General features: G+C 38.6%; 2 protein-coding genes and 1 long non-coding RNA gene across 8 annotated transcripts; 1 reads left to right on the plus strand and 2 right to left on the minus strand.

The window, feature by feature from the left end:
- Positions 1-4,556: 4,556 nt before the first annotated feature.
- Positions 4,557-27,291, minus strand: LOC115946653 (uncharacterized). 2 transcript variants are annotated; one of them, XR_004080706.2, is made up of 5 exons: positions 27,242-27,291; positions 25,617-26,632; positions 20,680-20,806; positions 10,248-10,371; positions 4,557-5,698 (listed from the first exon to the last, which is right to left on the minus strand). It is a non-coding gene; the product is annotated as an uncharacterized lncRNA (long non-coding RNA). The 2 variants fall into 2 exon arrangements; XR_004080705.2 differs by lacking the exon at positions 27,242-27,291 and adding an exon at positions 27,070-27,212.
- Positions 27,292-27,376: 85 nt separating this feature from the next.
- Positions 27,377-52,499, plus strand: PRP4K (pre-mRNA processing factor kinase PRP4K). Of its 4 annotated transcripts, XM_034060934.1 has the most exons (19): positions 27,389-27,528; positions 31,358-32,551; positions 35,598-35,771; positions 36,064-36,219; positions 36,966-37,047; positions 38,102-38,312; positions 40,683-40,756; positions 42,167-42,257; positions 42,620-42,767; positions 44,323-44,460; positions 45,008-45,161; positions 46,133-46,247; positions 46,758-46,909; positions 47,374-47,460; positions 48,435-49,205; positions 49,715-49,760; positions 50,284-50,369; positions 51,187-51,232; positions 52,313-52,499. In XM_034060934.1, the coding sequence occupies exons 1-15, from the start codon at positions 27,491-27,493 to the stop codon at positions 48,636-48,638; spliced, it is 3,018 nt and encodes a 1,005-aa protein (XP_033916825.1). In that variant the 5' UTR covers positions 27,389-27,490; the 3' UTR covers positions 48,639-49,205; positions 49,715-49,760; positions 50,284-50,369; positions 51,187-51,232; positions 52,313-52,499. The 4 variants fall into 4 exon arrangements, with proteins under 4 accessions (XP_033916829.1, XP_033916825.1, XP_033916819.1 ...); XM_034060928.1 differs by having other exon boundaries at positions 48,435-49,760; XM_034060932.1 differs by having other exon boundaries at positions 49,715-50,369; positions 52,313-52,498.
- An 11,144-nt stretch (positions 52,500-63,643) lies between these two features.
- ECI2 (enoyl-CoA delta isomerase 2) lies at positions 63,644-96,627 on the minus strand. 2 transcript variants are annotated; one of them, XM_031049680.2, is made up of 10 exons: positions 96,519-96,627; positions 76,640-76,802; positions 75,290-75,388; positions 73,458-73,649; positions 73,021-73,090; positions 71,075-71,177; positions 69,389-69,509; positions 66,364-66,453; positions 64,958-65,101; positions 63,644-64,176 (listed from the first exon to the last, which is right to left on the minus strand). In XM_031049680.2, exons 1-10 carry the CDS (start codon positions 96,578-96,580, stop codon positions 64,021-64,023), a joined length of 1,200 nt encoding a protein of 399 aa, XP_030905540.2. In that variant the 5' UTR covers positions 96,581-96,627; the 3' UTR covers positions 63,644-64,020. The 2 variants fall into 2 exon arrangements, with proteins under 2 accessions (XP_030905540.2, XP_005149975.2); XM_005149918.4 differs by having other exon boundaries at positions 96,419-96,598.
- Between the last annotated feature and the right edge of the window lie 47,552 nt (positions 96,628-144,179).

Raw genomic sequence — 144,179 nt, forward strand, 5'->3', positions numbered from 1 at the left:
GACCAGAATAAACTAACACCAATTAGATGCAGTCAGCACTCTCAGCAATAGCTTATGGGCATACCTTTGAATATGCCTGGTTAGGAACACAAAAAGAGCTTCCCTCTCCCTGGGCTACATTGGCCTGTCATTGTCATATGACCATATTACTCACTGGGTGCAGAGTTATCAAGGCAATGTCCCCAAAAAATGCTGAATATCACTTTACAGCGTGGAACATTCACCCACCCCGTGCCTGTTGGTTCATCTTCACATGCTCTCTCTTGGCATATGTTTTCTGTATCTGAGTCTGCTGGCAGCCGATTACTGTGAAAATAATCAATACCTAGCAAAGGAGGAAATATAACCCATAAAGGTTTTTGAGACAGTTTCTGCTAACACTGTTGTTTTGTTTGTAGCCAGTTTATTCCCATTGGCCTTTTACATTTCCTGCTATATGCAGAATCGCTTTTACGAAGAGGAATGCCAAGTTAGAAACACTGATTTAGGTTTTCAATAAACTTGAAAAATTGAGATGCTTTCATGCAATGCAATCCAATAATGTACATCATGTATATCACCAAGTCCTGTTTAGTTATGATCAAGAATAACATACTAACACAATGCACTGCCTTGCAGAATGTACAGTTAATTTAATTATTGGTCCTACAACAAAAATCAGGTTTGAGCAATATTATCCAAGTCAGACTTCTCTTTCCTACCTTTATAGTTTTATTAGCTATCCTAAATATGTTTTCAAGATGAATCTTCTAGTGGAAGAAGGGACAGAAGTTACCATTCTTTTTTTTTACCACTGTCCTAGAAAGAACTGGTGTATTTGAAGAGACTGACACATGACATACAACTCTCTTTCCTTCCCTCACTTCTTCCCATGCCTTGCTCTGTAACCTCAGTGAAGGACAAATTTTAAAAACCCTCTTCTGCCTAATAATATGCCCACCAGCCCTAAAGAAAGAGTCCTGATCACATTGCTGTGAGAGCACCTGAAACTAATTCTATGCACACAGACTAATTCAGACATTATTAGCCAACAGAAAAAAAAAGAGTATATCTATACAACATAACATTTAAGTCATGCTACATGGCATGATAAGACTTAATCCCTGTTCCGTTTAACACAGATTTAAATATTCTATGGAATAGAAGTCTAGTCTCCTAGTGCATAAATAACTTTCATAAAAGCACTAGATAAACCCCATTTCCAAAGGGTTTTACCTTTCTGCACTCCCTTGGGAAACTGAGACTATGAAATCCTGACCTCCTGTGCAAAGGAGTGATCTGAATCATCATGTGATAATCTCACACAGGCAAACAAATTAAACCAGGACTTTCCCTGGGTATGTTTTGTCAGAGCAGATTCCAGCCATCAAAGGAGGGAAGAGTTCATGAGTGAATCATGACCAGCCAGAGGTACCTAAGTCTGAAGATTAAGGGTAAAACTCAATCCTACTTTAAGGTTGCCTATTAACTTGAAGGATCACTGCTGAATGTCAGCATCTTCTGGATTGGATTCTGAGGCATCTAGCTCACTTGTAACTCAACACATAACTATGCTGGGACACTGGCTTGCTCTAGACATGCAAAGCTTGGGGTTCCTACAGCAGTTTCTGAAATCAGGTTTCAGTCACTTCTGGAAGGATTCCAAGTCAGTTATGAGTTCCACACATTTAAATACTATTTTATTTCTAAATTATAATTCTTAGAAGCATTCCAGGTATAAGTGTTCACTCGCCTTTCCCAACAAACAGCAGGACATTAAGGTACCCAAAACAAACAGCAATAAAATTACACTAGGCCATCCTAATCTGTTTCCCCTTTTTATACATTCTGCAAGATGGGAGCAGGGGGGGTTATTTAGTATTTTAATAACTATGAACTACTAAGAAATTTGCAAAATTCATCTTGATACTGTTAAATGAGTTTAAAAAAAGACTGGTGAATGCATGCAAACAGAAATGACCCATGAAACAAAAATCAACCTAGCCTAAAGTTAACTAATAGCCTTCACACAGATTTGCATTTACACACTTACGCACCACTTAAGGTAACTGCTGGACACCTTTACTGAAGTTGTTAGGATGTTATGTTTAGAAGATGCCTAAAGGTGTGGTTTTAACAAATTTAATTAAAATAGCTCAAAAAGTTGTGCTCATCCTGATAGATGTGATTAGTGTTCCAGCCAAGTATCAGTTTAGCCACAATAACTATTCATTCAGGCCTAAACCTGTGGCTAACATCAGACATAGCGTGATTAATCCCAGGGAAATCCGGCAAGAAATTACTATGTTTATTATCTGCTTTTAAAATCATCCCCTACTAATAGTTAAATGTACTTTCAAAACCAAGGGAAATAGAACCTAGAACATCAGTGCATACTCAGTCTTCTAATAGTTTCAGGCAACTTTAATAATATATGGCAGATGACTATCAAGATGACATTTGTCTTAATTTATAGGAAGGGACTCATTAGCACAGGTACTACTATTTAAATTAACCAATCACAAATCTGGAGAGTGTGTTGTGTGTTCTGCATGTAACCAGAATCTGCCCCTAATAGATTATACTGCAATCAACAAGCCTGTAGAGACTGATGTTTCCATTTGCAGTTTCCAATTAAAACATGCATTATTTATAACAGTAAAACATTTGCCTGAATATAACAAGACAGAGAGTCCTCTGTCAACTCTGCTACAGCCCCATACCAATGCTGTGGCTGCACTATATGAAACTACTGCTCTATGAAAGGTGTTTCCTGACAGCAAAGGGAAGTGAAAAGGAAAGGGAATGCAAGGGACAGTCTGTTTGAGAGGTAACACAGTTAATGGCTTTTTCACAGTCACACACAAAGCCCACTTCAGTTTCCCTGTGGACTCACATAAGTTGACATTCAAACACACTCACATCCACCATCACGGTTTCCTGGTTTACACAGAAAGAAAACAAAGCATACTAACTTCAATATTGCTAGAAAATTCTGCTTGGAGTTGGAAGCAGGCTTGAAAGATTTCTAATATATATGGCAGTGGAACTAGAAATTAATTGTTTACTGATCTAACTATATTTATATAGTTATGTAACTATATAATTAATATTTTATATTAATAAAATGCAGTTTTACATGATAGCCACGTGTTTCATTAATAGCTACTCCTGGATGACCAGGGTGAGTAGACTTTTTATCAAAAGCTAGTATTCCAAGAAGTCTTAACACAACAAAGGAGAAACGTCAAAATTATTAGTTTCCGTATCTAAATTTCATTCCTTTTCTAGAGAGCAAGGAAGGACTAGACATTTTCTAGAGAGCAATGACAGACTGTGTCATATCCATACTGAAAGATCACTTACAAGGACATACCAAAATCCTTCACTTTACTGCAGAAAAACTACACTGCCTTAGGCTCGTATAAAGAACAGATTAGAATTTGTCTCTATAAATCTCACCTTTTATGTACAAAACCTGCCATCAGTCTTTTCATTAAATTAGCTAATGCTGAATATTTCTGCCCACTTATAATGGGCTAATAAATATACAAAAAAAAGAAATAAAGCACCTATTTTGTATTCAAGATCCCATTCTTAATTAACTTATTAAACCTATCATACAGCCTGCACAACAACAGTGGGGAGAAAAAAAATGGGAAATAAAAAAACAAGACACGGCACATTATAAATTCTAGTGGGCATGCAACTGCACCATGCTGTGCCTGCAGCTCTGAGACTCCAGGCTGTACTCTTGCCTGTTCTCAAACACTAAGGTTGAGCTTATATGAAAGACGTAAAAACAGGACAGAACGTTGCCAGAAGTAATCTTTAGTAATTTAGTAAGGGGTACAGACCATTCTTCACGACATTACTGAATAAATTCCCTAGAAAAGTAGGTACTATATTGCTTACACCACAGTTGTCAAGGTGACATCAAAATGAAAGCTCAGTTCACTCACCAACTATTACAAGTCCCCTTGTGCTTTTTGCAGGACTGGGGCCATTGATCTGAACCAGTTTCAGCTGAATTTCAGTTTGGTTAATTAAATTCCACATATCTACATCCCCTTGTACTTTACATCTTATGATACTGCTAAATGCTATTTAACAACCGACACATTAACTCATCATCCTATGGGCCTATCAACAAGGATCAAAGTATTCCCCCAGTGCAAAGTTGATGAAAGCTGCTGGAATCCTTCAAAGTAAAGTACTGCTGTTGTTGTAAATAAGTACTTAACCATTCAAGCCATTTCAAGTTAAATAACCATTGCACTGTTGTACAAACAAGCTAAAATGCTGCAATGTAAATTGCATTAAGGAAGAAAATATTTGCCATTAGTAGCTATGTATATCCTCAGTTGTAAATGTCTAACTAATATACTTCCCGATGAAGAAGCACCAAGTGTTTCTGTTTAGGTATGCACTTCTAACCTCTCCCAGCTGTGTAACACGAAGATGAGGTCTGTGATGACCATCAGTTTCTAACAATGTAAGAATTTTCTTCTCTGAATACCTACAATTTGCCAGTAGCTACTCTCCACATAACTCTTTTAATAACTTTTTCCTGTAAATCAAGAAATCTACAACTTACCTGGAAGGGAAACTTTTATCCTGTTGAAGCAGCATATTCTTTACAATTGTGTTTAAGAGAACAGTGTACATGCACTTCAGTCACGATTTACTTCCATCTAGTAGGAAGTTCTGATATTAGTTTTTTTTTATTTTTAGCAACAGTTACATTTTCTGAGCAACATTTATAGCTGATAACAGACTCTACAAAACCACCATAGTCAAAGAATAAATGTGTAGTCATAGAGTAAAATCAGTCCTCTAACAGCCTAAAATTAGAAAGTATAACATTATTGTAATTTATCTTCTAAAGTGAGCAATATCTATTTGGCCAAATAGGGTACAGTTTATGTGATGTCATATTTCAATAGTTTATATTTTTACTTCAACAATGGGCCAGCTTATTATAATAGACACATTTTGTTACAAAATAAATAAATCTGAAGAAATTTCAGGATTATTGTTTTTACCACATTGAGTCCTACAGCATCAGTAATTTTTTAATAATTTACGTGTATATATGTTTATATTTTTTTAAATATATATATATAATTTATGTAGAGACCTGTATCAAAGATAAAAGATGTACAGAAACAACCAGTAGCATTCACTGTCAGCTTTGGTACGTTTCAACAGATTCTGCCTTCAGATGTCAAACTCTTCATTTGTAAGTAAGCAGAATGTGTCAGCAAGAGGTAACCAGAACAAAAAAATCAACACGTCCACCTTTGTGCAACACAAATCTTCACACTCCTCTCAGCACACTGGAGATTCCACCTGCCCCAAAATACACAGCAGGCTTTTGGGAAGACCATTCTAAGTGCTTTTAATTGCCACATAAGGACTGTTTCTTCTCTTCTTCCAGATAACCCCTGGCTTTCAGCCAGGAAGAGTGACAATGCCAACAGCTTCCTTATTCGCAGGGATGCTCTGGTGGAAGTTTAAGCATGAAGAACCTAATTTTCCACAGGAAGTGATTTGAGGGTAAAAGTGAGCTGGGAGCTGGTTAAGAAAGTTCTTGAACCTAGGTGATGTTTCTTAATGTGTTTTTGGAGAAACTGTTTCTCAGAAGAACAGCAGCAAAAACCACACCTCACCAGTGTGATGTCAGCATATGTGAAGGTCCAAGCTCTTCTTCTAAATGCTGTAATAAATTAAATATGTATCAGTCATTAGTACTATCAGTAGCAGTGAGCACTGCACAAGCATAAGCTGACAGTTTGTATTTGGAGTGTTCAGAAATCCAAAAGAGCCAAACAAGAAGTGAGGGTATGAGTCATCCCTAGCAAGATCTTGTGGCTGTCTAGTAGCAGAAGCTAGATCAGAACACAGCCCTCCTGAGCCATAGCTCAATGATTTCACTCACAGCTAGCTGTGTGCCCAAGTGAAGATTTCTAGACCTAAAATATGTCTCCTTGTCATCTCAAGCAACATAACACCTTTCACTGGCTTTTTTTCCTACCAGTGGAGTAAATTAGTGGAGCCTGCACCATGTTTCCAGCAGTGTTTCTACCTCACTTTCAGTTGTGCCAATGTGGATATATCTGCTCTTTAAAAATAAAACCTTCATGCATGCAATAGATACCTAACTCCTATAAGGACAAATGCCCCAATCTACCTTTTAACAGGACCTTATATGCATTTATATCCTTAATGTAAGGATGCTGGTAGTGCACCAGCATGTAGCCACACACACCAGATACACACACATTTGTGTCTGCACGTGTATCTGCCTAGAATTCCAGCTCAACATCATGAAAGCTGCAAACCAGTCTGAATATACCAAAAAGTTCTACCTTTCATTTGTCATTTCAACCCACTTAGTTTGCATTATGACAGGGACATATTTCAAAATGAAGAATGTAAACAAAACAGCAATACTGTCCATGATTCATTCTATATTAAAATGTAAGGTCTGCTACATACTTACTATGGGTCTAAATTCTGCCCTGAGATAGTGGAATTACCACCTGATCCTAATCAAAACCTCAGTTCTTTCACATTCAGGGAATAGCAAATAGAGAACCTAAATCTTTAGATTTTGGCAGTTCCCTCATACAAGGCCAACCTAGAATACAGCTGTATACAGGCTGTACGAGAACGGAGACTTGTGGGTTAGTCTCAGCACTTGTTACCTAACATCAATCATATTTCAAAAATTACCAATTTGTAATGGTAGCTTCCTTGAATGTAAGGCTTTCCTTAAACAGATACTGATGATCTGTTTATTCTGGCAACAACTGTTTGCAGCCCTATGAGCTAGGAAATTAAAACCACCACCTACAAGAGGATTCATCCTGCATAATGTTGCGAATGGGTATCTACTCTAGATTTCCTCTGTAGTTAACTGTAAGCAGGCAGTAAGTAACCCTAACGGGGGTGAATTAACCCACACATTTGACTAATGTCTCATGAAATTAAAATGTCTCGTGGGAATGCTCGTCATTCTCCACTGAGTATAGAAGGGGCTCCACAAAGAGGTCAGTTTAAACAACTAAGTTTGCTAAAATTAATTTTTAGACTTCACAATGCATATACCATACCAGCTTAAAAATCTCAAGGTTGGTGCTGCAAATATTTATGTGTTTTCTATATTCAGGGTTGTGGTACTCAGATGATGGTGGTATCTGTATGAATACAACAAGAAAAAGACTCTAGAGTTTCTTAAAGTAGACTACATCAAAAAAGGTATTACCCTAACCCTCCCTTCCCCTTACACCTAAACCAGTTACATTTTTTGCTATCTGTCATGTAAGAAACTATTTTACTACACAGACATAGGAAAACCTGTGTTTTCAAGGTAAGATTTACACAAACAATGAAATATTTTCCCATATATTCTTATTAAAGCAGCACAGAATTCTCCCTATCATAATCAGGAACACACAACTTTCAGGAAATCCTCTTGCCGTTTCTGACAGCAAAACTACCAAAAATGTGAGCCTGTCAGATTCTGTACTATCAAAAGGAGTCATTTGACTCTTCCATGTCACTAAGTAAGACACATATCCCAAATTTAGGTCTCTTTTTCTACATAGCTCTAAGCTCTTGATAAGAGAAAGCCTTAAGGTAAAGAGACTGCTATGAACAGCCTAGCTACATAGACATTTTAAGTCCTGAGTTCATTATACATATACACACAAACATATACACATATTGATACAGAGAGATGCACTTTAAAATTAAAATTTCACTGTAATCCTGAATTTTGATGAGCAGTTTCCACTGCAGATTTCACTGTATTTTTTCACTCAATATATCTGATGAACATACAGCACAAGATGAGAACCTGAAAAAAAAACTTTTTTCTAATTGAATAGCAGCAAATAATATGTATTTATTCACAAATTATATTAGAATACTGGGAAAGTTTAAAGATTACACTTTTCTGTATATTTCACCACTGCAGTTATGCCATCCTTAGTCTTGTTTACATGCAGATCTGCATGTGATTTCTACCCTTTACACCTCACTTTTGAATACAGCCCACTGAATCAGTCAATGGGTTCTGTGTGAGCGTAAAGTATATGCTTAGGGACTGGAAAAAGGTTGTGTCTTTTTCTTTCCTCTTATTCTTCAGTATTCTTACATTCTGTTGTATTTTTGATACAATTCTGAAACAGAGTGCACTATATTCTAGCGTGCTTAAAATATCTGGTACAGACCTGAAGTAGATTACTTAAGAAAAAAACTCCAAACTTAACTGTATTTACCCAGTTCAGGCAAACTGTTTCACAAGTGGTAATTTCAAACAACCAAACTATTTATGTATGGACCATCATGCAGACAGCAACTAAACGTTTTGTAAGTAGAGTTTTTGCACACAAGAAACCAGTACTTTCAGACATTGGTTAAAGCATTCACTTCATGATCTCAAAGGACTCTTATTTTTAATTTATTAAAGAACAGTTATATGAACTTCAAAAGGAATTAGTTCCACAGCAAAAGTTAAGTGTGCAAGTGTTTACATTATGATAGCTAAGGTGCATCTAAGGGAGCAAAGCAGGCTAGTGGAAGTAGGCACATTGGTAATTTGCAAGCAAGAAAATCTTTGATCCTTGCAAGAAGGGCTGGCTTATTACAAGTACATGAAAAATGTTTGTAAAGTAATACTGCAAAAAGAGATAAAATACTATGACAGGTATTAGAATGGTTTATTAAAAAACAGGTTTTCACCAGTACAGAACTTACTTAATTACAGCCCCTATCAGGCTTAGCTGTATCCTATAACTAAAGCTTTCTGATAGGAGAGGAAACTGTATTTCTTATGCTTACTACAGTAATGCACAGAGTAATAAGGCAATCACTGTTCCACTCTCTACTCTGTGGAGTTCACCACTATCATACCCCTCAAGTTTTTCAACCACTGTTTTCTCCTGCTCATGAATTAGGACATTTTTGATACTTCTTAGAAGTAAGTATCTGCAAACAAATATTTGTCTTTCTAACAAGCAGCCATTCAATTTTACAAACTTCCCTCATTTGTTACAGCATTTGGGTAATGTTTACAATTCTGCATTTTTACACATCTGCAACCAAAATTAGGAAAAATTATTTTTCCCTGTTATTCCAAACCTGCACACTGAAAAACTCTCCATGAAAAGAAACTTAAAGAAGTGACTTGTGAACATTAGCTTATCTTAGTTTAAACCTTTTGAGTTTAAAAAACCCCAAAGCAAACAGTTTAAAGACATACGAATTTAACATTTAAACAGCCTCTAAGGCTGCTAAGTACACTTTCAACATGTACTTAGGCTTTACTAAGAGTAGCTAATGCTCCCACTCATCACATGACACATGCAGCCAACACTGCAAAATGAAAAGTATTAGCAGTGTCAGAAATGCAATCATTTCCTCAGTTGGCAGGAGCAGGAGGGTGGAATCAAAATACTACAACAGAATCACTGTAAAAAAGCAGCATGGTGCACCTTATACAGCAAATTAGGACATACAGTTAGTGAATGAACACATTTTTGCTTTTATGTAAGTCACTACTATTTGTCCCAGTACCCCTGCACATACAGACACAGATACTATCGCTGCCTTCTACTGTGTATTTTTGTATTTATAGAATCATAGAATTATAGAAGAGTTAGGGTTGGAAAGGACCTTAAGATCATCTAGTTCCAACCCCCTGCCATGGGCAGGAACACCTCACACTAAACCATCTCACCCAAGGCTTCATCCAACCTGGCCTTGAACGTCACCAGGAATGAAGCATTCACAACTTCCCTGGGCAACCCATTCCAGTGCCTCACCACCCTCACAGTAAAGAACTTCTTCCTTATATCCAGTCTAAACCTCTGCTGTTTAAGTTTTAACCCATTACCCCTTGTCCTATCATTGCAGTCCCTAATGAAGAGTCCTTCCCCAGCATCCTTATAGGCCCCTTCAGATACTGGAAGGCTGCTATGAGGTCTCCATGCAGCCTTCTCCAGGCTGAACAGCCCCAACTGTGTTCCACATTAGTGTTCCATACATCTTCTAGGACAGTCTTTGCAGTAGTTATATACAGACAGACTTGTAAAGAGGGGACAGAAAGCGATCCCTTTAAATAAAAAAGCCTACTTAGAGACAAGCTCCCAATAGGAATATATTTAAATGTGTGAGTTTAGGGTGGGGGTTTTACTGTCGCTTCTTAAAAGCCATCAGATTTACAGAATTTTCCTGACAGAGGGATTATTGACACTTACCGACTATATGAACAGAGCCAGCATTTGCAAGGCCTCTCATTAGTGCATGTTCAGAAACACTGCTGCAGGGAGCTTGTATCAATGAAGGTATAAGAGCAAATCTCACACTTGAAAGACTTCTCACCTACCAAGAAATAGAAAGCAAATATTAAGGATATACTATCTTCCATGGGAATATAAAGTATGTGTGGGAAATTAAAAATTATTAATGGATTAGAATTTACAGCACATCCCCCAAGCCACGACTCATCTTTCCCATGATCTTGTTGCTAATGAAGCATGATCTCATATAATGGTCTAGGCAGTTAAATGCCAGTCTGTTTTACCAGTAGGAGACCTACTACATGTAAATTTGGCTTCCATCAGAAGTCTAATCAAGAAAAATCAGCCACAACCATTTCCAAATTTAGTTTTGATTTTTTTTTTTCTGAAGTTCAGAGGGACAACTTTCAGCATGCCCTATGTCACCAGTTAAACAAAAAAATCCCCCAGAATGGGGAAATGTAATAGAACAGGAAATTTCCAAGCAGCAACAGAATAATGCTAAAGGAAAGTGATTTTAACTTAATGAAGAAAACACCCACAGAATTTTCTGTGAAGACAACAAGGATAACAATAACAAAGGAAAACAATGACTTCCAATAACAAAAAGACCAAGAGGTACATTCCTAAAGGACTAGTCTCCCTTTTCATCTACATGCCCACTGATGATGTCTAATTTACAATATTTATCTTCATGTTTTTCTGATGCATGGAAATTCTGAAGTATTAGCCTTAGAGTGAAGAACCCGAAAGTAACCTAACTAGAAAGAAACCACAAGCTAAAAAAAAAAGGAAACAGAATCACATAATGGTTAAGGCTGAATAGGATCTTGGGAGGTCATATAGTCCAACCCCCAAATAGGCACACCTATTTTCATTTTTGCAGCCAAAAATAAAACACAAAACCAACAAGTAAATATATTTTAGATAACATATTTTAAGAAACTAAATCTTAACACCAACCCTGGAATAGAAATAATTCTCCTCAAGGCAGCATTTCATGCCAACACTATTACATCTGCAGCTATAGTTTTATTAGTGTTATCTTTTAAGAATTATGCAGGGGGTATCACATTGAGTGACCACTGCATAGTCAGCACGATGTAGAAATCAAAGCACTTTTTCTGTTTACTCCCAGTTGTCAGTGGGGAAACAAACAGGAAGAGGCTGATAAGATTTTAAGGAGCAGTTATCAATGGTTTGATAGCTAGATAATAAATCACCTTTTCATCGGTAATAAGCAGCTTTCTAAAACTCATTACATGTGTTTGCTGTAGGTTATGTAGCAGATCAGCGGCAGAGCAAGGAATAGGAGACAGTTCTGGATTTGCAATCCTTCTTCCGGACAGTGACATATTGCCTTCATTTTTTTGGAAAGGTTTAATTTATTTTGCACAGTTTTAGTCACTTGTTTACTTATGTATCTGAACATCACTAACAGTGCCCATACACATTACCTTGCCAGCCCCCTAGGAGAAGTTGGTTCTCTCTTCTTTGGCTCTCACTCTCCTTTTCCTGTACCTTTTGAAGCCCTGTCAGTCACCTTCTCCATAAGCTAAGAATATTTAATAAAGCAAATGTCTGTCTTTGAAGACATGGCATACTTGCTGCCACACGGATTGAGAGCCATCTGTCTCAGTAGCGTAAGACGTCTATCAGCCCCCTTCACACCTATGTTTCCTGCCAGACATCTGCCTACCCTCCTCTGCTGTTGTGTGTGATGCCATGGCTCCAGTGCTGCGGGATGGAGCACCACCCATATCACTCAAGTGTCAGAGCACTACCCTCCTGCCAAACCACTGCAAGCATATTTAATTTCTTCAGCTCACTGAAAAGCTAATTTTGTCAGCGTGGACAAAGGTGGATATTCCCTATTCACTGCTGCCAGATCCTACAGGAGGATCTCCACAATTTATTTATTTAAGTATTATCATAAGCATCTAATTGACTCTCTACTGCCCCATCCACCCACTCACTGCACATACCAAGTAGCAGATTTCTGAAGGCCGTTAAGGCAACATAGCACATTCCCATCCTATTCATTCAGTTAAACTTATTTTCTATTCCTGTAAAATGCTCAGAGAAAGGAGAAAGTTTTACTTTTTAAACACCAACAAAATGGAGCAGATCCAACAGTTTCAAGCAGACACTGCTACAAAGTACATTCCTCTGTATAATTAAGGATTTCTAATGCAAGTTGCTTTTTTGGCAGAATGATGGACTTAATAGAACTATGGCAATGCAAAGTCTATATAAACAGATCACTTGACTGAGACAGAAAGAACCCCAGAGCATCAGTCACAGACAGGCTAGCCCTTTGACAGAGGTTCAACATTCAATTTTAAAACAGAAACATGAAGCAGGAAGCTTTCCAGAAAATGAAATGGAATGCAGCCAAGCTGGACAAACAGCAATCTATTATATTAAAAACCATGAAACATGCCAATGTGTGCAAGCTGATTTAAAAAGTTTTGAGAAGATATTCCCATTCTTTCCTGGCCACAGAGTAGCAGTACAGAAACAAAGCTTACAAACTGGTTGAAGTCTACATCCCTCTGAACTAGCAAAGTCATCTTTTTTTGTTAACGAGCCATGGGCATAAGCTGTCCTTGTCTTTGCAGTATCTATACCTTTACATTGGTGTCTTCTGAATATAAATCTCGAACCAGGGTCAAACATATCCTTAAAGATCAATATCTCTGAATACCATAAAAAAAACCCACTTCAGTTAAAAAACTGCCTGTTTTCTTAAATCAGATGACATGTTTGATGCTTGCATATTCAGTATGGAGGGAGAACTACCAATAGGTAAAAAATACCCCGTCTCTGTAGAAATCCTTTTCACATCACAAAAGAATCTACTCCTGCACAGTATTCAATATTCCAACTCCATAGTACATTTTTCCCTCCTGGGTGGTAACATAAGGAAGACATACATGTAATCAACCTGCATCTGCTATATCAGGAAGTTCTCTAGCCTTGTTTCGTACTCACAGTGCTGGCAGTGAAAGGCTTTGAGGCCAGGATGCATTCCCATGTTTCAACAGGCCTAACTGTAAGAACACTTCCTGTCAGAAAGGAAATGAACCTTGTCACATCTGGAAAATCACCATCTATTCTTCCTGTGTAAAGTGGTCTGAAGGGATGACATTTCTCGGTCAATATGTTATTTGAAGCTTTTAATGCCTTTTATTATAAGTATTTAAGGCAGTTAGTTAGGAAAGGTTGGTATCACTAAGGGAGAAATGACAGCACAAAGATTCCTATCAGACCTGTCTTGATCAAATACTTCAGTTACTATTTTATTATCTTTTAATTATTTATTTACATTCCCAGAATTACATACTTTGCTGTGTTAACGCAATTTCCTAGCAACCAATACTACACAATGCAAGATGATCATACTCAACTGTTGTATCTTGATGCTTGAATGGTCCACCTATGTTTTCTAGATTTTTTTTTGTCTGAATTAAAAAAGACAGATTCTATCTTCTCCACCGTGTGACCTGCTACTCTTTCAGGCTTGCAAGTGGAATTTATTTATAATTAAAAATAATATGTATGAAAATTATGTGTACTTATATACAAAGAGGATTCCTAGGGAACACAACTGTAAAGCACTTGATAAGTACTACACAGATCACAGATCTGCTGTTCCAAGTTCCTTGATTTTCCAAATTCTTCCCCACACCATGCTTAGAGTTAAATGGTTTTGAGGTATTCTATGTCTTAAGCACTTAAAAGTTCCTCACAAATCAGAAACAACATAGCAAGCACTGGTTGTTCACAAATGCAAACACAAGTCTAATACTGTAAAGTCACATCTTCAACACACAGTAACTTCAAAGGTAGAAATGTAAGCATCATAGAACATTAAAATCTTTGTCCTGTGGAAGTCAACTATAGCAGATTTAAAAGGTGCTTATATCTCTACCCAGATTATTGATCAGCACTCAGCAAAAGCAAACAATGTCATTTTGAGTCATACCTGTAAATAATTAATTACTAAGTAAATACTATTTCCAAATACATGCACTACATTCACATGTTAAATGTAACAAACAGGATTAATCATTCTTTAAACATTCTGTAATGAAAACACAGCTATTTTCATCATATGCTATGAAGGTAATTAATGTTCTGATATTTTGAAAACAAAGTATTTCAGAAAGCAATGAAATTAGTTTAGATTATACTCAAGACTTCTACTGGTAAAAGTATTTTTGCTAATTCTAAATTAAGAGTGAATTATACAGCTGTTAATTTATGCAACAGTATTCAAAACACGAAAGATGAAAAAGGGATGTAATCTTCAGATATTTGCAGCAGAGCTTACATTGCTCAAAGAATAAAAACCCTTAATTTACATGAGGGAACTTAAGTACACAGTGCAGTTGTTGACACAGAAGGTGTGAAAGCTGAAACAGTGATCTCTGTATAACCAAGGGCCTATATGGAAAAATCTAGGATTTTAACAGCAAGCTTCAAGATTAAAGCCAATGCTGAAAGGCAAGTTGTGCCTCTCTGTATAACTCTTTGTAGTACTTTTTTCCCCTCTTTGCTAAACATTTTGCTCTTTCAAGACGAAAAACACATTAAAAAAAATAAAATAAAATTGTCGGATATTTCGATTCTAAACTCCTACATGACAGATGGAACTTTTTCAGAGCTAGGAGAGACCAAAAATGCAAAGGCTAATTCCTGTAATATCTTTGTGAATCCAATACAAGTCCAGCAGTTCAAAGGTATAACATACCAATTCACAGTCTAGGAAAATTGTCTTTGTTACCATTTCTGCTCATTGAAATCAGAATAAAACTGTACATTTTTATACATTTACAGGAGACGTCTTTCACTATTTCCTTTGTTAGAGGTTTAAATTCTTGTAGAAAAGTAGAGCTATTTGGATTTTTTAGCTACCTGAATTACTACTTTACAGAAAAGTGTGAGCACAGCTGCCTGTTTCCAGCACATTTAACTTTGCTTTAGATGCAAATTTCAGAATTCTGAAATGGTTGCCAGCAGTGCCTATCTTATGCAGTGCCTGGGGTGCAAACTCCCCACAAATACTGACACATTCTTTTTTCTTTAAGAAGGAAAGAAAAATATATTCTGTAACTAGGAGGCTTGCTTCAATCTTCTAAGGTTAAGAAGCTGAACTCCAAAGGAATCTGGAATTTGTAATATTGATAGTTTCACCTTCCCTTCTTCAGACATAAATAAGGTACATCTGAGACAGTGGGAAATTATGACCAGTTAAGCTTGAAGTGTCTTGCATGCTCTTGATCAACTTTTAGGCTCCATAAAGGTCCCACATGCATTGTAACACTTATGATTTTAATGAAGCAATTGGATAAGACTATTAATACATCACTTTAGTCTGGAATCAGCTTCATTCTTCCCAGCTCACTCTGGAACATTGATTACAAACAGCTGATATTCACAGATACCTCTATGATTTTCCCTTCTTTATATGAACTTTATATTTATATGAACCTTATATTGGTTAAAACTCGGTGAATTACAAGGTTAGACTGCCCCCTCTCTGTTACTTCTTGCTAACTACTTGCTCTGTAACTGACAAAATTACGGACACACACTTTCAAGAAATTCAGAATTAGGTGTTAATCAGCATTTTCCCACACAGTCATGAAAAAAACATCCCATACTCTCAATCAGTAATATGGTATGCCTCCATAAAGTTTTAGTTTATAAATCTGCACTTTGTTGCTGAAATAAGAATAAAAATTGGTTATATTGTTTAGTATTACTACCACTCTCTGGGAACTGAGGCCTTTAATGTGCATGCACTGTCAGCAGAGTGCACAAGCCATCCTTGTATATTAATGCATTAATTATATGTGAATTAAAACCATCACTATAATTACTGTATTCTCAGTTTTATTTTGTGATGGGACAAAAATGGTTATGACAACATTATTTTGAATTGTAATATTAATTTAAATTGAAATATAGAAAATAAACATTTGAAAGATGTTAAGAAAGACTTGGGTGACATTAACTAATAATTGTCATGGGATCCAATTGTTTGGCTATTATATCCTTTAAAATATATACACACCTAATGCCATAGTCATAGAAATCTTAAGCCTTCATTTAGAACTACCTTTTTTATAAACTTGAATTTGATTTTACTAAATAAATTCTACTGCCTAATTCTGAAAATGATGAAAACTTCCAATCCATACATTCCAGCTACCCTTGTGGCAAACAAATTAGGTGGAAATCATCATTTAAAACTTCTAACATCAGTACGCTGCGGGTTATAATCAAAGAGGAACACTGAAAAAGCGTTTGAAAAGTAAAAGCCGGTGCGACGTTGTTCATTTGCTGCCCCCTCCTGGGGAACGCCAAAGCAAATAGTAAAAGCACCACAAGACAGCCAAGAAATTATGTTCCCCGAGTACCATTACCTACACTTCTCTGATAACTCAACCTTGTGACAGCAGACCTTTTTCCGTTTAAAGGCATTTTTTTAAATTTTAAAATATCAATAGATTTTAAAATATATTTCCCAAATGAGTCTGTTAATCTAGGAGACATTTCTGGGAGGAAAGAAACTCAGGCTTCTTACTTTGGCATTCTGGAGTCCTGCAATAGCAACACAGCCTCTGCACTCAGAGACAACACAGCAACATTCTTTTTATGCTGTTCTGCCATCAGCTGTTAACCTAAGCTGTAGGACACAACACTGAACTGGCTACAATTTGCAGCAGATTCTGTTTTGCCCCAGGGTAAGGGCCTTTAGTGGGAAGAAATAAAAGCCACAGGATGGTATTATGGCTAACTGCTACTTTCATTAGTTTGCCCTTTGAAGAGGCTATAAAAAGAAACAATGTTAACATGAGGTTTGCTTTGCTGTACAGATAGCACAGCAAAACTCAAGTCAAAACTAGTATGAAAAGTTGAAGAAAGTTTTTAATCTTTGCAGTAATTTACAAGCATCATTCCAGGGAGAGCTCCCAGAGAACTAGTCCATAAACTCTTCTGAAACACAGAGGTAACACGTTCATCAGATAATGACACATTTCGTATATAACCTCAGACTAAATTTGGATCACCACACTCCACTGGTTTGAAAATAACTGTAATGATGAAAAGATGTAAAATGCTTAATCTTGTTCTTCAGCTTTTTTAAAACTGAGACATGTTATTTCAAAATAACTCTCTGTGAACGTGGAAGCACCTTGTCTACCTGCTTTGTGAATCTGTAACGACTGAACTGTGCTTTGACTATGACAAGGCTTGTTAACTGACTACTTAATTTAATACAAAACAAAAACCAGCTGCCTACATGCACCATCAGCATGTAGGTCTACTCCCTACTTACTTGCCAAGCTGCTAGTTCACTTATTAGTGATCAGGCCTTTGACTATCCTTTTTTTTAGTTTATTGCAGCAATTTCAGCAAGCTACTAAGACATGTATTTACTTCTTTCCACATGAGCAATTACAACTACAAACCAGGAAATCTAGATTCAATATAGACAATTACTTCAGTCTTAGAAAACAGCAGGGTAAAGAAGATATTTGGGGGAAAACACTCTGACAATTTGAATTAAATAATTATAATACAAAACTGTAGAAGTCAGAAAGTGATTTCTCTACTTAAACTAAAGGTGTCTATTGTGAAAATGTTTTCTTGTAATGTAGCACACATATGCATGGCCATAAATAACAACTAAGAAAGAAAATGCTCAAAACTAAACTCAGATACTTGGAAGAAACCTAGAAAAACAGAATGCACACCAGCTTCTCTACCTAAATACTAGAAAAGCTATCATTAGAATATTGTATGATGTCAACTTGTGGATGGGTGGCTACCAGAGATTTTTATCTTCTCTCTCAAAGGAAAATAAACCCACTTTTATGAATAACAGGAAAGCATCAAATGCCATCTCAAGTTTTCTTTGGAAGAGAGGATGCACTTGAGGTCAGACAAAGTCTTAATGTTAACTTTTACATCTACAGATAAGTAGAATTTTGCATTAACTGATAAGACTGGTGCTTCAATAAATACACCTCTTATAAATGCAGCCACGAGTGCAAAGAGAGCTGTACCTTGTCACAGCTTTTTTATCTAGTTTACATACAGGATTTCAAGAAGCCTCACAGCGCACCTCTTGGCTCTTCAAAGAACACATCTCAGTGGCTCTCCTTTATCATTGCTTGTAACAAAACTTAAAGAGAAAGCCTTTAGAAGCACCTTTATCACTGGAGCTTTCACAAACCAAGAAGACACCTCTTTGAATAGGGAAGCTCATTTTTGTTCAGGCTATCTGTGGGCAGCTTTCTAGTAAAAAAATAAGTAAACACACATGTGCTACATTATCAGTTGTTCTGCAATGAACAGCTACAGAAGTATTTGAAGCATAACAAGCAAAATGACAAGTTTTGCCATGTACATGTCATACCCTGCTTTAGGCAATGCATGTACATTAACCAAAATCCTTCTAGTTACTTTTGTGTTGAAGCACACAGAATTATCTTCAGCCTTCTTTCCTCTCATCTTTCTGTTGAGGTTTTTTTCTGATGGATTTGTTTCTGATGTCCACTCATCTGACATCTGGTTTTGAATAGTTGTCCCAAAAGGTAGACAGAAAGGCTGCAGAAGTTTAGCAATTTTCCATACGCTCTTTCAAGTCTTCTCTTGATGGCCATTAAGAAAGAAGGACACTAATTAAAAAAGAAATCCAAAATACTGTATTGACCAGTATTTTACATTACTGTCAGTGACTGAAAGATTTCAGAATTTGAGATAAGATACTTTCAGGTGAAAGACAAAGTTGTAGAGGGACTTCTGAAATAGCATAACCTATATAATTCAGTCCACTGATAGAGGAAGAAAAGCCTTGTTGATCATCCTGTGTTATGTTTGTGAAACGCACACTAAGGGCAAAACAACAGCTTCTCAAAAGAGCTAGACAAGCCATTTATTTGGGTTGGAGTTTGTTTTGGTTGGTTTTGGTTGTGTGGTTTGGTTTTGGTTTTTATAACTACAGGGGAGATTTAGATCCAAGTTGTTACAGGTGATGTTGAAGAAATAACTGCTCTATTTTACTTTTGGACACGTAAATACAATGAACAGGTATATGACACACTGCAATGTTTAGCTGCCATCCACACACACCCTAGAACAGGTTATCATTCTTGGATGCACTTTTTCATTATAAAATTGCCCCAGTGCTGTCCAGCACAAAGAAAAACAAAATTAGATAAGCACAGATTATAATGATAAAAATTACAGCATTTGGAAAATCGCTCCCTTGCTTGACACAATTGCTGCCACAATGAATATCTCTGTTTCTTAAAAGCAACAAAGCAGGAAGGAGAATCTTCAGGTATCTCATTTGCCCTGAACCCACTGGCTTCACCAGATTACAATGATTTTAATAATACAAAAGCTTTATCTAACAATCCACATTTTAAATAGTTGTCTTTTCTAAGTTTCCTGAGCTTCCTATGACCATCATACATGTAGATGAAGAACAAGCAACATATTTGCATAATATAGCTATTACATTGCAAGGAATTAATTTTTAATATTTGGATATTCCTCACCTAATAAATTTCCTTTCTCGTTCTGTTGTAAAAATAGCATAAGATTCCAATTACATTGTTGAGACTAATATCAAGAAATGACAACCATTTCCAATGTAAAACATAATCTTAAAAAACCCCACAGCGCTGCATACACATTTAAATATATAGCATATTTGGTAGGATTAGGAAAAATTAAATAAGCCCATTAGATGACTGAGAAGATAGCTAGGCATTTGCATCCAATTAAGTAGAATACTTCCATCTATTGAAAGTATCATTTGCATGGAATCACTTAATTTGACTCAATCTTTTTGGTCCTGACAGAGTTTGGATATTACTGCTTTTTTATTAGGTAATTATTTCAGCAACAAAGCACCAAGAACCCTCTTTTCCACTCCCACACTCCCCAAAGATGATGTTAATTGTTATATAAATGAATCAATCTCAAAACAGTTGCACTGACTCTGAAGGTAACCTGTAGAATCCATCAACTTCAGCAATATGTATCAAATGCTCCCCACAAGAACTTGGTAATGTAAGACATTTCAGTACACTGCTGTTTACAGGAAGAAAAAATAAAGATTTTTTTCCTTACCCAGAGTCATCAAGCTTGATTTATTAAATTGCCAATTCTTTTTAACATGAAGGCACAGTCTCAAGATTACAAATGCTGCTGGCTTAGGGAGCCTCCAGTAACTGGGGGAAAAGGGAGGACAATTGCCAATTTTATGACTATTTACAGATTAAGAAAAGCCCCAAACCTAAGCATCTTGTAGCTTTTTGAGATGGTACATTCAAGATAGCACTGTGAATAAACATGTACTTACCTAACCCTCTATGCAGTGCACACCAGCTTCTCCAGCATGGTTCAGTGGTCAATAAGTTACCACCAACACAATGCATGTTAGGATGTCACAATGGAGCTGAAGCCAGTGGATCTAGATGTCACAGGACCTACGGAAGAAATACGTGAACTTACATATACTGATGTATTGTACGATCGCACAGCCTAGCTACTAAAAGCATACAGCACATACTGCTGTAAGATTCTGTCATTTTCAGCAATTTATTTTAGTATGCTAATGTAGATCCCCAATATATTTCTTAACACAAAATAAATCCTGTATTAAAAAACAAAACAAAATTCCAGCTCATTAAGGTTGCTAAGACAAGACATAAAAATTAGGAACTGCCAAAATTAAAGTTGCCTTGGTAACCTTTATTTCATTGTTTTTTGTGTATATACTCTATACTCTAAGTATTGCTTATGTGATGGAACTAAAGTAAATATATATTGATTGATAGGGTGCTACATACTTCCCTGTGATACTCAGCCTGCTTCAGTTAATGAGGTTAACTGGAGGCAGCAGATAGAAATCAGAGATGCAGAGACAAGTCCCTCCACATAGTTTTGCTCTAACCACAGGTCTAGGACTTTGTAGGTCAAGGTCAGAGGAATTGAGACTGCTAACAGCATTAACTGCAACATACATTTTTGACATTATTAAATGTCCGCAAATGAACCAAATGTCCAGAAAGAAACCAAACTCTTGGTCAAAAAAAGATCCAAGGTGTAGACTGAACCTGGCTTGCCATCATTCAGAGTCTCACACTTTCAGTGTTATTCCAGTAACACTGACATGAAGTTAAAGTCAAAAGTTTCAGACAAGAAGCATCTTTTAGTTTAACGTTTTATGCAGTACAGTATTTGTCCCTCCTCCTTCCACGTGAAGGGCCCAGTAGTTTAATAACAAAAAAACAATAAATCTGTGAGGTAATAGAGAGTTTTCCTTATAAGAAGCAAGAATTTCTGGTATTACAGATGAAAATAAAACTGTCACTGAGTAAGATGGCGCAAGACTGGTGAAGGAAAATAAACTTGCTGCTCCTAACTTAACAAAGAAGAATTTCTTCTTAAACTACCAGGCAACTTGTTATCCAGTCAAGCAATTATCAGTTGCCAAAGTAAGTCCATCAGAAACTCAAACACAAAAAGTATCTAAGCCCCAAGCATGCTGTCATGCATCTAGATTTCCTGCACTAAGTGTCCTTACGGTCTTCTCTACCTAGTTAATAGCTGCTGAGCTGCCAGCTCAATGCAGCTGCTACATCTCACTGCCACCATTAGCCTTTGAAAATAGGGATTCTTGTTTAGTGCCTTCGAGCAAACTGTAAGCCCCTAATCCTCTTCTTCCCCTTCAAAACACAGATTTACTCTAGCTTAATAAATTTTAAAGCCTTTTTCCACCTATTAAAATGAATTTACCAGTACATAGACTTGCATTACCCAAATACTTAGCACTGGGAAATTCACCTTCACTTGATAAAAGCAGACAGAAGCAAAATGTTTAATCAGAAGTCCTGTACATGCTTTTAGCATTTACAAAGCATTTGTTACACTTCATAAATTAAGCAGTTAAAAAAAAAAACAACAAACCCCCCCCCCCAAAAAAAAACTAAAACAAAATGCCAACACCTACTGAAGGAGGAAGGGGAATAAAAGAAAAACACAACAACCCAAAACAACACAACAGCCAAAAATATACCTCTATTTGGAAAAAACATCTCATTTCTCACATTCACTTCATGGATACAGTTTGAAACTGTAACCATGGCTGTACAGATGCCATTGATTCATTCCTTAGCTGTATAAAAAGCCACAGAATTTGATATAATGAGTTAAAATCAAATTAAATCCATTAAGACCAAGACATTTCTACACGTTAAACTTAAAACTTCAAACTTAACCCCTATGTGGTTTTAAAGTGTTTATGCTTATTTAAGTAATATGAGGATGCATCTGGCTGAAATACACAGTATTTCAGAAAAAAAAGGGCAACTATTAATTGAAGATGCAGTTTAACCAAAAGCAAGGTGAGCTCAGCTCTAAGGATGATCCAATGCACTCATCTCCCCCAGTGCCAGAACAGCACAACAACAAAAAGGATAACGAGCAGTTCTCAGAGATTTCAAACGAGCTCACAAAATACATACTTGCAGTAGAATTATTTTGATACGAATTATAGAGCCTACGAAAAATATTGAAAGGACAATTGGGAAACATCAAAATACCCAAGCTTTAAGGGACTTACTGGTGAGATGCGATACACTTTAGTTGTCCATTTTTTTCTAAGTACATCTGCTAAATTAGACAGTAAATCTGTCTAAATTTGGTCTGGAGAAAGTACTGGCTGTGGGTTGAGGTTTTGCATAAAGGATTTCTGTTTAACGGAAATCAAGACCACTACCCCTTTCCTGTAAAGGTTTTAATATAAAATTACTTTATAGCAACTTCTGGACTGTTCTTTAAGGTTTAAGATTCAAAGACCAAAAATAATGACAGGCAGCATGATCAGTCTTTCAGACCTTTTGCCTACTTATCCCTGATGCAGATGGTAAATAGTCACTATACAGTCTACACAAATATCAACAACTGCTTTAATTTATACAAGTAAACAACAGATAACATCGCATAACTGCATACAAGAATCTCAGCATGACAGATCAATATCTTTGTCCTACATAAGAAATTAAGAAGAAACTTCAATGTACTCCAAAGTATTTTAGCAATTTGCACATTTTTCCCCACTGAGGAGGTTAGGTTTTTATGTAGGTTCAAAGTTATAAAGCACACTTTAACAAAATAATGTTAGCAATTACAGCTAAAACTTGAAACTAAGTTAAACACAAGCTTGGTGCTAAGGAAGATGCAGTTAAAACTTTTTTCAAAAACTATTCCCATAGCAAGGGGGAAGGCTCCCATATCCATTGTATCAGCTTCAAAAGCATAATAAATTGGCAGACAACAGTTCTTTGTAATGCTATGGTAAAATACCCTTTAAAGAAATAAACCACCTGAAAAATACTAGCAAGCTGAAGACTACTCTATTTCTTTCATGTTTATTCTCCACCTCTGAAACACACAGAAATTAACACAATGTTAAACAGACATTTAGGAGGGCTTCCTTTGCTCACATTTATTGCAAAAATGCAAATATTAAAAACAAATATAAAACATTTACAATTCCATCATACTACCAATAGTTTAAAAAGCTATTAAGTATTTAACCTACTGTATTTTTCAATACAAAGCTAAAATTAAGCAACCTTTCTGAATGTGTTAACTTAACGGTGAATGGTAAATTATAATCTTCAAAAATTCACTGTACCCAGACATGAAAATTATCAAAAGAGGATCCCAGAAAACCTCATCCCAGACTGCTTTCTCACTACAGTTATAAGGGAAATACATTCTTGAGCTCCCCCACCTCCCCCCACCCAACAAAACAAAAAGGAAACAAATTATTCATTCCAGATATTAGTTGTAATTTGCCAATACAAAACAGTTTCCCTTTCACTTAAGAAAACATTGTTTGTATAAGCATTCATAAACCCTTTTCATTGTTGTGGTCATCTCTATTTTGAAACAGTGTGCATTTCGGCTGTCTTTTTATGCGCTCTGCTTTCCAACCTCTTAGCGAAAAAGTTAAGACTGGACTACAGCCTTGTTGCCAGCTTACAGTTATATGCAATGAAGGGGAGACACTATATGTCGTTGTTCTAAAAGTGACCTTTCTTTAGTTCCCTTCCCTGCAGAATTTCTGCAATAACCTATGAAAATTTTATTTTCTGACCTTTTGAACAGTAAAAGCTCAGAACCCCACCTATCCCAAAGACTTTAAAATTAGACCGCACAGTACAATCTAATCTAAACCCTTCAAAACCTACACTGCAACACAGATGCAATGCCCAGCCTGGCTACAACCACAGGAAGCCCTGTAATTCCACATTCCTAACACTCCTAACATTGCTTGTTTTCTTATCTGAGCTCTGCCACAAACTCCAGAGTGCTCCTGAGAGCCATCATCTTATTTCACATAAATTGCCTGGCTTTGCACTGGCTTTACTGAGCAATCAGAACCGAACCAATAGTTCAGCCCAGAAAACAAGATTGGTCTGTATAAGCAGTAGCAACCATGGAAACCTTCCCAAAATCAATCAGTCTAAAACACTGACTGGTTCAACAGAAGAATGCCCAGGCTACCTTTGTACACACCTTTCAAGATTTTACCCAGTCCTAAAGGTAAACACTAAATGCATGTCTTTACCAAAGACAGTTGCAATCAGTATGAGAAACATTTTAATGGTGTTTCCTCCTTGCTTAAATAAAGTGTAATTGGTACAAAGCCAATATCTGTAGTCAATGCAAAGGAGAACAGCACTGGAATTATGTCCTTTTGTGATTTGAGAGATACAGATTATGCTACTTTGCCAAGGTCCCCCATTTATAAATGGAGGCAATATTTAGCTATTAGCAGTGTCACAAAACTTAAGAGATAAAAAGCATTAACCGTGATAGAAGTACCTTCACAGTAATATTACAGAGCCATTAAAAAGCTAATAATATTGAAATTATTAGAATATGATGGTCAGCTACTCCTAGAAATAGTCAGAATCCTCAATATAAAATGAGACACGATTTTGCAGAATTAACATCACCAAAAAATGAACAACACTTATTAGAATTTTTGCCATTCTCATATTTTTCTTTGTTTAAACCAATATGAAGATACTTACTTGATAGCATTTACAGCTCATGCTGAAACTCTCTAGTAAATTTTGCACTGAGCAAGTAAAGTTAAGCACACAGACACATCTGTAGCTGAGACAACTGTATGAGAATAAAATTTGACTTACTGGTAAAATCACAGTACAGACATTTAAACACATCCTGATAAAGGCAAACTACATGAGGATTTCTCACCTGCTCAGTTTCAAAAGATGATGAACATATTGTGTGCTTAAACAGATGAGGCTTCCTCTTGTCTGTTTCTGTGCACTTCCCAGGCACTCTGTGACATAAGAACACTTTCACTGATGAGGCACTCAGGTTTCTTTTAGCCCTTCTGTGATTTTAAATGATTCTCCATTAAGCCTCACTCAGCCATGCAACAATAAATGCACTTAAAGCCACAACTGATATCATAAACATTTTCATGGATTTTCTGAGCATCCTCTGACTTCAGTGCTATGTTGCAAACAGTAGAAATGCTGCCTTCTCTCAGAACCCAACTTTCAAACGTCTTTCACAGAATGAGCTACCCCTTTACCATCACGTCCAGCTTTCTTCTGATTTTTGACATTTTTACACCTTGCTTCAGCTTTAGAGGTTTTTATCTCCCCAGATAAGGTCCAAGTTGTAACACTGGAAACACGAGGTGAAGATGCACAGACTGGGCATTTGAAATAGCAGTTGGCAGTGCAGAATAGGGCTCCTCAAGCTGCAGATAAAGTGCTGCTGTTCCAAACAAGGTGTTCACAAAAGTGAGAAGCATAAGAGTTACTACCCTGACCACTGGGGCTCATGTTGCAACAGTGAGGACTTATTTTGAAGCATCTGATACAGAGGTAGTAAGAGACATTTCTTGGAAAATTTTCTTCCATTTTCCTTATTTTCTTGGTTAGCTTCATCTTCCATGCTCATTCCATTTTCATTTCAGTGTTAGGACAGCTTAAAATTTGATGTTGTATCAGTTTCACATGTATAAGCCAGGTATGTCCTGACTGTACTTTTGATGCTGCTTGTGAACTGGCAGAGCTTATACCTGTATACTTCCACCAGAAACATCTTCACCAGGCTGGCAATCTGGTTTTCAAAACTCTCAAGCACAGTAGCATACAATTGGGATGGTGAGATTTCCTCAGAGGGATGCAGGTTCATTGACAGAATATATCAATATTTGTATTTAAATTATACTCCATAGTTAGTGTTATATAAACCTACAAATAACAATAAACAAAGCAGTTAAAATCCACTTCAAAATTATTGAGAACTCTAGGTCTCCATAAAATCTACATTCAGACTCCTGTCCGAGCAATGTGTGCAGATTTTAAGACTACCTGAAAGAAGTGAGGGCTTTTATCATTAGAAAAACGATGCCACAAATGATTACCCAAATCACCTGTCGAATTTAAAAATGAACTACAGGTTAACAGTACCACGGCATTTGCATGTTTAGTTTATAACACTTCTTCCTGTCAACAAGCGGGCTGTGTTAACCTCAAAGCAGAACACACTGGTGAGAGACCTGCGCCGCTGACACCCGGAGGCCTCCAACCCACTCACCCACCACGTCCCAGCGCACCAGGTACCGCCCAGCACCCTGCCGGCCTTTCCAGCGCAGCCCGGTACAGTCAAACAAATCAAGCGGAACAACCTCCTCACAAAGCGCGCCAGCTGCCTCTGGAGAGCCAGCCCTGAAGACCACTCCTGGGCTGCAGCCCCTTCCATCGCCAGACCCTCTCCGAGCTTTAACAGCACCCCTCTCCCGGTGCGGCTCCCTGAGGAGACACCATCACATAACACAGGCATCGAAACCAAACACCAACCAGAACCATCTTCTCTCTCCGCCTCCGCCGCAATCACCCCCACCTCCAGGCTGCTCCCGCCGCGCGCAGAGCACCGCCCCGGGGGCGGAGCTTCCGGCCAGCTCCCCACGCAGAGCGCGGGGTTCACTTCCGGCGGCCGGCTGTACCACTCTCTCAGCCCGCACCCCCCGACCCACCGCGGCGCCTCTGTGCGCGTGCGCCGCGGCCCCACGTCTCCCCAGCGGCAGCGAAGGAGTTTGGAAGTTCAAAATGGCCGCCGCGGCGGAGCCCGAGCAGCGACCGCCCGAGTAAGAGACCGGCTGGGAGTCTCCTTGCCATGGCGCGTTAGGGAGGCGGAGGGGGAAGTGCAGGCGAGGGGAGTGTGGGGAGGAGGACGAGGAGCGGCCCAGGTGGATGTGGTGAAGGCAGGAGGAGGGAGATGGGGGCAGCGGCTGCTCTGGTGAAGAGGGGTTGCTCTGGGGGCCCGGCGGGCCCGGTTGCTCTGCTGCGGGCGGCCCTGCGGGCCCGGGACGCAGGAGCTGCCTTCCGCCGGTTGGGGCCCGGGGTGTGTTGGAGGGAGGACCGGGAAGCGCTCCAGAGGCCGCGCACGGGCTGGCCCGCTGGGGGTGGGGGGAGGGGAAGCGAAGCCAGGACCTGCGGGCGCGTGTCCTCCGCCCCGCGTGCGCCTTCCCGCCTCGGTGAGGGGGAGAGGTGAGGAGCTGCGGCAGTACTCGCTTCGGGCCCCGCTCCGCCCGCCCCTCCTCTCCTCTCCCTGGGAAAGCGGGGTGGGCCAGCGCTTCCTCCGCGGGGATGTGAGGCCGCAGCCCGCGCGGGCCGGCCGGTGCCCGGTGGCGCGCAGGGCTCGGGCATCTCCGAGGCGAAGCGGGGCTGCCGCTCCCTGGAGTTTCCCTTCGCCCCACGGCTCGTTATCTGAGCGAGGCCTCCCGCCGGAGGAGCGGGATGGGGATCCGGGACAGTGGGTGCTGCGGCCGGGGTTGCCCCTCCGCCCGCCGCCGAGCCGCTGCCCTCCCCTTGGTGAGCCCACCTCCCCCGGGTCCCGAGCGCTCTCGCGTTATGAACAGTGCCTGTGGTGGTGGAAGCAAAAACCGATTTGTTGCCGCCGGCCCCTCCTTCCAGCTCTCGAAATGACTGGCAACTCCCGGCTCCCGTTGGGAAGCGAAAATCGAGTAGCCGCCTCCCCTTCGTACCGGGGCTGCGTTTGCCTGGCAGCTCGGTTAGCGCCGTGAGATTTAGGTTTGTCGGCACTCACAAGCTCACTAACATTTTCTCCTCTGGAACTTTTGCCTGGAGTTGACAACCTAGTGCTTATTTTACTGCTTCTCTTCACTATACAGATATTTTAGCCATATAACCTGCTGTGTTTTTTTCTGCTTTGAAAAGTTGCGATTTGAGGTTTCTTTGTTTGTTAGTCGTGGGTGTGAAAAACAGGTGAGGAAAAGCAGTAGAAGTGCATGTGAACTATATAAAACACGTGAGTACACGAAGAACGAAGTTTAGTGTTACATAGGGAAATGGAACTGAGAGAAAGTACTAATTGATGATATCTGGACGTAGGAAAAGATGGGTGAAATCTCTGTGACAGTCTTCCTGGACTTCCTATCATTCTATTTAAATTTAAAAAATAAAAGAAAGTGGGACAGTTTATGGCATAATTTCTCTCTGTTTAAAGCCATTAGCACCTAAACGTGTTAATGATCTCATCATCTTCTGAAATCTCTAAAAGGGTTCTCCTTCATGTCATTATGACTATGAAGCACTGAAATGAAGCAAAAATTTATCAATGTTCTGATGGCATTACTCAAAATAAATCCATTCATGTATGTGACAATGGGCTATTTCATGCGTGTTAATGAAGTTAGCCATTTTATAGTTGAGGTACAAATGCAAAAAAACCTGGCAGCTGTCTGCAGTCTGTAATGGCCCTGGTGGTGCACCTCACCTGGTGCCTTCACTGCCAGCTTGCTTTTACAGAATACAAGGCGAGATTATTACGTAGCATTAAAATACATACAACAATAAAGCAACTACCATCAGTGACCCTTTCTGCTTTTAAAGAAGGAAGACTTACCAGTAGTAGCTTGAACAGACATGGTTTTTGTTCTGTAATGTTTTCATCATGTTGAAGTACCATCAGTTTGGTACTATGGGACTTACGCAGCATCCTGTATCTAAGAAAAAAAATCTTGAAAGTTTTATGGTTTCCTTAAAGTTTTCCTTGTGTTGTTTTTCTGCCCTTTAGCAAATTTGTCACTGACATAGTTGCTCTGGATTGCAAATCCAAGTTGAAAAAGTTGTGCATTTTATACTTGTTCTTTATTTTTCCTGTATTTTGTACCAAATGTAACATAGAGCAACTCATTTTAAGGCAATTTGTCTTCTTTCTGGTATTCTGTTGTCATAATGGTGTGGAGTGTCAGGAGGAAGCAATTAAGAAAATGCCGTTTTTCCTAAATGTTATGAGTAAACAGAAGTAGTGGTAACGATGTAAAAAAAATTATACAGCATTCTGACTTCAGTCTGTAAATACTGCATATTTATAGCTCAAGCTGCCTGTTCCTTTTGGAAGTTGCTCATTCCAGAGCATTAAAGTGTTAATGGTTTTAGCAAATAATTTTAGTGTATGTTGCAGAAGTCTGAATTATTTACTAGTACTAGAATTTGCATTAACTCTAGCAGGAGAGATTCTGTAGTAGTGCACTGTTTGACTATTCTAGCCTTAGTTAGGAAGACATTAATTGCATTTATAATGAGGTGCCATTCTTTAGGCCTGGCATAGAACAACTCTGGTACATGTATTGGATCATTGATTGTATTCTTCATAAACAACTGTTGTATGAAACTAGTAGAGTTTGGAAAATATTTTTACATTTCTGTGTACATCCCCACACCACTCCTGACCATCATGTTAGGGGATTTCTTTTCAAGAAATGAGGCTTTGGATACTGAAAGGGCTATACTTAAGTTATTAAAGTGTGAGCTAGTGAGTTTAAAATCTGTAGTTTAAACGGGGTGAGTTTTTAGAAAAGTGAAATCAGGCACCTATAATATTTGGTCACAGATTTCAAAAGGCAAAAGTCTTGTCTTGCCACAAATAATAACAATTGATATTCTGAAGGAGATCAGTAGGTATTTGCTAAACAGTGTAAGAAAACTGACTGGTAAGCCAGTTTCGGCATCTAAGGATAGTAGAAGTGAATGCATAAGATCAGGACTCAATTCGATAATTTTTTAAAATTATTAAGTATACCCACTACTTAATTTGCTTGTTGCTGTGACTAGCAAACTGATATGTTTATTTTAGAAAAAACATTCTATGTTATTGTTACTTTAATAACCTGCTGTAAACCTGTTTTCAGCTTTTTTGGCCAATTCCATTTTACATGTGGAAAGCTTATAGATTTGTTTTTTGGGGGGTGAAGCTGGTAGTCTTCAGTATGCTATCAGAAGACTTTTTCTGAATTTAGACTTCCTTAATTTATCCTGTTTCTCATATTGCATAAATAATACAAGTGGACAGTAAGAGGAGTTCTTGGTTTTGTTGTTTGCATTATTTATTTTTGTTTAGCATATGTGTACACTTAGAGAAAGAAAATGCAGTTAAGAGACTTGGCCAACTATGAGGTTTGCAAGGTTTCATTAGGTGGGCAGCATCATTCCTTGAAATAAGTGTTGATCTTTGGAGCACAACTGTGTTCTGCCAATAGAAAATACTTTTAAAAGGTGTAGATTGAGTTAGGCATCAGAGTGGAGCAGCAAGGAGATGATAAACTGACATGCCTAAATATGCAGCACTGTTCTACACTGTTAACAGATATCATCAATATTGAGCCTAAAAGCATAAGCACTGATTTCACACAGACGTTTTGTTAGTGCATTTGCTGTACCTACCTTCTGTAGTGTTTCTTTTTTGCAGTCATAGCTGTCTGTTCATGAAAAAGTGTATCTGCTGCTACAGTTTAGTTACATTAGTTGTACACTTTCAATTCTCCCAAAGGTAGGTAATTATAAATAATCAAAGTGCCACTTAGTTTTCACCCTGAAAAATACTGTCAGCTTAAACACAGGATGAAGGACTGCAGTGAATTGATAGTACTGATCTGTGTTTATTTTTTGCAGGGTTGAGGATGCTGATGCATCCGAGAAAAGTGTAAATGAAGAAAATGGAGAAGTATCAGAGGCAGACCAACCACAAAACAAGCACAGCCGACACAAAAAAAAGAAACACAAACACCGAAGTAAACACAAGAAACACAAACATTCGTCAGAAGAAGATAAGGACAAAAAACATAAACACAGGCACAAACACAAGAAGCATAAATGGAAAGAGGTTGCTGATGCCTCTGACAAAGAAGATGGACCAGCTAAAAGAACTAAAATTGATTTTTTAGCTCCTCTGGAAGACTTGGAGAAACAAAGAGCATTATTAAAAGCTGAACTTGAAAATGAATTAATGGAAGGAAAAGTCCAGTCTGGGATGGGATTAATATTACAAGGTTATGAGTCAGGATCTGAAGAAGAGGGGGAGATAAATGAAAAAGCGCGAAATGGGACAAGACCTGCAGCTAAGTCAAACACTAAGGGGAAATTAGAACCTGTGGACAATAAAACTAGTTCCAAGAAAGGAAGTAAGAGTGAATCAAAAGAAAGGACTAGGCACAGATCTGACAAAAAGAAAGGCAAGGCAGGAGTTGATGGAATCAAAGACAAGACAACTAGAAGCAAGTCAAAAGAAAGGAGGAAATCCAAAAGCCCTTATAAGAGAAGTAAGTCTCAAGATCAGACAAGGAAGTCTAGGTCTCCAACGCTTAAAAGGCGATCCCAGGAGAAAAACAGAAAGTCTAAATCTCCACCAGAGGATAGAAATAAGGCTGATGATAAAAGTAAATCAAGAGATCGCAGGAAGTCCCCAGTTGTAAATGAAAACAAAAGCAGAGATCGTGGCAGAAAATCTAAGTCTCCTACAGATCTAAGAAGCAAATCCAAAGATAGAAGATCACGGTCCAAAGATAGAAAACCTAGGAGATCAGAGACTGACAAAGAAAAAAAGCCAATTAAATCTCCTTCTAAAGATGCTTCTTCAGGGAAAGAAAACAGGTCCCCTAGACGACCTGGCCGTAGCCCAAAAGGAAGAAGCTTATCTCCCAAGCAGCGTGAAAAGTCAAGAAGAAGCAGATCCCCTCTCTTTAATGATCGCAGATCTAAACAGAGTAAATCCCCCTCCCGAACCCGGTCTCCAGTTAGAAGAGTGAGGAGTAGATCTGCAGAAAGGAAAAGAAGAGAATCAGAAAGGAGGCGTCTGTCTTCTCCCAGGTAACTTAAAGGTGGCATGACCAATCTCAAAAACACTTTACAGGACGAAAAATCTACTAGTTCAGTGTTTTATCTCGTTGTTTTATTCTGAAAACAGCTATGAAAAAAAGGTAATCAGATTGTGCATTATATTATGAGCTGACCTTGTATGTATTCAGTTTTTAAAAAACACTTTCCCCAGCTGTCAGACATGCAAATTCAGCTTTGGTTGATAAAGTGCCGAGTTATTTGCATTCACACCATTAGTGGGAACAAGTTTTGTAGCTCAGGTTCTCCGTTTTGTTGCTCAGTTGGATTCAGAATGTAGCTTGTCTTTTATTTGTTATTTAATATTTCTGTTGCTTTCAGGATTTTTTTGGGGTGAGAGTCCCTTCTGTTACATGTCAGTGTTGGCCAAAAGTGGGTAATTTAGCCCCATTTTTTGCCTTAAAAAAAAAGCAAACCCAAACACCCTAGTGATAGAGTTAGCATCTGTGAGTGTAAGCAAATCTTTTACTTCAAGATGGCCTTCTCACAGTTTTGGTTTTTTTTTTAATTTTTTTGGGGGTTCTGTTTGTGGGGGTTTTTTTCCTTAAAAGTATTTAATGTTTCTCATTTGCTGGAGGTACAGTAGTGTTGCTTCGTTATTGCTCTGTAGTATATCGTTGCCATATTTTGCATACACTTAAAGGTGAAGGACTTTTCAGTTATTTGTTTTTTATTTATTTTTTTTTGTCTTGGCATGTTTTTAAAAGAAAATTTAGCCTATGAAAGCAGTTACCTTGAAATTTAACGTAAATCATGAGGCAATAATTACTATTGTCTTCTCTGAAGATGAGAAGGCCTGAATGGTAAGCTCCCAAGCAGAGAATATTATAAGTGTATGCACTTTTGGAAGTAATTCATTAAATGTAACAAGCTCAACAGGCAAGAGTTCAGCATTCTTTTTAAATAATGAGTAATTTAAAGCTTGTTATTATGGGCTTTAGCTTCGCCCACTCCAAGAATTAAGAACAAGAAATTATGAATTTAAAACCATGTATTGGAACCACAAAAATCTAGCTCAGTAAATAAGCACCTAATAAATGTGAAAGCCTTTCTGCCTGCATCACTGAGGGTTGTTGTGGTTTTCAGTATGGGGTGTCTTCTGATGGGTGCTTTATCAGCTTATTTGTCTGTACTGCTGCTTGGCAGTATTGCAGGTGCTTTGGAGAATAGCCCCAGTGGTGCTAACCAGATTAAGCAAGTACTGTAAGCTAGCAGTTTCTCTGCTTCCTGGTGAGTCAGGAATGTATCGGCACATAACCACTAGGTTTCTTTGACGAAGTGTTTGGCTTTTCTTCCGTAGCATTTTGCATCTTTCATTTTTCATGACAGCTTGTGTTGCAGCTAGTTTGAATTGGCTGTCTAGACACAATTTCAAATGATGCATGCGTCTAGAATCTTGCTATCAAATTCATACTTCTCTAACATCATGGTGAACAGCATGTGAGCAGAGGAATGCTAAGAAATATTTGCTACTGGAAGTGTTTGCAAAGCAACAGGAATAATCTTCCTTTGTGGGACATTTCCGAACCAGCTCCAACTATGTTGGTGTTTTAACTACCTGTATTTACTCAGGCTGACAGAGAATTTCAGTAGCTTTAATGAACAGTTTTAACCAAAAATTCCCAGTAATTTTGTTTTTCATGTTTGTTTCAGGTAGTGTTCTAATCATGTAAAACACTTATTAGGCCTTTGAGTGAAATTACTCATCATATGATGTTACTTTGAACTCTTAATGCTCTTCTACTTTTTATCTCATACCTTTAGTCTCTCAATTGATTAATGTTTTCACAGCTATTTTGATTGGGTTTTGGCAGTACCACCACTTTGTTAGCCAGGAAACCTGGAACTGTCAGTTCATCCTATGACTTTTTTTTCTAATATTATTCACAAGCACATAACGTAAATTAAATTGGTTAAATCAAATGCCTGCTCCAGCACTTGAGTCTACAGAAATTGCTTGTAGAAACTGTCATTACTTCTGCATGTGCATAAATTTGCCTTCTGTCCCACTGTTTGGTATTTTGCATCAGTGTGTATGCCTGGTCATTATAAGTAGCTAAGGTGATGGATGCTGATACATCAGTCTCAAATCAAACAAAAATAAAGTTACAGAATCTCTCAGACCCAACAGATTTTTGTTCATTAATGAAATAACTTGTCCCAGTCTGATTAAGAAAAACAAAACCAAGAAACAAGGGGGATAAAATGAACTAGAATAGCAACATTTTCTTTGAACAATGGTGTGCAAATGTTTTCCATCACTACTCTCCAGAAATATTTTCTGTTGGAGCCACATTAGAATGGTGGTTAAATATTTTTAGCTTCTTTCCTTTACAATTTTTACTCCAACTCTTGCTGTTATGGAATACAATGAAGCCTTTTAATGTAGCTCTCCCATCAGGGTTTTGGGATTTTTTTTTTCCTTGAATAATTGTGAATCTGTGTAGAAAAGAATGAACAAATTTTGAATTAGTAAATAGTGTCAGACCTGAATTATTTTTTGCCAAGGGTTGGTTTACATTGAGAATTATAGTATTCAGCTGTTGTGTGAAATGTTGAAGCTGTCCAGTTCTAGTGCACAGATTGAAGGAGAAATCAGATTCATTGCTGTGAAGTAGCATTGTCCTCAATTTCGATACAGTGGTTTGAAGTTGCTGGGAAAATTCTCAAGGATTAGTTCTGGGGCTTTGTTTATTGTTTAAATATTGCTTCAGATAAAGATGAAAATAGGTCATTATTTATGTAAGACCTAAACACAAACTTTGTTTTAAAACCCCTCTTAAGCTTTGTGATAGCAATTAGCAAGCTCTGTTTCCAGAGTTGTTCTAAACAAGACCTACCTTTCCCAGGGTGGGAAAGGCAGCCATCTCTGCAGCATATGCATCCATCCTTCACTCAGAAGCCCATCTGGTGGTCCCTCACCTGCAGCAGGATTTTAAAGTGAGCTTTTAGAGGGAACTGTGATTTTTGTTTTCAGCTTGCTCGTGTTTTGACTACCTTTCTCTTCCTCTATTTTAAGAACACGGACCAGAGATGATATTTTGTCTAGACGAGAAAGATCAAAAGATATTAGCCCACCCAGTAGATGGTCTCCATCAAGAAGAAGATCTCGGTCCCCCATTAGAAGAAGGTCTCGTTCACCCCTTCGACGTAGCCGATCTCCAAGAAGGCGGAGTAGGTCTCCTCGCAGGAGGTAAAGGCACACTGCATTTTGTTTAATGTGGTTTGTAAAATACAGTAATACTAAATACTAAACAAATAAAGATTACTATGTTTTGTATAAAAAGACAATTAATTTTTTGTCCATCTATATGTATGCTAGAATAGTTGAATTCAGATTGTCCTCCATCAGTTAATTTTCTTTATTATTTGGAGTCCTTACGTACCTTTATGTTTTATGAATAGATTTTCTTCCTTTTCTTGGAAAAAAAAGACAAAGCAGAACCAAAACCAAACAAACCCCAAACTGCTCTCACTGTTACCAGGGACAGAGGCCGAAGAAGTAGATCTCGCCTTCGAAGGAGGTCCAGGTCACGTGGTGGCCATAGGCGTAGGAGCAGAAGCAAAGCTAAAGAAGACAAATTCAAAGGTAGCCTTTCTGAGGGTATGAAAGCTGAACAGGAGTCTTCATCAGATGAAAAGTAAGAATGAATTTCTAACTTGCACTGGTCATCTAAAAATAGACATCCATTGATATGGAGAATGAACTGACATTTTGTCTTCATAGTGTAGTTCTTGAGTTGTCCTGTAAAACCACAATCATGTTTTATGGTATTTATTTGTGATCTTGTCAGATTGCTGTTGGGATGATATGAAAAACTTTGGAGTATGCAAGAAATATCAAGGCCTGTTGGCTAGTGAGTGGACCTGAGGGGATGATATCTTGTCAGGTTTCTAAATTCAACTTGATCGGTATCTTGTGAAAGTACTTGGTCTGTTTTCTCGAGCTCGTTGCTTGAAGAAAAAGTGTAATAGCTAAAAGGATGAACTGCTATCTGCAAATTGTTTTTATATTTAATGAATATCTACTTAATCCAATTGCACAAGAGTGTGCATTCTTAACCAGGTTATTAAGGAAGAATGATGCTGGAATGAAAATGAGAAAGGCTTGGTTTTATTGTTGTTGTTTTTCTCTTTAAAAGCAGTCACTGTTAATTGTTTGCAGTTAAAAATGAAACACACCAAGTCCTAATGAGATACCAAAAAATAAATTTTCCCTGTAAGGAGATGCACACTGGGATTTAATGCACCTTTGCTTTCTCAGTCAGTTGAACAGCTATTGTTAAATACATTGTGTGCTTTCTATGCCAGAGAACTGCATTTGGTAAAACTCCATAGATTATACTATGTTTATGATGATATATACAAACTAATTATGTATTTATAGTCTTGAAGACTTTGATTTGGAAGAAGAGGATGAAGAGGCAGAGATAAGACAAAGAAGATTACAGCGGCAAGCAATTGTTCAGGTACATGGTTTATATTATCATGTGGGTTACAGAAACTAATCTTATGTTTTTAGTGTAAAATGTTTCACTAAAGGAAGGCCCTTAGCCTATTACTACATTATGGTAGTAATTACTATATTTTTTCCAATTAATTAATTGTAAATATTAGTCTCTGGTAAACCTGACACTTCTATTGCAACAGCATTGCTTTTAAGACTGAAACAACTCTTCTGTAAATCATTGTTGTGCCACAGTTTAAATGTTCTCTGACAGTCTAAGCAGCACTATATTTGATTTAGCTTTTATGCAAAGCCCATTGTAAAATCCTTCAGAAGTGACTGAGCTAAGCCATATGAAATAAATTCTTTTTAAAGGCTGTTTATGCCTGTTGTTGGTCCATGCAGGAAGCAAATTTCCAGAGCTTTGTTCCCTAAATGGAAAACCTCTGCTTGTACTACTGAATGGTTTCACCTTGATAACTGAGTGGTAGCAACATTTGTTCATTCTGATTTTGAACTTTTGGGGATGTTGAACTTACACATTTGTATAATGTCATATGATGTAAGTTAAATAATTTCTAAGATGCTATCTTCAACATTTTTTAATTCTTCTGAAATCTTTCAACAGGAACAAATGAATAAACAGGATTTCCAATTCAAATTAAAAACCTGAATCTAAAAACTACTTTTCTGTACCATAATAGTAATAGAAAGTTTCTAGGATATTAAATACAAAGTCATTACTTTTCCTTAAAGACTTTGTTTTAATACCTGTGTGCCAGAATGCTTTAGTAATGAATCTCTAGCTACTAGCATTTCATTGCACACAACTAAATAGTTAATCTCCAATAAAAACTGCGGTAGGCACACATGATTTTTTTTCAGTCTTATTTTATGGTCTGGGCTCTGGTGCATTGTGTAGAATGCATTTTCAAAATCTATATCACATTCTGCAAATAATCTTGCCTTTAGGTGATTATGAAAATTTTAGCGCAAGCCCTTGGAAGGCTGAGTTTAAAAATGTTTAAGTCATGATAAGCTGTGATGGTGAGATTAATAATTAAATTTCTTTATAGAAATACAAAGGCCAGACAGAAGACAGTAATATATCTGTACCATCTGAGCCAAGCAGCCCTCAGAGCAGTACACGTAGTCGCTCAAATTCGCCTGATGACATCCTAGAAAGAGTAGCTGCTGATGTCAAAGAGTACGAACGGGAAAATGTGGACACATTTGAGGCATCAGTAAAGGCCAAGCACAATCTCATGACAGTTGAACAGAACAATGGTAAGAATTAAAACCTTACTACCGTTTTGAAAGATCAGACATTTTGCTTGGTTTTCTTATATACTTGCAGACTTGGAAGTAGGTTGACTTTTTTTGGTCAGAATTTGAGAATATTTCCACAAATGTTATGGTACTAAACATCAAAGTAAACCTTTCTCATTGAGGAAGATTATACAAATGGATGATATATTTCTAGTAACTCTCAACATAATTCATACCATACATTTGGAAAAGCAAATAATGATTTCTGTCTTTATTGTTAACTTCCTTTGTAACTTCCACATTTTTCTTTCCACTTCTGCATGTTGTGCTTGTAGACACTCAATACACTCCTAGTCTTTATTTTGGGGTGGGTTGGAAACCATGCCCCTTTGTAACTATTGTCTTTTGTCAGAGCCACTGTGTCAGAGTGTAGGTGGGTCTGTAGTCATTTAGAATGATTAAGGCTTTTGAGAGTCATTGCAAGGAGGGCCATTTTAGCAGCATAACTTCTTGCTGAAGAAATGGCTGTTTCATCCTCTTCCTCCCTGCACATAATCTCTAATACAGCAATATTGAAATTGAATAAATTGTGATATAAAACCTGCCTTGTGCCTGCTGCGGCGAAAGAAACATGGAGCATCTTCCAGCATACCCTGTAATGTTGACAGTCTTCCAAGTAGTCAAAAGTGTGTCTAGTTGCTGTGTGGTTGTACTTGAGCTAGTTCTTTTAATTGCTACAGGACGGTGTTTAACAAGGGCTATGAAACCTGCCCAGCCCCTCTAGGAAATCATTGGACAGTTAACTTGTATTTCATATCATGTCCTAGGTGTATTTGTGGGGGCTAAATATGCTATCTTCTAGCAGGCATTTCTCCTTGAAGTAATAAAGCTGCCACTCTTTGGCACTGGTGCACTCCTCTGTAGCTTGTCCTGCTGTTCCCTTGAGCAGTGTGTTTTCAAATTGTTCTTCTGCAATGTAGGTGGAAGGAACAGTCTGTGCACTTTTCCTTTATTTGCATACTGCAAGTTTAGGTTTAGTCTTCTTGTGTGTAACAGACAACATCTTTTTCCTTTTTTGTCGAGGTGTGTACTCCTGTCTGAATTTTGTCTACTAAAATGTACGAAAATATAACTTAACTACACAGGTATTTTCAAAATATGAAAGAAGTGTTGTGTTTGGTTGTTGGTTTGGGTTGTTTTTTTTTTTAGCAGATAAGTTACACTCAAATCTGGGAATGTTCATATATTGATGGGGTTCTGGGTTGGAGGTGGCTGTAACAACAGATGGAAGCAGTAGATCATCCTTTTTTTAAGAGCCATTTTTCATTTATATACTGACCTCATACAGGGCCAGGATAGTAAGTTGCCGAGGAAGTAGTTACAACTCATTGTAGCCCAGTGAATAACTGGAACTAAAAAGAAAATTTGAGGAAGTTGCTGGAAGGGCCTGTGTCTTGGAACAGTGGCATAACTTGTCTCCCCGTAGTGTTAGATGACAGGTCTGTACCTTGGAACAATGGTGTCAACATGATGGATGAGAGATTTTGATGCTGTCAGAAGATTCCAATGTAGTTATTCTGTATGAAAGTGTTTGGGTATATGCATTATGAGACCTGAAGCAACTGAGCTTAACTCTTTATTTTTCTGCACTGGTTTATACCTTAAAGGGAGTGTCTGATTGACTATGGTCATGAAGGGATGCTACCATAATGTGTTACAGAATATTTTGAAGTTTCCTTGCCTTCACTAACATGTTCTTAATTTATATTTCTTTGCTTTTATCTTATCAACCAAGTAAAATATCTTTGGGACTTTAAAGATGATTAAAAGGTGAGAAAGGGATAATCTTGCCCACATTAAAAGTGTTTCTCCTAAGCATAATAGCTAAGACTGTCTTTGGCTAAAAGCTGCACATGAGGTCCTTTTCACAGGGTTGAAGAAAACATTTTCCAAAGAAACAAATTTTGGGCTTTACAACTTTGGTTTCTAGTTAGCAGAAAAACCTGAACTTAGATATTGAAAATGCATCTGTAATTTTTTATGTATATACATGGTCATTTTACATTTCTTTTTATACATTTATGCATAGTCATCTGTAGGGAATCACGCAAGTATGTACTTCTTTCTGCTGTGTGAATTATTTGAAAGCTATTCCACGTAATTTTTCAAAGAGGTATAAATTTTTGAGTGCTGTAAAGAACTGAAGTGATCTCAGTTTTGTATTTCTACAATGTAAAACAGTTTTTGCTAGAAACAGTAGAGCTACCTGTTTGCCAACATACTGATCTTAGGTTATCTTATATATAGCACATAATGAGTTATACCAGTGATCAAGTTACTAGTTTGCCTTTTTTTTCTCACGTTAAGTAATCTAAATTTCATTTTAAGGTTCAGCTCAGAAGAAACTGCTAGCTCCTGACATGTTCACAGAATCAGATGATATGTTCGCTGCATACTTTGATGTAGGTAATTCTTGGAGTTGAAATACATGATTTACTGTTTTGCTTGTTTTTTGTTAGAGAATCCTGTCACTTGAGGTTTGTGGGAACTTTGATTTGTAAAAGCATGTGTAACTGACTGGATAGCGTGCTCTGAATCTTTTGATCAGCCAAGGCAGACAAAGTAGTTCTTGATTAGTATTTCACTGAAAGAAAACCTGCTGAAATTAGTTTTGCCAGAGTTAGCAATTGGGGAATTTACTTGCTGTTTGAATAGGACTTATAACAGCACACAGTAATGAACCTATTACATTAAGCTTTATGTTAATGTTACCATGCTGCACTGTTCTAATTATGAGCTTTTTTCAGAGCTTCAGGTATGGTTAATTAAAAAGCATCTGTGTAAGATATTTTAATTTGCTGATGATGCTATGGTGGAGTGATGTGGTGGTTTGTCTGGGGGGTGGGAGGTGTTGGTTGGTTGGTTGTGAATTGTTTTTTTGGTTGGATGGTTTGATTTGGATAAAGAGATATAATTCCTGGTTTGAGACTTTACTTGCCATTCCCTGTAAATATACCACATTGTTGCTGATGCGTAACACTGAGATGTAAGACAAGACGACTTTCTTCTTAACTTAGGAATTCTCTAGTTAATTTTGGTTTATAATAGATGTAATCTGTTAGTTACAACAGAAGCACTGGTGACAAGAGGCTGACATGGTCTTACTCTAGTCATATTGGTAATAATAATAAAATTTTAAAATTAAAACTGCCTTTAACCTGGAAAAAATATAAATACTTGAAGGGTAGTGTCTGTGGGCGTATTTTTAAAAACTTGAATGTTACAAGTAGGGATTTAATATGGCTTGTAAGTGAGCAGTTCCCCCTTCCAGAAACATGTTCAATTGAAGATACACTTTAGCACTCATAGATTTGAGTTTGCAGTGGCCAGGTCTGTTAAGAGGTATCAGCAGCAGTTGTACGAGTTTTATGATCGCAAGAAAGGAGTATCCAATCTGTGAAGTGGCATTGAATAAACAGAAGTTCAAGGCTTAAGCAATTACATTTTCCTTACAAATTGCTAAGCTTTTTTACTATAAGCATACTGTAAGTAAAATCTTATTCAGATGGTCCAAATTGTGCATCTAACATGACTTGTGTAAATTCCCTATGGGTATTAATTGAAACTTTGCCCATTTCTGTTTGATAGTTGTGTTTGTTGATCTCATCCTCTTTCCTTGCATCAGTCTTTAGATACTGGTATGTAACTTTTGTGTTCAAAGCATTTTGTGTTCAGTAGTTTCTCTCTCCTACAAGTTAAGTGTGTTTGTACTGTGGAAAGGACCAGTGTTTCAGTAGGACTTTTGGTAAGTAAACTTCATGGACAAAGAGCATGGAAGCCAAGCTATGTTTGGTTTCTTTTTCTTTCTTCAGAGTGCTCGTCTAAGGGCTGCTGGGTTTGGAAAAGACTTCAAAGAAAACCCTAATCTCAGGGATAACTGGACTGATGCAGAGGGCTATTACCGTAAGTTGTATTTGTTGATTTGCAAGGACAGGTAGAGCAAGGGTGCTGAATGGAAAAGTTCCTCATGTAGCACTGCTGAACTGTTATTCTCATGTCAGTGTACCTCATTAAGTATGTAATGTGATAGATGAAATGAGCATGCAAGTTTTAACCTCAGTTATTGGAAAACTCTAGACATGCAGAATCACAGTTTGTTTCCCATGATTTCCACAAAGCTAGGTGATAAAAACATTATATGCTGTAAAACTGATTGCACCGTTTATCCTGTTTCCTTGAATTTTATACAGAATGGTTTACTTTTCATACAAAGATCCATTATGTGTGTCACTCATAACTTGAAATTGCTTGGTTTTATCCTTCAGGTGTTAATATAGGTGAAGTTCTAGATAAACGTTACAATGTCTATGGTTACACTGGTCAGGGAGTCTTCAGTAACGTAGTGCGAGCCAGGGACATGGCAAGAGCAAACCAAGAAGTAGCAGTTAAAATCATCAGGAACAACGAACTTATGTAAGTAGTGTTTTTGCTTGATAATAACAATGCATATGTAACAGTTGCAAGTTTTTCATGGTGTGATTTCAATCTCCCTTTGTTTCAAGTGAAGTAACAGATTACAGCTGTGATTCCTGCCTTTTCTGCTAATATGAGCCAGATAATGGGAAGCGCTTGAGGACTATGTATCCACATTTACAGCTATCACAGGAAGAAGGGTACTTGATTTTCATCAGGCACTTTCTCATTCACAAAACTGCAGGGAACAGTGGTAGCAAGAAGCAAAGTTACAGTTAATTTTGAGGCCTGCCGAGCCCTTAAATTTTTGAGATGGGAGTTACGGACTCTGAAATGTAAAAATGGAGAGGGTCTTTTTACAGGGTCAAGGGGGAATGTTTTTGAAGTGAAAGAGGGCATATCTAGAATAGACATTAGGAAGAAATTCTTTATTATGGGGGTGGTGAGATGCTGGCACGGGTTGTGCAGAGAAGTTGTGACTGCCCCATCCATTGCAGTGTTCAAGGCCAGGCTGGATGAGGCTTTGAGAAGCCTGGTCTAGGGTGAGGTGTCTCTGCCCATGGCAGGGGGTTGGAACTAGATTATCTTTAGGGTCCCTTCCAACCCAAACCTTTGGACCAAATTGAGTTGGCAGGTTATGAATTGATTCCTAACTGATCATCTGCGATTTACATGTTTCCACATATGTAGGATATAGAAAGAGGGTGGGAGTCTTGCTGTTGAAATACAAAAAAAAATTCAGGTCTTTTAGAATGAGTGAACATGAGTGAGCAAGTATGATCTATGAAACTGTGTTGTGTGAGGACTTGTCTGTAATACTCATTTTTGGTACCCGCTGCAGTATTTCTACAGTCACATAATATGTCCTCTTGCATTAAAGATGAATGAAAATGTTCTCCATGCATTTTACCTTGGAAGTTCTAAAAGATGTCTTGCTGTGTGTGTAACTGGGTTATTTTGAGTTACATGAATAGGTGTCTAGGAAAGTTTTGTGTGTGGTTTGTTTTCTTTTTTCAAGGGGGGTTGATAACTGTTTTAGTTTGTTACGTTACCAGTGTAAGAAGACAGTTATCAGTCAGTCTAGATACATAGTTTAGCTTAGAAAAATTTAATAGCATATGTTTAAATACTTTCCGGGGTTTTTTGTTATGGGGTTTTCTTGTGTTTTTTTTGTTTTGTTTTGGGTTTTTTTAAGTGAACTTCCAGAGTGCTCTTTGAAACCAAAGTGTCACATTACAGGAGGAAATCTAATTATAGCTCTATATGCAGCCGGGAGGAAGGCAGAAAGGATGAGGCGTTTACGAAGACACACTGAAGAGCAAGAATTAAATAAACTTTCCCAGTGTGTGGACACTGACAGCAATCCGCTGTCATGATGTTTCGTTTTAAGCTGTGGTACATTAAGTAATGACAGGACACTTTTTCATTTCTGGATAGTTACAACCATGCAAGTGAATGCCTAGATTTAAAAAAATGCTATTAGTTTTAGTAAAACTTAGTAAAGTACATGAGTAAAACACTGATTTTGTTTTACAACAATTTCTTCTTTTTACAGGCAAAAAACTGGCCTAAAAGAACTGGAATTTTTGAAGAAGCTCAATGATGCAGATCCTGATGACAAGTTTCATTGTCTACGGTTGTTCAGACATTTCTACCACAAACAACATCTCTGTCTGGTATTTGAGCCACTCAGGTAAAATGTCAAATGTTGGGATTCTCTGTAAAATGTAAAGTACTTTCGAGTGATCACTGCCTTTCTGGTTTGGGCTATTGTTTTGATACTTGTTCTATTGCCAAGATTCAAGAATGCAAGGAACTTAGTTTTGTCCTGGAATTGTCATCTTTTTATCTGCTGTTGAACTAGCCAAAAAATTGCCTCCTCAATGTGTATCTTACTTCTTTGGTTACTTATTTCTGAAGAAAACAAGGACAGAGGCTTTACGGTTAAGAAAACGTTCATGTGCAAATAAGTCCTCTGAAATTGATCTTGATTCTAAATGTGTTCTGAACTAAGTAAGCTTAGTCTAGTAAGTAATCATACAGTATAGGATAGGTCTGGTTGATGAGCATTTTTCTTTTGCTACTGTAGCTAACAGAGTGGTATGTATGTTGAATGCTGCTTTTCTCTAAAAACAGCTACAGCTAACTGGTTTGTTCAAGTTTATCTTACAGTTTTAGGAGGCAACTAGTTTTCTTTTTTAAGCTTTATTCTTTCTCTCTCTCATTCTTTCTTTTAATAGTATGAATTTACGAGAGGTGTTGAAGAAGTACGGAAAAGATGTTGGGCTCCATATTAAAGCTGTGCGTTCCTACAGCCAGCAGTTGTTCCTGGCTTTAAAACTTCTTAAACGATGCAATATCCTACATGCAGATATTAAACCAGATAATATTTTGGTAAGTAATGAATAATTGAAACTTATTTTACTCAGTCTGTAGTGTGAAATGAAGTATTTGAAATTAACAGTATTCTGTTAGTTCAGGTTGAAGTCAAAATTTACTATAACTGAGAACATTAAGGGTTTACCATTGACATAAAGTGCTGTTGTGATATAAATAGTAGGAAATACAATACAGCATCTAAAGAAAATCTTCTATTTAGTATAATGTTTCTCAGACAAACCTGCATCCACTTGTATCTTGTAGAAAGCAGATCTTCTGAACTAAGACAGTATCCTTTCTTAGGAGAAATCTTGGGACCTTTTTCAGTCAATAGTTGAAGAATGTTCTTGCTTTCCGCAGGATGGAAGGTGGTTGAGTCTGGATGGAGATTTTGTTTATGTGAATGAGATAATTGGGAAGAATCCTTACTGCTTTTTTTCCTCTTCTGTTTCCATTAAACATTCTGGTTAGCAGGCCATGAGAGCTACATCAGAGGAGTCAAACATTTTTCCTTTGTTTTTCTTGGTGGTCATTCCTGTGACAAACTCGGATTTTTATTTTACTCAAAGTGTTCTCTTCTAGCCATCACAGCAGTAAAACTTACTATATAAGCATGAGGTGTGTGAATAATATGCTGTTTTAGGAGTGGTATGCTGGAAACCAGAGTTGGAAGTCTAAACTGATAGAATTTCAGTATCTGGAATGGAATCTGGGTCCACCGAGGATATTTTGATAAGGGCAGACTAGGTAAAACTGACCTTTTTATGTTTTGTAGACTCTGAAGACACAATCTGTCACTTTTAATTTAAGAAAGTTTTACATTTTCCTTAGAATACAGAGAGGAAGGGTTGAAATATGGGAAGAACTTCCAGTTTAAAGGCTGAATACTTTTCTTATCTCCAACTTAAATGTATTGTCACTTTCATAGTGCTATCGGCAATTCTGACTGCAAATAGTGCTAATTGATATTTATGGTTAACTTTCAGGTGAATGAGTCTAAAACAATATTAAAGCTTTGTGACTTTGGATCAGCTTCACATGTTGCAGATAATGACATCACACCGTATCTAGTTAGTAGATTTTATCGAGCTCCAGAAATCAGTAAGTTTCATTTTGGATTGACTACATGTATCATAAGCAGTATTTACTATGCAGTAGCAGGATGTACCAGTCCCAGCAGATGAGAATTCAACTTGAATTTACTCTCTGTTTGGTCTTAGCAAAATATCACTCTGGAAATATGGTGGCAATCAAAAATTCAGACTTTGAGAGCATGCTTGTGTGACTCTTTGTGTATGTTGGTGGTCAGCTCAGTGAGGACAGGGAGAACTCATTTTGGTTTATTATAGTTATGTTTTAATTTTGAGGTATTGTTCTGACTTCTCACTTATTACTAACTTAATTTATGCTGATCAGTTTGGGTATTAGATAAAAACCTCCCTTTCTGAAATAAGGATCCTGTAAAAGGTTTGCATCCTTCTTTGGTAACTTTTTATTCCTAAGAGGAAGAGCACCAACATAATGACAAATCAGATTTTTTTTCATCTGTCTGCTTTTGTGATACAATTTAAGGCTAGCTTTATGGAATTAACTGAAGTTGCTCTCTTTCAGTTATAGGAAAAATCTATGACTATGGTATAGATATGTGGTCTGTAGGCTGCACATTATATGAACTTTATACAGGAAAAATACTCTTTCCTGGCAAAACCAATAACCATATGTTGAAACTAGCCATGGATCTCAAAGGAAAGATGCCAAATAAGGTAAGAAAAATAAGTATATGTTTTTAATATCTGAAACTGCTGTAGTGACCAGTAGAATATACTTCTTTTTTTTTTACTCTCAATTCTCTTTCTTATCCTATATATCTCCTAACAGCAAGTAAATATTAGACATCTCTCTGACAGTATAATTTATATTGATTTGAAATCTTATGAAGTGAAAGTATACAGCTTCTTTTTCATAGACTAAATATAAAGTGAAAACAGAAACCTAAGCAGTGACCTGAAAAGAATACGTAAGTCAATGGAAGATAAAGTGTCCTTTCAGATGGTTTGAACTGGTTTTTTTTTTTTACTCTATCTAGACATTTCTTACTGTCTTTTTGATATGTTTTTCATTAGTAGTAAATTATTCATGTTGCAGTAAGTTGCTAGACATTAATGTTAATTGTGAAATTTGTGACACAGAGAATTAGCCTGAAACTTGCCTCTCCCTTATTTTCTAGATGATTCGAAAAGGTGTGTTCAAAGATCAGCACTTTGATCAAAATCTCAACTTTATGTATATAGAAGTAGATAAAGTGACAGAAAGGGTAAGTCATTACTGTGTCGACAGCCTATTTTGCCAAGCTTTCCTACTATTACAGTTTTTCAAAATATATCTTGACATCTTAATTAAAAATACGATTTTTAAAACTATTCTGATATCCATTTACAGCAGTGTGGACGGGTTACATAGTTATGAATTGGCAACAGAGGATTTTTCCTACAATTTAGTAATGCGTTTAAGAAAAATCTTACATTTAATCTTGGTAGTTATACAGGATATCTCTCTGTAGTCTGTCCTTAAATTACTAATAAAAGAAATTCCACCTTCCTTTTAGAGAAGTTTGTCCAACTTAAGCATATGCTTAAGTTGTTGGAGGTCACTCTTACTTTCTGTAACATCATAATGTAGTATATTCATCAAGAATCGCTGAATTTAGTGGTCAGATACGGGAACTTTCCACATGGAATTATGATCATAGAATAGTTTGAGTTGGAAAGGACCTTCAGAGGTCATTTAGTCCAGCCCCCCTGCAATGAGCAGGCACATCTTCAACTAGAACAGGTTGCTCAGAGCCCCACCCAGCTTGGCCTTGAATTTCTCCAGGGATGGCACAGCTCCCCCTTCTCTGAGCAACCTGGGCCAGTGTTTTACCACCCTCATTGTAAAGAATTTCTTAGTCACATCCAGCCTGAATCTCCCCTCTTTCACTTTAAAAACTATTACCCCTCATCCTATAGCAACAGGCCCTGCTAAAAATTATGTTCTTGGTTAACTGGGACATAAGTTTTATATGTGCACCTGCTGTTGCAAAAAGATACCGTCTGGCCTACCCCTGACAGTATTGCATCCACTCTTTTCCTTTGTCCGCATGAGGATTTACGAAGCTGTATGATGATGAAGGGCATTGCTGATCAGATATGAGATAACCCTGCAGAAAAGCTGCTGCTAAACCTCTGTAAAAGGGATAGGAGGTTTCATGCCTTCTCTTCTACAAGGTTGTCATTTTTGCATTTGTAGGAGAAAGTTACTGTTATGAGCACCATTAATCCAACCAAGGACCTGTTAGCAGACTTGATTGGGTGCCAACGACTCCCTGAAGACCAGCGTAAAAAAGTACACCAGCTAAAGGACTTGTTGGACCAGATTCTAATGTTAGACCCAGCCAAACGGATTAGCATCAACCAGGCTCTGCAGCACGCCTTCATCCAGGAAAAAATTTAAACCAGATGAAGAAGTTCAAAGGGTTTGAGTAATTAAGATACAAAGACTGAAGAAATTTCACAGCAGTTATTAATGTATATAAACATAAATATTTCCCCCGCAAAGTTGAGGAAGCAATGATACATTTGAATTAACATCAAGGCTGATATTTCTTTTAGAAATGTTAGAGTAATTCTGTTTTGTGTCTTATGTGAAAATTTTCACTGTAGAACTGTTTTAATTGCCAAGACTGCACAGAAGTACAATGCTAATGTATATGGTTGCAGTTCGTATATATTATAAAAAGAAAAAGCATCTGTTATAAAAAAAAAAGAAAGAAAAAAAAAAAGAGCAGTAATACTGGGTGGTTGATTTGTTTTTAGCAGACTTGGCTTCATTTTTGTCTTTAAAAAATGGCCAGCATAAATGCTGTTTATATTCACATTTTCCTAGGTGTGTGTGTGCAGGCCACAGCAGCATGCCCTTGGTGTAGTCAGTGCCGAAGGGGGTCTGTTTCTTCTTGAGCCTGCCCGCAGGGATGGTCTCCTCTTTTAAAGCAGGTTGTGTACAACTTTCAGTACACTGAAGGTAAGCTAACCCATCAACATCACTGGTGTTTAAGCTGTTATTTTACTGGAACAACTGACAAATGAGAGACAATAGCATTGTGGCAGAATTCCCTGCATGTTTGATAAATGACCGTGTTTTCTTTTCTGGCATTGTAACCGTGGCATAGTTACAATTTCTGTTCTGTTCATCACATGTAAGACTTGGAGAGTGCGCACCTGATGGATAGAGCGCCTTCAGTGTACTGTTTCTTATTACTTTAATTTTTTTAATCAACTTGCTATAAACTTTGTATACATTTTGTTAAATACAGTTCACTATGACATAGAACAGACACAGGAGAGTTTTCATTTAGTAATTACAACTGTTGGGATCTCATTCAAAAGACCTTATATCTAAAGGTTAGATAGACAACATAAGGAAATTTTTAACTATTTGTATGTCATTTTGAAAGTGTACTGCTTTATGCTAAAAGTGTTTCATTTGTTCATTGTTTTCATTATTTGTGATCATGTTGTCTTTCAATACAGGCATAAACCTTCCACTCTTGAACAAAGCAGCTGCTTTTTAAAAGCGGTAATTGCTTCTTTACCTTTTATTTCTTTTGTAAATGAAGCTTTTCTTTAAGAAATGTGACTTTAAAGTGTTGTCTCTTGCATAAAACAGTTGACACTTACTTATTGTAAAGTGAAGATTGTTCTGCTGCATGTAAAGTGGACCATGCAGATTTCTGTATGTTTTCAGTATGCATCATTAGATAATAAAGTCTTTTGTGAACAAGGCATTTGTAGCCATTTTTAAAAGAATCTGTCTTCAGTGATGGTAAATCAGGTAATTCATAAGATCCACCCCTGCATTTCCTATTAATGATTTAATTAAAGGGATTATTAAACATTATGATCTTTGGGGGAGCTGTAGCCTATGTTAATTAGATCTATAATTATCACTGCTTAAAGAAAAACAAAGTAAAAGCCCCTTCAGATAATGTCTGTCTGCTTTCATTGTAATGAAATTATTCCTGTAGGACGTGGGATTAAATTCAGGCTGTAACTAATGTTTGTGCTGTTTTTCTCACTTTTCCTTTTGATGGTGCTGAAAGAGAAAAAGGAAAGCGAGTCACAGGCCACTCAACGCCTACTCCATGGGTCTGATTTGCTGAGACACCAACTTCACCTTCCTAACAAGGTTATTTTTGACAGCATGTGTAGATAAACATTTAGCAAGTTAGAAGGGCTTGAAACATTTGAGTTGGTTATGCAGGGCAAGGCAAATGGAATCAGACTTTGCAGGTCCATACTGCTGTTTTAATGTTCTCTTTGGCAATGTTAAGTTCATCTTTTCATTTTCATTAATATATTTGGACAAGCTGTGAAAACCCCACTGGTTTCACATACTTTACAATACTTTGAATTAAGAAGGTTTTTTGTATCCATCTAGGTACATAATGGCAACAGTCATGCACTCTTAGTGCACTCAAGAATGGAAAAAATGACACAAAGCAGTCATTCTGCTGGTGGGGAATACCCCACCAAGGAGATGTAATGAACTAAGTATGAAAACAAGCAGGAGATGGGTGGTTTTGTATGCCTATTTGGAACCTTCAGCCTGTCTCTTCTCAATTTATATTGTCAAATTCACAATAAAAAAATAATCTCTCCTTAATTCCATGTGTTAAGGTATTTGTTCATACAGGAAATGGTAAAAAAAAATTAGCTTTCATGCTTAATGAAACACTAGTTTCATGATAGTTAAATGCAGAAAGTAGCTTGCACTTTTACAAGATAAGCAGCACTTCTGAGGGCAGTTTTACACAGATGTAGTAATACCTTAGTCTCTCTGTTGCTTTGTACTTTATTCTTAAAATAGGGATATAAAACAGTGAAATGAGTTGGTGATACAGAAACAAAGCAGTAGAAAAGATGCCCCTTAATGCCTACAGAACTGTTTTGAGCTATCCTGGAGAAGCATAAAGTTGCTCGTTCACTTGTTCTTTGTGTTGTAGGTGCAGCTCAAAAGAAGATGATGGCTACCAGAAGACATGAACAAAGGTTTCTGTCCTATAAAAGATACAAAAATACTCTTCATGTAGTTCTGTCTTAATCTTTTGGTTTCCAGCATTCCAATTTAGAACTGATTAACACTGCTGCAGTACTGATTATTCCTGAAGCATATTTTCTGGTTTAGAATTTGTTGCATAGATGTGGTTTGTTACATAGATTTGTGGTTGAAGATACTTTTATTTTTCTTTTATTGTGATTAAATGTAGGTAACTGAGCATTAGTGTTTAAATGAATTTTTTTTTAAATGCTAGAATAATGATCAGTACAAAACTTGTGAAATTTTAAGAAAAAATCTGCAATTGTATTTGGTTAATATACCTGTGTCTTAACTAGCAAATATTTAAGCAGACAATGCACCTTTTTTCTTTAACTTTATTAGGTTCATAACTTATTTTAATTCTGCTAAACTATTATTGATCCAGAGGAGTATGATGAGTTATTCAAAACCAGTGGGTTTCAGTCCTCCCTCCAGTAACAGCTTCAGCTGATAGTTCTTGTTGGGAACAGTAAAAAACCTTTAGTTCTGGCTTCAAAGGCCTCCAGAATTGAGGACTTTCTAGCACTGTTAAGTAACCTCTCCAGTTTTAGGTAGTATCTGTCCCAGTAGCCTGTGGTCTGTGAGGAGAGCAGAGTAGCTGCTCATCCCTCTGCAGCAGCCAAATAGTTCCAGTGGTTGCAGCTTGGTGCAAATAGAACAGCTGTGAAAGAAACGGGGGTTTTGCGTTGAACTGTTTTTCAGCTGATCAAAGAGGGAGGATAATTTAACTTTTCCTCCAGTACATGAAGATGTAATTTGTATCTTCACTTGAGCAAAGCCCTACATGTATAAAGTTTGGCTAAACCTACTGTGTTAATTTCTATTTCTTTCTCCTTCATGGCGACAAGGTGCTTCACATTTAACATGTTTAGTTTGCCATGCATTTAGAAAACACAGGGTATCAGCACTGTGCAGTTAGAATGTGTTTAATGCCTTGCTGTCTACTATGATAATTTAAAACTGAGAGGTTTTTTAATAAAAATAATGATTCCTTTAAAACATTTTTAATAATATTTTATCTCCATACATAGGGTAAGTGGCATTAAATATCTGAAGAACCTTTATGTGTGTATTGACCTGTATGCAGAAGGCAGACCAGTCTGTGACACTGCTGGAGGTAGAGCAACCTTCTACAGTATGTGTAATGTTATGACTCGGGTGGAAGGATGTTGGGAACTGGCAATCGCCTGAAATTAATAAAGTACCTGTATAACTGACCTGCATCTTGTCTTTTGCTGTGTTTATAAAAGTCACACTGCAAAGGTGCTGAATTTATGAACAATTTTAAAGTGCATTAAAACCGAGTGTAATTCTTCGAAGGGGGTTGTCTGCTTGCGTATTAGAGGTGTTAAAGGATCTGTGAAAAAGTCTTCCTGAATTATGTGTAAAATGGAATTGTTGCCTTTCATTAAGTTGCATCTCTCCCCAGCATCACCAAAGAATTGATTTGGATTTCACTTTGATTTTCTCCATGCCTTTCTTTATATCCTTTATAGGGAGAGCTTGCTCAGATGAGTTAGGGGATAAAAGAGTTACCTTATATAATAATGAAGGGAAGCCAGAGATACTAATAGATAAATGTTTGTAAGAGACAAACTGAGACTAGTCAGATGGGAGAAGCAGTATGCTAAAGTGGGATGGGGTGTGTATTTTAATTTCTTTCCTTGCAAATTATATATCAAATTATTAATCTCAGAATATTTGTTATATTTATTATGTGGGATCAGAAGCAAAACTACCAGACTTTCCCATCTCAGTTTTGCTCATCTAAGTACTTAAATAACTAAAATTCAATTTAAACTTCTGACAAATAATTACTTTTTCTAAATTAAAAACTCATCCCTTACTTCCATGGTACACCTTTTGAGCTTTTGATTGTCTCAAGTATTTGCTCCTAAACACTGATTTTGATGATTGTGCCCCATATCTCTCTATAAAGTAGGTATGAGCTAATAATTTATGAGATAGTGAAGACAGATGAACATTTACAAAGATTCAGTGTTCAGTTTATGAGAAATTATGTAAAGCTACCTAGGGATAGGTAGAAATAAATAGGTCATAACCCAGAAAGTAAATACTAACACAGTCACAATCTATTTTGTTACTGTTCGTGGTTCAATCTTGAGAGTGTTACTTTTGAAGAGAGAGTGCAACAAATTCAGCTTGTAACAAGAAACTGGGTGGGGGTAACTGAAGGCAGCTGAAGTACACCCTGTTGAAAGAATGGGACTGGTAGTTGCTACTAAGAATTGTGAGTAAAGAAAGTCCATGTGGCTTTAAAAAGAAACATGAGAGGAAACAAGTTGAAAGGAGGTTGTTTGGCACAGGAACATGTCTGCAGTCATGCCAAAATAAAGGAAACTCTTGGCTCTTCTGCCCTGCCCCCAACTGCGTGTGCAAGGGGCCTGCAGTTTCCACTCTAAGGGGTCCTGTTAAGAGCAAGGAGGGAATGGCAGCCACTGGAGCCTGTGGTACACTCTACTGTGCTTTCTCTGTAATTGCAAGGGGCAAGCCAGTCTTCCTCTTCAGGAAAAAAAAAAAGCACTCTGATTTCCAGCAACATGCCAGAAACCCTAATTGTGTGTCATTACAGGAACTGGATCTTCCCATGGACTGCTAGTGAAACTGACATGTTCTACAAGCCTTTGAAAACCTATTTAGAGCTGCAGCTACAACAGACTTGTCCCTTGGATAGGTAAATGTATTATAGAACGTGGTACATTATCAGGCAGCAGTACAATTTCTTAGAAGATGCAGGTAAATTTCTGCATTGGTGGAAAGTCATAACCACTTTAAGCCATCTGCTGTCTAGAAAAATAAATGTTAATAGGCTTTGGCATTCTGCATATCCCCTTTTCTAACAGTTTCTAATTCTGCCACTTGTAAAACTCCTTGTCTTAATGTTGGGTGAGTTTTAGTTAGCATGAGCTGGAAATACAGCTGCTTACTTGCACCCTAACAGGTGGGTGTATAGGGGTCTAAAACTGGGTTAGTGCAGCTTCTCGTGCAGGTATACGAAAGGAAAAATACCCTGAAGAAAGCAGGCTCGCTGGTAGCCTACTGGGAATCAGTGCTGTAGTGATCTGAATTCAAGTCGAACTGTACCAAAGCATAAGAATGGTAGTAAACACATTACAAGCAGGAGCAGCAGGACTAGTATCCATGATTTTTGACAAAAACAAGTTTCTTCTGCAAGTACTTTTGACAATGGCTTTCAGCACTGTGAATATCTCTGTTCTGCTCTTGTTCTCAAATGAGGAAGCTGAATATCACATGGTACCTGTAAAAGGAGCTTTACCGTATCTAAATACGCTTGTAGCTCAGATATTCTGCACTCTATCTTCTATGTTAAAATAAAGCTCATCCTAGAAACATTATGCAGAAAAGGTACTTAATATAGAACAGCTCTACATATGGGCTGCAGACCCTTCATGGGCAAGAACAAAGTTCTGCTCAACTAAAGCCAAGCTGATCTTCATACCATGTTTACTTGTGTATCTACTAGACATCCAGAAAGGTGGCACACAGAGAATTCCATAAACAATTATACTAAATTTAGTCTGGATTTACTATCCAGACTGATTGTTCTGGGTTCAGCTGTAACATCAGGACACTGATGAAGCCAGCTGGCTGAATCCAGGAAAGGCAATTTTCTCTTCAGCCTCTTGAACAAAGGTGTCTCACGATGGCTGAAGGAGTTTCTTCAATTGCTATTCCTTTGAATGATCTCCTACATGCAGGAAAATGGCAGTTTAGTCATTCTTTTGGTGAGTTTTTAAGTTAAATCTGAAACATGCATGATGCCTATACATTTTCTTCCCCTAGGAGGCTTAAATTACATAAATCTGCAAAGCAAATTGATGTGCAGAGTTCCCTGCCTCTTTTACAGAGCATCCAGGTGCTCTAACAGGATGGGAAATGTGTGATTTCACCCACTGTCTCAAATTGCTCTGCTAGCTCATGAAAGCTGATGCACCAAATCCATTCCTATTTGTGCATTATTAATATGTTTCTGTTCATAAAAGCTTAAATAAAAATCCATATATGTTTACATGAGAATCCCCAACAATGCCAAGATGAGGCTTTTTTTCTTAAGGCTTTTCTTCAAAAATAATCTAGAAATTCACTTATCATGTGTTAAATTAAGCAGTAGTTGCACCTATGCAATTAAGAGCAATTTAAGACCTCTCAGGGAAGAGCTGCATACCTGAAGCAACAGCTGATACTTAAAGTGACAAAAACTAGTGAAATTCATGTGTGAGAAGATCCTGTACACAGAGAGAAACAGATGCAGCCTAAACAACCACATTAATGGAAACAACAGACATGAATTCAAGTAATTTACCCATAAAAAGTTCAGGGAGGTTTCTTGGAATAGTTGACATGGTCCTGTAAAATCCAAGTCACAGGAACATGTTTTAGTCCTAGATTCTGAGAGAGGGGTAAATGTTTTTACTTGACTCAGTTGGGTCGTGAAACACAGGAACAGGTTGCACAGAGAAGTTGTGGCTGCCCCATCCTGGCAGTGTTCAAGGCCGAGTTAGATGGAGCCTTGAGCCACCTGGTCTAATGGAAGGTGTCCCTGGCCATGGCAGGAGATTGGAACTAGATGGTCTTTAACGTCCCTTCCAACCCAAACCATTCCATGATTCACATATGTTATTTGATTTACCATCCCACCCATTATTTGGTCTTGGGCTACAGCCAAGCTATCAGTAAGCTATTCTGTATGTTATTCTATCTATACCAAGGTAAATACAAGTAATTCAACTGGAGTCTGAAACTCTTTCAGTCCACACCAGTTTCAGGCAATTGGAGTATGGTCCAGACTCCGTATCTAAGCTGTATCATCACTTCTACACGGTTTCATTATATTTATGTGAATTAATGCAGCTGTAATTAACATGCAGTCTATATGCCACATTTTAGTCCAGTTCTACAAATATTTCCTAAAAAGCTGTAATTGTAGCAAGGATAAGCCCTTATGAAGATGGTTATGTGCCAGCTTGTTTTATCAGGAGGTCTTACAAAATGTCTGGCATATAAAATTAATTAAATTTGATTTTTTTTTATAACACAGTTGTATTCAATTCCATTAAGGTATTACCCATCACTTCTGAACAGTAGGAAAACACTTATTGACTTAACTTTTAAACTCCACTAAACCAGCAATGCTGAATGAGACTCACTGACAAACAGGTAGGAATTCAAAACATAGATATTTTTTCAGTTTTAATGTATTTTAGCTTTGCCATGGCAAGACAAAGGCTTACACGGTACTGAATTCTTTCTGGAGAGGTTTTGGTCCTACATTGTCCATATAGAATGGTACAGAAAGGGTAAGAGGCAGCTGTACTTGGCTGTAACTCTGAAGTTGCTACAAGAACTGAATGAGACATTGGTTCAGCCACAGAGCAAGGGAAAGGTCTCCTTACAGGTATATGGCTTGTGTTGTGGGTGTCTCAGAGCTCATGGAAGCAATGTGGGATGCTCTGACTTCCCTCACAGCTGAACTGCCAGTGCTGGGTGTTCCATTACACACCTGCCCATCCCTCCAGAGTAGTGAACACATTTTGAACAGCTCTGCTCACATGCACAGCAGCTGGAAAGTTTTGTCACTTAAAAGCTGCCTGAAGACAGGAAGAAGGAGGTAGCCCTGGCTGACTGAGGCATGGGCTTTGAAGAAATAGGTTGTTGCTGACAACCATCAGGGGAAGAAGCTGTGAGGTCTTGGTCTTCTCCCGGAATGTAGTCAGAGACTTCATTCCTTCCATTTCCGGTAGCTGAGACAACTGTCCCTCCAGAGCCTTCTGGAGACAGATCAAACCATAATTTGTGGTTATCCTGTTTTGAAAAGACTACCTTTTGTAAAGACTAATGAATAGAGGGTCAGGGAGAAGAGAGGAATATTTTGGTTTCATGTCTGGGTATTAGATCCTCCATTATTTTCTATTGATTACAGCTTTAACTTCATGCGTTGAAATATTTAGGCAAATCATTACTTTTCACTCTCAGAGATACATTATTTTCTTTAATTTCTTTCATTCCTGTGTGTTCTGCCCTGCTGAATCCAGTAAAGATTTTGACCGTCATTGTACTCTGTAGCCTAAGGGTACAGTTGTTGATACTCCATGTTACAAGAGGGAAAAGCAGTACTCCACACGATTCGTTTGGAATTTGCTGCTATGTTGATTTAAGCATATAATAAATGTGGACTAACTGCTCAAATTATTTTTCAATGCCTACAAGCAACTAAAACTCAACTCTGCTTCCCTCACTCAAGCACAAACGCAAGATTGGTATTTTTATTAAAAATATCAGAAGCTGAATGTCACCTGAGTCATAGAATCACCCATCTCCTGTGCGACTCATCCGCTCCAGTGTCAAAAAATGTAAAAACGTAATGTGAGGTTTATTTAAAAAAATTCAGTCCTCTGCTCTTTACCTTCTACATGAAAATGGGTGTTCCCAAAGGGAACATTCATCCTTGTAGTCTGGATGAGCTATGTTCAGCTCCAAAGACTGAAACCAGTTCTGAGTAGCAGACTTCCAACAGAACTCCCACAAGAAGGTGCATACCCAGTTTAGCTTCTTGTGCTCCTAGGGCCAGGGGAGGCTGGGGCAGGCAGAGGACCTTTCCCATGCTGTTCCCACTGGATTCACAGCACAGGACAAATTTTTGGTTTTCCAATTCACCAATTGCAGAGCAAAGCATAGAATTGCAGAACTAGCATCAATCATGAGAGCAAAACACAGGTAACAAACTATGTATCTCTCACCTTCTTTCCAGCTGACCTTCCAGGTTTTGCTAAAGTATAGTTGCTATTGAAATAGCTCTGAGGTAACAATTTTAGAGCAATTATGTCAGGTTTTAGTGTATCTAATTTCAGCATCACTAGAAGACAATCTAATGACCAGTAGAATCACCAAAAGAAGATTCAGCAGTAGTAGCATGAGGGGAAACGTGTTTCTCGTTATTGAAATTCAGCCTGTTGATCATGAACAATCCAAATCACCAAGGCATTCTTAAAACTTGGTGTTAGCCACATGCTTTATAATACAACACTCTCTTTTGGCATCCAAAACATTCATGGATACACTGAGCAAAAGCAACACCAGAATAAACTCCTGTCAGATGCCAGCCTATGCCCTTTCACTTTGATAACCTGGTGACTACTGCTTAGTACAGTGTTTCAGACAATTCTATAACTCTATACTTGTGATTTAATCCAGATCACATTTCCTAGAATTGTTTATGGCAGCTTCACAGCAAACGAGCACAAAAACCTTACTAAACTTTAAATTACATTCACTGCTCTTCAGTTACGCACCAAGCCAGACACACTAATGAAGGAAATTAGATATAGCTTGTCCTTGACAAATACAAACTATGATTTGTTCCATTTTATTATTGCAAAGCAGGGAGACTTCCAAGAAATCCTCTTCACTAACTGCATGTACTTAACTGTATCTTCTGCTATTTCTCCTTGTATAACAGTAGACCTTGATGAAAAATTTCACATTCTGTCCTTGTATCACAAAAGAAAGGTAAAATCACACCAAGTTAGATCAGGGATAATGGAACAATATGATCAGAAGTTAGCTTCTGCCCTTTTGTTACTCAGGTACTTTTCAAAAAAGTTTTAAAATGTCACTCAAGTCTAATCACTTTAAATGTCAAAAGGAAATAGAACAATATTCAGCAGTGCTGTGAGACAGCAAAAATACCCCTTAATCAATGCAAATTGTAACAGCTTTCAGATTGTTTTGTTATCTTCTTTTAGGTATGTTCTTACAGACTCCACCAAATTTCCCTAAGTACTTTAATTTCTAAATTTTTAATCCATGCAAATCTTTTCCAGGTTTTTAAATTAACTTTTATAACAATAGGTAAGGATTGCTTATTTCATATCTGTAGGATTAGTCACACACTTTTATCTAAAATGCCAGGTTAAAAAATACATTTGCAACAGATATTTTACTGATTGAAATAAAATATGAAACTCTACACATCACAAAAGGTTAATTAAAGTGAACATATACTATCATGGGGGATACAAACTGGAGATACTATCAGTTTACCTACATAGACATTTAGGGAAGATATGTAAGTGAATTGTTCAAAGTTTGGGTTGCAGTTTTCAATCTACATAAACACTTCCTATACATTAGAACAGGTGGTGTATAAGGAGAGTAGATTTCAATTGAAAGCACTGATTTGGTTCTTACCAAGAGAAGGACCAGTACTGATAGAACAGCCAAACAAAAATAGAATGGTTTGGACTGGAAGGGACCATACTACTGCTTTAATAATGAAACCTACATCAGACAGTATATAGAGAATCTGCTGAAGGCACTGCACTCACTAACAATGGAGTTAATTAATTGTGCACTTGAATACCTACAAGCATCCTGAGGTTTTGTAACTACAGTTCAAAATAACATGCTCTAGAAGAGACTAAAGGCTTTTACTTGAACATACTGTTTGTTACCTCCCAAGCGCTCTCCCTTAACTTTAATGAAAACAAATTTACATCAATTAACAAAAGGCCTCTGAGTGCTCTAATTATGAAACATATAAGCTGATAATTACATGTTTATATTTAATTCTAGATTGCCAACATGTCTTTGCATGCATTGCCCTCACCTGTCCAGCCTGGCTGGATGGCTATGACATTAACTACTCAATTTAAGTTGATGTAATTATTAAAACATTATTTTACCTGCTCACTGCAATTTTGCTTTCATTATGTGTCTTTTTCCAGGCATGAAACATTATTTCTTTAATGATACTTTTAATTAGCTAAAGTAAGGAAAATAGTTTTGTTTAAATATAAGAAATATATTTTAGAATGAATGCAAGGAATACAAAATAAACCAGGATGCCTAATTTATTTGGCCATCAAAGTCCACCTCTGTTGTGCTACACTTATTTTCAGATGACCTCAAATCTAACAGTAGGTCTACTGGAAGTCTACAAGAGTTCTGCAAAAAGAACAAACCAACTTGGGATATAGTGCATGTGAAAACACTTCTCAGAAATTATCACCTAGTTGTTCATTTTCATCTTTTCCTAGAAAACTGCTGCAATCATCTGTCTGTTAGTTTCAATGAGCTGAACTTGGCTTTTAACAACATACCTCACATGTTGTGTCTGCATTTGAACAAATGGGGATTTTAGACAGGGAAAAATAACTTCTGTAAAACTAACTGCAGTACTTGGAGAAAAGAAGTGGGGTTTTGAGCACACATGAAGAAAGAACTATGTGCCAGGAAAAAATTAATCTTTCACACTGCAGTAACCACTCTAACAAAGGATATCTTCCTACAAACCTTACTTACATTCTTAGCACAAGATGTCTCTAACATAATATAGGTGCATGTAAACTTTGCACTCATGAGAAGTGCTGGTTCATGAGCTTTGCAAGTCCCAGAAAGAACATCTCAGCCCAGAGTGCAGAGCTCGGGGCACCCCTGAGGAATGACAGGAGGGTTCATGCAGGGACAAACACAGCACTGCATCCCCTCAGCATGCAGCTGGGCATTCCTTCAAATGACACCTGTACCCACCTGTGGCAGACTAATAGACATGAGGTCCCCATCAGCATACTAGGTCTCAACATCACGTTTGGGTGGCAACAAGAGAAGGCCTGGAAAGAGTCTGGGTGTTTTCTGTCGGAAGAGGGACTCTCCCACCCTTTGATCCAGAGAATAGGTACTACCTGACACGCTGCTATTGCGTTTTCAGTCATACAGATTTATGTTTTAATCCCCAAATTTCATACAATATGACAGCAGTAATCTTAGCCTTTTTGCCCCAGCCCTCGGCAAACCCCAAACTGATTGCCTTGCAAAGGTCTGCACACTTTGCTTCCAGTTCTGTTAGTCCTCATCTTGTGCTGCATAAGCTTCTCTGTGAGAAGGTGCTGAACTGCTATCACAGGTGTGTCCCACTGCAACTAATTAAAGTGATATCATGTTAAACACTATAAAACCTGCTTTCAACTGTATATGTTACCTATTCCACCTACTTAGGGCTTAAACATATTGATACTACATTTCATCTATTACAGGCAACACAGTTGATTTTAAAGGTTGCTTTCTTGCAAATCAAAGACGAAACCTAAAGCTCCAAGAAGTCTGTGAATGGAAGTATTTGGTTTCATTTTGACAAGATTATACATGTGCATGACCGTCTGACCATAAGCACCTAAGAAATTTTGTACGTGCGTGAAACCTTTTAAGAATAGCCAAGGTTTAGAGTTTTTCACCATAAATTCTAACTTGTTTGAATCAAAACTTTTAGAAGTCCATGTTTAGATCTGAGGTCTTTTGCATTACGCTCATGGAAGTGTTCATATTCAGCTGGAGCAAGGGAGGGGCACTTTATGGGATATTTACAACTGAGCTGTACATTCAATGTTAGAAACATAAAAGCATACAAAATACACTTGATGACATAGCTCATGCACTTTAAATTACTAAAAGTTATCATTAATAAAGAGTTTTAAGAAGACTGAACAAATGTTTGTTTAATTAAACATTAAACAAATGTTTAAACCTGGCTATGTGATCAATGACCACCATTATGCCACCACCACAGTGCTATATCAGAAAGCAGCTCTGGCACATGTGAGCAGCGTGAAAAAACAACCAACAAAAGAGACATGAGAGCCACAAATGCCTTGGCAAGACAAAGTTACCTCATACTCTCCAGTCCCCTGTGCTGCCCCCAGCCCGAGAGCTGCTCTGTGCCAGGGCCACAGCTCTTGGCCTCCTCCTCTCCTCATGCAACTGCCTCCATTTTGTAGCCAGTACAGAGCCTCGCACCTTGGGGTGCCCTGGTAATGCCTGCCCAGAGCCAGTGTGGCCCCACCAGACAACCCACTGCCTCAGCATGGCTCCTTGCCCAATGGCTGTCCCGTCCACAGCAGGGTACACCTAGGTAGAATGGGAGAGGCTGCTGCCACACAGGGCTGGGACATCATGGTGGCCCTGAGCCTCCCTAGCCTGCCAGCAGCACTTTTCTCCCCCCTGCATCTCTGCCTAAGCTTCTTCTCTCCTTGTCACTCCTGCCACCATTCCCTGAACCTCAGCCATCCCTCAAGTCCCACCGGCCCTGCAGTGTATGTCACCCCACAGAAACATCCTTCCTACCATCACCATGCTCTGGGGGCTTGGGCCACATCCCCTCTGGGCAGAGGGAGGGAAGGGGGATAAAGTCCCACTGTTCATTGGCTGCTTAACATCTGCTGGAAGGATGCCCTCTCCTTGTCCATGTTGTTTTGCAATAAGACATTATTTTGTTTCCCCTCTCTTTCCTGCCAGCCAGATCTAAAGCCAGCCTCAGGTCTCTGCCTCTCCACCCCTCCCATGTTTCTGTTGGTCCTGCTTTTGCCATCCTCAGACTTGCTTTCACTGGTACTCATGTATGGCAGCATCAACTGCCAGAGGGTTATGGTTAACCCATCACAGGGTTAAAGGAGAACCCTAAATGTATTTAATACTTCTGTAGCATAGCTGAATGATGCATACCCATGCTTCAATCTTTTTGCTCTGATCACTTTCTCTTTTCCTTTCCAGCGGTTAAATCCCAATGGCTAAGTATCACACAGGAGGCAAAGTCTGGATTTTAAGACCTGCTCATTACTATGTGAGGCAGTGCACATGCATGTCTGTGCCCATGTGCAGGCAACTTTCTGGCACCAGCACCACAAACCTCAACCAAGGCACAATGATGGCACCCAAAGCAGTTTGCTTCTGGCAGGGAGCTGCTGTGCACCAGCAGCTCCCAATCCTGGTGCTGCTGGCAGTCACACCCAGATGAGAAACCAGCATCCACCTCAACTTCTGCTGCACCTCTGCTGCTATAATCATGCCACTGCTCTTGAGATCAGTCTAGAGTACTGAAATTAAAGTTGTGGCTTTTTTTCTTCACAAGTTTCAGCTCTTTGTCATTGAAAGGACATTTTCTTGACAAGTAACTGCTGTTTCCCCATGATTTCCTTTCGCTGGCATGAGCTTCCAGGAGCCTGCCCCTGTCCTCTGCAGTGCCTGGTACACCCCCTACCAGAAAGACATCCACCAGCAGTAGAGAAATTTTCTCTTCAAAAATAATAATTTCATTAATTTAACTCCAAAATAGCTACAGCAAAAGGCTATACTATCTTTGGTGGGATTTTTCTGGGTAATCTGAAGCAACTGGTGGAAAAACATGATTATGTTTAGAAGCATAAAAATCACAACAAATATCAGCTCAGTCAAGTGAATAGTTTTGTAAGACTATTAAATCAATACACCCTGAGGACCTACTTTCCCTCCCACTGAGGATGTTTAACAGAAGGAGTAAGAATCAACACAACAGCAATTGAATACTTCTATTTATTTCTTCATTAATATAGTATTTCCTTCCCCACAGATAAATAAAAAGAATCACTTATAAGACAAGTACTGAAGAATTACCAAAATACAGTGCAACTGCATCCGTTGCTTCTTTTGGAAAACAATCTGCTTTAGTGTTATTTAGAAAAATCACTGCTGCCTATAAGGTAATGAACCTTTTTTACCCCAACCTGTATATCTGTAACGGATCCAAGGCACATAACATTGTGTTTTAGCCCAGTACTCAGATACATACCACATCAAAAGTTATAAGAATCATATTACTGAAGAGAAAGTTTATTAATGGTAAGTGCAGATTAGGCCACTGCCATAAGGTGAATTATTTTACTGGTCAAGATTAGAGTTTTGCTTTCTTCTGAAAGAAGCTGACAATAGCATTTATACATTCATCAGATAACCATCTCTCCTTCAGGACTTCGCACTCTTTATTGTTGACTGTATGGAGCTTCTCCTTTTCAATACTTCGTAACAGTTGCTTTGACACTGCCAAGGACTAGAGGAGAAAAACAGGCACATTAGGAAGTTCTGTTTTCTATACTGTTTCATAAAACTGAACAATAAACACTTTGGAACTCAAACCAGATTGTATTAACACTGCTTCTTGTCACCTTTTGTCAGAGCAATTGCTGCATTTGATCACCAAGACTGCTAATAAGGTGGAAGTGGTTCAGAGAAAGGAAACAGCAGTCCATACTCAGGAGAGATGGACTTAAGAAGTGAAACCTGTTCAACCATTTGCAGTGCCAAATGCAACCTACTTTATCAGCAGCTGGCAGGAGTGTCTCCTCTTGTACAATGCAAAGTAATACATTGTGACTATCACAATTCTGCAAAACCTAAACTAGTGAGCAGAATGACTGAATTCAGCAAAAAGTAAAACCACCCAGCATCATCTTGAGCACCCACAGAGCACAGAGTGCAATTAATATTGTAGACTCGGTGGTAAGGCTCTTAAAACTAAATAATTGCCAAAATAAACATCTCAGAGGAGGCATCCAAGGTGTGCACACAGAGACTGCAGGTGGATTAATTAATCAGTTTTTAAGGCTTTTCAGCCACTGTGTACAGTGCACCATCTTAGATTCAGCCAGGATAGAAGAGAGGTATCTGCTTCCCAGTAGCAGAGGGACAGATCTGTGCTTAAAGGAAAATATATTAAGCCTTGTTATTTCAACTAAGGACAAAGTGAAACCGAGCAAGAAACAAGGTAAGTTTGGCAGGAGGACTGGGAATGCCAGAGGCTTACAAGGTGGTGGAAAATTTAAAATACTGACATTTTTGGGGAGGTTTGCATAAGCTTCTAATCTTGCCCAAACTTCCTTCTGAAAAGTTCTGTCAGGGAAGACTTCAGTCACAAGTCCCTGGGCACAGGCTTCTGCTGCAGTCAGCTTTTTATTGAAAAGCAAAAATTCATTCGCCTATATAAAGAAAAGTAGAAAGAGTGATTCAATGAGACAAAGGACCTGAGTAACCTGACAGAAAAAAAGTACAAGCTTCCAAGTCACATTCATTTTACTCTTGATCATTAATATTTGCCCTCTGAAAAGAGCACTGAATAGATGAGGTTAGAAGGGATATCCACATCCTGTTTAGTTCAAATCCCTCTTCAGGGAGGGTCAGCTGGAGGAGGCTGCCCAGGGCTGTGTCCTGTCAGGTTTCAAGTGTCCTCAAGGACATCTGAGGACAACTCCCCCAGGGTAAGTACACTACCCCAAGGATGGACTTCACAGCATCTCTGCACAACTTGTTCCCATTTATTGTTACCATCACTATAAAGGTATTTCTTAATGTTCAGATGGAATTTCCTGTGTTTCAGTTTGTACCCCTTTCCTCTTCTCTCAAGACAAGATTGGGCATTGGTCAGCAGATGGTGAGCAACTGTGTTGTGCATCACTTGTGTTTCCAGAGTTTTACTCCTTCTCTTTTTTTTTATTCCCTATGAGTGTTGTTATTTCAATTACTATTGTATTTTACTTAAATTATTAAACTGCTCTTATCTCAATCCCCAGGTTTTATCCTCTTTCATTTCTCCTCTCCATCCCACCCAGAGTGGGAAACGAGCAAGTGGCTGTGTGCTATTTAGTTGCTGGCTGGGGTTAAACTCCAGCACACTTTTTGTAGTTACTATAATTTAGTTTCCTTGTTTCTGGAGTATACAGAGCAAATAAGAGTATGGACAGAAAACCAATATATATTAGAACATATTAGAAAACAGAAGATATTTGGAAGTAAATATATTAAGTGGATTGCTTCACACTCACAGTTGGAGGAATGGCTAAATACGAGTTTCCCAGTTGATTGGAAGAAGCCCTACAATACTTGCTGCCTTACCTGAGAAAGGCAGTCTACCAAGACATTGCTTACAAGAGCACTTACTTTTTTACATCATTCCATCCCATTGTCAGACAAAAGATACAACCTTTCACCATACAAAAATTGTCTCAAGAAGGTGGAGGAAGCCATGAGAAAAAAACCTTAACCAGATTCACAGTATGGCTTTAAAAGTGGTCACTGCTCTAATATAGTGCTGACACTGTTATGACATTTCTTGACCTTTGGTTCAAAAGCTGCAAACAGGAGCTTTCTCAGGACTCCTGCTGTGACTCCACTTGCTCTTACAGTTGGAGGATACCAACAGACAAAGGTCAGATGATCCCACATAGAGTGCAGACAATCTTACCTTAGCAAAGCCCATGATTTTTGGAAACAGGTAAGAGGAACATCCTTCTGGGCTCTGCCCAAGTTGACTAAATGGGCTGTGAAATGTAGCCTGGCAAAACAAAACAAAACGAAAGAACAAACCAAATGAAACCTCACAACAGAGCATAAGACTAAAGTAGTAGGATTTAGTTTACCAGAAATACAGCTGAACTGTTACTACAAAAGGTTTAAGCACCATCCACTAACACCGCTTCATTCTCCCAATGTGCCCAAGATCTGACTTTGTATGTGTAATTCAGTTCCCTTCTCATAATAACTGATGTAGTTACCTCATTTGAATACAGTGCTCAGAGAAACTAATTTGCATGTGCAAAAACTGAAAAGTTAAAATACATAGCTCAAATAACTTACCAAACATTTTGCCTTCTGAAGTAAGACTACATTTATTCTACTCCTGAAAAATTCAAGTCACTGAATCTTCTTTCCCCAAATGTTTTGAAAATTTAAAAGAACTTGTGGCAGAAATGCAGCATGAGATCACACAAAACAGTCTCCTAATTGCAAGTCAGCACCAAACTACAGAATGTTGTTCTGATAACTCATATCAACATTAAGCAAAGAAATGCTTATTTCTTTAATTTTCATTTAAAAATACGAGCTGACAGAGTGCAAAAGTTGCACTGTAATAGAAAGTAATAATCTCTTGCTGTACTGCAGAGGGCCATACAGTAAGACAGACTAATAGAATTCCTAGCAAGAAAGTGGTATTTATATCCTTGTAAGAAAAGATTAGACAACATCTTCCAGGATACAGGCTAGTACTGGGCATGCTTAAGTAAGGGGAGATTAACTATACTAAACTGGTGCCCCAGGAACTGGAGCAAAACCCAGCACAGAAGGCAATGCTAACTTAACACCCAAAACACTGATCTATTGTCACACTGGGCTGTGCAGTGTACTGTAAATGTGGCTGGTAATGACCTGCTCTAGGAATAGATGGCTGAGAATAAAACCAGATCCTGGATACAGCAAAGCTGTCCATTTCAATGCCTAAGGCACTCCAAACTACTGGAGAATGTGAAATTGAGTATTAATTTGTATGAGAATGACCTTATTGCATGGGAGTTCACAGACCTGGAAAGGGAAGACCAAAGAATTAATGTTGTTAAATACTGTTTACTCCAACCAACGACTTTGAATCTCATGCTTTGTCAGGGAGGACAGGAAGCCGGGAGGAAGCAGAGACAGGACACCTGACCCAAACTAGCCAAAGCAGCCAGAGACTAGCCATTCCATATCACAGCACATCATGCTCAGTATAGAAACTGGGGGCAGTTACCCGGAAAGCCCAGATCACTGCTCGGCTGGGGCTGGGTATCAGTCAGCAGGTGGTGAGTAGTTGTATTCTCTCCCCTTGTTATTTCCCTTATCATTATTTATTATTGGTGGTAGCAGTAGTAGTTTGTGTTATACCTTAGTTACCAGACTGTTCTTATCTCAACCTGTGGGAGCTACACTCTTCCAATTCCCTCTGGGATGGGAGGAAATGGCAGGGGAGTGAGTGAGCAGCTGCGTGGTTCTGAGTTACCAGCTGGGCTTAAACCACGACAGAAGGCTTCAACAAATTTGAAGTTAATAGTAAAGTTCTCAAGAAGACTAACCTAAGCAAAGGCTAAGTCTTTTTTTTTTTTTAGGAAAACAAGGCAAAAATAAGATGCTTTTTCCCATGACAGCGTATATCAAGTACGTGATATATGACATGAACAAGTGTTTAATTGGCAACTCTAAAGTAAGGGATCTGGCTAGTAGAGCTGATGACAAGTATATAAATCAATATTGTGGGATGTCAAAACAGTAATACAGCTGGCAGAATGTGGAAGAGTTCTGCTCTACTTCACATCAGTAAGATACTGGAGGGATGCATCTAGTCTGTACCACTGTGCTTGAAGAACAACTGGAAGGAGCCTAGAGGAATGTGACTGCAGGCCACATGAGGAAAAACCAAATGAGTTACAGCTGTTTAGGTAAAAAAGAAAAAGAGAAGGCTGAGAGTGGATGTAAACCTGAGACATATCTAATAGTCTAAGTACACTGATGGCTGAGTGCACCTACAGCTGTTGTAAAGGAGAATGAAAATTGTCTGCTCTTTAAATTCAGAAACAATATGCTCACCCTGCAGCAAAAAAAAAAAAAAAAAAGATCAGATGAGAAGGGAGGAAGAGGGAAAACTCAACAATCTCCTAGTAAAAGATCTAGGAACTAGAGCAGCCTGAATAAATCATGCACATTATACAAGTGTATCTGAAGGGTGATATGGTCCCAGTTGATCCTGTAATGGTGCAAACAGAAGGAGTTGGTCCCTTACAACTCAACTGTCTTTAGTCTCACAGTGACAAACCGAATCCAGAAGGGACTTCAAGGAAAAATCTGATACAGTGCTGCCAGGAGTCACAGTACCACCCATTACACACACTCCTGCAAGAGGCAGCTTGCCTAGAATTAAGACCTTGGGTTAAGTTTATCTTTTAATAACTTTATATAAATGAACAGCAGAGAACATAAAAAATAAGTCATATAATGGGATTCTGTGCTATGCCTTAATATAGCTTTTGGTTATGCATTTGGAAAGTTACTTTAAAAGGAATCTTAAGTTGAATAAACCAAAGCCTTTCTAAACTTACCTTACAATTAAGATTAGATAAAATGCCAATTACTGCACTTCCATAGTAATCCCACACTTGAAAGGGGCCTTACAACCATCATTTTACATCAGCTATTCTTTACTGTACTCACTAACACAGTAAAGAGTTTCCAAGCTGGAGTCATTAACTTGATAACCTAACCATGGCAGGGAAATTCTGTGCTTGTTAACCATTGGCTGACACACCCCAGTGCTAGTAATTAATACAGGTGTTCCTTGGCATAATATAAAAATCCTTTACACCTGTGTGCTCTTTTCTGTGAGATTAACCCAAGCCAAATAATGTTAGTTAGAGAAAGAGGATTTAAAGACTGCCTTGGGATCACCTACGTAATGTACTTACCCTGTCAGAAGCGTAGATAAGATCACACAATCCAAGGACGGTTACAGTGATTCCAATAGCTGGACCATTTACCACTGCAATCAGTGGTTTTGGAAAATCAATAAATTCACCCACGAACTCTCTAAAGCAAAGGAAAGAGACATCCCTGTCTTTCATCAGACATAAACAACTTTCAAAATATGTGACTAGATACTGCACAACAAAACCCATGAGCTAGATTCTATGTAGCATGTTTCTGACCCTTTTCCAGATGAACTCTGACAAGATCTGAAATACCCGCATTTCCTTACCAACTAAGAATCAAACACATACATGTCAGCACAACTCTCCTCATCCCTACCATCAAGTTATGAAAGTGCTGTCCTCTTCAGCTACAGTTACTAAATAAAACTAACAAGAACAGTCTTTTGACCTATCTATCCATTTGATTATACATCCATGTTAACCCCATCCATGGGGTATCCATTCCCATCACAGACTGTTTTACAGTAAAGCCCCAGCAGGCACCAAAATTATGCTACCACAACACCAAATTGCCTCATGCTGTTCTGTATGGGTTTGAGAAACCGTATTTTGTTTCACTTGTCAAGAAGTGCAAAACATTCTCAAAATATAGCATTTTTGAAAAGTTAACAGTGTGGTAAAGCTCCACTTCCCTGGCATCACTGTGCGGTAGTTATAATAAAGCACCCTGCTTGTGTAATAGTAACAGTGTAGCAGATACAGCCTTCTCACAAGAGCAAGATAAAAGATCATAAAGTACATGTGAGACTATACATTGTGCCTAACACCCTACAAAACACTGCAGGCTGGAACACTTGCCAGATGCCACTGAATAACATCTTTGCAGCAGACTCAGGCTGCATTGTTATCACTTTGTAGGGGCAACTGTGATCCACAGACAGCTGGGCTAAGTGAAAACTGCAAAACTGAGTACTTTGTTTGCAGTTCATCCTTAAAAAAACCCCAAAATCATTGTTGCTTTTTGTGTATTTTAGATTTTCCATCAACTGCAAGTGCTTGAGGAAGCAATACAGCTAGTAAGCATCTCTCAGATGTAATCATCACATAAAGAAGAGAAGAGAAAATCTGGTTAAATAGGGAAGAAATGAACATGTTTGTCCCACAAAAGCATTTCAGTCTTTGTGTGAAGTGATGCCCCCAATTTCCTTGGCCACAGAAAATAAAGTACTAAAGTAAATTCAGACCCAAAGATGGAACAAGCTCGTTATACTCAGTCTCTATTCAAAGCAGTGTGACACTGAAGGTATTTTGGCATGACCTGCTAGTGTAGACACCATTGCATAGTAACAAGAAAGAAAAACCCCACAAATTTTTCATTGCAGCATACAAACTATACAGTCAAAGCTGGTTTTTTGTCATCCTATCTGCATGTATATTGGGGACTAAAAACTAAAATTGAGTCTAAAAACTAAAATTGAGTCTTTAGCATCATTGTACTTAAAGTTTCCAATATTCATCTCATTTCCTCATTTATTTAATACAATTAACACTAATTCTCCCACATGCTCTTTTTGTTTATGCACATGGTGAGCCCTTAGAGTCATCTAAATGGATGTATCGTAGCTTAACTGTGTCCCTGCTGCCATGTTTTTGAACAATGCCAGCAAGTTATATTTTACCCATTATGGTAACTTTTATATATACGAAATCAAGATGTTCTACTTGAGTAATGCTGCTCCATCATCTGCCATTTTCTTCATCTCACCAGGTTGGACATTAGCAAAATTATTCAGATCATTTCCACTACTATAGTAGTCTCCATTTCCTGCAGAGAACACATGAATAAATACACCAGTGGTTTCTGAGTAGGTATGAGAAGCTTCCATTTATTACATCTACAAAAGCATTTCACTCTAAGTATCTAACATTATTATGTAACTACAGGGATTGTCTCAAAGTATACACACTACCTTAAAGGATATCTACAGTTTAAAAACAAGTTTTGACAGATAATTCACTGAAAAACAATGGGTAGAGAGCCCAAGAATATTAAATCTGAAAGATCTGGGAGGGGGGAGGGATTTTTTTTTTCTGTAACAGTTTCCAAGGGAAAATATTTTCTTTCCCTGCATATTGGTTCAGAGATCTTTTTCTGTCAATTCACAATCATTCACATAATAAGATGCGAGAAACTGGTGGGTTTTTTGTTTTTAAACAGGAAGATGGAAATGTAACTTTGAGCATCTCCCTTCAAACTGATGAAGGTATCAAAATTACACAAAATGACGTATTTAATATGTGGTAGAAGATTCATGGCGTTTATGACCAATTAAGGAAAAGGTATAGCATTCTAAGGGTAAGACTGACAGCACACAATTGATATTATTATACTGAAAGGTGGATTCTTCAGAAAGAAGCAGATAGCCTGTTAGTGAATGTATATGTCAGTTTGAGGCACCATCAAAAAAGCAAGGAGTATTTAAAAGCTAGACTGCATGATTTGTGTAAGTCATCCTATGTTCCATGAGGATATTCACAGGACAGGACCTTGCACAGATTAGCACGTCCATTACTTTATGCTGCAGTGATCTTACTATGTAAAACAGAACTGAAAGGCTTGTACAGAGGTGTTTGCTATTTAGTCCTAGCTATGCATGTGTCAAACATTCCAGTTGCATCAATTACCCTTCTCATTTTGTAAGGGTTGTTGTACCTAGTTACTGCTACTGAAAGGAAATTCAGCAAACCGACACCTTGTATTCCAAGGAAAGACAACTGTGGAGAAAACTATGTATATGATTACCTCAGAAGTAATGAATAAACAGGCTTAAGCACAAATTCACCTTGCAACCACACTACATAGCTGCCAGCCAAAGCTCAAGCTTTGGCTAATTTCTTAAATGCACACCTACCTGCAAAGAGGATGTGCCAGATGGGCAGTGCATGCCCTCAGCCTTTCTGTCCCTCTCACCTGCCCTTGTCATAGTTAGCAGAGATGCAACAAACTGCCCTCTAGAGAATCCCAATGACATGTCCCTAGAGCAGCTAGATGTCACAGACAGCCGAGTTTGGGCTTCTATTTCAAACTGTTACTGCAATCATCTAGCTGCACACACCTGGTGATTGCAATGTATATGGCTGGGCCAGGTTGTAACTTGCCTGACCAATCCTTTTCCATGACAGCCATGGAGGAAAAGTAAATATAAACCATCTTTTTTTTCCAGTGATCATAGGTAAATATGTAGTATAAACTCTCTGCTTGCCATGCCAATGCAGGATTTGAGGCACTGGATTTTCGTATGTTCCAGCGTACCACAGGATGAGATAAAGTTGACTAAACCCATATCAATTAACTTCAAAAACAGTAATGAAGATGCCGTGGAGCAGATATTTCAGCTACACAAAGTAATAAAGCCCTTCAGGAGTATTCCATGTCTATCTTCTCATCTCAAAGGTTTTGATATAACATCAAACTTGCTAAAGGATTTGAAACACCACCTTGAAAGAATATTGCCCAAGTACTTTGGAAAAATCTTAAGTCTATATTAGAGAAAAGAATTTCCTCAAATAATTCTAGCTTAGTCTAAATACAGGTAGATGGCTCATGTTAGTACTGTACTTTGGCACAATATAAAACAAATCCAAGAGAGGAATGTGAAGTGTCATACCAGTAATAACTGCTATGGTAGAATCATCTTTTGCAGCCTCTTGAAGCGCTTTGATAATTTCCCTGTACATCTGCATAAGAGAAAATAATAAAAAGAAATAAAATCAAAGTACAGCCCCATCTTGTACCCACAAAACAGGCTAATCTTCCTGCAAGTTTGCCATTTTAATTTAGTGCCGACTGTAATCCTATATTAAGTTTGAAAGAAACCAAAAGACATAGAAAACCCCAATCTGTAAAGTTTTAGCTGAACAGTTTCATTATATACTGGATATTTATTCCTTAGGTTGTCATTGGAGTCAAGATACTAAGCCCTCAAAATTCAGACCACCATGCTTCAGTCAGCTCTGCTAAGCCTGTAGTACTGATTCTTTAAACACTTAAGTCATTTATCCAGGAAAGAAAAAAATATTAATCCTCCCATGTTAATCTCTTTACCTTGTGGTTGATGGCATTTTTCCTATCAGGTCGGTTAAACATTATCTTTGTGATCTTATTTTTGGTGGTAACTATTATTGTTTCATAGCCATCATGCCTGCCCTCTTCTGGGGAAACTTCTTCCTTCTGCACAGCAGGTTCTGCAGAGACCAGGCTTGCAACAAGGTCAGCATACTTCTGTCTGGCATCATCCTGTAATGCAAGAAAAGGAGAGGGGGAGAGGGATGACAAAAAAACCCACACTAGATCATCAAAAGCTGAAATAGAGACATGTTTATGTTATTCATAAAATGGATACCTGGGGAGTCAGGGGGGGAAGAGGGAAGTGACACTGTGCTTCAGGACAAAAAACCAAGCAAAACTCAGTTAGAAAGCATTCTAATTAGGGAGAGAAGGGGAACACACTGCATTTAAACACTGCAAATCATGCTTAAAGTCATCTGGAAAGCAGCAGCCATGGATCTCCAAAATAAAAGTACACATGCTGGGAGGATGACATTTATTTTATTGGAGAAGTGCCCCCATCCACAGCTAAGATTATCAGAGAGACCTCTGTCATATTCCTACATATTTACACATTTCCATGGGTCCTTTGTTTCTACTTAGCAGTTGGTCATCTCTCCAACAAAATGAAAGCTTTTATTTTAGAACATGTGCTGCTGAAAAAAGGACTGCTGAAATGGGTCTACTTCATTTGAAGACACTAGTTTTCATTTAGCCCAAAACCAACATGCAAAAGCCCGAAGAATCCTCCCTCTGTACTTCTACAGTAAGAAATAATTTAAAAGAATTCTAAGTTCTTGGTTGTTACAACCTATTTTCTTGAAAAAAATAATATACTCCAAACAACTCTATAATTCATGATCTGTAGCAAGTGAAATTGTCTATTCCTTCTCCACTGTGATTTCCAAGAGGAGATTCTTTTCAGTACTCTGTTTCTTGGCTACTCCTAAAAACTGCAAAGCTATCTCAAGAAAAAGCCCACCACACAACATAACTAAAACACACCCTAGAAACCATAAAGCAGCACATGAATATATTATGTGACTGAAATGAAGCATGTTTTCTTTTAAAAGAAAAAAAATGCAAAACCCCATAGTGATTAAGTAGTATCTTTTACTGACCTCAGAAACTACTCCTGAACAGCAAGCCTAATGCAGCAGTGACACAGCTGGTTTGCAAAGCTTATGTTTCCTTCACTTAATAGTAGCAGAAGAAACTGTGGTAGCGGTCTACAATGTCAGACTCTAGTAGTCTGCATGAAGAAAAGAACGCTTATACAACTTTGTATCTTTATTCTTCCTGTTTGCTTCATTTAAAGTAGACTTCTCTAAAGGTTATGAAAGGTATTAAAGATGTCAAGATATACTGAGAAAGAACAAAGAGAGGCTCTCAATACTCCATTTTTTCCTTGTCTTTTAGTGGCATAAGAGACTGGCATTTTAAAACGGCAAAATTATCAATATGCTGTATTCACAGATTTGTTCTTTATTGTAAGAACTGAGAAGCTCAATCCATCTTTCTTAAAGAGAATGGCAGAATAGAACACAACGTGAAAAACAACCTTTTTATTGGAACTTGCTACACACACAAGATCTTTTACACTGACAGAAGCTGATAGTATTAATATAGAACTAGGCTTACACAGTAGAAAAATCTCCTAAAAATTAAAGCAGTGAAATGTCTGTAGAATACAGTGCAAAACATTCTGGCACCTGCAGCAGAGCTGCTGAAGTAGCATACAGTATGTTTAGACATCAGGAATTCACTTACAGACCAGGCACTTAAAGGTAATCTACAAAGCATCTAAGTTAAATGATAGGTATTATCACCTGAGACAAATTGCCAAGAGAATTCCATGCATCCCATTTGGCTTTCTTGACAAAGTCCAGCATACCTGGTTTTGGAGCATTGCAGGGACCTTCGGTAGCCTGAAAAGAGATTGAAACAACTTAAACCTTTGATTAATGTTCAGATGCCTTTGTAGAAAAGCTGATGACTGTTAGGAATATTTATCTGGTCAGGATACATAATTCAACTCTGAGACAGAAGGCATACCTCGGGATTGGGCAATATTCAGCTAACTTCATGCTGTGTGAACTTTCAGTGTCTGCTAATTCCCTGACATCTGGTGCTGGGCTTTCAGAAGAACCTAACTAATATGAGATGCCAGTTATCAAAACACCCATGCATGCTAAGTACTCCTATCTCAAAAACAGCAGAAGTTTCATACTTAAAAAGAAAGTTAAATACTTGTAAGCTGTGTGAACAAAGAAAACATTGCATAGGATCTATTAAGTTATATATTGCTTCAAAGTTGGTCCTACTGTGAGCAAGGGTAGTAGACCAGTTAAACTGCAAGAGTCTGAGCTATCCTCAAGTATCCCATGATCAGTTTTCCTGGAAAACACACCACTGGAGAGAAATATTTCAAGTAGGAGGCAGAAAAGAAAGCATACATTTATGAGCTCATTATTACTAACTAACAAAACTACCTGGAACAGTCAGCTACCCAAGTTTTTATTTAAGGGAGCAATTGACTGCCTTCTTCAGTATAAGCAACAGCCTGTACTGACCCCACAGCCAATCTTTACCCACAATTACTTCCCCAAATACTAGTACAAACCCCACTAAGGACTCGTGGCTCTTTCTACAAAGGTCCTCCTTTCTGTAGAAAACAACAGCCTTCACTCAAAGTGTGGAGGTACAGCTCCTTGAAGTTTAAAACCAAACAAAGGAGACAAAAAAACCCTACAATGACCACACAAAAAGAAAACAATCAAGCCATCCAGAAATCAACCTTCAAATGTCAACACCCTTATCTTACAGGCCCAGCTGACTGACTGTAGATACAACAGATTTAAGAGGAAGCACAAGCCATTTTTCCAGAGGTGCATCAATATATGCTATTTGGAAGGCATCACACAATGGATGCAATTTGGCTCTATTTCTTTGAATAAAGGTTTCTATTCAAAGCATGATTTATAAAACAGGTTTGGTTTCCCTCAGAACTTAGGCAGGGTTTGAGAGGCTGGCATTTCAAGAACAGAATTTGAACACCTGAAATGAAGAACTTATTAAGGTACAATACATTTGAACAACCCTTATTTTAAGCAAGTATTTCACAGGTCCATCTTTCATATTACAAATGCTCCTTACAAAACAAAATAAAGCAAGCCTACCTGTTTAAACAAAGCATAGAGCTTCAACTTAGTTTCATTCCCAGGATCCTTTTTCAAAAGCTTCAGTTGTTCTTGAGCCTTTTCAAAGTCCTTCTGGCTGACTTGCATGGTGGCTGCAGTCATGTGCAGGTGAACTGTTGGAATGCAAACAGCTTCTGCTCGCCTGTTAGTAAGTGGCACAAAAAAAAACCCATTGCTTAGTTTTTGTGTAAGACTAGAGGAGAAATGAACACGCTGCTTTTTAACATGTTTAAAGTAAATGTAAAACAAAGTATTTGTACTCACACTGATCAAAACAATAACAAGCAGCAAGATAGTAAAAGTCATATGAAAGTTGCTTTAGAAGTTTGCTTTAGCTGCCACATAATTGACCTTGGAGAACATGATGCTATCTCTGCCTAGGATGTAAAGTGCTAGATTTAACATTGCTAGATGACAAAGAAACTATGCAGTAATATACCAAATGATCATATTTAAACCGCTAAACAGTACTAGTGGTAAACTAACCTTTTACTGTTTCTGGAATAAATCAGAGCACTACAAGGTATGACAACCAAATAACAAACACAATATTTTTATTGATGGTTTGAATCTCATCCCCCTGTACTTGGCACTGGTGAGGCCACACCTCCAATGCTGTGTTCAGTTTTATGCCTCTCACTACAAGGAAGACATTGAGGTGCTAGAGCAGGTCCAGAAAAGAGCATGAAGCTGGTGAAAGGTCTGCAGCACAAGTCTGATAAGGAGCAGTTGAGGGAAGTGCGGTTGTCTGGTCTGGAGAAACAGAGGTTCAGGGGGGACCTTATCGCTCTCTACAACTACCTGAAAGGAGGTTGTAAGGAGGTGGGTGTTGATCTCTTCTCCCAGGTAACAACTGATAGGACAGGAGGAAAGGGCCTCATGTTGCACTAGAAGAGGTTAGGTCAGATACTAGGAATAATTTCTTCTTGCCAAGCACTGGAACAGGCTGCCCAGGGAAATGGTGGAGTCACCATCCCTAGAGGTATTTAAAAGACCTGTAGATGGAGTGCTTAGGGACATGGTTTAGAGGTGGACTTGGTAATGTTAGGTTAATGGTTGGACCTTAAGATCTTAAAGGTCTTTTCCAACCTAAAAGATTAACAGCTTTACGTCAATGAACTAAACTGAATATACAGCCTGCTTTCTGTGATCTTTTCAAGTCATGATCTTCTGTCTCAAGCCACTTCAATCTGAAAGCCCCATTCTTCAATCAGGGCAGCATAAGCGGACACTAATTTCAAAATGTATTTTGACAAAAGACTGGCTGTGAAATAGCCTGCAAACACATTGGTGGGGGGAAGGAGGAGTGGGAAAAGTGGTAAAATATTCTGGGAGAACAACTTTCCACCAGAAAAAAAAAAAAAAGGTAATTCCAGAAAAAAAAACCCAACTAAAAGAAACCCAACTTCTAAAAGTAAGTTTACTTCAACAGTTTGGAATTAAAACCCAGAAAGTCTGATAACTTCAGCTTGTTTCAATAGGAAAAAAGCACCTTGTCTCAACTTTTTTTACCTAAATTGCAACACAGGTCAAGCATTTTTACTATTTTTAAAATGTTAGCAGTTTACATGAAAAAATTCCCATAAAAAAAAACCAACCCTCCTCCAGCTTTCCCATTCTAAATTACAGGCACAGCTGTCATGTTAGAACATCATATATGATAGATTTCATAATCAGTCTGATTTGAAAAATTAATGATTATCTCAAATGCAGACTGATAGAATCCTTAATCATTAATCTGTTAACAATTTGGTGTCCTGGTTTGAGCAGTAGCAGTCATTTTTTCTCCTTCTTGGTATCTGGTGCAGTGCTGTGTTTTGACTTTCGGGTTGAGAATGGTTGCTGATAGCAAGCATGTTTTGAGTTACTGCTCAAATGTTTGGTTTGTCCAAGGACTTTCTGAGCCTCATGCTCTGCAGGGAGGAGGGGAGGCTGGGAGGAAGGAGAGACAGGACACCTGACCCAGGCTAGCCAATGAGGTATTCCATACCATAGCACGTCATACCCAGGATGTAAGAGGGAGAGACCCGGAAGGGCTGGAGCTCTAGGGGGATGGAGGAGGTATCGGTCGGTGCTCGGTCGGGCAGGGCGGGGTGAGTTATGGGTCGGTGGCTGGTGAGGTGTTGTATTCTCTTCACTTGTTATTGGCTTTATCATTATTGTTTGTAGTAGTAGTAGCAGTAGTGATTTGTGTTATGCCTTAGTTATTAAACCATTTTTATCTTAACCCGTGGGGGTTACATTCTTTGGATTCTCCTTCCTAACTCTCTGGGAGTGGGGGGAACAAGGGGGGGAGTGAGTGAATGAGCTGCGCGGACTTGGTTTTAAACCACGACAGAACCATCATTTAAAAGTCATACCTAGCACTAAAATTCTACCTTTTTTTACACACCCAATGCAAATTTTAAAGAAATTCTACTGCTTGGTTTCAAAAATAATTCCATTGCTCTTCTCAAATAAAACTTATTTTCTGTTGCAAGCCTAAAAGTTGCAGGCAGATAGTGTGAAGAATGCCAACTGTGCCCAATTAATTTGATTACGCTTACATTTCATACAGATAGAAGGCTTTAGTTGTCTTGTAAAGAAGAATATTTGTAACAACTATTGGTTTTAAGTCCTATTACAGATCTTCTGTGTTAGTAAAACCTACGTTACTGGTATCATGGGGCTACTGTGTTTGAATGACAGACATGGAAAGAATATTTTCTGTTATACACAGAAATTCTTTCAAATAGAAGCAATTTCAGATTCTCCTTCAAAAAATTATGTTGGTAAAAAATATCTGAACAATACAAAATGGAATAGGCTATCAAAAAGGCCTATAGGAACAGAAAGTCTTTTACTTAAATTGAGCAGCTGTAGGCCTTTATTAACAAGCAATGTATCCAGACAAACACTATTAACCAGCTGCCAGTTTCACTAACATTCAAACTGATGTGTCTAGAAAACTGTGTCAGAGTTTAACAAGTTTATCCCTTAACCATCTGGGAGGCCAACCTTGTGGACTTCATCTCCAGCAGCAAAAAAAATACCTTGGACAGGAAAAATGTACCTAAATGGGTACAGACTCCATTTTTTTTAACACTGAGTTTCTTTGATTTGTCTATCCTGAAGTCACAGGATCTGAAAGTAACCACTATGTTCTATCTTCAAACATATTCTTAAAGTCACATATACAGGAAGAAGAAAGCGAGAGTGCAAGAATCGTAGAATAGTTTGGGTTAGAAGGGAGCTTCAGAGGTCATCTAGTCCAACCTCCCTGAAATGAGAAGGGACATCTTCAACTAGAGCAGGTGGCTCAGAGCCCCATCCAGCCTGGCCTTGAACAACTCCAGGTATGGCACATCCACCACCTCTCAGGGCAACCTGTGCCAGTATTTTACCAAGCTCATTGTAAAGAATTTTTTTCTTCATGTCCAGCCTGAATCTTCCCTCTTTAATTTAAAACCACTACCCCTCATCCAACAGGCCCTGCTAAAAAGCCTCTTCCTCAACTTCCTTATAGGCCCCTTTTAAGAACTGAAACACAGCAATAAGGTCTTTGTGGAGACTTCTTTTGGGTTTGATTGAGTTTCTTCCTCCAGTTTTGCTAGCCATCTTTGGGATTATTTGAATGCTGCTGTTCCTAAGATTATCTGTGTATCAGGTACAGTTTTATTTGTCAGTCTAGGCAGCGACTATACTGAAGTGGTTTCAATGCTTACAAGGCAGATTTGGGGTTACACCATGTTTGACAATCAAGAATCCACTCCAGCTTGGCTACGGGCAATATTATAAATACGCTTTAAGAATCTTTTTTATGCAAGATTTCATAGTGACCATAAATTAACAAGAACTGAGGATGGGCAGCTAGGGAGAGGGGAATAGCATATCAGCCAGTCTGAAGGTATGTACACACATATTTTCACAGTTAAGGGATTTTAGCATTTAGCAAGTCACAAGTACTCTTCCTTATTAACGCAAAGTGAACAACTAAGAAGAGGAATAGAAAACAATTAGGTGAATAAAAGAAGTCTGGTTGGGGCACGTGGAATGATCTTTCAGTAAGTCAAGTCTCAGAGCAACTTCGCTTTGCTGTTTGGTCATATCCAGTTTTAATTCTTAGCTACAAAAATGTTTGGGTAAAGTTAGTTATCTACCCACTTCTAACATTCCATCTTTCATTCTTCTTTTCCTCATTACCTACTGATTTGTAATAGGAGATTGTGCAACTTACCTGCTTTATTGAAGCCTGGTTATAAGAAAAAAAAAACCCTCTTTCGCTCTCGCTGCTTGTAGCTTAATTCTCTATAGGATATCAGTGATTCACTACTTTCTATCTGCTTTCTGATCTGGACATTTACTATGCACCAGTCATGATCACCAGTTGCCAACACGCTAAGGCTAAGCTGACATTATTTATTAAGGATGAAAATGCAAAGGGAACATTAAGTTATTTCACATTTTGTTCATCTTCGGCATTCCTCAGAGGGATACATGAATATCAGGTAGGAGCTCCTTTACCCAAAGTAGGCCACAGAGTGAGGACGTAACTCACTGCCACATGTCCGCACACACAACAGCACTGCCATCTCTGGGACTGCACAGCGATGGCATGCCAGAATCCCAGTGACTACAGGGCAAGAAAGGCTGTTGTAGCACACTACAGGTATGATTTGTTGCCATTCAGGATATCTTGCAAGCCCGCTGTTTGCCCTGTTCACATAAACACCTCTTATAATAATAAACATTCAAGCATATTATATAAGTAAGATTTGAAAAGTCAGTTACACTGAAAGTAGCTTCTCACTGATATTATTAGCAAAGACTGCAAAATTTGGTAAAGACAGGACCTTTCATTACTGTGTAGCCCTGTCACTTGCATAAGGGCTTTTATGGACTTAAAAATATCAACTTTTTGTAAAAAGATGGCTGCTCACTTTCAACTTTTAAAGCAACTTAGCAGTTTCCTCATTAACAATACACAGAAGCCAAAAGATCTCTGCACAGAAAATATCAGACATGCTCAGCAAAAGAAAGGATGGATATACCTGAAATCCATCTTCCACTTACTTAATAAATGGTTTTCTTTAAAACATTAGTAGATCCTGGGGAAATAAAGCACAGACAGAAGCAGTTAAAAATGCATTAGGATTAAAAGCAGTGAGTGGTGCTAGAAACATGTGGGTTTAAAACTCCCAACAGAGCTGGAAAATGCTCATTTCACATTACTGTAACTAGCTTTAGAGACAAGGAAGAAAAAGAACAGGAAGTGTTGTCAGACAGAAGCCAGCAGTACATTAAACTGCCATTCGATGGATCCTGGAACACATGCTTAATAGATGATGTATCTTTTGTACATTCAGTGTAATACTTCAGATAATAAATATGACAGCTCTTCTTTGCCATGATAACTATCACTAGGTGCTGTGATCTTTTGTACTGCTCTTTCCACACATTCTTTATGAGGAACAGTGAGCAGCACAGTTACCGCCTATTGCCATTTCACACACACCTGGTATGAAAGAATCATAAGGTGGCAATATTTCTGCTCATGTTCTTTCTATCTTAAGAGAAAATTAAACAAAATCATGGTTTGCTGTTGCTGAAGTCTTTTGGGTTGGTTTTTTTTATTATTTTAAGTCAGGATACAAAGCAATCAATGCCCACAAACCTCAAGGTGCCAAATGTTTGGTTATAACCTAAAACAAGCTTCTGATTACGTGCCTCTCAAGAGTCTCTACTAAGAGAGGACAGCATACATTGCCCAGCCCATCACTGTTTCTGAGGCACCAGCCAGAGCTTCAGCAGTTCTACAGGGTTCAGAAGCCTGAAACTTACTCAGAGCACTCGGGCACCAGCAACTGCTTCTCTGAAAAGCTGCTGACAAGTAAAGCCAGAGGGAAACCAAATTAGTCCTCCTTGCTCACTGTCCTCCTGATGCTGTGCCACACGCATCCATAGTGGAGGAACCATGAGCCTTCCCTAACAAGGTGAAACAAGGTGACAGGGTAGTCCATGCCTACTGGCATCTGGCCATGGAGTATTCTCACTCCAAGCAGAGTTACAGGCTTCCGACCACCCCAGCTTTCAGTAGCACTTCTCTTATCTCGATCCTCCCTCAAAATTACACTGATTTTTCTCTTCAGAGAAGAAAGAAAGGGATCTGGAGAAGGAAAAGCAACCATTGATCATTAGTTCAGCTACACCAAGCCATGTAGGAACAGAGCTGGTGGGAAAGGTTGCCACTGTTGGCAACTGCAGCAGCTGTTAGGAAATTAAGCATGTGAGGGGAATTGAAACCAGTATTTAAACAGTAACCATGAGAAAGTAAGTGGACCATCTGGAAAAAGAAATTCAAGCTGACACTGATTGCTCTTATTTCGTTCCCCCTCCCCCAAGACTTTATATCAGAATCTTTAAAAATAAGATTAAAAGAAAAGGAAAAAGATTGATAACCAAATAACAACGATGACCAAAACATTAGCAGTACCACTACATCATAGTTTTCTCTGTAACTTAGAAATAACGTTACAATTTTTCATATTCACTTGCAGTATTTTCTGCATGCAATAAATCTGTACTTCACTTTATTTTGCTGAGCAAGAAGAAGCTACTGTCTGTGCTGTTAATATAAAAATCATTAGAAGTTTTAATCTGCAGGTTGCCCAAGTCATCATTCTTCATGCCATTGGTGATAAGCTACTGAAACCAAACAGCTATTTACCTACACAATAATGTAACATTAAGGATTGATATATTTTCACATAGCCCAAGCACTTACACAGCAATAAGGGCTTCCCCCACTCAGCTGAAGGTAGAAAGGCCTAATATCAAACTTCTGTCATACCTCTGTCTTCCTTTCTGCACAAGGTACCTAGAGCTGAGCTGGGAAGAGACACCTGGCAGTGCTAAAGCAAACTGAGCAACTGTGGCTTTTTTGGAGCAATCACTCTGTTGGTGTTAGAGAAAAAAGTAGTGGTATGTGAAGGGTGGATGGCTAATTAAAACAGAGGATTCTGTGAGGAAGGCCTTCTGGTTGTAAAAGCAAAGCAACCCTCTCTCTTTATGCCACCCTGTTACAGGCTTCTTCCAAAGAACTTCAGAACATTTGATTAAACACACTATTTCTTATCGTATACTCTTTTCAGGTTGCTTCATTTTTGTTTGGTTTTAGTGCTTTGTTGTGGTCATCTTTTTCTCTCCCTGCAGAATTATGTTGGTTTTCATGGATGTCTATCAAATGACTATGAAGTCTGCTACAGTATCTTGTCAGACTTCTAGGTGGAAAGCAGTATCCTTGTAAGTTGTACTGACTTTGTTACAAACAGGAGTTGGGTAGTAGGTACTGATAATGACTTACTACAGAACCTCAACTTGACAATTTTTACGCTAATGAAGTCAAATTACTTCAGCTATTAATTTCTAGTCCTGTCCTTTCAAGTTTCTTCTCTTACACTGGGAAATGTGGAGTAACAGTATCTGACACATGAACATCTTCCTTGTAACCTCTGTCACCCTGGAAAAGGCTGCACCTGCTTTCACAACTCTCTCATGTGAAAACTTCTACTTTCACCTCATTTGTATGCATCTCATTCGAGATCCTCTGCTATTTATTAGAGCTAAACTAATTCAGAACACAGACAGAAGAAATTAATCTTCATTCAGAAGATGGATAAGCAGAGACTACCCCTAACAATTTTTGTCTGCTCAAATTTCTGTAACTGATATGTTTCCTAATATCTAACACTGACAAAAAAATGAAAACACAGTTAAAATAACTGAGTTGCTCCTTTGAGTTAAAACCCAAACCCCAAAGTTTTCATGACAGCAACTTCAATAGCTTCCAACCCACAAGTCAACTAACTTGCATGCAAAGCAGTCTGTACTTCACAAGTTCACAGGCTCACTCTGTTAAGCCCTGCTTTGCTATCACTTACTACCATGCTCTGTGGCATTAGGCTGACTTAGCACTCCAAGTCAGTAGGTTGAAGGAGGCTAGCATTAGATTAACATCAACTTAGCAGCCAGAGTAACTTTATTTCTTCATGCATCAAGAACCAATCATAGAATCATAGAATAGTTAGGGTTGGAAAGGACCTTAAGATCATCTAATTCCAAACCCCCTGCCACGGGCAGGGACACCTCACACTAAACCATCTCACCCAAGGCTCTGTCCAGCCTGGCCTTGAATGCTGCCAAGGATGGAGCATTCACAGCTTCCCTGGGCATTCCAGTGCCTCAGCACCCTAACAGTAAAGCATTTCTTCCTTATATCCAATCTAAACTTCCCCTGTTTAAGTTTTAACCCATTGCCCCTTGTCCTATCAGTACAGTCCCTAATGAAAAGTCCCTCCCCAGCATCCTTGCAGGCCCCCTTCAGATACTGAAAGGCTGCTAGGAGGTCTCCATGCAGCCTTCTCTTCTCCAGGCTGAACAGTCCCAACTTTCTCAGCCCATCTTCATACCTAAGAAAGTCTCATCAGCACCAAAGTTATTCTCCAAAAATCAATGCATTTGTTTCACTGGAGGAAATAAAAAGTTTCATTAATCATGGTGATAACATGGTGTCCTGGTTTGAGCAGTAGCAGTCATTTTTTCTCCTTCTTGGTATCTGGTGCAGTGCTGTGTTTTGACTTTCGGGCTGGGAACGGTTGCTGATAGCAAGTATGTTTTGAGTTACTGCTCAAATGTTTGGTTTGTCCAAGGACTTTCTGAGCCTCATGCTCTGCAGGGAGCAAGGAGAGACAGGACACCTGACCCAGGCTAGCCAAAGAGGTATTCCATACCATAGCACGCCATACCCAGGATGTAAGAGGGAGAGACCCGGAAGGGCTGGAACTCTGGGGGGATGGAGGAGGTATTGGTTGGTGCTCAGTCGGTCAGGGTGGGGTGAGTTATGGGTCAGTGGCTGGTGAGGTGCTGTATTCTCTTCACTTGTTATTGGCTTTATCGCTATTGTTTGTAGTAGTAGTAGCAGTAGTGATTTGTGTTATACCTTAGCTATTAAACTGTTCTGATCTCAAACCATAGGGGCTACATTCTTTGGATTCTCCTTCCTAACTCTCCGGGATTTGGGGGAGTGAGGGGGGGGAGTGAGTTGATGAGCTGTGCAGTTTGGTTTTAAACCATGACCCATAGAATCATAGAGTCATAGAATAGTTAGGGTTGGAAAGGATCTTAAGATCATCTAGTTCCAACTCCCCTGCCATGGGCAGGGACACCTCAAACACCAAGAAAACAAACAAAAGAACCCAAACAAGAATACCCATAAGGAAACAACTACCCCTCCTTGTTCTACCAGCACAGCCCCTGGTGATATTCCATTATAGTGTGGTTAGTGTGGAGTAACTAAAACATATTGCTGTCAGGTATTAGCAATGCTTCTAGTGTTCTGGTATTTCCAGTATGTCTAGCTAGCAGAAAAGCAGTGCAAATATTCCACAACCAATTTACTTACTGCTGCTTTCATAAACAGAAACAAAAATGAACATCAAATTACTTTCTCCTTTGCATTAGAACATTTCAATAGCTGTTCTAAACGCAAATTTGGGATACAAATCCTTATCAGCTTTTACTATTTTACACTCCTACGCTGTTTTGACATATAAGAACTACAGGGTAATGATGTGTCTGTTGGCAAACTGAAGTGCTGAATCACTGTTGTTTAGTGTAAGTGGTTCAGCTGTGCTTAAGACTTCTTTTTCCAATATTAAAGAATAGCTAAGAATCAAAGATCTAGATTATCATTCAGAGCTCTGAAACAGTCTGCTCTTTATGCTGTATACAGTTACAGCTAATATTCTCTCATCACAGCTGCTAGGAGGGAAAATGGCATTGTTTCCCAAAAACTCCCCAAGTGCTCTCTTCCCAGCAGACTTATCTGGACATGGTGAATAACTATAGTGTGACAACTTCCTGTACATCCTCAGTCCATGTAAAACATCTCTGAAAGCAGGAAGATTTGTAGACATCCTCTCAAACACATTTGAAGCTATAACCATGAATGTTAGCAGAAAAAAAAAATAGAGCTGTGATACTCATACATGACACTTGCTAAGAATCACTAAAAAATTACTGTAGTATTTGGAGGACAGCAAACTCAAATAGGTTCTTTATGCATTCTTATCCAAAGTGGCTTTAACAAAACAGTAATGAATAAAAACCCAAAATAACTTTGTTGCTAATGGAGAAAGGTAAAGGCTACTTTTATTTTGCTTCTGAGGATAAATCTTGTTGACTGTAGGGAGAGCAAAGTAGTATACACTTTGATGTTAATGGCTTTTGGCCAAGTAGGTAAGTTTATGACAAGAACACAACCAGCTGCTGGAGCTTCCATCCACACTAGTGTTCTGGGTTCAGCTGTAGCAGCTACTTTTCTCCTTCTCAGTAGCTGGTACAGTGCTGTGTTTTTGGCTTTAGTCTGAGAACAACACTGATAACACCAATGTTTTTAGTTGTCGCTAAGTAATATTTACTCTGATCAAGGACTTCTCAGTCCCTCATGCTCTACCATTCAGGAGGGGCATGGGAAGCCAGGAGGAAGCAGAGACAGGACACCTGACCCAAACTAGCAAAGGGGTATTCCATACCACAGCACATCATGCCCAGTGTATAAACTGGGGGCAGTTACCGGGAAGGCCTAGATCACTGCTCTGGTTGGGTATCAGTCAGTAGCTGGTGAACAATTATATTGCACATCACTTGTGTTTACTGTTTTCTTTTCCTTTTCCCCTTTTAGTTCTATATTCTCTCCCTTTGTTATTTCTCCTACCATTCTTATTATTGGTGGTAGCAGTAGTGGCTTTGTGTTATACCGTAGTTACTGGACTGTTCTTATCTCAACCCATGGGATTTACATTCTCCTCCCCATCCCTCGTTGGGGGGGGGGGGGGTAGTGAGCAAGCACCTGCATGGTTCCGAGTTACCAGCTGGGCTTAAACCATGACAACTAGAAAACCCACTGACACCCCTGCCAATTCAGCTGAACCAGTGAAAGGAAACAATTTGTGTGAAGTATACTTTCACTCCAGAATCCATAACACATGGATACAAAAGGTATGGGCACAAATAACACTGAACAAACTATATGACAATAACAAAGCAATATTTGTCAATGGCTTGTCCTGTCCCAATCCAGAATTCAGATAATTTAGAGTTCAACAAACAAGGCCTACACACAAAGTAACACACTTGCTCATTTTGGCACTATTTCCAGCACCCACCACCAGACAAAACTACAGATGTCCTGTAAAAACCCGAGCAAATTTACTTGACACAAACCTGATGGTAATTTGGGTTTAGAGCTAAAGTACTTGCACACATGCAAGACTGGCAACAGTAGCCACTTATTTGGACTGCTAGAGTCAGCTAAGAATCCATAGAACACAGTTAATCTAATCTTAAAGAAATCATTTTTATTCTGACTTAAGAATGAAATCCCCTCTACTCAACACTTGTGATGCCACACCTGAATTACTCCATTCAGTCCCAAGCTCCTCAGTACAAGAGAGACATGGACATTCTGGGAAGGGTTCAGTGAGGGCCACAGAGATTATTAAAGGACTTGTGTATGAAGAAAGGCTGAGCTGGGACTGTTCAGCCTACAGAAGAACAGGCTCAGGAGGATCTCAGTAACATATATAAATAGCCAAAGGGAGCTTGTCCCTGTGAAGACCAGAAAACACTTTCTTACTGCAAGGGTGACAGAGCACTACCACAAGCTGCCCAAAGAGGTTGTGAAATTACCATCTCTGGGGATATTAAAAAGTCTTATGGACATGCTCCTGGACATGCTGTGGGTGGCTCTGCTTCTGGGGTGGGGTTGGAACAGAGGACTTCCTGAGGTCCCTTCCAACCTCAACCACTCTGTGATCCTGTGAAAACCAAACACGTTTAACCTGCTAGTTATATCGAAACAGTACACAAACACCCCACTAACTTTAACAGTTCATCTCTAGACTAGACTTTGAAACTATAGATCTTCTAGGTTTCATGTGAAAGCCTCCAAAGTTTGTTTCAGGGGAGGAAGTGAAATGATCTGTTCTAGGACACACAAAATAGGAAGACTACATCTGCTATTGAACTATGACTGTTTCAATTCTCAGCTGGCAGGCTCACTCCACATCAATCTACCTTCAAGGACAAAAACAATACTGAGATGAATGTTATAGACAGGAAGTCCAACCATAAATATCAATCTGCAGGATCAAGACAGGAAAAAAAAAATGCCCAAAATCCTGACTGCCTAAATTAGGAAAGAGCTTTCACAGAGCAAGGCACAGGATGAACAAAGGGAGAGGGAAGAAAAAAACCCTTCCTTCTGAGGAGTCAGATGCCAATAGAAGGCAACATTTTTGTAAGCAGGTTAAAAGGACTCTACCATATTCAGAGAGTAGAAAGGTTTTGAGTTTGCAGGTGTTTTTTTTTTTTTTAATTTGCTTGGTTTTAAACATGGCTTTGCACTACCACAGTTAAAAAGCTACTAAACTATGTGCTTAGATAGCACTCAGGGCAAAGTGGGATTTACTTCTTCCTAAAACAACACAGTGGTAATTTCCATTTAATCTTCAATTAAAACAGACTTAATTCACTGACTGAGTCACAGAAGTTTCCACTTGGAGTACTCCAAGTTATCAGAAAAAAGGTAGCTGTCACACATACAGCAAAACAACACAAAACATTACACAATTTATTGCTATCTAGTGCTGTTATCCTTTCTGTAGGTATTTAGGTTGACAGGAAAAGTCAATAGCTTATGAAGAAAATAATGAAGTTACTAGTTTATGGTCTCTTTTCCATGGCTGGATAACTTGTATTACTTAACACTGCTCATATTAAAAGGACTAGTTGATAAAATATAATTCTGACAATTTTTCTTTAATATCATTGCTTTTAGTGATAAAGGACTACCACTGGATAATTTAAAAAACAGGATGCTGGCAAATAATCAAGTTGCTACATGCTAATCACTTTCAGACCTCTCCAAAGCTTAACAAACAGCACACTTATTCAGTGACTTAAAGCTCGAGTTTCAATGGAAGAAAGCCTTAGCTAGAACCAATTCCACGAAAACTTTTGCTTCCTCTTTTCTCACAGAGCATCTAGTACTGAATTAGTTAGCAATGATTTCTGTTTCTCTGTGAAATAAAGGATGGTTTTAGGAGACCTTTAAAATCTTAGCTCACAGTTACTGAGTACAGTCTGAATTTTATTATAATGAACTTCAAGGGAACTTGTAATGGTCCCTTGTAATGCTTTGGCTCATCACAAGAGAAAGGCTCTATCATTTACTACATCAGAATAACGATGAAACATCCAATCTGAACTCAATATCAAGATAAAGTAGCTTTAGGTGGACCATTTCACACTGATCAACATTTAAATTATTTTTAATATTCTTAAAACACTTTCATAATAAAACAGTCAGGATATAAAAAAAAATCACAAATATGCTGAATACAAAAATGGAGTAGAAAAAAGAAGAGACTGACATAATTGGTTCAATCTTCAGTATGTGTTCACTCTAGCAAGGATAACTACCAGTAAAACCCCTGGGGCCTACTTTAGAATCACTATAAATGGAGGTTACTCGTAAACATGGTTCATTACAGTGATTTAAGTCTGCATATCAAGCCCAGGTAAAATGTCATGTGTTGCACTATGAATTCTGATTTCCTGTCATTCAAGTATTTTCAATTTCTTTATACATGCAATATCCCAAAAATTTTGCTAGAAATAAACCAACTTCTTGAAGACTGCTATGCAAGAATGAGGTATCTTGGTATTGCTCTCTTCACCAGATCACAGATGCAGACAGAACATAATATGCACAAGGACAGAAGTATAAGGGAAGAAAGAAATGAGTAGCTTCTTAGAATGGTACCATTCAAAGACAGTATCTTCTATCCCAGCAAGAGCTCAAAATTCCTAGCACCATATTACATTAAAAAACAGACATTTGAAAATGTATTTTCTTTCTCCTCAAGAAACTCATAACTATCTTTAAAAACAAGGGTAAGAAAGAAACAGTGGTTGCTTATGTCAAGTGGGAGCTACATGAGAGCCCACTTTGCTAGACTTGAACAGCCATTCTCTCCAAAATACAGTAACAAAAAGAATAGTTAACTACCACCTTACTTGAATTCATATTATCAGATTCTTCTGAACTCAGCAGCAAAGCCACTGCAGAAGCATCTAGTGATCACTGACTTCAGCAGGCAACACTGAGAAGGTCACACCAACTTCAATGAACAGCTGCTTCAAAGCAAATTAACAACAGAAAGCAGTGTTCCAAGCCAATCCATCTTCAAGACTTCCAGACACTTTGGCTTGATATTAGATGTGAACTCTCAAATCCAGCTCAATTTCATACAGTTAGTGAGCTTGCTGCTCCAGATTTTGTTTTGTTGATTTTAACTGTTGCATGTGTGTCTGCTCAAAACAGTTTAAGGGTGGGTTTAAATAAGTACACAAGTCTGTTATGCCACTTCTCTGGACAACTGCTTAATCATTTCACCACTACCTTTTCTCTTTTAAGCCATATTGGTAAACCAGCATGTGTAATCAAGATGTAGTAACTCAGTATTTGCAGAAAAAGTCTCCCATTAAGAGATTTAATTGTTCATTTTCCATTAACTAGTTAGGGTCAGTAGTCAAAAGACAGCGGATGAATTTCCTCTAACAGCAGTGTTTCAGAATCCCAACCCTTAAAGAAAAAAAGACAAATTCAAAATTCATGGGTGGTATGAAGATCCTCTCAGAAAGACTCTGAAAGTCACCTTTCCATCACAATGTTAGGGGAAGCTGATTTTACCAGTATTCTGCAAAACATTACTGCAAAAGTCAAACTGAGCAAAGTTTCAAGAAAGAAGGTGATTTTTTTTTTATTTAAAATTATTGCTGCTTAAAAGGTAAAGAAATGAGATCTCAGAATTGTGTATTGATCTGCACCAAGAAATAAAGACCAAGACTGGGGGCAAAACCAAACAAAATATGGTTTAAAATCAAGGCATTAGGTACCGTGCCTGATTCTTCTGGTGCAAGGATCTATGGTCCACAGATAGTCAAAGGTTGTGCAAGACAACTTGGCTCACAAGCATCAACTAGAGCTAGAAGCCTGGTTTGAAAAGATAAGCAGAGTTAAGCAGGAGGAGGAGAGCAGAGTACCTAAGACCTACGAAATCCAGCATAAGACAAGGATATCTGATAAAGAAATCTTTCACAGAAAAAAAAACCTCTGGCTGTTAGGAAATAGAACAGAGCTGAGCAAGCAAGCTAGTACAACCTCAGACACAGCACCAAAAGGCATGACTTAAGAGGCTCTGAAACCAAAACACATGTAAGAGAGCAACTGCAAGTAAAAAGCATATTCCACAGGGCTCCACAGTGTAGGATCAGGGTATGTGTTTTGCACTGTGGATAAAACACAACCCTGTATATGGATACATTTCCTACATCAACATGCCAGGAGGTATGCCTGCCCAGCTGCTAGCAGGTGGGCAGATATTTAGGAGGCTGCAGGGCACTTGCTGCCTGTGCCACACTAACACTGGTAGAGAAATAACACCCAAATCAGGCAAGCTCTAACAGCTGGGCAAAAGTTGCAAGCATAAAGCAACTTCTACTGCCAGCACCAGAGGTTTTGGTATGGACCCACAGAAGAATAAGGACTGTTAGCAAATAGTGTTTTTAAGAATATACTCCGATAGGTTACTTGAGAGCAACACTAGAAAAATCCAATCCTCCTCCTTGTAAAAGGGAATTGGATTGGGGCTGACAGCAGTCAGTAGAAAAGAGAAGGAAAGCAGCTGCTGCAATACAGAAATAGCACCTGGCAGCAGGAAAGTGGGTGAGAAGTGAAGAGGCAATAATGCCTTGTGCCTTCCAGCCTAAGAACATCAGAACAAAGCCACTAATATTTGTATGTCTGTACCAAACTACAGCTATCTGAATAGGACTGACAGAAAGGAGTAAACATTTTCCACTACAGAGTTACAAGGCAGACTCCCTCTAAGGCCTATCAGCTCCTTATGGCCAAACCTGGAAAAAAGAAACAGGACAGAAGACGGGATATTACCAAACTTACTGGCCATCTCCAGGATGACAGGAGCCTTAAAGATGTTTTCCACAAGGCTTACATGCACTCTGGGTATGCTGACATCTGTCATTATTCCCAAATGCAGGAAACTTTACTGCATATCTGCAGCAGGGGAAGACCCTGTTTACATCCTCCACGCATATTAAAAATGAACAAACAAAACTCCATGATGCAGTCAATAGACCTTTACCAGCAACAAAATATGTTATGGTATTACCTGGAATACTGAGCCTCTTCTCACTGACGGAGGCCCCAGAACACAGCCATTCAGTGAAGCCAGAAATAATCTCTCAATTGCAAGAGATCAGCTCTTCCTCCACCCTCCACAGAGGCATTTGTCCATAACAAGCAGTTTCATAGCAAGACAGATCTGTCACCACCAACACACACTCCCCTCTCCCCCCGGCCTTTTCCCAGGACCTACACCTCACTGGCTTAGTGGGAAAGAACGCAAAAAAGTGCTGTAAGGTCTTCAGTGACAGACAGGAAGCAAAGGAGGAGATGGAAGGGTTATAATGTCCTGCTTTAGCAATCAATGTACCAAAGGGCCCTTGATAAAATGGCCAACGAATGCAACTGCACTACTAAGCAAAGGAGAAGCAATTCAGGGAGCAGGTTCAATTAATTCCCAGACACAAGCAGAAAAGGGTTGCAGAAACTGTGTAAGGGCTGTTGCATACTGTTCTGGGACTTACTAATGCCTGAGTTCCTGTTATGCAGGTAGTCAGTAAACACGCAGATGCCTTGTCATGAGATAATAAGAAGAAACCAAAAGGAGATTTGGGATACTATTCAAGAGCCAGCATGGAAGCAAACTCAAACCCTTAAGATTGCTGCTTCCCAAGCTGAAGAGTAGACACTGGAGTAAAAACAGATTTACTGTAAGCAGGAAGTATTCCAGGCATAGACAAAGACCAACAAGGCCACATAAGCAAGCACAAACCAACAGCATAACAGAAAATTAACTGGTTTTCAATCCACTTCAAAGACCAGCATTTAATAGTGCTCCTCTGAAAAAGGCTCTTTAAGAGCTGCTGAGAAATAAAAGAACAGCTCATGGACAAATTGTTCCTGTTAAGATCTGACCTCCTTTACAGTTGCTGAGATAACTATACCAAGGAACACACTAGGAAGTCAGAGTGCAACTATGCGACTCCCTTGCTTTTGATCAGGAGTTCTCTTGGAATAAGTCCAAGTTGTTGCCAATTCTATTCCCCTGGTTTGTGCTGTAGAGCTGTCTTGGCACAAGCAAATTAGATTCCTTTCTAGATTACATGACATCACAAGATGCCTTCCAACTACTGATTGGCATATAGTGCTAGGATCATACTACAACTAGCCCAAAGGGAGCCCTGAAAACAATACCATGGATGCAGCTTTCCCAACAGCAAACATTCTGTGCCCAGTGGTCTGACTTGCCATATACACAGATATGGCCTCACAGAAGTAGAGTTGCGGGTCTCCAACTTCAAGCAGCTGAATGCAAAGACTGTCGAATGGTTACAGCCCTTGTAAAACTCTTTGAATGTCCATTTGTCTCAGTATTCCACCTCCTCAGACAAATTCAAAGTTGGAGAAATTACATATTGCAACAAGGCAGGACAAGATGTTGGCATGTGCAAGAAGAGCCTGTGGAACTCACAACTCAGCATCTGAAAAGACTAGCAATGTCCTGCTGAGGAGGAAAAAAAGCAAAACAAAAATCAACAAACAAAAGCAGCCAAGAAGGCAAGAAGTAGTCTTTCATTTTGCACTTACATTTGTGTAAGTCTTCCTCTCCGTTACCCATTAGTAATACTGATTTATGACCTTACTTCACATACATAATCTTGCTGTTTCAAACACATATGACTCCACAAGCCTAACGATGTCCAGCAGGGCAGTCTTTTACATGTTCTCCAATTTAGAATTGCTTCCCCTTCCTCCCACTGTAACAACTTAGCTGTATGAAATTAGTATTATTTATCTGTAGAAAACTTGCCTATAGCGTTCTCTTTTTGAAATGAAGACAAAAGTCACACTGATCATACAATTCATATTCTCTTTGTTTCTCCCTGTATCTTAAGATGTTCATGTACATATTTCAAATAATTTCTCACAAAGTTTTGGGATAAAAATTTTACTATTTAATGCTTAAATTACCACAATTTTCTGGTCAAGATGCACTCATGCTTAATGGAAATACTTGAATAAAAGCATTTCTCTTATGAAAATGTGTATTAAAACAGTCAAATCTGCATGTTGTTAACAAGCAGGGTATCCCAGGTATCTATTGGTATGATGATGGCTGCTTCACTATTTTACTTAGGAACTTGCTTACCAAGTACACTTAACATACCAAATGCTTACTTATCTTTTAATATTAAGCTGGTTTTGACAGAAAAAGGAAATTCCACAAATCAACATACTTTGCAATTCTTATTCATACATAAACAACTTTATAGTAGAGTTTCCAGTTTAATAATTTTCAATAAAAATGTCAATCCCACCATTCTAAACCTACTTGCAAGCCAAGCCATCCCTTTGGCTTTCCACAACCCACCTAACACTGAAGGCATGCAGCTGCTGCAGCATACACTAGTGCCCATAGCACTTCATTTGGAAACAGCTTAAGAGCAATACAGAATCATAGAACAGTTAGGGTTGGAAAGGACCTTAAGATCATCTAGTTCCAACCCCCCCTGCCGTAGGCAGGGACACCTCACACTCAAGCGTGCCATGAAAGGCTTCATCCAACTTGGTCCTGAACACTGCCAGGGATAGAGCATTCACAACCTCCCTGGGCAACCCATTCCAGTGCCTCACCACCCTCACAGTAAAGAATTTCTTCCTTATAACCAATCTAAACCTCCCCTGCAATAAAGACACACCACAGGAGAAATTATATGACTATCTGGAAAGCTGTAGTAGTGTTAACAAGAAACCTTAATTATCCAGGTATGAAATTAAGCTTGGTTTGTGGGACTGATGAGGGGCAAAAAAAGCCAAACAAGAAAACACAGAATCGTAGAATGGTTTGGGTCAGAAGGAGCCTTAAAGATAATCTAGTTCCAAGCCCCTACCATGGGCAAGAACAGCTCCTACTAGATCAGGCTGCTCAACATCCCATACAGCCTGGCCTTGAATACTGCCAGTGACAAGGCAATCACTTCTCTGGGCAACCTATTCCAGCACACATTTGACTCCATATATCAGTATGGCTTCAAATACTTTATCCCTAAGCCTAACCAACAGTTTCTTCGGTTGTTAAACATCTGCCTCAGGAAGGCATTAACTCCAGATTTCCCACTCCCACATTGTATTCACACACTGAAAAGGTGGTTGGTACGGCTGGAAACCCCTCCAGCTCAACAAGAAAGTTACCTCTCTGAGCTCAGGATGAGAGCAATGTCTCACCCTGCATATTAACCAGGTCCCTATGGGCTATATGAAGGCTAACCCAGGCCATCAAAGCAGCACAGGCAGGAGAGCCCAGAGTTTCCACACAGGGCCCCTGTGTGACAGAGATAGGGCTGCCCAGGCCTGAGGCAGCGGCCGGCCCTCCCGCAGCCGCAGAGCACTCGCACCTCAGCCCAGCGCTGGCGGCTCTCCCGACCCCCTGAGGTACCCCACCGAGCAGCCCCAGAGGAGCAGGTGAGGGCTGTGGGGAAGCCACCCAGGGCTCGCTGCCGGCCACTCACCCCGGGCGCACAGCGGCGAGACAGCAGCTCACGAAGCGGTCCCTCCCTGGTGCAGGGCAGCGCAGAGTCTTGCTGCTGAGACGGTGCGACCGGAGCTCACCTGATTTCGCAGAGAGGCCGCCAACACAGCCTCCGAACGAAGGTCAGGCCCGCAGACGCCATGGTGGAGGGGAGGCTAGAACTAAGGGCGGGAAGAAGAGGAGACGGCAAACCCCGCCCCGGCGGAGCGGGCACGCCCTCGGCTGAGGGGGTTACAGCCCTTCACGGGGAGGTGCCGCCTCCATTGCTGAGGGGAGGCTGGGCTGGTGGCGGTGGCTTCGCTGGGAGCCGCTGAGGGGAAGGGGCGGCCTTGGTGGGAGGCGGGAGGTGGGGGTGCGGGTGTCAGATCTGCTCTGTCGCCGCTTAAAACAAAACCAGTGTGGCAGAGCTCTGTAGCCGAGCTCTGGAAAATGTACTTTGGGGTCAGAAAATGGCTATCGCTGGGCAGCCGAAGTCGCCAGAGTGGGCTACGAAAATGAACGGGTGTGAAACCAGAGCCTTCATGGGCCAAAATCACAAGCTCGGCTTAGCTCTACAAGTGTGCTTTGTAAGGGACATCACGTTATTAATCAGGGCTATTTCTTGCGTTATCTATTTTTGCGTGTTAGGGGGCTCTTGAAAAGGTTTATATTGCTTTCCCACACGAATCACCTGGTAGGCTGCTGAACAGCCTTGTGCCTGTACCTCACTAGGGTTGGTGCTGTGTGAAGGTGGAGTAAGCGTTAGGGTGTGTTCCCTCTAACCTAAAAGTTACCACTACATACTGCTAAGCGTTTGCTCTTTCAGCTTTAGCTCCTGAGGTTGTACTTAATTTTTCCTTGCCGATGTTATTTGGTACGTGAAAGACGGTTTTGCATTTGTTCAGGTGCTGGGAGAATTTTAGTGATTCAGATACTCAGCTCTGTTGGTCTCCTTTCAAAACATATCCACTAAAACAACCATTTAGTTCGGGGGGGGGGGGGGGGGGGGGAGGGATAGGTTTCTTGGTTGATTTGGGTTTTTTTCCTCTCCCCAGAAGTAAATGCATGTAGAACTCTGAGTTCTCCCTCAAGGATAACTGTTTTGAAGCTGTTATTGAACTGTGGGGTTCTCCTTTCTTAAATATTTGATTACAGTTTTCCAGAAGTGTATGTAACCATTAGAGGCTAGCAATTAGGACAGCATTTTTCTGTCCTCATACTGCGAAGGTCATGATGTGTTACTCTGGTCAAATTGCACATAGCTGACTTCTTCTAACATAGCCTTGGATTTCAAGTTCAGGTGCTCTTGAACTTCGTATGCCTTGTGTTTTACTTAGGATTACAGATCCAAAAGACCAGCATTTCTTCAATTCAATTTTCTTCGCTGCATTTCTTGCTGACCTACTTAAAAGAGATATTTATTTGTATTTTAGCCCCTCAGTGGCAATTTCCACCTCTGCTACACAGGGCTGGGAGGTGAAATTAATTAATTTTTGTAGAAGACTTTGAAAGCACCCTCCAAAAGGTGTTGTAGTGAATGCTATTGTTGATCTATGTCCTTACTTAGCCCTAATCATGCAAAAATCACAGCTTTTAAGTATGTACCTTGTTAGTCAGCAATAGTACTTTGAATGTGTAAAACCCAACTATGGTCTAAATTTTGCTCGGAGATACAAGAATGAGGCATTTGTTTTGTCAGTTAATAACACTTTTCTTAATGAAACCTTATACACACAACAGTTTAGTCTTGGAGTTTGAAAAGGCCAGAAAAAATCATTACAGAAATGTAATATAATGAATGCCAGTTGAAAATTTAGTAGCATTGTCATTACTAATGTAATGAATCTAGAGAGGACTCTCTAGGGATCTCATTTAGTAAGTTGCTTCAGATTTATTGTTTGCCAAACAAGTCCCTAATGACGATGCCTTCTCTAGCATTTTATTGTTAATGGGAAGATGAAGGATTTTCCTGGCTGCATTTTAATCCTTATGTAAAAATTTCATATTCTTTCCTTTAGTTCAAAGCACAGCTTCACATTTTGTGTCACTGTCTAGAAAATACAAGAGAAAGGAAAAAAGGTGCACTTCTGAATTCTCTTTGCTTTCATTACCCTCTTCAAAAACGGAAGAGCTTTTTATATATTTGCCTAGTTGAAGATAGCTAACTAATGAAAGAGACTCATTAGACCCAGATCACCCATTTCAATTCCAAAGCAAAAGTCTCTTTCAATATGTTTTCTATTGCTTCTATGCAGGTGAATACAAACCATAGCAGCTGTGCATTATTTGGGGACTTCCTTGTCACTCAATATCATTTGCAGAAAACTTTGCTGTTACCTATAGAATCATAGAATAGTTAGGGTTAGAAAAGACCTTAAGATCATCTAGTTCCAAACCCCCTGCCATGGACAGGGACACCTCACACAAAACCATCTCACCCAAGGCTCTGTCCAGCCTGGCCTTGAATGCTGCCAAGGATGGAGCATTCACAGCTTCCCTGGGCAACCCATTCCAGTGCCTCACCACCCTAACAGTAAAGCCCTTCTTCCTTATATCCAATCTAAATTTCCCCTGTTTAAGTTTTAACCCGTTGCCCCTTGTCCTATCAGTACAGTCCCTAATGAAGAGTCCCTCTCCAGCATCCTTGCAGACCCCCTTCAAATACTGGAAGGCTGCTATGAGGTCTCCACACAGCCTTCTCTTCTCCAGGCTGAACAGCCCCAACTTTCTCAACCTGTTTTCATATGGGAGGTGCTCCAGTCCCCTCATCATCCTCATGGCCCTCTTCTGTATTTGTTCCAACAGTTCTATGTCCTTTTTATGTTGAGGACACCAGAACTGTACACAATACTCCAAGTGAGGTCTCACGAGAGCAGAGCAGAGGGGCAGGATCACCTCCTTTGACCTGCTGGTCACACTCCTTTTGATGCAGCCCAGAATGCAGTTGGCTTTCTGGGATGCAAGCACACACTGAAGTCAGCTCATGTTTAGTTTCTCATTAAATAACACCCCCAAGTCCTTCTCTGCGGGGCTGCTCTGAATCTCTTCTCTGCCCAGCCTGTGTAGCTATGCCTGCGATTGCTCTGACTCAGGTGCAGGATCTTTCACTTGGCATGGTTAAACTTCATGAGGTTGGCATTAGCCCACCTCACAAGTGTGTCAAGGTCCCTCTGGATGGCATTCCTTCCCTCCAGCGTATCAACCAAACCACACAGCTTGGTGTCATTGGCAAGCTTGCTGAGGGCGCACTCAATCCCACTGTCCATGTCAGTGACAAAGATGTTGAACAAGACCGCTCCCAACACCAATTCCTGAGGAACACCACTTGTTACTGGTCTCCAGCCAGACACTGAGCCATTGACCACAGCTCTTTGCGTGCGGCCATCCAGCCAGTTCTTTATCCACTGATTGGTCCACCTATCAAATTGATGTCTCTCCAATTCAGAGACAAGGATGTTGTGTTTGACAGTGTTGAACACTTTGCAGAAGTCCAGGTAGATGACATCAACTGCTCTGCTCCTGTCCATCATTTCCATAGCCCCATCATAGAAGGCCACCAAATTGGTCAGGCAGGATTTCCCCTTAGTGAAGCCATGTTGGCTTTTACCAAGCACCTTGTTGGTTTTCATGTGCTCTAGCATGCCTTCCAGGAGAATCTGCTCCAAGATTTTGCCAGGCACAGAGGTGAGACTGACTGGTCTGTAATTCCCTGGGTCATCTATTTTCCCCTGAGGAAATTTTTATTTCCCCTGATCAATTTTTATCTGAGGTTAAATACCTTTCTTAATTTTTCTTTTGGATGTATGTCAGTTTAAATACACCTGCCTTTTTCATAAAGGCACACTGAAACTTCTGAGGGTGAATGAACAGTTTTACCAGTTTTACCTAAAGATAGCAAAATGTCATCTCTGTGGTTTCCAGTCAAAGATGGATTGCGTGCTATAGGAATTAAATACAAACATCAACAGTATTCAGTGTTCACCAGAGAGGGCCATAGAGAAATAGTAACCACAGTGACTGTGGGATTCTTAAAGAGCCATGGCCATGTAGTGAGCAATTCCAATACCCTGAGCCTTGTTACTGTAAAGTAAGAAGATTTTTGGCAGGCATAAGCAAGGTCAATTGTCTTGTTAGGCCTCTGTAATTTTCCACTGAAAATGTGCAGAGAATTATCTCTGCCAAGGTTGTAGTTTCCCACTGTATTTTTAGAGTAAGGTATTTAATCGCAATTATAACAAGTTATAAACATTAGCTTTATAAATGGTAGTAACCTCTAGACTAACCAATTAGAGCTCAGTATCCAAGGCTGTTACATAAGGGTGTAAGGGTATAAGAAGAGCACTGTATCTAATAAAGTTTGGCAATCGCTTGATCACATTGATCGTCTCCGCGTTGTCCGTGACTCCTGCATCGACACAGTGACTTCTTTTTCTCATCACCTCTCTAAGATACATATCACAATCCATGTACTGTGTCTGTAAGAGTGCAGTTTGCTGTGTCTGTCTCTAGGCACCTGTGCCTCCTCCCTTTTGTCTTCTCTTGTCTTCCTTTCAACTACTTAGCTTCATCTGACTGCTCTGGTGAGCTGAAATTTAATATTCAAAGCATTTTGTGAGTAGCGTGTCAAATAAATATCTTTGTAGTTTGTTGGTTGTGTTATTTTTTCTTTACATATGTGATATTACTTATTTTCTTAACATGTTTTTAATAATTTCTTCTCGTGCAAAGCGTTTGACACTGTCCTGCATAGCACCCTCATCTCTAAACTGGAGAAACCTGGATTTGATGGATGGAACACTTGGTGAATAAAGGGTTGGCTGGATGCTTGCACTTATTGTTGTGGTTAATGGTTCAATGTCCAAATGGAGACCAGTGATGAGTGTTCATAAGCAGTCAGTATTGGGACCAGCGTCTTTTAAAATCTTTGTCAGCGACATGGACAGTGGGATTGGTGGTGCCCTCAGCAAGTGTGCCAATGACACCAAGCTGTGTGGTGAGGTCAACATGTTGGAGGGAAGAGATGGCATCCAGAGAGATCTTGGCAGGCTCAAAAGGTGGGTCCGTGCAAACCTCAAGAAGTTCAACAAGGCCAAGTGCAAGGTCCTGCACATGGGTCAGAGCAATCCTACGGTTCAACATAACCTGGATGTACATGATTGCAGCCCAGAAGGCCAACTGTATGCGTGGTTGCATCAAAAGGAGTGTAGCCAGCAGGTTGAGGGAAGTGACTCTGCCCCTCTGCTCTCGTGAGACCTCATCTGCAGTACTGCATTCAGCTCTGGGTTCCCAAATATGAGAAGGATGTGAACCTGCTTAAGCAAGTCCAGAGGAGGGCCATAAAGATGATTCGAGGGCTGGAGCACCTTTCCTTTGAAGATGGGCTGAGAGAGCAGAGGTGGTTCAGCCTGGAGAAGAGAAGGCTCCAGGTATACAATATAGCAGCCTTCCAGTATCTAAAGGGGCCTACAAGAAATCATGAGAGGGATTTTTTACAAGGCCATGTAGTGACAGGACAAGGGGGAATGGCTTTAAACTGAAAGAGTGTAGATTTAGATTAGTTATTAAGAAGTTCTTTACTATGGGGGTAGTGAAGCACTGGAATACATTGCCCAGGGAAGCTGTGGCTGCCCCATCTTGTCAGTGTCCAAGGCCAGGTTGAATGGGCCTTTGTGCAACCTCATCTAGAGGGATGTTGGTGTTGGAATGTGGCAGGGGTGTTGGAAATAGATTATCTTTAAGATCCCTTCCAACCCAAACCATTCTATGATTGTGATTCTTTGCAATGCGTTCTTACATCTGGACAAGGGATCATGGGGAAGCAAAGTCACATACCTCACAGGATTGGATTTACGTGTGAATTAATATTACACACTTATTCTGCCTCTGCAAATGTGTGTAAATTATTTTCACCATGTATGTCCTGTCAAAATAACTATAAGCTATGTGTATGCTAGAGAAACTATTGAGCCCTTATGAAAGACAAAATTATGTGGTAAGCTTTCAGACTGCTGGATCCTGATGTTTTGCTTTGAAAATAAATGGTTTGGCTGTTGTAATGTATACGTGTGTGCTCTGTGTTTCTGCATAATTGCAGGTTCTTTGACATGCTGATGCAAGCCTGAACAAAAAGTGTTTTGCGTAACTTCATGATTGAAAGGAGAGATAGTGCTGACATGATTCTGATACATCAAAGTGATCACTATCACCTGCATCTCCTGTTTCTTCGGGGTTGCAAAATATTCTACAATCTGGTCAGCACACTGATTTTTTCTTTTTTTTTTTTCTGTAATAATAATTCCTGCATATTTGCAGTGATTTCTGCACTCTTTATGTAGAGTGTTTGATGGGTTTCCCCCCAGATTTTCTGAAATACGCTTTTTGTAATGTCACTGAACTGAACTCATTATTAAGGAGTTGAAAATTTGTCCTCCTTTACCGTGACAAGGCAGCTGTTCTCTCTTTGATAGAAATTGTTTATCCAGGAAGCAGATGTGTTGGGTACTTTATTATTCAGAATTTGATTTCCATGGCAAATGGCTTTGCATTATCACTACAGGGAACTTGAATACATGTTTAACAATGTTTTCTTGATGCTTTGTTCACCTTCCCCTTGAAAGTCAATCCCATAAATCCTGCAGGACGTACTTGTGTGATGAAATTATCATGCATTTTGCATTGACGATGACAAGTCATTTCAGACATGGGAGAGGGGTTTTCGTAGTTCTACTGCTACAGTGTAGGCAACTACAATGTTAGCAAAGGGCATTTGTCAGTGACATCTTTGTAAGCCTGGTTTGGAAATCCCTGTTTATGTGGACCATGTTCTTACCTCATCATGAAAGATATGCTCAGTTCCCAATATCCAAGATGAAATTAGACTTGGACCTGTTTACTTAAGCAGAAATTTTTACCAACAGAGAAATATAAACAGAGAAATCTCATCAAGAGCTAACTAATTATATGGTGTTCTGTTCTATTTTTATTGACTGGCTCACTGATTCATTCTCAGGTAATCAGTAATTCCGGAGGAATAGCCTTTTTGCAGTGTTGTCCTTAGTCTGGATCTAAAATACCAACTTCTTTGTCCGCAATTCTCATTAATTTCCTCCACTGACCACCTAATGCATGACTTGATCTGTCTTCTCACACTCTGCAATAATGTTCCATCCAAAAACAATCTTGCTAGTCCAAATCATTGCAATTCTTTTACTATAAATGCAAATTAGTCTACCCCATCTAGCTGCAGATTATCTTCATCTAATAAAAAACATATTATCTTCTATCTTGAATTGTTAAGCTTTCCAAAACTCTCAGCATTCAGTAAAGCTGGACAACGCATAATTTTTACTGAGATCATATCTGCTGGACTACAAGTTTAGGCCTACCTCACTTGAAATATTTTCAGAAATGAGGGTCTGAAGGGCTAAGCTTCATGTCTGGAAAGTACTGTAATTATTTAGGCACTTTGCTGCTATTGATGGACTTGCCTCAAGTGTGCCAGTTTTAGCTGTCACATTGTATTTTTATTACTTAGTTCTCCTTTCTCTGTGCTGTAGTGTCTCTCAGTCTTTTCTCTTAGTTTTTCCCTGTACAGTCTTTCTCATCCCTTTACAAAACAGCTGCAAATAAGTGTCTTGTGCAGGGTCTAGTACAATTTTCCTTAGGTGAGCATACTCTTACTTACTTTGGTCATCCACCATTTGCTTCCAGTATTCAGAAAATGGAGAAGGCTATTTACGCTGTAGTCAGCACACTTTTTGGCTCATCACCAGCACCTAGCTGCTCTTGCATGTCACTGATGCATGTTTATTAAATAAACTATTTGGTAACTTTGTTTTGAGGCTTTTCTCTGTAACTAGTGTGTTGGTGTTCAGAAATTGCTACACTTTCCTCAGCAAGTTGCTCAGTATATTGATGGAACATTTAAACTGCATAGCAATATTATTCTGAAGATTTTTAACCAGAATAGAAGCAGAAATGCAATTTTTTTTTTTTTTTGGAGGAAATAACGTAACAAACCTGAGAGATTTTGTATGGGTTTACCTGGTAACCAGCAAATCTGTATATTTAGCTTTTGAAAGATATAGCTGTTTTTTAACATGTTGTAGATTTGCAACATGTATTAACAATCTATGGAACATGTATATTCTCATCCTGCTGTTCTGAAGTGCTACAGTTATATGTGAGAGGTTGCATATAATATCCTATGTGCTGGGACTGGGAAGATATCCACTTAAAAATAATATGCAAAATGCAGGAAATGAGAAAGTACTTCTGAATGCATCTGAAGTGGTATGTTGGGTTGCATTGATTTTTCACACTAAGAGAACCTGGGAAAGAAACATTATTGGCAGGAGTTCAATCAGGGGATGTGGTTACAGGAGTCTTATTTTACATACGAAACAACTAACAACAGAATTGTTGTTAATTAAAGGAATTGAAATCTTCCTAAACTGGAGTCCTTTTTAGACTCCTGAACCATTAAATGATGCAGGTGTTGGATGTGGGCTCATCAGACTCTTTTGTCAAAGAACTGGAACTCCTACTTTTATATTTCACTCAAAAAAAAAAAAACAACAAAAAAAAGTGTTTTGGACCATCATTTCACAGCTTAGACATGAAGCCAGGATAAGCAAACACTGCTGCTGAAAGGAGCAGTCTTTCTATTTTCCTCAGTTCCTCCAGGTTCACTCCCATGCCTTCTTTTCTGCTGACATAGCTGTTTTCATGCCCAAGCATTGAACCAGTTCAGGCAATTGATCTGAGTTACAATTAACCAGGCAAAACCAAGTAAGTAAATGAATAAAGGTTAATTGTGACCCAGATCAAACCTCTTATCCTTTTCATCACACAGCTGAACACATGCTCATGTTGGTGCCAAAGAGGGAGGTGTAAGGAAGCCTGACAGACAGTAGGATTGCTTCTTTCAGCAGCAGTGCTTTGTTACATCAGCTTATGACATGAAAGAATTAATGCATTGCCTCTCAGGGATTTGTTCTGCTTTCTGTCATAGCCCCTGAGGGATTTGGTACACTTTTCTATCTTGGGCTGTTTATATTGCTAAAATGGGTTACTCCCATACAGCAGAAAGTACCTCTATAAGTATGTATAAATTGGGCTGTTAGCTTGCTCTTCTAGAAAGTACACTACAAAGCAATAGTAATGTGCATCTATTAGAATGTTGAAATGGAAATTCACATGGGGGTAGGAGAAGATACTGAATTCCTGCTCATTTTTTTTGGCTGACAGAGGAAAATAAAACTATTAATGGTCCCAGTAAGCAAAGGAGTGAATCATGGGTTTTACCTTCTGTCAGATGATAGCCATTGAAAACATTTTTCTCACATGTGGGATTCTCTGGGCCTTGATGTATTGTAAGGGGAAGCAATCAGAACCTCCACTTGTTTGTGTTCACCCATGCATAACCTGTTGTGCTGTGCCAACACCAGTATTTGTGTGGACAGTCAGTGAATCAAAGAACTGATCCAGTTAAAAAATAACCCACCCAAGAAAACCCATCAGCTGGAGCAGTTTCCCATTTTGATTCACTCTCTTCACAAAAACAATGAAACTAACACAGCTCAGAACATAGCCATTGTCCAAGGTGACATGATTGATAAGACATTTATATTTGGACTACATCCTTATTTCTACTTAGTTCCTTAGCCTATACTTACTAGGTTTCCACTTTCTGTATGGTGAACACAGTCTAATTGGAGTAGGTGTCTGCCTGGCTCTATTAACATGAACATAAATTAGTGGAAAAAGTATCAACTATCTAAGGACCCCGATAGCTGCTGAATTAAGGGCAGCATGAACTTACTGCAGTTAAACCATTTAAGGCTTAAGTTTACCAGTGTTGGACTGCACCTCCTAGAACTCCAGAACTTCATCAATCCGAACCTGGACCAGTGAGCACCTAGACTGCAGGGTGTATGTGCTGCCTTTTGACTGCTCAGTGTGTAATTTGTTTTGCAGACTGCCTGTTGTGCAGGACTGACTTATTTATCAAGGGCAGAGTTGGTCTGAGTTTTTTTTTCAGGATGGTCTCAATTATATTGCTAAAGTAATTCAACATGTTTTTTGTCTGCATGTTCCTGAAATACTTCAGTGTGTACTTAATACACCCTTTTGCAAAGGGAGGATTTCTGATCTGATTTTCTTCATCTACACCAATTCTGTTCCAGTAAAGGCAAAATTCATCTCAAAAATTTCCTTCTATGTCTCTTTAAGATAGTAATGTCCTTCTCATCTGAGGAAGGGCATACCCCAATCTCTCTCTGTATTAGCTTCTAGAAGGTCATAAGTAATCACATTGTTTCCTAGAAAGTTTAACTGTTGGCATTCTTTCAAGCTTTAACTTTGCAGTCTAGCAAAATATATCTGTGTTGCTTTGACCTTTAGTTTATACTGCTATCCCCTTTCCTCCCCGCAAATCTGATGGACAGTGACTCATCTAGATCAGTTACGATGCTTTCCTGCAGTTTCCCACCTTTCCTGACACAAGGCTTGGCTAATACATTCAGACAGTTAATGTACATTTTACAAAAAAACGTAAGTTTTAAACTATCAAACTTCAGTATCAGGTTTCATACTGTGTTCTGATGATTATTCATAGATTATTCATTGCATATCCACAACCCTTAATCTGTTTCTGCTTTTGTCTGGACCAGGATATCACCAGGATGTTCACCTTCCTTGGTAGCATCTCTCCTGCTCCCTTGTACAAATGGTTTTGGTTAAATTAATTAGTCAAAGTAACACAAAAAACATCTGTAAAAAATCATAATTATTAATGTGAGTAATTTGGGATTTTTTCAGAAATAATGTTTGTCAGAATTTTTTGGGTTTATCTGCCACAGTGCAACTTACTGGAGTCCAGCCAGTTTGATGTTTATTAGTTAGCAACAGTCTTGAATGGTAGTGCATTTCTGGTTAAGGAATGTATTTTTTTTTTAATGAAGTGCTCTTACTTATTTTACTTCTTAGGATTTAAGTGATTGTTAATCACCCCTTGATTTATTCAGGTGCATGCTTAAAACATCCCTTGTGGTCAATACATATGCATGGTTTAGTTTGTGTTAATCACAGAAAAGCCGTGAATTTCTAAAGGGAACTATGAGGAGCATTCATCCCTTCTGGAGGGCTGTTAAGCACAAATTTTGTTTCTTCATTTTTTAACAGCCATCTTGTCATAGCACAAGTCATAGGCCTGCTCCCCACAATGATAGGTTTTGTAAGGATACAAAACAAGAAGACTTTCCATGTCAAAAGGAGTAAGTTTTACAATTTCTTGTAAGCCTAAATAAAGAGGCAACTTATGAATGAGTGAGACAAGACATAGCAGTGACAACACTGGTCAAAGGAGCAGGCAATGGTCTCAGTGTGTCAGGTAATCAGTATTTGTCAGGTACAAACCAGGGTATTAAAATACATTTTACGATTTTTGTAGTCTCAATCTGTTTAACATTGAGAACTGGATCTATTCTGTGGCATACTGGTGATGACACTAGGAAAGGTTAGTAAAACAGTGACTCTGAGTATATGGTGGTAGATACGTCTGAACTGTCACAGATTTTTAAGCAGATGGAAAAATAAAAAACTCAACAAAATAAATTCTAGCCCCTGATCTAAAACATTCTCAGTGGAAAACCATCTATAACTACAGTCACAATGGCATACTGGACAGGCTGATAGGTTCAGCATCCAGAAGTGGCATATAAATTGCTTTCATTTTATTTGAGATCTATACCTCAAAAGGATTGAAGGATCTCTAACTGTTGCCCAACTTTTTATTTCCCATGCACTTGTACAGGAGAAAAAGGCCTCAGAAGGGTGACATTAAAATTTATCAGGTGATTTGGGAGCTGCCTAAAGCTCACCAGCATGAATTGCTGTTTAGGGGAATGCTCTCAGTCCCATTTCTCTCTAGAGCTGACACAGAATTGCAGACAGAGTGACTCTCCCATGAGGGATGGTGTCCATAGAATTCCCTCAAGGATACACACCTATCTTCATTTTTTGAGACTATTTTAAAGAACTAGTACTTATTTTGTCATAGGAATGAAGGAAATGGCAGGGAAAGAGATGGAGCAGGAAAAGTAGGCATTGCCCATCTGTAAAAGATTTACATTACCTACAGGTGAAAACACCCAGTCAGGCCGTGAGAGGCTTAGGTTAAATGATAGAATGGTTTGAAAGGGGCCTTAAAGATCATCTAGTTCCACAGGCAGGGACACCTTCCACTAGACCAGGTTGCTCAAAGCCACATCCAACCTTGCCTTGAGCACTTCTGGGGACAAGGCAGCCACAGCTCCTGTGGGCAACCTGTTCCTGTGCCTCAGCATCCTCATAATGAAGAATTTCTTCCTTGTATCTCATCTCTATCTACCCTCTTTCAGTTTAAAACCATGCCCCCTTGTCCTATCACTACTTGCTGTTATAAAAAGTCCTTCTCTATCTTTCTTGTAGGTCCTCTACATATCTTACAAGCTAGCCTTCAATTTATGTAAGTATTACTTTTCTAGCATTCTTCAGTTTCCACAGCACTGAAGTCATACACAGCCTATCCTCTAACGCTGATTTTAATGGCAATAAAATTAGCATAAGGCAGATAGAAAACAGAGCCAGGTAGCTTTGTATCTTGAGGTAGCTGCAAATGTGTTTTGAGCTGTCCTCTCAGCCTTGACTTCCCCAGGCTTCCTGCTTGCAGCAGGGGGCTGGTTTCTGCAAGATGCTTGTGGCTACTGACCTGGCTCCTGCCAGCTCATTGCTGTTGCACCTGAGACAAATTCAATTACCCACAGCTGGGCTGGCTGGAGGCCACGGCAACAAGTTGTCACTCAGTAATAACTGGTTCAGATTTGGCCTGGGTTACAAGCTCAAGAGAAGATACTGTTACTTGTTTTTTTTCCAGGTAAGGATTTCTATATGTGTTAAATAATCAATATTACCACAGGATCTTTGCTAAGCCTTTGTCACCGATAGACACTGGTCTTTTCTCTTGATTGTAATTGTGCTGTATAGCTCATAATTTCCAATTGATTAATTTTCTTAAGTCATCAGTTCCATAAGGTATAGAACTGTAACATGCTTTCTGGTTTTGCTGATCTCAGTGGGACCGTTCAGCTGAACAGGGTATAACATACCAAGCATCCTGGTCTGATTTGGAGAATGGTTCCTGCTAATTCACTTCTTGCCACAGCTCAGGGCTTAGCTGTCCCAACAGACCCAGGCCACTACAAGCCTGTTGACAAGGGTGTAATGTAGGTCTGTGTCAGGAGCTCTGCTTGAACTGCTTGAAAAGTTCAGGTGTCAGGCTGGTCACCTCTTCAAATGTGAGTTAGTAATTTTTTGGGGTGTTGATTATGTTCTTGGAAGCTACCCTAACACATAATATTTTTCCTTTATAATCCTTCTTTACATTGTCTCTTTGCTTTAAGGCAAGCTTACTTTTGAAATGCAATTTTAGTCATGTATTGAAAAGACCTCTTAATTATGTGAGATTGATAGAAATTATTACCAAAAAATAGAATTTGTCATGACATCAATAAATATTATATATTCTTCTGGCATGTTTTTTTCTGAAGAGTCATAGAATTATTAAGTTTGGAAGGGACCTCTGGAGATCATCCAGTCCAAGTACCCACTCATAGCAGCATAAATTTAGAGTAGGTTGCTCAGGACCGTAAACATTTGGCAATGATCTGACCCCCCATTGCTACTATGATCTGACCCTTCATTGTTACTTTCCTTTTCATTGCATGGAAGCACCACTAATGAAATCAGGAATCTCATGATTATGAATGGAGTGAGAACTTGGGCTCCAACCTGATTACAGAATGAACCGGGGCCATCCTGGGGCACTGTACATCTTATTGAGAGAACCTGAGCATCACCAAGTAAATGGCCTTGAGTTGTAGGTGAAATAAAAGGCAAGATTGCTTCACTCAAAAGGGAAACCCAAGCTGTATGAAATGGATTTGGAGTAGCTGAGAGTAGAAGTAGTTATCATTTTTCAGTCTAACATCACCTGTTTTGTTTCAATAAGTAAGACTGTTTCTCAAACAACTAGGTTAAGTTTGCTGAAAACCACGATGCCTCCTTCCTGCACATATGTACTCAATCTGTGCATCCCACCAGTGCTATAAACACTGTGAGCCATAAGCATTGACTCATTCTTAAAGGGGCAAACCATGCCTGACAAAGAATTCAGTGTTGCAGTAAGTCTGTACAATTTGATATACTCTGTTGTGATAGAAATGCTTGTTTGAGGAAAAGATAATGGCTTTGTTCCTCTAATATACAGTGGATATCCTTTCATTGTCCAAATCTAAAACATGATTTTAGTCATCTGTGAAGAATGTTTTCCAGTTATTTACCTTAATATTGAACTATTATTTATTTGAAAGGTGGAGAAAGTATGCCTCAGGCAATTTGATCAGATTCATTTTTGGGAGCCCTAAATATTTCTGTTGTGGATTTCAGATTTGTTTTGGCAATACACAGAGAAAATAGAGTATTAGTGTATTGAAAGAGTACGTGGTGTATGCAGTTATATTCGTGACAACAGCTTTTTATGTATAGCTCCAATTCATATGAGAGTCTAGAGACCCTTGAATAAGTGATGAAAACTGTTAGTAAAGTATCTCAGTGCTCCAAATTATCCTGTTTATCACTGAAATCAAAATTGCAAATTTTCTGCAATTAAAATGAAATTTCATAATTGACTGTATGTCCTGGGATGATATATTTGAACAACATATCAAGTCTGGAAGTGGACATTTCTTTTGAAAAGTAGAATGCAGTCCTAAAGAAACATAAAATGAAATTGGATCAAGCTTGCTTCTGATTCCTAGTAAATAGGTGTCCAGATCAGAGCAGTCACTAGCACCAGTTGTCATGCCAGTAGACAGCAGCATGCAGTAGAAAATTAAAAGGATGAACAATCCTGAAGAGTAAGCTAATTTCTACTGATCATATATTGGGAGAAAGAAAATGAGAAGGAAAGTTAGGAACAGAAGAAATATCAATAAATTATACTGAAGTGTCTGATTCAGGATAGAGAAGGATAGATGCTTAAATACAGAAAAGAGCATGAAAAGAAGGAGGATACAGTTGTATTATTTAATTTATATACTTCTCGTTGATTGGTAAAAAAAAAAAAAAAGAAAGTGGTAATTTTCTCATCCTTTTTTGTTCCATAAACAAATGTGTCATTAATCTGAGTTAGGAAGAAAGTTGAAGCATTTCAGAGTCTGATTGCCTTGTAAAATATTTGCTGTGACTATTGTTTTGAATAGCATGTTCACAGAATGCTATTGCCGTTTTACATCTCTATCGCTAAATAGAAAAGTTGCTGTGAAATTGAGCAGGAAATAACATAAAATTCCATAGGCTTCAAACAAAATTCTTGGCTAATTTCCCCTCTGGGACTGAAAAACAATGTTTACACTAAATTTTTAGAAGACATTAGAATGCCTTATATGCTAACCCTTCTCTGAAGACAGCTCAGCGAGTTTAATGTAGGCTTCAGCTTGTGGTAGACTTGCCTGCTTGGGAAAAAAATTAAACCAAAAAACCCTCCCCTACAGAAGACAGCTTTGTGCACACACACATGTGACTGTGCACGAGTCCTTCTGCCAACAGTTGGTGCCACTCATCGTGCATTTGGAAGAAGTGGAAGCTAGGAAAAATAGCTCAATTTTTATTAGTAACTTGAAAGTGCTTTTTAGAAGAGTAGAAATTGCATTGGATAAATTTAGGAGACAAGAATCTAGTGTAGCTTTGCATTTTCAGCTATGCTAACTATTCTGATTATAAATGTTGTCGTAAGCATTTGCCTGAAATACTTCTTCCAGTAGTGGCTGAGTCTGGAGCAAATGCTTGCTACGTGTGTTTCAAAGATAAATTTTCCCGGAGTTTTCTACCTTGTTACAAGGCACTTTACAGCTCCTCCTGGTGGCAAAGCATTGCAAAATGAGGACAAGAAAGTTAAGAGAGTATCCTTTGTACTGAGGCAGCCCAGATAATCAAATACAATATAAACAAACCCACTGATCAATTGATTCATGGTCATCCAAATGCTTAAAGTAACCGAGTGTGGAGAAATCAGAGTAGTGCTGTGTTTCCTGTGGAACAGCTTTCAGATGCAAGCTGCAGAGAATGGAAAATGTAGGATTGAGTGCAACACCAATAAGTAAATGAAGCAAGATCAGAAACATTAGCCTTTGGTAATCTGGAATGTAGCAGCATTGATGTGTATTTTTAATGACATTACCCTCTCCTCTATTGGCAAACACAAGTTGTAATGCCTGAGCCATGCTTCTTTAGCAATTAAAGATTCTTAACACAACCGACGAAATATATATGTGTTGCTTTAAAAATAAACACAAGATCTTTCTCCTTGGAGAAAGGCCACTTTATGTACTGTAAGTTAATTATAGGGAATTAACTTTAGATTTGAAGCAACCTACTAGTTCTCGTCCCACCAATCCACTTCAGAATGAACTTTAGCACCCTTTACTTCACTGGTCTTTTGAACAGTGTAGGCTGATACAGTTCTGTGTTCTAGGTCATTTGCTGCAAGCCAGCCAGCTGTTTGTCTGGAATTGATACCATGAGCCAATATTGCAGAAATCTCCCAAATACAGCTTTATTTTTGCATAGAGTACAAGCTGGTACAGGTAGCTTTCGCACAGCAGGAGCTGTCTCAAGTGAAATGGTAGCTTTCTGGAGCAGAACAACTGCAAATGTTTTTCAGTAATATCAGATGCTGCAGTTTCAGGGAAATGGCTTTAAAAAGAGGGTAGATTTAGGTTAGATATAAGGAAGAAGTTCTTCACTATGAGAGTAGTGAGGCACTGACACAGGTTGTCTACAGAAGTTGTGACTACCCCATCCCTGGCAGTTTTCAAGGCCAGGCTGGATGGGGCTTTGAGTAACTTGGTTTAATTGAATATGTCCCTGCCCATGCCCAGGGGATTGGAACTAAAATCTGTAATATCCCTTCCAGCCCAAAGCATTCTGTGATTCTATGATATAGGTGCCATGTGTGTGAGATGGAGCTGGGAAAACTTCTGACTTGCTCAAGCCTAGAAGAGGTCTGCTGATAAATTCACCCATTTGCAAAAAACGACGTTGTTTTAATTTTTCCCCTTGCACTGCTGATGCAAGTTGTAAACAGGAATCCTGCAAAGGCCAGTCACTGGTTTGCCGGTATTGATTCTAAAGGAGGGTACTCTCTTATTAAACTTTGGCTTGTTTTTTCCCTCACTTCTTCGTTTTCTGGTATGTTGCGTAGGATTTTACTGTTCTACTCTCTAGGCTGGAATATAGGCATGTTTTTGTATTCAGAAATGACTGATTTATTTGTACCTACTGAGAATGAAACAATAGGAGTACATCTCTCTTCCACAGATAACCTGACGGGTGAGGCCTGCCCAGAGTGATCTTTGGCTAGCTTAAAGCAGAGGAACTGCTATGAGTATTATAGAAGTATTATGGGTAACTTTGTCAGGATTATGCTTATAATACCTTTTTAACTGTCCTTTTGGTCAAGCATTTAATAAAATGCAGTTTATTGATGAAGCTATGCAAAAAGATATTGATCTATCATATTGTGTTCTGCAGCTGTTTTTTTAAAACAAACACTTTTATAAGTCTCTGTTGTACCTGTCAGCACATTTTATTGCTATGCCCCAGCACGTATGGATTACCACATCAGTTCTAGGGTTTTGTACCATTTGCTTTGCCAGTGACCAGGCACTTTCCAGAAACTCTGCAAATTACTATTAGCAGTGCTTGTTCTTTGTCTTAGGCTTACACCAGCAGTAATACCAACCTGGCCTGGGGCTAGTTTTAACATGATTTGTGTTCTTTGCCGCTCCTTCTCCTGAAGTTGCTTCATTCCATTTTTTTAACCATAGTCTATAGAAATTGAGCCTAATATGGGGGAAGGAGGGCAGTTCTTGAGCAAAAGTAGGACATAAGAGCAACACTTAATGGTCCAAATAAACCTGTCTTGTTCTGACTATAACTTTATTTCCCAAGAGCTCTGCACCCTTTTCTTTCCAGTGAGATTCAAACCCATGAAAAGTTACAGTAGGTATATTACTATGACATTTCTTTCAAGGTTGATACAGAAGTTGCCTTCTCTTTGCTTTGAAGAAATATATGACAAGACTAGTTTCACAGGCTAACAGCCACCTGATCACTGCTTGCTGGATCCATCCAGTTGTTCTTGAGTGTTTTGAGCAAGACTGCAATATCCTCTTGATCTCTTTGAATCCTAGACCTCTATCATCTGCAAGAGAACAGATTGATTATTTGATTGTGTTGTGTTTATCCTCCTGTAAAACAAAATCCTTTTAGAACTCCTGAATTCTGAGAAGCATTATTTACCTAGATTAAGGAACTACTTTTGAAAGGGCTTTGAAATACAATCTGAACAAAAATCTTCTATTTCGATATGTGTGTAGGCAAGCTGATGGCTAGCTGACGAAGCTGTTGTATGTGCACTGCAGACAGACAGATCATGCATAGTTGTCTGCCCTTCTGTGCCTGGAATCTCTGACCCCTTAGTAATTACACTTGTAGCATTCAGTTCCTTTTATTAGATCTGCTACTTGTATGAACATGATGGTCATTATACCAAGGAGAAACATCAAAAAAACTATTAGACTTCCATTACTATGATGTTGTGAGTAAGCAAAGAATGCTTCAGTAAACATGATTTGTGAAAATGAGTAAGTCTGAAAGACGATATTAAATATTTCTTGGTGGATGTAACGATAAATACTGCTGATTATTTGAAGTGCCCACTTCATGTAGACAATATGTGACATCGTTTAGTGGTGGTCTTGGCAGTTCTGAGGTAATGGCTGGACTTGCTGATCTTAAAAGTCTTTTCCAACCTAGTTGATTCTATGATATCAGAGAAGTAATTAATCCTTCATGATTCTTTTGTGCCTTGAAGAATTTGTTTCTTGTCTGACAAAAGAAACTTTCTGCCTCTGTATTATTGTTTTGCATGAAATTTGTCACTTCCTAGAAATTTACTCCTTGCTGAAAGTCCTTGCTCTTTTGACCCAATGATATTTGAACACTTTTTCACTGGGAACAGGGGTGCAGCACTTTGTTGAATCCATTTAACCTAAATCTAGTTCAGGTATTCAGAGAGCATGTAGGTTTGTAATATGATTGAAGCTCTGGTGAGTTCTTGGAAGAGTATCCCATGAATTAATGCTTTTGAGGAACACTAGGTGGACACCTGGATCTTCTGAAGCTGTGTGAATTTTGTTACATGTTCTCATTTAGAATGGCATGCACTAGATGCTACTTCATTGCTACATCCATACCTTTGGCACTTATCCTTCAAACATGCATTCAGTATTATTGTAAAGAGTATCAGCTACTTGCCAGTATTGAGGAAATAATTGCAGCACCAGTAGGTGCAGCAACAACACTGAGGTTGCTGCACACGATGTTAAATTCAGTGTCCATCTTAGAAAAGTTGCTTATGCAGAAGAACCATCATGTATACCATAAGGCTCTGACAACCCCTACAACATTTGGCACCACTGGTGATTCACTGGATCTTTATTTTTCTAAGGGACTTGTTTTTGGCTAGGAAAGACAGCACAGTCTTTTCTTTCACATGGTGTCCTGGTATGGTCAGTACTAATGGGGTGAGGTAGAAGACTGTCACTTCATTAGTCTTTTTTCCCTTGTTGAGTCATCATCTGAAATACTTCAAGGTATCAGAGTTGTGAGTAATTCTATTCTTGGTGTTAAACAGACAAGAAAAGTCAGCTTTGTGAAATTTCGTGCAAGAATCCTTTGCTGCTTGCATGATCACTTAAAAATGAGTACAAATTATCCAGCTGTTTCTTTTTCACATGTAGTAAGTTATGCCTTGAAGTCATTATTATGAGCACCTCAGAAAAAGTAACAGACTTAGGAACAAAACATTAAATGATAAAAGAAAAAAATAATCTGAGAGGCACACCTTAAACATTTTGCCTGTGCAGGCTGCAGGAGCTTTACAGCTGCATATCCGCCATGCTTGTTTTCTAATTCTTCTTTGATAGAATAACACCACGAATGCTAAATGCAGAGAATTCAGGGGTTTATTACAGTTTAATACAGATTACAGGTCTCAATAGTTGAAATTTTAGCAGATTTCTGTGGCTTAAACCTGGGCTTCAGAGTGTGAGGGATTGTTTCAAGAAAAATACACAGAAAGTACAAAATATTACACAATTCAGGCTTCCAGCAAGGTCTTTTTTTGTTTGTTTGTTTTGCAGTTGCTTTAAAGTGTTGGGAAATTTGTTTACATAGATGAAAAGAGAGAGTAGTTTATTCAAATCTTGTTTAGAATAGGTAGTCACTGCTGGAACAAAAAGGTGCTCCACACAAAATACCACCACAGTGAAACACTTCTGACATATAGATACAAATAAGACTACAGAGTCATTATTCAGTATGCTTGAAATCCTGTGTTACTTTGAATAGACTATATAGCTGTACACTGTATTCTTAGACACTTTGGCTGATAGGATGAGAGTGACTGTGAGTGCTGAACTGTCCAGAAAACATGGTCAGGTGTCAGATAGTTGGATCACCTCTCGCTTGATCTGAGTAGTGTCCTCTCCAGAGGCAAGAAGTATACATTTTGTAATATATACAAGCAGTAGTGTTTTATGTAGCACTTGGTAAGCTTTGGATGGAACTCAACTTACCAGCTAATTATGGAAGGAACAGTATGTGTACCTGTAGAAAGAAAAAATGGAGCCTTTAGAGGTAAACATTTTTTTAATTTTCCTCTCTCACGAAGAGCAATATCGTGTTATTTCCAGTTTGTCTTTCTGTTACTCACTGTAGCAAAGATCATTTTGCTCTCTCTGACAATAGCAGCCCATAACTTGGTCATCTTTTTTGTGCCTTTGCCTCTCTTCAGAAAGCTGATTATACCTGTAGGTGATATACTGGGCAGTATTTACATATATTTCGAGTATTTGGAACACTCTGCAGCTCACTGCAGGTGAAACCACTATCTTTGGCAAGATGCATATGGAGCAGTTTCTGGAGTTTGGCTGAGCTGGGTAACTTTTTAGATTCTAAAATGTCACATATAGATACAAACTCAGGAAAAAAAAAAAGGATGAACATGTATTGATTAGTATTATGGTAAAGCTTAGGAACCTTATTCTTTGTTTTGCTCTGTGCTGTCCAAAAATACTCACCGGAAAACAATGAACAAAAGGCTTTTCTGCCACAAAAAGCTTACAATTTAAGAGAACAGGGTGGAGAAAGACAGGCATAAAGAAATAAACAGCTGCCTCTGAATTCATAGGAGACTGGTAAAGTTGTCATTGTTGGGCATTTAAAAGAAAGTGGATAGGAGCAGAGCTTCAAAATCCCCTAGTGCCCTATTCTATAATGAATAAGTGTATTTATGTGAGATGTCAGGGTTGATAACTATATCTTGTAAAAGCTGATATAAATTCCCCTAAATAAGGAAATCCATCCATACAGACTGTACAGCTTTTGCCATTTCTTACATTTTTTAGGAAGGAAAAGTATATAAACACATTTCTGCTGCACAATTAACCTTCCTCTGCAAGCATTTTGAGTCCTGGGACTTTAGCCTTACAACAGTGATCTCTACTATGTGTGTTGTAGGACTGAGTACCTCAGCCCTCTGAACACTATAATCTGAGGCTGTGCATGGATTTTTAGCAAAGAATGGCCACGTTCCCAGGTCAGCAAGTGCCTACATAGAGTTTGACATGAACCGAGAATGAAGAAGGACATGGGTAAGGAAGCAAGAGTAATGGTGCAAGCAAGATAAGAAGAAATTGGAATGTACTAAGATACAAAGTAGTCAACTGTTAGCAAGCTTTAAAGGTTAGGTTCCCATGCCCTTGTTTGACCAATTGTATACTAGCTGCTGCATGCTACAAGAATATGTATCCAGTCATAATACACCAAATTATTGTAAGCAGATACAGATAACAGCATAAAAAGGATAGATGCTTTGTAATAAACAGCTTTTGTCTGATCATATTGATCTCTGACTAAGTCCATTTCTGCGGCATGAGGCGATATGGTTTGTTGATAGGGTCAATGGCAGCCTTATCCCAGTGACCATGCAACAGCGATGCTCAAGATCCTGAGGCAAGTGAGGTGGGCAAAAACCAGGGATAAACCCTAGATTTCAGAATGCCAGACTTTGGCTTATACAGGAAGCTTGTACAGGAGATTGTATAGAAGGCAGCACTGAAGGGTAAACAGTAGTCATATAATTTACAAATGCCTCTTCAAATCACCTCAGCTTTAAAGGGTTTCACGTTTCATTTTCCATCTGAGCATCCACATTCACAAATCTCAGCATGAATTGGTCTCATAAATTAATATAATTATCTAAACATCAAAAGCAATTTAATACCTGCAACCCTTATCTAATTCACAAGAGGCAGCATAACTATCCTGGAGAGTCTTCCAAACAAACTGTAGCTCTTGGGTCCAGCTAAAAGTATTACTCCCAGAGTTTTTCTTGTTCTTCTTTTTCTTAGCAGGTTTGGTGGCTATACAATAATGTTACCTTAACACCTCAAAATGCCTTTAAAAATACACATATCACAACATCTAAAGGAAAAAAATAGTATCTCAAAGTATATGAGTACCCCATGCGAAAAAATGGTTGGCAGACAGAACAAAACTTGTATTAGTTTTTTCTGCATCCTGAAAGACTAAATGGAGAGATGTATCACATCACTGTCATAATGTATCATTTTAATTGTGGTGTTCAACAATGATGTGGTACTGTTATGACTGCACTATAAAAAGCCTTTTCTCATACCTTCCTATTTTTATCTTTCAGTGACATTTGAAGAAAATTCAAATTTTTATTTTAAACACAATCTTTTTAATGAAGCAAAAAATGAAAAGAAGGTCTTGATGATTCCGTTTTTGTCTTAAATTTTTGGGGGAGAGAGGAAAGGAAGCTGAAGAACAGGACTCAATTAGGTAAAAAGATTGCTTATATAAGAATGAAACAGACATCTTGATTTATTTGCCTTTATTATCAACCAGCAAGCACTGAGTTTTAAATAAGGAAAAGACATGTGCTTCTTCCTGATCTTGTCCCAGAAACAGATGAGTGTAAGTTGTCCATCAACAGAATAATCTTAAGGTTAGCAGGAATGATTTAACAGGGCACTTCAACACATTAATTTACAATATTGCATCTAGAAATGTGTTTCTTCTAAATGAGATGAGGGGTTATTGTTTTCTTCCTGTCTTGAGAAATAGTGCACCCCCTCTTCATTTCCTTCCTTCCCTCCCTGCCTCCCTTTGTAGGCAGTCTGGAGCCTTTCTTCTGCTCTAGCTGTTGCAGTAAGAACTTGCCTTTCCTGTCTCAATCTATCTCAACCATTGTGCAAAGGACTAAGTCACAACAGAAACTGGCTAACTCTGAACTCAACATTTTACTTAAATAAAATTTGCAGGACTTTTAGTACTTTAAAAGTCTCATTCCGTGTGGGAAGACCTTTGTAAGCAGACCAAACCCTTTTTTATTCCTGAAAACTGTTAGAATTATGAGAGTTAAGACAAGTGCAAAAGACTTTATAGGAGTATGAGATGCAGTAAAATGAGGCAGGATACATGAATAATGAAGATCTATAGTGGGAGGAGATGCTAAAAAAGCAGTGGGACTTGTGTTGTAAATAGACCAATGTAGGGACAGCCCTATTTTCTCCTGAATTCTCATAAAATTTCATGGGAAAAAAAGCTACCATTGTCAACTGACTACCACTCTGGTGGACAAATGGTGTTTCAAAACCCATCTGTATCTATCTTGGAACAATGCCCATAGCTTGCCTATATCACAGACAACAACACAGCAATCTCCAGAGCCACTCTGGCTGTAGGCTGTAGGTCAGCCCAAAGTTCAGGTTATTAGCTGAGATCTGGAAACAGTGTAGCTGCACCAGGTTTGTCTGCTGTCTTTGGTGGTCTTTCGGTCAGGTTCTTACAGACCAAAATCCCCAAATGTCCTTTCTTTATTTATTTACTCACCTTCTGAATTTTCTGCAAAATTGTTGAGGTTCCTTTGACAGTAGAAATTGCCACTTCCTGAAACAAGGAAGTCTCCTAAACAAACCAATGCGATCCGATGCTCTTCTTAAATGCAAGATTCAGCCACTTTTACACCAGGTACAACCTGATGATGGAGATGTCTGACAGATGCAAAGCAAGCAATGGGATAAAGGATCCAGATGAACTTTCTGAGTGGTGATGAGGAGGAAGACTGGGCTCGGCTGTCTTGTGTTTTATTTTAATCAGGATTCCCCCAGACACTCACCTTTGGCTGCCAGTAACAGTGTTACAGAGGTTGAAGGTGCTCTGAATTGTAACAGAGGTCATGGACATTTCCCTTTTTTCCTTTTCTTACTGGCCATGGTTCTCTACTGTACCCAAATTTCCAGCAACCTGGCCTTTAATAGACTTGTCCTCTTTGCGGGCCTACAGGTTTCTGGAGCTCCTTGTTTTACTCTGTGCCATGTACATGAGAAGATGGGAGGCAGAAATGAGGAGTCAGTCTGATGCATAGTAAACCCAGTTAGTGCAAGTTTGCCAGTAAATGCCTGCAGAGAGATTCAGGAGATGCAAAATACTGAAGTATTCAGCTCCTTGCCCAGTTTTCTAAGCTTTGAACCTCTTCCTGATGGGGCTTTCCAGGCATTTCAGTGCTGGAATATTTCCAGGGAAGCAAACTCCTTGCATTCACACCAGCTTTCTCCTGCTGTAGCTTTGACCTGGTAGATTGGTCTGTCCTCCACTTGCACATGCCAAAGATCATCTGATCTTTCCTGCATTACATCAAGGCTGGCTAAGAAATGTGTGAAATGTGATGCCTGTATGACACTTAGAGCTGAACTGTCCTTGGCAGCTTCTCTAAGTGCTATGTAATTTCTGTGTAACTCTGAGAGAAAAGAGTAAAAGAAAGAGAGAAAAAAAAAAAGAGACTGTTTTCCTGCCAGGATTTCTAGGAAGAAAAGTGTAATATGAATCAAGAGGAAAAAACTCTTTCTGAATAAAAGTTGTTAGAGGTTGATACTGGTCTCAAAAGGCATGGTCGTGGTCTCACCCACTCATTTTACACTGCCCCCAGTTGAATTACACATCACTGGTGCTGGTAGAAACATAATTAGGCCAAGATCCTGACAGCTAGCAGACTTTATTATAAATAATCCCATATTCTCAATCAGATTACTTTGTTGTTTAGCTTTCATGGGGTATTGATATTTTGGATAAAATTAAGGCCCAATTCTTTGACTTCCTCTGTTCTTTGACTTGTTCTTAAATCCAGAAGGATTACGTAATTGCAACTAAAGAGAACTTGGCTTGAACTTAGCTCAGCTATTGAAATTTCCAATAATTGTATTTTATATGAGTGGTTTTATAAACAAATCATAGACTAGTTGATAACCTTCCCTACTTTTTGAGCGAGTGAGAAACAGAATATTGCAATGTGAAAGTATTTGTGCCTTCCCTTAAGTCAATTTCAAATACATTTAATGTATAGTAAACAAATACATATTATTTTGTCTCAGCAGCCATTAGCCTTTGATAAAAACATGAACTTCAGTCACTAAAAGTCAAGCGTGCTAATGTTTTGTAAGCTGCAGGGCTAATTGGAGAGGACATTGTTCTGCAAATAAACTTCAAAGGCTGGAACAAATATCCTACCTATAATTACAAACCGTAATGTTCAGTAATAAGGTGGTGATTTTAGCCAGTCCTTGGGGTGTTTTTAAAGATAAATTCATAGCCTTGCATAAGATCCAAAGCTCAATACTCCCCAGTTTTACTAGAAATTTTACTCTGCTAGCTGATGTGTAGGTGTTATTTTTGATGGAACCCAACTTATTAATTTAAGTTTGATAATCAGATATTGTTTGTAAGGACAAAAATGTATAGGTACATTTTAAGGAGAACTTTTGGAAACTGTTGTGTATAGTATGTGTTGTTTGACCGTTTGTATTTGTACTTAGTTGTTATTTATAAAAAAGCAAAATAGTAACAAATTTCCTCTTTTGAATTAGAATGAAAGCTCATTTCATTGTTTTCAGTCTTGATCTAGTCATGCTCTTGATAGCCAACACACACTTGCTTAGATGTGCTTCATTATGTTTGTTGAAATTAATGAATGTTAGTGGGATCAGCAACTGTTTTTGACAGTTCTTTGAATAGATCTAAAAATTCATTAACTGAGTTTGCTAATATGTAGTTTACAATTATATATTACTCAGTGCACTGCAAAACTGGTATCATTGCTTTTTCTGGGTAGTTTACTGTTGCTTTGATTTTGCTGTTAGTGGTAAATTGCAGGAGTCTTTTATTTAAAGTACTGACTTTGTCAAAGTCAGTATCTTCCTGAATCATGGAATCAGAATAGTTAGGGTTGGAAAGGACCTCAAGATCATTAAGTTCCAATCCCCCTGCTATGGGCAGGGACACCTCACACTGAATCATTCAGATTGTAAACAAGTAGGAAAATTAGGAGAGATGTTATTTTATAGTTTAATCTACTCAATTACAATAGAATCCAGCATCCAACAGATGCTTTCAGTCAGGCAGTGTTTTGTGTCCAGGGTTCTCATCAATAAGGGCATTAATGCATACTTCTGATACAAAATCAACAAGCAGACCTAAAACTGGATATGAATGCAATACTTTTCATCCACAATACCCTCTTCAGCAGTCTTCCATCAGCTTCAAATAATCAAAAGATATTATTTGTAAGTGTTACTCTAGATGGCTGTATTTGCCTTCAAGGAGGTCCTTGGGATGAGTTGAATACACCCCAAAGCTTTCTGGATGCATATAGCATAGATGAGTTGCTAGTCTACACAGCACACAGTGTGCTTTTTCATGAATGCTTAAGGCAGAAATAAACTGAACAAGCAAAACTTGCAGTGCTCCAGCACCATCAAACAGACCTACACAAATTAATAAATTGCAAGCACTTATATGGCCAGGTCTGCTACAGTGGACAGAAGCTGAAGAGGTATGTGCCAAGAGGTACGCCCAGCACCACCTGTCATGCAGGAATCTCTCCTATAACTTACATTCAGTCAAGGCAGAGACTAGCAGGAGGCATGAAATATGTTTTGGCTTTGGTAGTTTTGGGGTTTAGTGTTTCCAGGCAAATTGTTTACTTTTTAAAAAAAAAATAAGGACTGGATAAAGAGGTTCCCTTCCCAATATTTGGTAGGATCTCTCAGAATACTATTCACATATTTAAAGAAAAGGAAAATGACAATAAATCCTTCATATTTGTATGTACAAACAAATATGCTTAGTTACTGGGCTGAGAACAGAGAAGTTAAAAGAACCAGACGTGATGTCCTGACTAGCATAGAAGAGTGACAACACATATTTTGAAAAGTTTCAGCACACATGTAGTTACCCAAAACACTGGAGCAGAGAACAGTCTGATAAGTAAGACTGACAAAGAGAAAGTGATAATTTTCGTCTATCTTATTTGGGAATTACTTCTGAAATAGAAACACACCAAAACAGTGCATTCAAAATTGAATTCAATGAATTCATTGAGTTCAATTAATTAGGCACCTAAGTTGCATATTAAAACACTGAGAAGTCCAAGACATTTTTTTATTAGCCCATCTGCCCATGAGAAATCTCATCTTAGATTCTAATCTTGTATCCAAAGAGATCATTTTCTGGTAATCAAGAAAGGATTCCTAATTTGTGGCTGTAAGTACTTTAACGTACTCCCCCTGGTAGTTCTTCAAGATCCCAGTCACATCTGACTCTTGGTACTGGTTCTCAAAAACCCTAAAAAGTAGATTTGTTCCTTGTTCTACAGTGTCTAGGCAGATGAACAGCAGATAAAGTGAGGCCAATATCAAGTAAGTTCATTTTTCACATATTGGATGTGTGTTGTTATATGTATTTTATGCAATGAAATATATATTTTATGATTTCTAGTGGCACCACTCGATAGAATAGTTTTAATTAACACTAGGAATATGTTCATCTCCAGCCTTGAGGCTGTATGGCCAAGACTATATCTTACTGCTAGTAGTGTGTTGGTAAAAAATTATTATTTATTGTGTCTTGTTTTTTTTAAAGCAGATGTTCATTTTAGAGATCAACATTTTAGAAACATCCCTAGGAACTGATTGCCTTTTGAACATTTTAGAAACATCCCTAGGAACTGATTGCCTTTTGAACATTTTGTTCTTTGAGGCTGGCACTCAGCTAGTTTTCCATGCATGCAAGTCATACTGTCCCAGAAAGGATCAAAAGATGCTTTGGGAGGTTGTAATAAAAGCCTTACTAAAATCAAGGTAAATGACATCTACTTCCATCCCCTTATTCACTGAACCAGTCATCTCACCACCTTCATCTCCTTCATGTGTCCAGAAATGGTGTTCAGGAAGATTTGCTACATTTTCTTCTCAGGGATGGAGATGAGACTGACCAGCCTGTAGCTTCCCATATCTTTCTTCATCAGCTGGGAGTGATGTTTGCCAAAACAACCTCCTGCCTTGGCTGCTTGACTTACATCAGAAAGGACAGTTTTCTAAGTTCTGTGTTTGCCCTGGGAGGTTAGCCATTCCATGTTCTCTGTCTTGTTAAAAGACACATAAGATACTATTTTGACTGTAGTCCTATTACAACCTATGAGACTATTCATATGCTTAAAGTTGGTCAGGGTATTAAGTACGTGTTCAGCTGAGGTGCTGAAGCATTCTCATTTCTAACTGGCAACAAAGCAGGCGTTAGATAAAACACCTAATTTTGTATCTCATTGTCAAGACTCAGAAAGCAAATCAAAAAACTAAACCCAAATGTCTGACAAGTTTTGAGGGGATTGGTCTTTGGAGCCATGCTTCCTTGGGTCTGCCTTCAGTCAAGAAGCCTATTGGTAATAGTTGCTTTCTGAAAGATACAGTACCAGTAAAATTAGTTTAAAGCTATTTCACAAAATCCTCTAGGCTTTCTCTAACTACATTATTTGTATCAGTGGAAGCCAGGCCTTCTTGAAATCACACAGCCAATATTTCAACCTGAGAAATTTCAGTGGGAATAGTGTGAAGTTTTATCCCATCTAATTCCAAATTTAATGCATTTTTCTTCTAATTGCTGCTGATACTTCCTGAAGTTGCTGAATGCTTGAAGAGCAAATATATATAGCTATATGAAGCTGCTGGATGTTCATAAGAAGATCACCAATACTCCGTAGCAAATAAGAGTAGACGTATTTAATTTTATTAAACCTCATTCTTTTAAGACTTCAGAAAATAAAAAGAAAATGGGAATGGAGTCCCTAGCTGATAAGGGAAACAAATATATTATCAAGAATGAACACTTTTTATATTTTATATGCAGTTTATTTAAAGTATATACAGCGATTAGTCTGCCCTGGGTGCTGTCTAATGCTTGTGGAATTAAAATGCCACCCGGAATTTTTGGTTACGGCTGGTTTGCTTTTTCATTCTGCTTCCTCTATTGATCACAGATTTCACACTTGGATAACTTTTATCTTCAAAGGAAACATTCCCTGAAACTTATGTAAGGAATTACTGTTTTGGAGCTTTGCCTTTTGCAAAATTGTTTCCATCTTTCCTGGATTTGGTCAAATTTGTTTGGCAATGAGAATTTAATTTATGTACTCGTCCCATGTATTTGAGCTTAGTAGGACTTTCTCCTCCGTTTCTCACCTTTTCTTTGGCGTATTGCAGAAGTTTCTGTTGCAGAGCTCTGCTTTGTGATAGTGATTGTCTGTGTTCTAGACAAGAGGTCTTTCACAATCTCACTGCCTCCTGATTGAGTTGTGTGAGAAGTGATGTTTTGGGACTTGACTGCAAAATGGGATACCTTAAATGTATTTTTCAATATATGGGCTAAAGATGCAAAGTTCTATACATTCTGTATCGGGTCAATCTTACCATAAATATTGGTTTTCATACAAACCTGAAACTACTTGATGTTTACCTGATTATCTAGAATGCTGTTATGGGGAACAACAGCTGTACTGAAATAATTTTTCCATATTGTGATTATCTCTGAATTTGAAGGGAATTCTGTTTTATACCTGGGCATGGTATATATCTGTCTGTATCATTACTGTCATTTAGAAAGCATGGTTCTTAACAAGTCCCGCAAAAAGCCACTGCTCCCTGAAAATGTTTACCTTGTTCTCTCAATAATGTTGATTTGACCAAGTTAGACTACAAAAAATTTGCTCCCAAACCTGCACTTTCAATTTTTATAACTTTATTTTATTTCTCTTCAGATATCTGTAACACAATGGGAATAGTCTTGCCAGGTGTATGATTCCTTGTAAAGAAAAACACTTTTCCTGGAAGAAAATTGTAACAAAATCAAACTATAATTTAGACTTCTGGCTGACTTTGTCTTGCAGTATTGTTCATGCTTCTGCTGGAATATTTTTGCTCTCTCTAGATCTAGTTATTAGTCTTGTTTTTGCCTGCATACCTTCTTCTTCCAAAGAAGTTTGGAAGAAGAGTTGGAACCATTTTTCTAGATCACATTCCAGCAGATTCAGATTACTTTTGTCACCACCACACTTTGAATTTTTGGTAAAAAATTAATTGGAAATTTTCCAATGGTGCAGTTGTTTCTCCACAGGAAAAAAATTCTATGATTTCAAACACTTGATTTGATAGAGGCTACATTCATCAACCATATTTTTGACATACATAAGACAGTGTTTATCAAACAGACATTCAGAGCTCATGGACTCTGCAGCCACAGCATCAGGTCCTGGAGCTCTGCTCAGTGTTTAACATGGGAGGGCTGTGCTGGGAGGGTTCCTGCTGGTACACTGCCATGTTTAAGACCTGGCTGGGCTTGGAGGCCTCCAGCTGTGGTAATAAGACATAGAGCAGCATGAAGTCTGTTGAGTCTTCTTGAGAACTAGATCCTTGTTATGCCAAGCTGTGAAGAAATGATATGTTCTTATTTGAGGGAAACGTCTATTTGTTCTACCTTCTCATTCTGCTCTCCACACCACACCCCTTCTTTTCTTAAGAAAAAAAGGGTTTGAATACAAACCTGGTAGAAATATAAATTTCATCATTTTTTACTGAAACAGAAGCTCAGATTATTTGTTTGTTTGGTTGTTTATATTTTCACAAATGCTTATAAATTGTTTTCCAAAGTGTGAAATTGACTACCACACTCATTTCTTTGCTGGTCTTTCCAGATCTACAGAGCAGCTGCACAAAAATACATTCTGTATTAGAAACTGCTTTAGTGTCATTGAAAAAGGTATTTTCTTTATACTTCTGGTTTGCAAGTGAAGGGGTTTACAAGAAACCTTCAGCAGAGCATCTGTAAAGCATGGACAGGGCAGCTCTGGGGCCTAATGTTTGCTGGTAGACTAAGTTTAGTGCTGAAGGCCAGCCCTATAACTGCACATGGGAACAAAGCAGGCAGGCTCACCTGGAAGCCTACCTGGACAGCAGACTATGTTAAAGTCCCAAAGACCATTCAGTGGCATAAACTTTGTGTCCTTCCTAAGTGCATTTGCAGGAAACTCTGTGGTGATGATCCAAGCAGGAGGCACCTCCAGCAGCAGGTGGAGCTGTACGTTATGCTTTATGTGCATGGCCCAAAGCTGGTGTATGTCGACATCACCAAGTAGTTGCAGTGTAGTGCTGAAGTGATTCTGAGCTTGGGTTTTGACCACAAATATGCATATAAATGCAGGTGACGCTTTCACAAATCAGGAAGATGTCTCTGGGGCCCTGCTGAAGAAATTGTCTGTAGAAAAATGCTTAAGGGACATGATGTTCAAAACATGGTCAAAAGAAGAAGCAGAAAGGAGTAATGAAATTAGTGAGATGTAACAAACAGAACTGAGAGAAATACTTACCAAACATTTGATTTAAATATATGTGTCTCATAAAAGTTGCTGGTTTAATAGCCTAGTAAATGAGGAGCTGTATACTACTGTAACAGTGGGGAAAGCTTGTCCTACTTATTCCTCCACATTTGTTTGTTTGTATTTCTCTTCTTCAGAGTATTTGTACATTTTCATTCCCATAAAGTAGTGCCATTTTGAGTGCATATGTTTCTCTGCCATCCAAACCCACTAGCAGATCAAATAGTTGTCTATTACTCGTTTATTACTCCACAGAGTAGCTGCTGTCAAACACATGCAAGCCATTTGAACCATCTGTCTACTCTTCAGAAATAACTTCCAGAGGTACTTCCCAAACCTCCTTTCTTTTCTGGTTTATCTGGAAACTTCATTATTAGTAGCTGAAATAGCTTTCAATGTAGAAGTTGTTCTTTTGTTCTGCTTTTAATTTCAGTTCTCATTCTTCCTCCAAACTTTTTCTTTTTTTTTTCTCTTATCTTCTTTCCCCTTACACTAACATGCATTTTTACAGCAAAAAAGAGCCCATTACAGCACAACCTCATTACAGCTCATGCTCTATGACACTATGATTTTCTTCATGGCTGTGCATAAAAAAAATAGTCAACAGAATACATAACACAGAAACATTCTTCTTTAAGGCAGATCCCATCCTGAGAGGGTGAATCAGTGCAGCTCTACAGAAGTTAGTGGAGATTCACTGTCCATGTGCTTCTGAATGAAGTCTGTTCCCTCTAGCAGTGGGCGTTACAGACTAATCTATTTTATTGCCTTCACCATGTTATCAAGCTGTCTCCTTGATAAATTAATAATGTGGTTTTTAAAGAGCTAAATGATATTACTATACAAAAGCCACAGTTTAATTAGGGATGCAGTAATTGCTTCAAGAAAGATTCTAGTTCATGTATTTAAAAGATGAACTTTGGATCTATTGTACTCACAGGATATAAATTTCAAGATTATATTTTTTATGCCATTTGAACTGTGTTTTTCTTTTTTAAATACACTACTTCTTTTCCTATTAAATCCATAATTTTATGTTTCTTTCTTCTTGTTCCTACTCTCTTTTCCTTGAAGTATTTTTGGTTTTATACTGAGGCCTCCTCAGCTGTACAATGAGACAACGGCTGATATTGTTGCCCTTCCATTCCTCCGTGTATTTAAAAGATAGCATGGTCTTGACAAATTGTAAATCAAAAAATCTACTTTTGATTTTAAAGGCCTCGTTGTAAAAATTGTGCTACAATGCCACTGTGTTCACTAACATAACTGAGAATTCTAGTATAGATGGAGAATTCATGCTTAACATACATTTAAGTGAGCTGCCAGGATCCATCTTTCACTCATGTTTTTTGAGTCCTCCAGATTAAGACCTCTGCCTCTAATTGTGACTTCCTCTATTCATATACAAAGTATTCCCTAAGCTAACTTCAGAGCAGATAGCTCTTAAAATAGTTTATGCTATTATGCAGAGGCAATTTACTACAGTTGTGTAAGTGTCAAGGGAAAGGGGAACCGTCTTTTGTTTAATTTTACTTTGGCATCCGTGGTGGCTTCACTAAGGAAACACAGCCCACAGTAGAGTTTCTGGCCATATCAAACTGCAGTTCTGTTGTATATAACAATGCTTTATAATAGAGCTTTCCAGCAGGATCCACTGCCTGATTAAAGTGTTACTGTTGTTGTCTGTGTTACAACGCAAACTGGGGAATTCCCCCTTGGTCAGGGTGCCAGGAACCATTGCAGATTGTGCTTGACAACTGGCCCATAGGAATTGCTCAGCCCAAATAACTGGAAATGCCAACTTCAGTGCAACTTCAGAGTGCTTCCTAACGGAATTGTTTTGGTTGGACAAATATAGCTGTGCTCTGTGTGTGCTGCCATATAGTTCATTTGCAACAAAAAGGTGCAGAGTCTTTTTCTGCGAACTGGTAGAGACAGGAGGAGCTTTGGTTTTCCCTTGTAATGAGCAATGCTAACTAGACAGTCAGAATTTCAATGAGCTGGAACAATGTCACTTATACTCAAATCTATTAATGGCTTCAGCCCTTGTGATGAGACCTGGGGACTGAAACTGACTGCCTTAATATCACTACATGTAAAATGAACTTCCTTGAAACAGTGCTTTCAACAACATAGTAGAATTAAAGTAATTAAATATTCATTCCTTATTGTTGGAACACTTCATGGATTACTGCATTTGGGAGTTTGGGGAAAAGGTCTTTTTCAAAGAAAAATGTAAGAAAAATAAAAGAATAAAAGAGTTGGATGTCAGCTGGTCTATGACTAATTCCTAGTGTAGTGTTGTCTAACCAGTATTATTCGATGTCACTTATGTCATCCTTGCTGGTATTTTCAGAGGAGAGGCAAAAGAAAAAAAAAAAAAGAATGGGTATGGCGAATGAACTGTATTCTCCTTCCTATAAAAAAGGGAAAAGGAGGCAATTTCTCAAAGAAGAGAAAAGAGGGGTAATATGTCAAATGACAGATGCTTAGAAGGACCTGCTGATATGTTGACATATTAGGTGTTGAAGGAGGAAAAAAAAGGATGAAGAGCAAAATAAGCAGTAATAAAAGTTCTGGTTAACTCTCACACTCTAGAAAATGTTCCTAGCTAAAACTAAACTGGTTTTAGGACTGACAGTAAGATCGTCTTGACTTTTCACATCTGTTACCTGTAACCGCCTTACATACTGTCACTGAAAACAGCCCTTTTTCCTGCATCATGAATTGCAGATTGCAAAGGTACAGCCTGTAACAAAAGCCCATAATCTTTCTGTTGTACTACCTAAGATAAGGGATATGGTGATTAACATGTGTTAAAAGATAACAGCCCTTGCTGTCAAGGCCAAAAGCTGTTCAGAGTTCATATGGCAAAAACTCATCTTCCTGGTCTTCCTCAGACTAACAGTAGAGTGTTCCTGTAAGAAGCAATCTTTACAGGGAGGAGAGGTAACCCCCTGTAAAATGTAAACATAGCACTGCCAATCAGTGCTTGTTCTGGAGTTCACAAGTATTGTGGTCAAAGGTGTAATTGCCATTGATCATAATGATACTCATTAGAATCCACTTAGCTAGGGAGGGCACCCTGGAATCATGACACGGTTTGGATACCCAAAATGAGTATTTATGGTCCTGGACAGCATGGGTTGAGATGACAATACTTCTTTACTGTTGATAAGTAGATTGAAATTAGTGTTGGTAGATCCCTGCGGAGCAGAAGTGCCACTGACTTCCCCAAAGATGTATTTTGAGATTAGACTTAATCTCTGGGTTTTTCAGTTCAGCACTGCTTTTGGGCATTTCTACTTTTTGGTTACTGTTATAAATTTTTTTAACATGGCAATTGATAGTTTGTAAAGATATCTTCTCAGCAGTCAAGAACCCTGCTCCTGAATATTTTGTGCTTCTGACTCAGTCTAAATGACATTGCCCAGAAGAACATGACCCCATTACTTCCCTGTGACGATGGACAAATGATTTATGTGATGTCTCCTCCTGAAGTGATAATCCTTGAAGTTACTGCTGTTATCTCCATTCAACATCTTGGCACAACCTGTTTGGGGTTTTTCTTTCTGTTTGCAAAATTTTGGAAGACATTTTTCTCTTTTAGTTGCTGTTTTAAAGCAGTTGACTGTGCCACACAGGCAACAAATACTGTGCAAGTGTCTCTGGAGAGACACTTTGCCCCCAGTGCTGTCATTATTTTTCACCTAACAGCTCATTACGTCGCTTGGCAGGTTGTGAGCTCAAAAGGGTTAACAGCAAGTCAGCGGTGATGCTGTAATCCTCCAGGGCTGCCAGCACGCTGCACTGTTGCTGTGTCAGCTGGGGGGTGGTGGTGATGGTGGCGTGGAAGGAAGCTGTGCTAGCTCGAGCAGCTGCCTCAGTCGCGTCTGTCATTTTGGGTCTCTGCTCCCAACAACATGGCTGATGTAGTAGGTAAAACGATTGACTCCCATGCTGGGTACAAAACTACATTCTTTCACTCCATACTGCACCCGGAAAATGGACGGCCTCTGAGAAAGAGCCATCCCCTCCTCAGAAAATGAAAACAGCGTGTCAGGAATGTGTGCCCTTGTTGAGGGGCAGAAACACAAACCCTTGTTTGACAAACAACCGGTCTCCTGACTGTAATGGTGAAAACAATGCAGGTAAGCCCAACTGCCCTCTGCCCTACTTCTCGTCTGCTGTGAGCAATTAATTCTCCAGCAAAATAACCAGAGGGAGCACTTTTTCCACAACATTGCTGTTTTCTAAAATCTGCATTGGCTTCGTCCTTACATTGACATTGCAACCATCTGGTACAAACGGTTTGATACGAAGTGGGGCAAATCCACCCTCTAGCTTCTAAAGAAGTACTCTTAGGGAGCCATGCTAGTTTTCCCTTTTATTTTTAAAAAGACTTCAAGCTTTAAATGGGGGAGAGAAAAAGCGATTTAGAAATGTCAGAGCTGGACTTAACTTCAGCACCATTTGCGTTCAAGTTCAAACATTTTTATGGTTCCTGTCTCACTTGTTATTAAAACATCTGACATATTCAGCCCCATAAAACCTTTGCAAGATTAAAAAGCAAAACAAAAAAAACCCCAAAACACTGCAGGATTGTTATTGTCTTCTAGGTTGAGAACCAAGGCACAAAAATGGATGGATCCAGTCACAAAAACACCTCTGGCTAAGTTATTGCCCTAATCTCTGAATTACTTTTCTGTGCCTGTCTCTCTTAAGGTACCGACACCCATGACAGGAAAAGCTGTATTTTCTTGGTGACATAGGTGGTTTATTTTTCCTTGGTAAATCTCTGTATATCCACAGCATATACTAAGCTTCTGAATAATCACTGAGCAAGGCATGCAGCAGGCCAAGGACAAAGCTGAGACAGCGACCTATATATTCTGGGATTGGCATGTAATGAGCCAGAGCATTTGCTAGCATCTTGGAGCAAGGGGTGTTCTTTCCTCCTTCTGGGAGGCTTAGTAAAGGAGATAGGAAACTTCTGCTACATCTTCAGTCTTACTGGGAGAAACAAACAAAAGTTCCCAAAGAGGGCCCCACTAGATGAGACTGAAAGGGCAGTTTTCAGCCCATTAAAGAGGCTGGTAATGGATGTTTAGGGAAACATAGTAAACAAAGTAAACATGCTCTTTCCCTCTTCTGACAGTACGAGATGAGGGGTTTTTAGATTTGTGGCTTACATGCAGACTGCCACATTTAACAGGGCTCAGTAGACCTTTCTATGAATTGGTCTAGGCCTATTTAATCAGATTTTCCTTTTGACCTTCACAACATCCTGTGTCAATGAGTCCCAGAGCTTCATTCTGCTGTCTGTGGAAAAACACTTCCCTTCGTGATTTTTTTTAATCCTGAAGTTTAATAATTTCCACTGGGAGCCTCTTGCTTCCTCCTTTTTCTGAGAAACAATGCATAGTTGTTCTGCTTGCCACTCTAGATATTTTAGTTATCTGATAATCTCTTTGGGTTGTGTTTTCTCTGGACTGAAGGACTTCAGTTGCTGTCTGAGTGAAACACTTCCATGTTTTGATCATCCTTTCTGCCCTCTACTGTTCTCCACTATAATATTTATGGGTTAGAATGATCAGAAGCATATTCACTACTCAGGCTATGAGCACCCCATAGATTCATATAGTAGCATAAAACTGTTTTCTGTTATATTCTTTACTCCTTTCCTGGCAATTCTCAACTTTCTGTTTATCCTTCTGACTAATGGTAGGGATTCACATTACATTTTCTGAAAAGTATTTGGAGGAAGGGGGAAGAAGGCTTCCCATGATGTCTACCCCCTAAAGACAAACCAAACTCATTTTAACATGGGAAGAAAACATCAGTATGTTTTTCATGGCTTTAGCTCTTTCACTGTTGGCTGAAGCAAACTTACTTTCCCCTCATCCCAAGATTTGGAAGGGCATTATGGAGTGAGGGATATTGCAGATCAAGAAAGTCACACATGGGAAAAGCAGATGGAATTAATGGCATTGCAGCACAAGTATTTCACTTGAAGGTTGGGAGTAGGAAGAAAATGTAGGCTGGGTGTGGAGCAGGGAACAGGAGCAGAAGAGCTGTGGGTTCTTTGTCTCACTTGGAAGGAAAAGCAACTGTCTTAGATCACACCATTTTGCATGGTGAGACTGGGAGGGATTTAATAGATTACAGGACTGTGATATTGCAAAAGCAAGTGCAGGTGTATTGATAGTTTACCTGACACTGACTGCGAACAAAAAATTGGGAAATCCTCCAGTGGCAAATAAAAAGGATACTCTACAGCTGACTGGAAGCTTAACTTACTAACCATACTGTTAAAATGTGATTTAAATACTGGATGGGATGCTGGTGGTTTTAATTTATGAATCCTGATGGGATTTGTGAATTAACCTGGTGTCCCTGTCCAACTACAGTTTAAAAGTGGGGCTTTCTTCCAGCTGTTTCCTAGGCTGACAGCAGCATGAGACTCATTGTAATTCATGGCTGTGCTGATGGTTGACCTTGCTAACAGAAGGTGACTATGAAGCAGGACTTCCTTGGTTGGTGTGTAGGTCACATCATTACCTCTCTTCTAGCTTCCTTAGAAGACCATCACTAGAAGGGGACAACACTTGGAAGTACACAGCAAACTGTGCCCAGAACACCCTGCTGTGACCCAGAGGCAGCAGGTGTAGGACAGGTTGTGCTTCATCTTTTTCTCAGAATAAAGCAGATCCTTGGCCAGCCCAGGGCAGTGGGAGAAGAAATGCAAAGTCATCTTATTTTTTCTGTTCTGCCCTTCTGATTTCTGTTTTCTGGTGTAGGAGGAGACTGTGCCAGAGGGGGACCAAAGGTTTCCTCCTGCAGGTTTGTCAAAGCCCTTTTATTTCCTCTAGCAAGGACCATAGAGATGAGCATTTCCTGCACTCAGCAGCTTCCCCTGTCTGCCTTATGAATGAGTCACATAACGCTACTGCCTGAGCAATCTTGCAAGGTGTGGCACCACTGCCATCAGGACACCCAGACTCTCCACAGCTCTCCTGTAATTTATGTGTCAAACTTGCGGTAAATTCTTTTCACCATTAGTAACTGTCTTGGGGAAAAAGGACATTAAATGAGAAGTCATTATGGCTCATCTGTATGTGCGGAGAGCTGTTCAACTGGGATGCATGCTCAGACAAGGAATATTTGAAATGCAGGAGGCAAGCACTCCCAGTCAGGCAGCATTTTTTTGCATGAGCTCTAAATTTCTACCCTTAGTTATAATGTTGCCATACCATTTCCATCTAATGAATTGGTATAAGAGAGCGAATCCAGCCCTTAACATAGCATATGGTAGCCCTGTTTCTACAAAGATGATTAGTGCAGGATATAAGGCAGCAACCATTGCCAAGGAGATGTTGAGGTGCAGTTTGTGAACTGCTACAGCTCCTAGCTTGAAATGTTACCAACAAAAGGGTTTTATTTGCAGTGACTGAAGCAGAAGGAACCTTAAAAGAGTGGCTGCTAGGAGAGGTTTTTTCACCCCTGTAGATAAATGTATCTTTGTAAAGAAATGAACAGTTTGTCACAATTGTAAAGGTACAAAACGGATTATTGGCCCAGCAGGAGGGAACTTGAACTCCCCTCTTTACTGCAATCAGGTCACTGAGCCCCTTGGACCCTCAAGCCCAGGCTGAACTTGTAGTTGCAACAAAGGTAAAGAACTGCTGTGACTTAATACTCTAGTTCAGGAAGAGCATTAACATCCTCAGACACTGTGCCAAATCCATCCCTGGTGTGACATCATTTGAGTTACATCAAGCTTAATTTTGGACCAGATAACTGCACTGGCTTTCACAGCAACAAGACTTTCCTCTTACTTCTGAAGCAGGGGTGGTGAAATTAATCAGGTCAAAGGAGACTGAACACTGGATAAAAACCTTGATCCCAGTTAGGAGTTTTGCCTGCTTGGGGATAGGGTTTGGCTGGCTATGTTAATTGTGGAGAGGTTACAATGTACTCGAGACATTGCATAACTGCCAGTTTAATTTGCTGCAAATGTTATTGAAAGCTGAGAATTTAATTCTTTTGAATATTAAAGCTTACAGGAGGGTTAACCTCCTCTTCTTAAGTCATTGTATATTATTTTCAGAAATAAATGATATAATCCAATTTTCATTTCCTGTTCACAAGTTTGGTAGTTCTTTTTCTCTCTTCACTGTTTTTAGTTTTTTTTCTTTTCAACATGCATGCTATGTGCATATACATCCTCAATCACCATAAACATTTCCAAGTCCACCATCAACTCCTCTGAAGACTCCAGGTACCACGTTACATTTCTGTATTTGTTCTTAGATGAAGTAGCAGGTTTTCATCCCAGGTCAGTGTATAATTATCCCATTAGAGCAGGAACAGCTTTTTTAAATGCCTACTCTCAACATGTATTACATTGCTTGTGCTTTGCTGCATTCCAGATTGAAATTCTTGTCAATTCAGTCTTGTAGTAAAATTGATCATGTCAAATTTTACTCAAGGTTAATTTAATTACTCGATTATCATAGTTGCAATATGTTTTAAAAATTATGGGGTTTTTAAAGTTCTCTTCCTTAAAAGGTACCTGATGATTTTCCCCATAAACATATTTTTGTTAAACATACTCTGTCTCCTGTCGTCAACATTTCATTTTCTTGCATGCTTTGCAGGATCTTATTCTTGGCCTTTGCAGTTCACTTAACTGAATTCTGGCCACTGGACCAAGAAGCGTAAAGATGCATAGTAGCAGCACAGATAATTTATTTTTCCACTGGATTTATTTACTTTACCATCGCCTCTTTGCTCTTGACTTCCAGAGGTACAGATTCTACCTCAAAGAACAACACCAGGAGGTAAGCTGTCTTTAGTTTAAAAGCAGACAGATGGCTTTTATTGCTGTCCCTATTGGCGTGTGAAGGTCAAGCAAGATTGCTTCTTACTTCTGCTGACCTATTCCATCCCTTGAACTTGTAAAAATTTACGTTGATTATTCAAAAGAAGGAATTCAGTTCAGCTGTGCTCTGTTATCTGTATCAGATGTGGAAGCTTGACTGTTAGTAATAGTGAAAACTTTGTCATTAAAGTCATTAAATGGATTCTGAATACATGTAAGTGCAAATACATTGGAAAAAATAAGGATTTACTTGGACTTTACAAAAAAAAGATAATCCACAATCATTTTAAAATGAAAGGATCAAGTCAAGTTCAGAAACAGTAATATAACCTACTTCAGTTATACTGAAATAGTCTGGTTTGCATTTGTCATGATTTTATACTAGTAGATAACATGACTGTAATTTTCTCAGTTCAAGTGCTCAAGTTTAAGTGTCTTGTTAAGGTTTCCAGGATTTGTTAACATATTTGTTTTATTTCACAGGTATTTATATTTCTTAAATGCTTCCTAAAGAAAGAAGAATGGCCTGTTTACACAGGTGCACATAGTATTTGGAATATTATTATATTTATGTGTCTCCCTTTGGCAGAAAAGTTACAAAACTGTAAACTACATTACTTTAAAGCCTCTTCACAAGAACTGAGTGCATTACTGATGTTAAGATCCCTTTCAGAGAAGATGGTAGGAGCTAACACCAGCATGTTATTCATATTTGCCAAACTGTTAATTGAAAATGAGGCAGTTTTATTTCAGCATCCTTAAAACAAGATGTTATATTTTTCTTATCTTAATTCTAGTAATTTTAAAAAACATCCTTTTTAAAAAATAGATAATTCTTCATGCTAAAACATAATTTATTTGCCCCAAAGGAACCTTTGGTCTTGACGGCCAAAATTTTGGTTTTAAAGTTCTTTTGGGCTAGCTCATAACTAAATTTCTTAGACTTTTTTTGTTTGTTTGTTATTCCTTTCCAAAAGTACCAGTAACATGAGAAAATAAGCTCTTGGTGAAATTCTACTCTTTGGCTTGCCAGTGTCATCTAAAATGAACTCTTAAAATGAAAGTGACTGTCTTGTATAGATCCGTGATTTTTTTCCTCCCACTTATCTGCAGCTTTCAATGCTTGGCACTTACTTACCCATCTTTCATCTTCAAATGCCTTGCCTGAACATACAAATGGAACTGATTTAAATCCTTTACACAACCACAGCTGTAAGCATGTGAGACTGTGCTAATGGAAAGGAGGGGGTAATGGGCCTACAGCCCTGTTACTTCTCCCAGTAAACTCAAACTTGCAACTTTTGTGTGAAGGTCTAAAATCTGTTAATGAAGGTACTGACTCATCTGAATCAAGCCTTCAAATGAGTTTTAGTCTCTACAAGTGCCAAAAAAAACAACTTTGCCTATTCCAAAGCAATGCCCAAGCTGTTTCTTCCAGAGCTCAAACAAACTGAAAAGCATTTCTATGAAAGAGCAGACAGAGAACTCTGGGTAATGATGGATGAATAAATATGCTCAGCATCCTGCTTTCCCTCAGAATTCCTACATACAGTACACTGTAGTGAATATTTACATTTCAATACACAGATTGCTTCCTCTGCTCTTTCAAAGCTGTGTTGTTTGAGCTGGAGCTACCCGAAGAGGGTTTGGGCTTTACTGGGAATGGAAGTATGATTTGAAAGGGGGAGGTTTGCTTTACTGGGAATGGAAGTATGATTTGAAAGGGGGAGGTTTGCTTTATTCCCCTGTCCTAAAACTGTCAGGAATATAACAGTGTTACTACTTACATAAGTGAATGGTCAAAGATGTCTCTTTCTTGACATATCTTGTGAAAGCCATGGCACAATAATGCTACTTGAAGTTATTTATTAAAAAGAAATGACTTCATGTGACAGATATGAGTTGATGCTTTAACAATATATGCTACTGGATGCAAAACAATGACATATCTCTACTCTCACTTTTTTCATTCTATTGGAAAAATGTAACCTTGTGTTAGGATAATGTCTTGTTTTTCGTGCCATTAGTCAATTAACTTTGTAGGAAGAGAAGGGATAACTAAGACTAAGAAATATTTTCAACTGGATTTGTTTGTCTGGGATTACAAACTCACATGAAGAATATCACGGTTACTTAGAAATGTATGCAAATGGTGATGAATAAACCTGTTGCAAAAACCTCCCCAAAACATGACTAACTTGTATGTCTTCTGAGTAGCCTGTAGTGCAAGGTGTGTGGATATGCATTTATCATTGATTAGACTGATTACATCTTGTTAATGCTTCTGCATTGTAGAAGCACTAACATTACATGCTGGGTTACAGGATGCATGTATATACAGGAATGCATCTGGGAAAAAAGCATTTATGTTCCAAAGAATTTATGATCTAGGAAGACAAATTTCATACTGTAATTAAAAAAAAAAAAAAAGAAAATAGGATTAGACCAAGACAGCAGAAAGACAAAGATATAAACCCATCAACTCTATGCAAATGTGGATTGAGTTAAAATATTGCAATGTTTTAAACATGTTTTAATCAGTAAAAAAAAAATAAATCAAAAAAGAAAACCTCCAGCTCCTCATCCACAATGACTCATGAGCCATTGCTCCCTGGAACAGCACAAATATTTCAGAACTGGCCCAGAATTCCAAGGGAGAGCACAATTTTCATGAAGGAATAATCTGGGTGAACACCATAAAGATAGTTCTACACACATGGATGAAACCTGCATAAAATAAATGCAGCTGTGATCACTCTATTTATAGTTCTTCTAATAAAGAACTGGTTTAGTCTGATAAATATGAAACCCTTTGAAGTTATTACATAGTATAAGCAATATTAAAGAGGATGAGTCTTTCCTACGTTCGCTAGTCATAGTGCCCATCTGAAAGAGAGATAACTATGAAAACTAGTCGGAGATTGAAGACTTTTGAAGACACTGTGTTTTACTTTGGGAGAAAAAAGGAAAGCAGCCTAAGCATTATATAAAATACAAAATTCCTAGATAAATTTTAGCTTGTAGTGAGCAGGCAAACTACAATTTGTGGCTGAATCTGGAGTATTTTCAAGTAGATGGAAAAATTCTCACTGTCTTTGCTGGTAATTGGGCTAGGATTTTAAGAAGCTTTCAGGATTGAAAGAAAGATAAGCTTTTTATTATGTTCATTAGGTTTCCATTATCAGTTACTGAAATCACTTAAATCTCTGTGCATCAGCTATGCATTTTTTTAAATGGCTTTAAGAAGCTAGGATTTCCTCTTCCCTTCTCTGCACCTATCTGTTTGATCTATTGGCATTTCAGGGATGTTTATTATTTTACATAGATCCAATATGAAACTCAGGAGGACTCTCATGCTACTGATGACATTGCAACACAGCTGACAAGCTGTTATTCTACTCTGTAGAGAGGTATAATGCTCAGTAATAAAGGAGGAAACTTCTGTGGGATCCCATCCAAGGGAGTAAGAAGTAGGTACATTCTATGTTCCTTGCATCAGGAGTAGTTAACTTTTAATGTTGGAGTGGACAATCAATTTCACTGAAATACCTTGCGTGTTGAAATAAAAATCCTTCAGAAAGCCTTGAATGATAAGAAATCCTCTTGTTTCTGAATATGTATTTTCAAATTTTATTGCACAGTTTACTATGACTTATTTATATAATTCTAACAGCAGTCCAATGTTTCACAGAACTGAAAGAAATCCCAGCTCTCCATGCCAAATCATTATTTCTAATGTCTTTAAGAACTTTGTTTACCCTTTTTAAACACTTGCAGAAAAAAATGCATTTGATAAATTAGAAATATCATTTTTTATTTCAAATGGTAAGGAAACAAATTTCTGAAAAAAACAAGGTAAAATGATCTTTGTGTTGTTTAGACTTGTTAGGAGTAAAAATAGATAATTGTCAAATGCTCATCAGTGTTCACTGGTTTCCATGGAACCTTTCTCTGTAAGAAGCAAATTTTTGGTGTCCTGAACATAGTAGTGCCAATTCATTTGCTAACAAAAGGCACCGCATTTCTGCTTTGCAGTAAAATTGGAGAAAGTCTAGTATGTTGCCTGAAGAGTGTTGCTTTCTTGTTTGTTTGTTTATTGTTTAAACTGGTGGTAAATCTGGCTCTGATACTCAGAATCAATGAAGTGGTGCATTCTTCCAACTTTAATGATCTACTTAGGTGGAATTTCCCTTCCTGCAGATATTCTTTTTAATAGGGAGTGAAATTTCTTTAGCATTGTTTCATGTATGAACTTCTTGGTAATGACATGAAAGAACACAGTGTCTGTAAAGCTAAGCCAAGTTGGCCCCTTATTACGAGAGTTATTTACAGACATGTTGCAATGAAAGCTCCAAAACTCTTATTGCAGCTGAAGCCTTCCCTGATGCAATCTCTTATCTTCTTTTTGTTTCAGAAAAGTTGCAGCAATCATATTTCTAGAGCTGCATCTTTACATCCAAGTTAAAAAAAAATTAAATAAAAATGTCTAACCAATGAAATTGGAAGATTTGTTTCTGTGGGAAAAAAAAAGTGGGAAAAAAAAAATTGAAAAAAAGACAGTCATTCCATTAACTTTAGCAAAGGTACTTCTGCTTTATATCAAAGTACAAAAGGACACGATTCAGCTCCAGTTAGAAATCTGCTGAAGAAAGAATTTTGTTTGTTTCTTTCTTTTTCTCCTAAATAAAACCTTAAAAGATGCAAATACAAAGGAATAGGTCAATACTAGATCAACAAGAGTGTCTGTTTCCAGAGCTGGGAACTATGTTTATTTGTAATTGAGATAATTTAGCTCTTCTGAAAATTGTTCATTATCTTTAGCCATCTAAACACACAGGACTGTTTTACAGACTTCTAATAGTAAGTATCTGGAATTTCTATTGATTTCATGTCTGAAACTCTGGCCTTTATTATTTAGCTGCTAATTGAAATGAAGCCACTGCTTAAAGATCTCCAATTTGAAAATTTGACTTGGGCTCTTGAATACAAATGCTTTTTTAAAGCTGAAGTAAAAATTGAGAAAGTGGGATATCTTAGATCATTTCACTGTATGTCTCAAATATTTCTCTTTCATCACTTTCAGTCACAGTCCTGCCATGTTTTAAACAGGTGCATGTGTTGACTTATACAAAATACTGCAAAAAAAAATAATCAGGGATACTTTCCAAGGCACAAAATATTTCATGAAAGTTTGAAAGTTTCAGCGTATTTGAAAATACATTGAAAGTGAACAGGTTTATATAATACAGTAGTGGACGCTTGTTAATACAGCATTAATATCCCAAGATGTCTTTATTCACCATAATTTACATGCAAACTTCTCAAAATATCTGTACCTGCTTCCTAATTATTAAAGAGTTGAGGTGAATGTTTTCAGGAACAAAACTGTTGAACAGAGTATGCTGTCTTGAATATCTGCTTCTAGAAATAGTCCAGTCGTATCCATTAGAAGTTGGTCTCCATGTGTTTCAGAAGGTTTATTTGCCAAGTTCTGAATATGCATTTTAAGACTTTCTTAATTTGAACTGTATGTTTTATATGCATAATGGTATGAATTGGAAAGACATATGTTAATACAACAGTCAGACTGAAATAATTTAGTGGGTACGTGTGAAAATTAGTATTTGTCATAATATCAGCATATACAAAATACATGATACAGTAGCTGTATGTCTTACGGAATAGATTAATGACAGTAGTGAGCAAGATATTTAGCCCAAAAGACAGAGAGAGAAAATAGCTGGTGACATGACATAATCCTGCAGATACTTCTGCTTGACTGCATAAGCAATTATTCCCTCTCACTTAAATGGACCTGTATAATGACATACACAGAGGCCTTTCTTGATCAGGATCAAGCCCTGGAGTTTGTCTGTCTTCTCTAGGCAATTATCTATTTCTTATTTCCATCTTTACATGTATTAATTTCTAAATCAATCATATGTAGTATGGAGATGCTATTATCCTTGTAGTCAGGGATAATCTTACAGCTGGAAAAGTAAAAAACAGAGTCTTTAGGAAGGCAAGAAGATGAATTCATCTTCCATCTGAAAATTTGCTCTCTCTGTGGGCTGATCATCTAGGCTTGTACCATGCTTCAATAGGTTAAATATTCCTCCTGTAACAGGCAGGAATAAACTTTGTGGAGGTGTTGGTCTCTCTTCCCTGACTTGAAAGAAGCACCTAGATGACTTCTGCACCCTAGATCCTGGAATTTTCAACATGTTTAAATCAGTTGAGAAGTATTCTTCAAAACTCCCTGGTCTTTTTGCAGATAAAATTCTGTGGTGCAGGTAAAATTCTGTGGTGCTGAATCTCATCTCCTAGAAGCACACGTTCTTCCCCTTGGATTCTACAATATGTCTTAAGGATGGCTACCTTAAATGATTTTTCTGTTACTGATGTTTAGCATTTCCTGAAACTGTCCGTGGTTGTAACTATACAAATTTCATTGAGGATTTAATAATAGTCTAACCACATGTGTGTGTGGGAGAAGTACACATAGATGTGTTTTCCTCCTTAAAACTGGCTGTTTGGATAATGACTTATCCGAAAGTTCTTCAGCTTGAAGAGCTCACTGGTTTGGTGATTTCTCTTTTCCAGAGAATTTAAAGTTAGTAAGTGTTATATTTCTGGTTCAATTATGGTCTAAGGAAAAGACTTTTTCAAAAGCACTGGTTATTTTTCTTGCCCTACTCCTGCTGGAGAAAAGTGCCCAGTAACTATAATGAGAGAAATGTTAATTCATTCTCCATAAGGATTTTCATCTCTTTATGCTTCTGAGTTGAGCACCTAATTTTTGCAGCAATGTGACTATTAGTTTAAAATGATGGGGGCTCAGGAAATACATTTTTGTGCATTTGCTTTTTCTGACATAAATAGACTCATCTGACATTTACAGATGTAAATAACAATATTCTGTGTCTA

Source organism: Melopsittacus undulatus, chromosome 1 (assembly GCF_012275295.1).
Source record: "Melopsittacus undulatus isolate bMelUnd1 chromosome 1, bMelUnd1.mat.Z, whole genome shotgun sequence".
Taxonomy (NCBI): Eukaryota; Metazoa; Chordata; class Aves; order Psittaciformes; family Psittaculidae; genus Melopsittacus; species Melopsittacus undulatus.

What these genes read in the sequence shown, in the direction of transcription:
- ECI2 (XM_031049680.2), bottom strand. Translation starts at nt 96,580, where the DNA reads ATGGCGTCTGCGGGCCTGACCTTCGTTCGGAGGCTGTGTTGGCGGCCT. An exon ending in GATGGAGCAGCATTACTCAA is followed by an intron (nt 69,510 to 71,074) that starts GTAGAACATCTT and finishes CCTTTGCTTTAG; the next exon opens with AGAGTTCGTGGGTGAATTTA. An exon ending in ATGCAAACCTCCCCAAAAAT is followed by an intron (nt 64,177 to 64,957) that starts GTCAGTATTTTA and finishes TTTCTCCTCTAG; the next exon opens with TCCTTGGCAGTGTCAAAGCA.
- PRP4K (XM_034060938.1), top strand. Translation starts at nt 27,491, where the DNA reads ATGGCCGCCGCGGCGGAGCCCGAGCAGCGACCGCCCGA. An exon ending in GACAGTTGAACAGAACAATG is followed by an intron (nt 38,313 to 40,682) that starts GTAAGAATTAAA and finishes TTTCATTTTAAG; the next exon opens with GTTCAGCTCAGAAGAAACTG. An exon ending in AAGGAAAGATGCCAAATAAG is followed by an intron (nt 46,910 to 47,373) that starts GTAAGAAAAATA and finishes CTTATTTTCTAG; the next exon opens with ATGATTCGAAAAGGTGTGTT.